Consider the following 125000-nt stretch of genomic DNA (forward strand, 5'->3'; position numbering starts at 1 on the left):
GTGTGTGTGTGTGTGTGTGTGTGTGTGTGTGTGTGTGTGTGTGTGTGTGTGTGTGTTTTACCTGCAGCAGGAAGGGTGTGCGGTCACAGGGCTGGAACATCCCGAGAGTCACGCAGTTTAGGAGGATGGCCAAAATGCTCACACGCTCGAACCATGTGCCATGAGGTTAAGTGTAAACACCACAACAGAGTTTGAACATTGATTACAATTAGTTCAACAGAAAGCCAACAGGATGTTTCCATTGGATCAAATGTACAATTATTGAGGCGTTAAATGAACTGAAACAACACCACCCAGACTTCTGAAGTGTTAATGCAATCAAAAAAAGTAGAAAGTAGCTATAAACAAACTACACCATGGTTGCATAACTTTAACGTCACCACAAATAAGTAGATTCGTTTTTGAGGATGGCATGAGGGCGTAAAATGTCCCAGACAACTTCTGAAATCGCCAGTCTTTAGTTTTTTTACACTTATTAGCAACCGCCTTTTTAGAGACACATATAACCTTTAACACTCACAAGTGGGGTATTTCATTTTATGTCATACGAAAAAAAGGGGATAAACACTTAGGCTAGTGTTAGCGGAGACAGTAATTCAGGCAACACGAGGGATGGAACTGATATCCTGGTTTAAGACTCATTCCTGCAATATTCTTTAGGTATTAGCTGCTGGGTCAATGTTTTAGTTTAAAGAGGGTTGAGATTCGATAAATGGAATTAAAGATGGGCAAAAACGTAAAGGAAAATAACATGAAGGGTTGAAGCAAGTTTTTGTACCAACGCAAACTGCCAAAACAGCGTCAGTGCTAGGTTTTACAACACTCTAAACTCTACCTGAGTGAAAAATATCATCCATCTAAGATATTGATAAGCACTGCACAACCATGGACTGTATATATAAATTGTAAAACGTGTCACTCTGAATTCCCCCTTTGAGATCTGGCGACTGATAAGACCATAGAATATTATTCACATCATTTTCATTCTCATCAAGCCACGCAGTGACCCTTTGTGCTCTATGTGGAATCATCTGCATTCATTATGTTTCTCCGTTCATTTATTCAGCTGTTTCCTTTGCTTTGACACCCAGCTGTATCTATGGTCACCCAGAGGAGGCACTAAAGAAAAAAACTGGCACATTAAACTCGAGCCATGTCGCCTTGCAAACAAAAAGATGCAAGACTGATGTTACAAAATATATTAAAGCACAACTGTTATGTGCACAACTTTGCACTCAACAGCTTGCAAAATCAAATGTGCAAGCACAGAACTGAAAGGGGTAATCTCAAAAAGCACTTTTTTAAGGGTGGGAAATTGCTAATATAAGCTCAAATGTATCAACTTGAATTTACAGACGCTGACAGGACATGTTGACATGTTTAATATTCACAACTACAAAAGAAAGAGAGCTACCAGGAAACACATTTGAAGTCAGATTAAGTGTAAACTTGCATATATGGCGGGTGTTTGTGCCTCTTGCTGTCAAACACTCAAGTAGGAGCACGGCTCAGAAGTGGTAAGCAGAGGGGTTTAAAGAGGAAAATAGTCTAAAGCGGAAAGTTGAAGGAATGATTGTGTTGCCTTCATACGAACACAACCACACACACTTAAAAACTGCTGAATGGATGACAGGAACGTATTTAAGAGCCAAGGACGCGCTCATAATAAAGCCTGCAAGCATGCACATGGACACATACACATAGGAAAAACACGCGCTCACACATAGAGTCCCTTCCCCGGACGCTTTGCTCTCGAGAGGGCGGAAAAATTAATGAGAGTACAATCCTTTATCACCCTTGAGACATAGATAGAGAGAGAGGGGGAGAGAGGGAGAGAGAGGGTAATCCAGTGTCCTCCCTTCGCTCACGTTGCCATGGGAACCCCCATTTCACCGTGGGAACTGACTTCTGAGTTTCACAATCCGCTTGCATCCTGTCTGGACTGGAACACAACATAATTAATACGCTCTCAAAACACACACGCACGCAAGCAAAAACGAAAATGATGTCCTTTAGCGCAGCTCCATCCTTTCCTCACTGCTGAGGAGGCTCGTTTTAATCATGTTCCATTTTTATAAGTTACCCTGAGTGTCCATAAAACACACGCTCTCACACACACACAGAGTGAAAACAAGGCGCAGGGCAGGGTCAAGGTGTGAGTGATGGATGCGAGGGGAGTTTTTCCACAGTTGGCCCATCATTCAACATCAGTGATGAAACGCGGAGGGAATGTCCTCTCCGCTGTCCCTCTGTGTCAGTCTCTTCATTGCTCTTCCTTTATCTACTCTCACACCCAACCTTTCCCTCCATCATTTCTCATTTTTCTCTACAGCCCTTTCCCCCTCTCTTTGGCCCAATTATTTTTCTCTTTGCTCTGCTCCTTCTGCCCTCTGTATATCCCTCTTCCTTCATATACTGTGGTATAATTTCCCATCTTCGTTCGGTATTATTTTATCTTTTTGCCTCCCATGCACACTTCCTTTTCTCTATGAACCGCCAGCCCTCCCCGTTCTTTTTTCTACATATCTTCACATATGCCTGCCCTTGGGAAGAGCTTATAGTCTCTCTGTTAGAAACCTGAGTCTCAGCCAACAGATAAACTACAACTACACTTAATAATTAACATCGTCAGAGAGATGGAGAGGCATTAGAACGGACAGGGTGAGAAATAGATATGTAGATACAGTAAGGGAGAAGTAGAGTCGAGAGAAAGAGAGGGCAAAAAACAAGGGAAATTAGAGATGAGACGAAGAAAAATGGCTTCATGCCTGAGTAAAAAAAAGGCTCAGTGCACTGAAAGAGGTTAAGACTCTGACCATTAGAGCTTAAAGTGTAAACAATTGAAAATGTTACATGGCCTCGATGCTTTATCCTGTCTCCCTAATTGTCTCATCTTCTTGTTCTTCCTCCCTCGCCAAGATATACCACCTCCTCCCTTTCTCTCGCGCTCTCCCCCTCTTGTACTCCCCTCGAGTGCCAACACAGGTAATAAAGGTCAGGCAGACATTATAAATCAAATCAGATAACATCACCCTGATCTTTCTGGCATCATCCTCCACCCTTGGCTGGGTATACATGCTAAGGCCAGCGTGATGGAACATTTTCATCTGCAATGTTCATTATCTTAAAAGGATCATCCATAGGGACACACAGGCCATCTGGATACACGCACAATATACGGCCATGTTTTTCAGCTTGAGGAGGTTTTAAAACGTCGTACCACTGCCTCACAAGGCACACTTTATTAAACAATAGACGCTGTCATCTTTATAGCTCTATGTATCAAGTTCAAACCATTAAGAATAACTTCAGCATGGCTCCTTTTTATTTGTCATTTTACCAGTCCTTGAATTTATTAATAAAACCTCTCCAGTCGCCATTTTTGAATGGACCAAAACCTATTTATTAAAGGCTTACTTACATTTACTCACTGCAAACCCTAATTGATTGTTGTCAAATGTGAATGATTTACTTACATTTATCATTGCACAACAGCTGGATTATTACAAACAAAGACACCTGTGGCTCCTTATTGACTTCCTAACTCAAAGACGTTGCATAACTAACTAAAATACACCATCTTAGAGTAAGAAAGTCAGCTCGTACTTACATATTCCAAAGAATATTGAATAGATTACCGTACAATCTATTCATTATACCCATCATAATGACTTTGGTGATCCTCTGACTTTTTCTCTCTCGCACCACAACAAAGTGCATAATGGAAATTGTTGTTCAGCAGGGACCCATTGGAGAAAAGCAACGTTTTCTTAGACAATTCATGGTAACACAGGGCGAGAAATGTATACACACATTTTCTAGGTTAAGTATTCCTTAGAAAGCTACCTTAGAAGACAAATGCATTCAAACTGGGTGAGAAGAATCCACTCCAGGCAAATAATGTTTTAATATAACTGATTTAATAAAGTTACAACCCTTTAAAGTCTGGCCAAACTATGAAGTGGTATTGAACTTAAAAGCGTGTGGTTTGGATGGAAATCCTCACATGTGAGCGACTCTTTATGAATGAGCAACCTGCTCACGACTTCCCCCATGCGCCCGCTGCTTAGACCCCCGCTTGCACTCTGATATCCACACACACAGACTTGATTAAACGTAACCCAGTTAGACTCAAAGTCTGTCGTATGTGTGTGTGTGTGTGTGTGTGTGTGTGTGTGTGTGTGTGTGTGTGTGTGTGTGTGTGTGTGTGTGTGTGTGTGTGTGTGTGTGTGTGTGTGTGTGTGTGTGTGTGTGTGTGTGTGTGTGTGTGTGTGTGTGTGTGTGTGTGTGTGTGTGTCTGAAATGAAGGTGGTCCAAGCCAAGTTACTGTCAGGTTGTCAAGTCCTCTGACTCCACCCCCTTACAATGTGACAGCTGGTAACCATGGAAACACTTGCACGAATCATGCTAATTGGCTTAAATGCCTCTGATAGATCACCCGACTTTGAGTACCTCCTCCTATCCATTGTTTTCTCCCTATCAACCCCCCCTTCACAGGCACACACACACACACACACACAAACACACACACACACACACACACACACACACACACACGCACACACAGACACACACACACACACACACACACACACAGACACACACACACACACACACACACACACACACACACACACACACACACACACACACACACACACACACACTCAACCCAATTAAGAATCAGTTTAGGAAAAGGAAAAGAGGAAGATAAATAGGAGGGCAGATAGTGAGTAAAGAGGGATGAGAGAAAGAAGAAACCAGATGTGCAGAAGAAGAAAGGTGGAGAGAGGTACTTGTATAGGAGTGACAGATACAGCTTTTCTCATCTTTAAACAAAAGGAAACGCTCTGAATGTTTCATGCACTGCTGAATAAGTTATGTCCTGTGTGTGTGAGTGTGTGTTTTTGTATGTGTGTGTGTCGGCTTGCCCACGCACATCCCCACGTGTGTGTGTGCTTCCATGTGTGTCATATGTTACATGGGAGAGCTTAGCACTTCACAAAGTGGGCACCTTGTTCCACTCTCTGAGTGATTCTCCTCCCGAAGAAAAAAGGAAATTACACAAATCAATGTAGCTTTGAAAGAGCATAAGAGAATGTTATATAATAGCAAAATCCAATCTTGTTTTTTTTGTTCCAAATAAATGTGTTGGATATATGTGCTATAGGGTGGAGAGATGTACAGTATTTTGTAAACATGGCACTAAGAAGGTTTGGCTGTGTTTTCAAAAAGGGAGGAAATGGAAGGACACGAGAAGGGAAATGAATTTGTAATTTGTACTGAGTGCAAAGAAAAAAGGCAGAGAGGAAGGAGGGGTCACCTCAGGAAAAATGGGACTTACAGCTCCTGGGGACTGCCCCCCTCCCAGTGCGCTCACATTAATGTCCCTGTCGAACAACGTCCACCCACATTACTTCCCCCGCAGATCAGTCAGTTACACACAAACACACACCACACACAAGTATAGAAACATATACGATAAACAGGACATTGGACACATGCCAGTAGCCATGCTGTATGGACATGGACTGATTGACAGACACGCAAACACACAAAAACAAACAAACGCTGCAATCAGAAGTAACCGTGCCGTCGGGGCAGAGCTACGCTGTTGCCAAGCAACCAGGTGATTCCTCTAAAGAGCCGCTCCATGGGAGATTCCCTCGTTTGTGTGAGGGCATTCACACGTGTGTGTGTGTGTGTGTGTGTGTGTGTGTGTGTGTGTATGTGTGTGTGTGTGTGTGTGTGTGTGTGTGTGTGTGTGTGTGTGTGTGTGTGTGTGTGTGTGTGTGTGTGTGTGTCCACTAAGTTGTGCTGAAACAGTCAGTGTACAAGGCACCCATGGTAACAGCCCAGCAGGGTACAGAGGAGTTTTGTTTATGGCATTTGTACTCTTTTCCTCTCTTGGTGTACATTTTATTTATTCAGCAATTATGAATTCATATTTTATAGAGTACACAGAGTGCTGACATTGGCAAATACGGACGTGCACACTAGACAAGCGCACAGCGACACACGCACGCAGAGGAACACACACACACTCACACACCCAGTCATAAGCAGTGGAAAATGTTCAATTTGGAGAGGCTTGACAAATCCCTGAGGTGTTGCTGACGTTTATGCATGCTTCGGAGTATTCATAGCTACTCACACACACAGCAATCCAGCGCTGATAACAGACTTACACACACTCACACCTTCACGTCATCAGCAGATGTGGATAGAAGCTGAGAAGGAGAGTGAGAGACAGGGAGGGGAATGGGAGGCGAGATGATGAAGACAGAAGCAGAGCAAGGTTTGGGAGGTGATGCGAGTTCTTACGCTGTTGTGACTCTTTCTGCTGTATTAACGGAGGCCAGTAACAATGCTACTGACAGGCGACTGTAACCCTGGAGATTCATTAGGGCTTGTTACTATGGAAACCTCCAATCAGGGACAAATGTTACCCATATTTTCCTACAGCTAATGGGTCCAAGGAAATACCTGAGGTCTTCCATCACACACACACACACACACACACACACACACACACACACACACACACACACACACACACACACACACACACACACACACACACACACACACACACACACACACACACACACACACACACACACACACACATATATACACACACTCACAGAACTGTAAAATTCAGACCTTCTTCCTGTCTCTCCTGTGTTTAAAAGTAAAGTAAACATCTCAGCGCTGGGGCCTTGTAGGTACAACGGCTTTGAGAAAGGACAGAGCCGAAACACAAACAGACAATGTCTCTCTCACGTTATAAACAGAGTCTCACACTGACACACACACATGTTCGCAGTGCTTTAGGTGAAGGATATGGGTGGCAGACGGCTCGGAGGCACCAGGAGCGGGGTGGGCTGGTTTGGGTCAGAGCCAAAAGAACCACTGGTGCTAGAGTGGGGTACGGCAGCTCCTCTTTTTCCTCCTCCTCCTCCTCTTCCTCTTCTTCCTGCTCCCTCTCATCTCCCTCAACTGACACATGCACCTTCTCCCCCTCCTCCTCCTCCTCATCCCCCTCCTCCTGCGTTGGTCCTCTGTGCTGCTCATGCAGGTCTGGGTCATGGGTGCCCGTCATGGCCGTGCTGTGAACAGCCTGAACCTGAAAGAGGGCGTAGGGGCAACGGCAAACTGCTCAGGACACGACAACATAATTGATGCATCATGTGTGTGTGTTACCGTGTGACTGTGCGTGTGTGTGTGTGTGTGTTTGCTGTTTTTGCCTTGTGGCTGGCGATGCAGCTACTCAAAATAAACCCGAACTGCGCTCACTGTCAAGCCTGCCATCCTGTCCACGAGACCCTTTACCCTCTAGCGAAGCAGCAGCATAAAAAAAAAAAGATCCTTCTCTGTGTTTTCTCTGAAACAATAGGCGACCTTCATCGGAAGACTCACAGCCAGCAAGCAAACCTGTGCAGGAAACATAAATCTAGCTAAAGGTGAAAACACAATCAGTGCAAACAACAGGAGGCACTTAGTCCACTTCATTATAATACAGTTGTACAATTCATGACAACTGGCCATTACTGCTGATGCTTTTAATCCATACAAGCTTTAAGCAATCTGGACATTCAGAGAGAAAGAGAGAGAGTAGCTTAGACTGCTATTCTATATTGCAATAAACAGATTAAAGTGTTTTTTCATTTGCAATAAATTACCACTCATGATGATTAATGTAACTTATAGCTCTTGGAAATATAATTTTTCCTTAAGCTCTAATTTAACAGAAAACCTCACGACATTGTCGAGTTACATCAGGCTGTGGTTTATTTTTATAAGCTCTGACTGGAATTTCTCGCAGCATGGGACTATCATGTAGGAAATGTCAAATTGTATGATAATCTCAGTTTTCATTAACAGCGTGATCACAAGAGCAGATTCACTTATTGGCTTTTCATTTGTTTTTACTTTAATTTCTTCACATTTACTGCTGTAAAGGGCAGTATGCAGTGGAGTTTGGCAGGAAGGGAGTTGGAGCATGTGACACAGTCCACATTGTCTCGAGTGCACAGCAAACACTCTTCCCTCTGGTCCACCGTGTGCTCATCGCATTGGTTATTGATCCCCAGAGATTCCTATAAAATGTATTCCAAAGATAACAATTTCTTAGGAAGAAACTGATTATTTGGAAAACAAACATAAAGAAGGATGAGGATAATTGTGTTGGCAAATCATAGCATGCATATACTAAAACATTGCCTACAGTGTGAGAGGACAAGAGGAGAGCTGGCACACAAGTTCACAGTGTGGAGAGGAGTGTGTGTGTGTGTGTGTGTGTGTGTGTGTGTGTGTGTGTGTGTGTGTGTGTGTGTGTGTGTGTGTGTGTGTGTGTGTGTGTGTGTGTGTGTGTGTGTGTGTGTGTGTGTGTGTGTGTGTGTGTGTGTGTGTGTGTGTGGGTGTGTGTGTGTGTGTGTGTGTGTGTGTGTGTGTGTGTGTGTGTGTGTGTGTGTGTGTGTGTGTGTGTGTGTGTGTGTGTGTGTGTGTGTGTGTGTGTGTGTGTGTGTGTGAAAATAATGAGATTGAATCAGCAAGCATCTTTCTTTCTTTTGTGTTTTCAATATGGGCACACATCCTGGATTGTGTGAGGAGTCCAGGGCCGAACAGTTTAGGCTTTTTGTTGTGATTCAATAGTAGCTGATGGGCGGACATCAATCAGTCATTGAAAAAAAGAAAGGCATTCTTCTGCAAAACCTGCTGATGAATCCTTTCAAAACACTTAAAAAACTCATTATGAGCCTCCCTTGCTGACAACCAGGCCATGCATGTGGAAATTATATCATCCTACCAAATATCAGTAACCTGAACAAAATATATTTATAAGACCTATGAAACCCATTAAGTTTTTGACCCTCATCACAAATTCATAAATTGCCTCCAATCTTAAACATGAATGCACTACGGTGGCAAGCACAATAAAAGCAAAAGAAAAAACTAATATCCAGAAATTGCAACATTTTCCTTTAACTCTAAGTGTTATAAATGTATATTCATCATCCTTCTGAAGGCCAACAAATGGCATATCAACGTCGTCTATGAGGATACAGCATTTCCAAACATCAATCTGGTTTAGAAAGCTCAAAAGAGAACCAGTGTTATTAATCCTATGATTAATTGCAGAATAATATAAATCCAAATATCTCAAAATGAGTCTTATCCTTGAAGTGATAATGTATGATGTAAATATATAGGCCGACAATAAAGTACCCTAAGGTCACTCAGAGTACCACACTTTATAACTGCCTATGGAAATATTATTTTAATTTCTTCCTTTTTTTGAGGAAGACACCGCCATTGACAGAGAAAGCGTCATCATAGGTTTTGGACATTTTCTTTTGTGCCACGGACACTCACCAAACGCAGTGCATGGGACAGGAGAGCAAATGTAAAAAGTATATTATAGCAACAAAAAAAAAAACTTTGTCTGCATTCCTTACCGGGGAGCAGCGTCCATCCACCGGTGTCATTCACTCCGGGTCCGCTGTGCGCCCTGAGCTCCCGGAGCCCTGGTGCTCCATCTGAGTGCAGCCCGCTGGTCCTCTGCCTCCTCCCCCCCCCTGCCGATATCCTAACTCAGTCGGTCAGTTAGGGGATCAAAACGAGGAAAAATAGAGAGGAATGTGGCGCAGAAGTTTTAATAACCGGGAAAAGTAAAGTTAAATATAACAAGGCGACTCCCCGTGCGTCTGCGTCCCCTCAGCCGCCGGACGCGCTCTGCGGTGTTCAGGTACCGGAGTTCAGGCGCACCGGGAGAGGCAGAGCCGCGTCAAGCCAGCCGGGGAGAGGCGGTGCGGAGATACTCGTCTCTTACCTTCAAAATAAGACAAGGTAGTCCCGGAAGGCACAATATACGGTGTAATACAGTCTTGGACGGGAAATATATACGTATAATATCGGTAGGAAAAAATACTTTAGTTTACTTTTTAGGCACGTGTGCTTGATTGCAATACAAATTTGGCACATGCAAAGCCTAACAGAAAACAAATAATGTTACGCTGTTAAGTAGGCTATGACATTCTTTGGGGTTTTAGCTTGTCATTTGGTGGTAGTAAACATGGTAACTTGTAAATAATGAGAAACATTAATATACAAGAAAACACAAGAATGGCTGGCTCTAAAAAAGCATTAGCAAAGTATTTTTTTGTTCCCGTAGAAGCAATTTGTCTTTTCTAATATGTATTTTATTTTGAAAGATTTGGCTGGCGATATCTATTCTTAATACCGGATAACTTGACACTGACAGAGCAAGTCAGAGCATGTGACTGTCCCCTCTCCTCCGCCTCACAGTGCACCCCATCCCAATATCCCCCTATCTCTATCTCACCAGCCAGCGAGCCCGGACACTGTGTGTGGGTTTGGGGGGGCGGATCCTAGGGTGCTGCTGACATAAAAGAATGATGCTTCCAGTCACCCTCCGCAGGGAACTCCATTCACTGAATTCAAAGGTGTGGCAGTGTTCCAACAACTTGGTGAAATCATATTTAGCTATTTCAGGTTTTAGAGAAAAATGTTTGACTCCAGAGCCTTTATGTAAGTAAAGTATAGCAACACTCCTGGGCCCTGCCGAGGTGCCCTTGAGCAAGGCACCGAACCCCCAACTGCACCCAGGCGCCCGCGAGACTGGCAGCCTCTTCACAATGGCCCTCTCCAGATGCATGTGTATTATGTATAGTGTGTAACTGTATGTGTATTGCATGTGTGCACCTACCACTGTGTGTGTATATTACAAAAATAAAAATAAAATTGCAAGCCAGAGTGAAAAACTGAATTGTCCCCTAGGGGCATTAATAAAGGTTCATCTTCTTCTAAAAGGTAAAATTACTCCATTACAAAGTTAATGTGTTGAGATTTTTGAGAAGTAAAATTGCAAAGGTTGAGCAAAATGAGCAAAATATCAGAGGACTTTGGAATTTGAGCCTTTCCAGACCATTTACATGCACACAAACCTACGTATGCAAGACACTACAGGAAAGGAAAAACCCCCCAAATCATATAAGGCCTCTTAAAAACACCAAAATCCCCCTTCTTTTCAGGGCATACTTACTGTAGGCCTACATACAATAATCATACCTGTCCCACATTTGGCACGCTCAAGGACATACTGTTAGGAATTAAATGGACAAAGGTTAGGGTTACTGTCAAATAAGATAGCCTTGAACTAATTTCCTCCAAGCAAATAATATTTTGTATATGGACAGCCTATATAAGCAGGATCCAACTTCTATTTTGTTATGTTTGTTATGTTTGTTATGAAGTCTCATCAGTTAACGGACTAAAGTAGTATACAGTTTGTGATACTGAGTGAAAAAGGCAGAATAGGCATATTCAACGTCTTTAAATAGAAATGAAACTCAACTACAGCTCCTTTTTCCGGGGGCTACATCCAATTCCCTGAGGCTCCCTGAGGCTCCCTGGCAGTCCCAGGATCCCACTTTGGGAACTAATTATTAGATCTCAGTGTGCAGCAGGTCTAAGCAAACAGCTTACAGGGAGCACTTGTCTTAAACGCTCTCCTGCTCATTTTTTAATTTTCACATATGGCCTCCAAATAATTTTCTGGAGGTGTTTGTTTGAGGTTTACTCTCCATTAGACAGAAAACAAGATTCCCGCAGCAGAAGCTCTGAGGGGCAATAATGCTCTATACACGCTAGAAAACAAGGATGTATTAAAAATAGAAGGACAACTTTTCTATTCTTAGGCTCAATCCGCCGTGACTGTAGTAATGGAAATCCTTAAGCTGACATGTCACATGTGTTACTTATCATAGTAATATGGTATCGAAGCTTGTATAGAAGGAAGTTCTATTAAGAATGTGAGCTTATCAGCCTGCTGTTGTAAATGTTGGCATGTTAGCATGATAACTTGATAATATTAAGCATGTAAGTGTAACATGCTCACTTTGGTATGTCAAACATTTTCAAAATCAGTCAAACCATTTGGTTGTCCACATGGGACTGCTGTTTTCATATATATGTTAAATTATATATGGAAAAAACTAGTCCCATGTGCCCAAATACTTATAGTATGAAAAGAAAATGTCTGTATCTCAAAAACTACAAGGCATACAATTGAGGGTTTATCTATGAACTCATAACAAGTTGAATATCAAAGATATGCACACATAAGTAGAGTAAAGGTGTTATTTCGTCTTGTTTTTACATTTTAGATTGAACTCATAGATATTTTCATAATCAGATTTATGAATCAGATTTCAAGACAATACCCTTTTTCAATTGTTCCTTAACATAGTAAATATAGTCTCTGTGCATAAATGGGTAATAAACCCAAGGCTGAGGGGAATGTGGTGCTTAGTTTACAGTGCAGAAATGTCACGAATAACTATCCTATATAACCGTTCGGAGAACCATACGTTTTCTCTTACAGGGCGCAATGGGTCACTAAAAGGTTAAATGAGAATGAAAAGGGTTTTGCTTTGTTTTTAACAATTTTATAACATGTTAAATACCAAAACTGTAAATTATTTATCACTAAAATAACAAGGAGATGATGAGATAATGAAAGTAATTGGTGGTGGCAGCTCTACTTTGTAATTCAACTGTTGTACAACAGTATTCCTTTAGAATAAATAGAGACATCTAATCCATAGTGAACAAGTGGAAATTGTTATCACTGTTAGGCTTTAGATATAAAGTCAGGAGATCACCTTAATCATCATGATTGCAGAATGTCTTCAACAAACTGTGGAGAACTTTTGCTCTGACCCAATGTGTAGGATTCTCCGACCCACGGATTCACAACAAGTGTGTCTATAAACTAAGATTAGATCTTCACTCAGAGGAGGGAAACACAGTGCTATACCCAATCAACGCCCACAGCAGACAAGACTCCTTGAAGCTATCATAACTGTTACAGCAGCAGCATGAATCAAACATTAAGTGCATCACAACAACAGAGTTAAAGATTACCAGGACACATCAAAGCACACAAACACTCAATAAGACTTCTACTGCTAACATCTTCCTCTCCCCGAGAAGGACACTGATGAGCATGGTAGGAAACCTCTTTGTGTGTGTTTTGAGTGTGTTTGTGTGTGTAAGGTAATCGGTTGTTATTGGTTCTCTATGGCTGTGTCTCCACTCCCACTCCCTCTCCTTCCAGCTCGTCTCATCCTCCTCACACTTACTGTCGTGTAACTCATGCAAGACTCTTTCTGCTCCACAGGATCATTTCATGCATTTTTTACTTCAGCTCCGTCACTGTGGTGTGTTCAAATGATGCTTTACATTAGTCACTGAAATACACACACACATACCCACACACACGGGCTGAAATACATTCCCTCTGCTATCGGTTGAGGATGGGTATCTAGGCCAAACATTATTATCAGTGAGCGGTAGGAGCCCCTTGGGTGTGTTTCCATGGTGACCATCACATAACATTATATACGGGGAAGTGTTTTTATTCTATGCCATTGTCACAAATGCAAACACAGACACACACACACACACACACACACACACACACACACACACACACATTCACGTGCACTGTCCGTGGGAATTCGATTAGGGATCAATAATCCTGATCAATCACTGAAATTACCATGACAACCACCTGAGGGCACATCCTGATACAGAGCACAACGGCACACACACTGTACATGTGCACAAACACACACAGCAGTGTGACACTTAGCAGATACTGCACAGTTTGACCCGCTAACTGTGTGTGTGTGAGATCTTTTAACCTCTTCATACACTACCACTGTGGTAGTGTATGAAGAGGTTAAAAGATCTCTCATACACACACACACACACACACACACACACACACACACACACACACACACACACACACACACACCATGGTCAGTGGTGTCGATGTCCGTCTGTTGTGTAAATATGGCTTTTCTGCCTCTTTACCTAAATATGTATAATACGCAGTATATCTTAACGTTACAGTTGACAAATGACGGTGTCAAATATTTAGTTCATAAAGATATCAATAAACAACTTATGAAGGATCACAGCAAATACGGGTCAAACATTTGCATTCAGGAGGAACCTTGAAATAAATTCAAATGGAATGTGCCTGGCACATATGAAGGTAGAAAAGTGCACTCACTAGTGCAGATCTCCACCAGATGTGTTTCTCTCTCCTCCCAAAGAGTTGAATCCAGCTTGATTGTCACTCCGGGCTCCCTTACAGTCAAGATAGCAGTGGAGAACACGAAAACAGGGATTTATTTATCTTGTATTGTGCATTACTTTGGTGAATCATAAATGATTGGGTAACGAATTAATCTGCAGATGCTGCAGTTCAGAATGAGAGGTCAGAGGTCTTTGAGCAAACTGTCATAAATGAGCACAAAATTATTGAGTAGATGGGTCAGGTAGAGTGGCAAATTAACGGCGGAGTGACAGACGGTTACAGACGGTTACAGAAGAACAAAAACACACACACGACTGAGCACATTATCTCCCCACAGGCTCAGCCCCGCAGATAAAATAATGACAGGATACATAGCAGGGATCAACAGGACGTGTAGAAAGAGCAGGTTGATAGCACTTATACTATGAGGAAGTAGTAATGGTATAGAATTTTTAAATAGGCCTATTTGTAAAAAACGTACACTATAACACGTTTTTAAATATAAGATGCTTAAAAACTCCACTCTTTTTGGGGTTCATGTGGTGTTTGGGGATGGCAATGATGATCTTTGGGCACACATTTGTGTCAAGACTGAGAAAAGACTTTCGTTTTGCTCATATACATGTCTCAACAATCAGCAAGAGAGCTTTCACCTTTTAGCTTTCACTTCTCAGTAAAGTACATCACCATTCTTTCCTATTTAAAAGTGATAGTGCACACATGCATTATCTTTAGATCTGTACATCTCACTTAAATATGGAGTTATGAATGGTTGTGTAGGAACATGCATAAGTGACAAGTTGCCCCATCACTGGGTAATTCATCACACTCTGTGGGCTGCTCAGATATTTTGCTGTATAATTTAGAAAAACAACTGGAGGGATCCTGCCATGCATTAACAAAATTCACTTTCCCTTTTTATCATTTTACAAAAATCTATCAGACGATACATTTACACATTTCCACATCCCACTGTCTCCTCTCTCTCCTCAGCTTGTTCTGTACCGGGTTTGCAAAGCAGAAATGCACAGTGGTCCATACAAACCCATGGGCAGCCAAGCACACTCAGCCAGCATCTTGCTCAGACATTACATTTATGACAGCATAAGAGAGAGTTAGGTTGTGAGCCAGTCAGCGGAGAAGCATCTTTTCTGACAATCGGCAGAAGGGAAGTTGCTTAGCAACCTTTGGCCTTGATGATAGGAAACGATGTTATGCTATAAGGCAAAATCACAAGCAGCAGACACACAAATACACAAGCGGGTAACAGACGCACACACACACACACACACACACACACACACACACACACACACACACACACACACACACACACACACACACACACACACACACACACATTAAGCTTGCAGGACAGTAAATGAGAAGAACAACGTGTTGAGATGATTATCTGGGCAGGGGTTAAAACAAATACAAATATTAATCTCCTCTAATGGTCCCACTGATCTGAGTCCATTAAGGATAACCTTAAATATAATTACACACTTGCGCACACACACAAAAGACATGCACTGATTATGAGGAAATACATCTGTTGCCGTCTCATTTCTCTCTTCAGTCTGTGATCCAACAGTAACGCCATCTCTCTGACTGGGGACACACACTTTCAACGTGCACTAACAAAAACATAATGAACCTTCTTGCCGTGTGCTCTAAGACAGAGCGTCATGTGGGGTTGTATTTTGGAGCTGAGAGAAGATTTGTATTGTTAATCTATCTCCCTCTCATGTGAAAAGTTGCAGGACTCACAGCTCCACACAGTGTCCAATCTGTCTCACTGCACGCATCTCCTTATGGGACGTTTACTTTAATTATTCATGTTTGCAAAGGGATGAGCTGCCAGAGACCATGAAACTCACCATTGTGTTTGAGGAACTGCTTTCGAGGACATACTTCATCCTCTCTGCCAAATCTACTTATTTCCAAATATATCTGATACTCCATGTGCTGCAGTACGTCTTTATATTGCCTATATTAAGAAACTCCATGAATCAGCCTTACATAAAAGCATTTATAAAGGCTGGATAAAACATTTCCACTGACCCCAACCGTGTCCTGGACAGTGAATACAACATCACGTCGTCAACATCAAATCAGAGAATCATGGTTCTTCAATTTAACAGAGTTAGACTGAAGCGCTCTTTGTTCACCAATCAATATATATAATAGATATGGAGCCATTGAAGGGTCTTGAATAAACAGTGATTGTATGGGTTCTTGTCTCTTGTGTTGTTGTTGGGGGTATCAGTATGTTTGTGTATGTTTGTGTCTTTGTTGGCGTTGTTTCTCGTCTTATGTTCATTTTTGGTGTTGAAACTAAGACTCCAGAGATGCAATATAAATGTAAGACTTGGTCTGACAATAAGGACTGGTCGGTATGTCCGTGGGGCTTAAACTGCATGGGAAATCAAGAGAAAAGTTAAACATATATAAAACTATTTTATTATTTCATGGAGTTTCTAGAAGCCTTCTTTTGAATAGTTGACTTCTTAATGAACCCAAGTAAAGAGATATTACATTTTAAATAGAGCAATACACCTGTTCACATATTCTTAGATGATGGGAGCACAGGGGAAACAAAGGTAACAGTTTTAGTTTGATCTCCACACGACTGACAGGCCAACCAATTAAATGTACGTCTCAGCTAGTAGCAGGAGTATTCTTATTTTAAGTAAAAATAACTTTTCTTTTTAACTTTAGGTCAATTCGACTTGGATCTTGCGAACTATCAAGTCAATGCTGAGGTTGGGAAGTGGAACAATTAGCATAAACTCCAATTAGGGTAAAGTAACCCCTTTTAATCTATGTAAATCTTTTTTGATTGACAGATCAGTGCAACGCTTGTCTTGATTGAACTGTTGTGGCAGTTTGCTGTATAATTCGTGGGTGTATGCGGTAACCTGTTTACTTTTGTATTACTGTATTTAGAGTCCTTGTAAAGTGGGTCTGATCTCAACGCCATCCGCTGTATAAAATGTTGTACATTTAAAATGTTTTTTTTATTTATTTCGGTAAGAGTAATTCCACATTATTCATTCATTGACACCAACAGCACTATATTGTACCGTGCAATGTTTAAGTTTAAGCACATGGTTAGCTTTATACGTTTTTTTACTGAATTCATTTTTTTATATAATTGTGGTTTTTTTTAAGAAATTGATATTTTCTCCTTATACCTCATCATTCTAACCTTTTAAAAACACCAAAAATATTCAGTTGGTGTTCCTAATAGTTCAAATGTTGTGAACGTCGTACAACAAGTAACATCCTTCTGTGTGGTCATCACACAGAAGGAGTTCAATGATTGATAAAATACCACAGACACATTTTCTTGAGGTCAAAACATTTTAATAAAAAAAGAAAAGTAACAACTCGTCTGTAGGAACACCTGTCCGCCACTTCGCCTCACTTCTGTCACATTTCACTTTCACACCGACACATTCACTCAGACTAATAATGTACAGCTGCTGCACCTTTGGAACAAAAACATGCTGACCGATTTGACATTATTAATAAACACATCCTAGATTCAAACAAGCCACTGTAGCATGGCCACATAACGGTTGGTTTTCACTTTAAAAGGACCATATTGGCAATTCTGCCGGCTTTCGCACATCAATAACAAATAAATGCTAACCATTTCCAAAGAATTACTGGATTTCTTTCTTATTAAGTTTGGTAAGAAATGTTAACCTTGCAAGAATGTTTTGTTGCCACCCTTTTACATCTGTTAAGTACCAAAAGAAAAACTACTACAATGATTGAAACCAACGGCTGCCTGAAAATGAGATAAGGCTTGAAAATTGTTAGCAGTCATGAAAAGCATAAACGATGTTGAACTTATAAGAGAAAAACCAAAGTACAGTCCCTAAACAAAGGGCTTACAACGGCCCTCATTACAATGAAGTCATTCAGTAAGTTAACCTTGAACAGCACAGAAATGATTATTATGAGAAGCAATAGTTCATCTCTATTTACAAATTCCTCAGAGGCGGAGACAGAGTGATTCCTCGTCTACAGAGAAGCAATCACATACCTGAGTACAGTGTTTGTTATTCCTATCGTTTCAATTCACTGCTGTGTGATCAGTTATCTCCGTCAAGTCCTTTCTGGCGGGCGCTAGTTTGATCACAATAGTGCAGCTCAGTTTCACTCCAGAGTTCTGACCCAAAGTCACAAAGAAGAGGCTCACGTTGAACATTAAAAGAAGGGGTCATAACGCTGCCGTGACATGAAGTGAAAGACAGCCGGCGTCAGGGACGAAGACGTGTTTCATCCAGTTCCTTCAGAGTGGCACAAGGAGCAGCAAGCCAGTGTGAGCGGATATTTCTAGATGCATCATTATCTCCTCGGTAACAAGGAAGGTCACAGAATGTGGGCGGCAGTATTAGCCTAGCCCCTGTTAGCAAGAAGCCACTTCCTCTGCTTTCTCCATCTTCTCCTCGTCCTCCTCCTCCACATCTTTGTCCTTGCTCTTTTTGTGTTTCTTTTTCTTGTGTTTGTGCTTGTGCTCCTTCTGTTCTCCTTCTTTCTCCTGGACGCTGTGCTTCTTGTGCTTCTTGTGTTTCTTATGTTTCTTGTGTTTCTTCTTCTTCTTGTCCCCGGTGGTGGATGTTGCCGTGCCGCTGTGGTTGCTAGGGGTGGGGGTGGAGGGTTGGCTGTTGGAGACGCTGGCGCTGCCCCCTCTCTCCGCCTCTGACCCCTCTCCTTCGCTGTAGTCGGGCACAAAGGCGGCCTCGTCTGTCTCCCGCCCGAGGTCCGAGCACAGGCGCTGTCTCCTGGGCTCTGGTCCTCCCCCCCCCCTGCCTTCTGCGGCCCTCTCCTCCTTCCCCGTCACTCCTCGCCCCTCATCTCTCTTTGCAGCTCTGCCTTCCTCTCTCCCCCCTCTCCCCTCCTCCCTCCCAAGTTTGATTTTGGTTGGTTTGTCAGAATTTGTCTGTGCCGTCCTCCCACCTTTACCCTCTTCCCTGGGTGCCCTCGCCTTCTTCTCTTCCCGTGCGACTCCTCTCCTCTCCTCCCTGGTTGCATCCGGCCCCTCCCCCCTGACGGGTTTAGGTGCTTCGCTCGGCCCCTCCCTGCCTCGGCTCTTCTGGGGTGCTGGTGAGGGCTCCTTGGGTGCAGTAAGTCCGTTTTCCTGGCCTTCTTCGTCCTCTTCTCTCTCCCACTTGGAGCGAGGGGGGGGCTGGATGACCGGCTCCTCCATGGCCGGGCTCACTGCCGGGCTGAGGCTCGGGCTGCGGGCACCCACAGGGCTGGATGGAGGCTGCTCTGCAGGTTTGGAGGAGGCACTCTTCTGATCTTTGTCTGACTCTCGCTTTGTTTCTTGAGTTGACCTAGGGTTGATGGAAAAACAGCCAATGTTTAAAAAGGGTCATTCACAAATGTAGCATTTCATTGGTACAACAATGTCGGATTTACGATCAACGGTTTACAAACCAAACCAAATGAACCTTTTGTATTCCATGCATTCTTCTTTCTTGTGAAAACATGCCGCCTACTTTACAGATAAATCAACACGGCCGCTGGCGGTTTGGTCGGAGCTTTGGCTGTTTGAGCTAAGAGCAGCTAATGTAGAGTCCGGCCGCTAGCCTCCCGGGGGGCTACATGCATCTGGGAAGAAGTCTTGACCCCCAAACAGACGCAGACTCAAGTGTCATCACTATCTGGCTCACTCTTCACACACATCAACAACGCTGTGTAATCAAAACACTTTTTCCTGAGGCTGCAAGGAATATATATTGTTTTATAATCAAATAATTGGCTGCCATCTTCAAAATATTTGAAAAAGAGCAAATGGCCATAACTGAGAAAATGGAACCAGCCAATCTTTGGAATGTTATCGATCGCCAAAGATGCCAGTTTATTTTCTTAGCTCCATTGGTTTTTATTTGAAGATGGAAACTTCTTAAAAGAAATGGCTCAACATGTTGAGAAATGTAATTTTACATTATAGACTTGGAGAGGATTGATACCAAGTATCCATAAAGTAAAACATGATAGTTAGTCCCTAATAACAAAATAAACTATCGACAATTTCACAAATTCAAATAACCTCTGTAAGAATGTCCAAGGAAATTTGATTTATAGGTTGAACCAATGACAATGAACAACAAAACACTAAGGAAGTACAAAACAACAAATTATGAAACCTATACAAAAAATGAAATTGTTCCTGATTAACAGACAGAAATCAGACTCACTTTGTGGAGCTGGTCAGGACCTTCCTGCTGATCTTCGGTTTGCTTTTAGCAACTAGCCCCTCGCTGTCTTTAACTGCTGCAAGAGAAAATGGGAGGAAGCACAGGTTCAATAAATGCATAAATAGATATAAAACTAAAGTTATCCTCTCTTTAAGAACAAAGATGACCTTCTCTGTGAGCAGCAGCAGCTGGCTTCTCTCCTGCAGGGACACTCCTCTCGGCTCTGTCCCTCGACACGCTCCTGGGAAATGAGATCAAATGACACATTAACAGCTGTGTTTAAAGAGCCACTGGATCCTGTTTTCTTTCGTTAATGGATATGAAAAGTGGTTTGATGCGTAGCAGAGTAACACATGTACAAACCTGTGAGATTTAGCCGATCGTTCGGAACCTTCGCCTCTCTCCTTGGAGGATGTGCTCGGCTTCTCCTGAGGCTCTGTGGAGCTCCTGGAGGTGGACGACTTCTCTGCGATGGTCATTTTATCCAGAGAGACAGACCGCCCTCCTGAACCGGAGTTCTTTCGCTCCGTCCTCACCGACCTCTCAGCGTCAGGGTCTCTCTCCACCGTGACTGCGATCTTCTGTGATCCCCTGTCTCTCTCTCGGTCTCTGTCGGACGGCGTGCCTCTCTCTCGGTCTCTTTCGGACGGCGTGCCTCTCTCTCTGTCCCTCTCAGACGCAGTGCCTCTCTCTCTGTCTCTGTCAGACCCTCTGTCTCGCTCTCTGTCCTGTCCCGAGGTTCGGCTCTGCTCCCTGTCCGATCCCTGAGGTCTGTCTCCAGCACTTCCTGGTCTCTCTCGGGAGACCCCCCTCTCAGCAGATGCAGACCGCTCCTTCCTTCCGGCTGCTTCTGCTGCACTGCTGGCTCGGTCTCCTTCGGACACGTTAGCCGCAGCTGATCGGTCCGAGGTGGAGGGCGTCTTCTCGGGACCAGACGGGGCTCTGTCTGAGGGGGGGGTCTCAGTGCTGCCTTTTCTTCCCAGATCTCTGTTCAACTTGATCCTCCTCTGGGTCAGGGGCTTCACCTGGATGTGGATGAAAACACGTACAAAAATGTTACAAGAGAATTATAAGTTGATTAATGAGCAGTTTTCGGAGTAGGAGGGGAATTGGAAGGGGACGTAGCACTGGGACATGTGATTTTTCTTATTTAAATGTTTTAGTTTTGTTCCATTTTCTACATTATTATGTAACTAATGAAAAAAAATACACTTTAAATGTAGAATTAGAGTTGTAACAAACTTAACAAGCAAAGAGAAAAGATTGTATAATAATACAACTATTTTAAATACCCTCTGTAAAACAAATCTTTGTACCCTGGTGTTTCTGACAAACCCACCTGAAGGTCCATGAGCGGTCGGATGGACCCTCGCTCTGCTTCTCCCCGGCCCATCTCGCGGCTCCCTGGTATGGGAAGAAGACCCGGTCTGTCTGAGTGGGGGAGTCTGTGGACGGGGGGCTGGTGAGACATGGGGGGCTGGTGAGACATGTGGGAATGGGACATGACATCAACTCCACCCCCGAGCCCGTCAATTCTCCTCAGCTTTCCAGGAGGTGGTCCGAGAATAGAGCGGCCCTCCTCACCCATTCTCCTCCGACTGTCAGGGGAGGGAGGGCGGTGGAGGAGGAGAGGGAGTCCGTGTTGGTGAGGGATGGGGAGGAGACCACCGCCCTGGGGGAGATCCCTTCTCCCGTGGATGTCGTGGCCCTGGCGAAGCCCGTCATGAAGAGAGGGATGGTGTAGAGAGGACAGTGGAGGGGTCTTTAGCAGGGGGGGCCTCACTGCTGAGCTTTTACTCTTTTCCTTTTTAGGGGTAGTTGGGTTAGGGGCGTCTTCTTGTTTGGGTTTAACGCTCTTTAGCGGCTTAGTGGCGGAGGAAGAGGAAGAGGAGGAAGAGTCTTTCTTTTTGGTAACAACTGCCTCCACAGTCTTTTTCTTCACCTTCTCCGTCTTAACCTTCACACCCTCTGTCTTGACTTTAGCTTTGACCTTCAGAGCCTTGTCTTTCTTCGTCTTATCGGACGGAGTCTTCGATGTTGACTTGGTTGAGGGTTTGCTGGCTGCGCCTTTAGAGGATGGAGCTTTAGAGGATGCGGCTGAAGCCTTTGAGGAAGAAGGAGGAGATTTAAGGAGTGAAGGCACATCGTCCATTGGTTCGTCTCTGACAGGAGTAGCGTCCCCTCTGTCCACTGACTGATGGGACGACTCCGATTCGTCCCCAGTCCTCTTCTTCTTTACTTTCTTTGTCTTTAAGAGTTTGGAACTGGACTTGGCGGCTGAGGAGGAGGAAGACTGAGGATGATGAGGGGGAGCACCTCTCTCATCCCGCCCTCTTCTTCCTCTCCCTTGGGGGGAGTAGTCTCTATTTAATGGGGACATTCTGTCCTTCTCCCTGTCTCTGCTGCCACGACCTTTGTGATGCATTGAGGGATGTTGGTTGTCATAGCCTTTGTAGTACTTGTTGTACCACTCGGCATATTCCTTCTCCCACTGTCGATACCTTTCTTTTTCCCAGCGGTCATTGCCACCAGGACTCGGACCCTTCATTTCATACGGTGGGAGCTCCCGGGGGGGCGGCTTTCGTCCTCCAGGGCTGCGGGGACGGAAACCAGCAGGGCCAGGGCCAGGGGAGCGAGAGCGTGACCTGTAAGGTACGGGACCGGGACCGGGTCCGGCTCCTTCTGCTCCCTCCCAGCCACCTGGGCGGAAAGGGGGAGGGGACCGTGGGGAGCCAGAGCGCCGATATCCATAAGACCTTGAGCGAGAGCGGGACCTTGAACGTGAGCGTCCATAACTACGTCCATTACGTCTTGAATAAGGGGAGCGGGGATAGGACCGGCCATGGGAGCGTGAGCGGGATCGACTCGGGGAATAAGAGTAGGACCTGGATCTTGATCTGGAGCGAGAGTAAGGAGAACGGCTGAACGGAGAGCGACTGTAGGACCGGGATCTAAAAAGAAAGTTAAGAAAGCGGAAGAAAACAAGGGGAGAAAGAAAGGAGATCAGGAACACATTGTAACAAATGGCTTTAAGGAATATTCATCTGGGATGAGTTATAGGAACTATAAACTATTTGTGATATGCTCGCTTGATGAAGTTACCTTGAATAAGATGGTTTTCTTCTCTTTGGTGCATTTCTGTACTTCATAAGCTCTTTGTGGAAGTCTTTAGTAAATTCATCTAGTTTGGAGGTGACACTGAGGACACAAAGACAAAAACACTTGTTGAAAATCTGCAATTACCAATTCAAGATTCCAACCCTGAGTGATTGTAATATTCTTTCAGAATGCAAATTGTTTATGTGAAATGAACAAGTAGGTCTTCACATAAAAGACATTTGCTTTGGGTATTGGTACATAACATAAAAAGAATCTGAAGAAAATACAGAAATCTAAATGTGTGCATAAATATAAATCAAAATGTAAGGGCTTTGTAGTTTTTTGAAGTGACTTAAGGAGTTTGAGGACCCAAAATGAAAAAGAAACCACTTACTTGTCTTGTCTGTGGTGTCGCTGTCTGTAGAAATCTTCTTTAGAGAGGGGGGGCTGAGGCATGGGGGGCAGGGGCATGAGAGGGGGCTGGACACCAGGGGGAACCCAGGGGGGGTTCAGCCGTGGTGGTCCGGGGACATACACAGGCTGGGGTGGGTAACCCATGACAGGAGGGAGAAGGCCAGGGCCAGAGGAGTACGGAGGTGGGTAGGACTGTGGGGGGGGAGGGTACATGGAGGGTGCTGGGTACATTGGAGGAATAGGTGCAGGGGGTGGGCCTGACTGGAGGTAAGGGGGGGGGTGCTCCGGTCTGCCTCTGTTAAACCTGGTACAAAGAAATGGACACAAATCATTGTGAGGTCGACATATTACAAAAAAACCTTGAAACAGATCAGATCTATGGGGTCTTACCTCTCCCAGGGCCTGCCTCCCCCCCTGTGAGATTGTTGGTGTGGTCGGGACTGGTGACCTGATAAAGCAGTGACAAGAATTTGTTATTTTCAGGTAAAAAAGTTGATTTCAAGGTTAATTCATCTCCTTATATGGCCTAAATTGAAGTTCTTACCGGGAAGATGAGGAGGGAGAGGAGGATGAGGAGGATGAGGAGGATGAGAAGGTGGCCTTAAAGGTGGCGGGTGGCCCATAACAGGTAAACGGTAGTTCTGCTGGGGAAAAGAAAAGAGAGAAATGTTGTTACCCCGATGGGAAGTTACCAATCCTCGCAATCATGGATGCAAATAATGCTTCATTTCCTTTGCATTTGCGAGATAATCATTTTAGTCATCAGCTCTTAAATTCTCTGTTTGCTGGTAATCTTACAATAATACATATAAATACTTTTTTTTATGTTTACAATATGATGGTAGATAATCTGCACATGTTGAATCTCGTGTTGCAGCGAATGCGTTTAAAGGCAGTGAGACAGGATTCATTCAGGGGTTCAAGGCAGACTCACCGGTGGTCCACTTTCCGAGGGTCCTGATGAGTCTGGTCTCACATAAGGTTCAGGATCCACCTCACTAAAACATAACAGACACATTATGATAAGTTACAATTATTATACACTTCAAAAAGTCAACCTTTTGAGTAGGTTGGCGTAGGTGAAATAATTGAATCCAAGAGGTAAACTTACCCGCGTGGGGGTGGTTCACTGTGGCTGGTGGAGTGCATAGGAGAGTGGTGGTCAACAACAGGTTCGGGGGCTGGAGAGTCAACCTCCTTCAACAGTTCTTCAACAGAGTCAGCATGAGGAGGGGTAGGAGCAGAAGGAGATGCAGGAGCAGGAGCAGCAACAGGTGAAGGAGCAGCTGCGGGCGACGGGACCCTTACTGGGGGGGCAGTGGGGGCAGTGGGGGGGGTGATCGTAGGAGGAGGAGGAGGAGGAGGGGGCTGAGGGATGTGAGCCATCAGTGGGTCCTGCTGCCTGGACTGCCGGAGCAGCTGGAGGCGCGGTGGAGGCGGGGCTGAATTTTGGACCTGCTTGCGCAATTGTTTGGTGTATCCCGTCTCATTCTTAAAGTTATTGACAGCCTGCATGAAGAAAACAGATGATACATGTTGTTAAAAGTATAGTTTTTCTAGTTTTGTTACTAGTTCAATTGAAATGCACACAGCAAAACGCTTGCATTTCCAGGGGGGGGGGGGGTTACCTGTCTAAGAAACTTGTTGGCGATAAGATTATCCGGTGAAACGTCTGACTGTTTGCATGTGAAGCAGATGTGCTCCTCGGAGTCCAATAAGGTTGTTCTGATACCTGAAACCAAACAGTTCTTTATTAGAAATAACAATATAAATAACAAATACAAATCTTGTTTACACATTCTTTTCACATTTATAGGGTGCCATTTTTGAGAAAATATGTTCACTAAACAATTAGAGCATAATTAGACTTTAAAGGAGATTTAAAAATTCCCAGACATTGATTGTAAAATAATTCCAAATACACATTTAAAAAAACTACACAATGACATGTTGCTGTGCTGCGGACTCTAGGGGCTACTGTCGATTCAATTAGTATTACTTCCACTTTCCCTTAAACGTCCACACAGCGCGGGCATATGATTATGCAGCGGGACCTTAAAACAGACAATCAAATATTTGCTTGGCATAGACCAGCTTTGACTTTAATTCTGTATTACTAATGCCCATTATGAGTAAGGACTCACAATCATCACAGTAACTGTTTCCACAGCAGGGTATCACTACGGCATCCGTCATGAGGTCGTTGCAGATCGGACACAGCAGTTCGTCTGGGATTGGGTCTGTGTCGTCCTCAGATGATGACTGGTCGTGCGGAACAAACGGAGGCCGCTCCTTCTTTCCTTGTGCGTATGCCTCCCTGTATCAACAGAAATGTGTTTTTGAGTTTTGAGGTCCACATGTCACTAGCAACAAAAAAAAAGTAATTAACATGTTTTTATTGAAGCAACTACAAAATGGGAAACGACAAAGACACATGTGACTCCACTCAACGTGCTTTAAAAGTATATTATACAGTGGGTGTTTGTGGGTTGACATACGCATCTATTGCAGGTATGGCGTATTCTCCGGTGCTGGTTAACATGGCTCCCTTAGTGCCTGGCTCTGCTTTGACCATGAAGCTCTGAGGAATGCCCTTACTGATCCTTACTGGCTTAGGACCCTCCACACTCTTATCCTGGATCTGAAAAATAAAAACAAAATGACCATCCAATCATCCAACTGTCACAAAGTAGAGATTAACCCTATATACTATGAATAATCAATAATTACCAGGAGCAAGGGGCATTGTCGAATATAGTGGCCAGCCTTTCCACAACGAAAGCAGGTATAGTGAGCAGGCGGAGGTCCAACTGCCTTCTTGGAGTAACTATAGAGACAAGTTCAATACATTTATTAAAAACTAGATACAGCTTCAGAATTTTGAGTACACTGCTATGAGCTTCAAAGAAAAACACAGAAATTGCGACTTTAATCAAGTAAAACAACACATTGTGTGTACTAACTGTATTGGGTCATATTCATGATTGGACTGAGACATCATGGCTTTAATCTTGTCGTCCTCTGATGCATTAGCGTCAACCAGGTTAGCCGTCTAAAAAAACAAATGGGAAAGCAGGGAAAACAAAAGATAAAAAGGAGGTTGTCGACCTCACAAGATAAGAGGAAACATGTACTCACTACAAAACATTTTCTAGAATTACAGCCGGCATTTACAAGAACAGTACCTTGGCTAGTTGGGCAAGTGACATAGATGGAGAAGAATCAGTCTGCAGGAGAGAGTACAGATATTACAGGTTATAACATCATATATAATATATAAACACTGGAAGAGCCCAGATAGTTCCCCACCACATCTGTGTCCAGTCCCTTAGAGCGTCCATCTAAGTCTTTGTTGAGTACTCGTTGAGATAATGCAGGTATACGAGTGAGCATTAAAAAAAGAAAATATGGCTTTTCCTCTCTACTGAAGGCATTGAGTCAAAATCCATTCAAAGACAATTTAAATAAAACTGATCTTGTGAAAGTCTGATTGAGGGTTTTGGTTTATTCACAGCCATATTTAATTAAAATATTTAAATTGTTTGGATATTAACCAAAATATAAGGATCTACAAAAAAATGGACTTTTAACAATTAACAGTTTGTCGTTTATGCTAACTCACTTTTAGAAAATGGTTACCAGGCAATATAAAAGTATGACAGCGATCTCACTCTTGCAATTTACTATCCTGAAAAATTGAAATGATAGACCTGCTGAGTCTTTAAGTTATAACTATGGTTATTATGTTTAACTGCTTCTTCATCACTTCAAACGGGTCTTCACTGTTTGAGCCAAATCAGCATATTCTAAATATAAAATACTGTCACATCTCTCCGTTTGAGACAGTAGAGCTTCTTCTGATGCAGAAGCACAGGGCAATTTTCTCAAAGGAAAACTTGACATTTAATCTTAGCATGCCTTTTCCCTTAACCGGCACACGGCGATTTTACTTTTTGCACCGACTTGTCATAGTTGTAAGAGATTTCATTAAAACCAGCTCAAGACTTCTTCTGTAACTTAATGAGCATGCAGGGATTGGTGCCAAGATGTTTAATGAGAGCGGCAGACACTGTTAAGTGTCAAATATTTCGAGCTGACGAGACACAAATGTAGAAAAGCTTCTTTTTAAACGAAAGAGCTAGAAGAAGAAGAAATGTACAAGTCAAGTGTTCCTTCAGAAGTTACCCTAAATAACCCATTAAACCACTAGAGTGAAGGCTAAAATCCAACTGAAGGGATGTTTCAAATGCAGGTCAGGAGTCAATGAGCGATGAGAATTAAGACTCACGCATGGACAAAATAAAACGATTTTTTTTTTAGCAATAAACAAAATGGCTGCTCTGCCTCATACTTGCGAACAAGTAAATAAAAAGTAAACAGGATGGGTTGTCCATCATGATTTGCAGGGCTCAGAGGAAAGACTGGGTATTGCAGAATACTGTGGAGGGAACACACAGGGATCTGGTGCACGCGGTTCTGACACGGAACCACTGAAGAACTTTATTGACAGGTTCTGCAGCTTACAGCTTACAGGACACACTACACCAGTATACTTCTCACTGCAGCAACCTTGGAAAGCCTCCAGAGATTGACAAGATATTTACTGATGATGTGTCAAAGTACTTTGTGATAATGGCACAACATTACACGCCAGTGGCTAAGGCACAGCATCTCATGTATAAAAACTAGCTTTTAACCCATACCTGGTTCTTTGTAAAAACAGACACTTAGTTATCTGAATTAATTCAAAGCATTGAACTCATCAGGATGAAATATGTGTGCCTCTAAGGGTTATGTGCAGTCCATATTCAATGCAGAATAGAACATCTTAATGGTGAAATTGTACAGGACAAAACAATTGACATTGGCAAATGTTACTGAACAACAGATTTAGGTATTAAAGTTTAGCAGGATGAGCGTTCAAAACAAAAACCACTGGCGAGTCTTTTCCACCCAAACAACTTTAGTCTTGTAATTGTAATCAAAATTAATTACAATCAATCAATCCCAGCCACACTGTACTTCATTGGGTTCTTAACCACATAAGGATTAAATATTTTCACAGAAAATAAAATGACAATTATCAATACAAAAATATGATATTTTCCCTTTACAAACCCCTTTAAAATACATTTGTCTAGCCTGAAGCAGGCTACAAAACCATTTCATTATGAAATACAGTCATTAACAGTTTAAATTATTTCTTCAGTCAGTTAAAAAATTGTCAACAGTTCAACAATCGTTAGGTTCAGAGCATAAGAAAAACAATGGTGGCTAGTCTGTTGTTTCTCATCTTAACCTCATCTCTTTCAGTAATTGTAAACTTTAATCTGCTTACTTCAAAACAGACACCCAGGGTTTTTAGAGAAACAACAAACTATTTTTTTAGCTGTGTTGACTCCAAGAAACCCTCCCACAAAGACATCAAATAACACATAGAGGTTGAGATCTCAACACAAATGTAGCCAACACACAGTGAACAGAGGATACACACAACTTAATCATTGCTGACAGAATGTTCTCAAGAAAGGTGACTAAAGCAAGAAAAAGGGGGGGAGAGAGAGGTGAGAGGAGAGAGTGTTGAATTGGGGTTTGTTTTACATACGGGTCTAGAAGATCCCACCACAGCTGTGTCAGAACGATCTCTGCAGAAACAAAACAAATAAAAACATCAGTTGTTGACATGACTCAAAGGCAACTTGTGACTGACTAAAGGACATACAGCTATAATTAGTTAATAGAACACCTTCTATCGCTGCTTTAAAATGAATCAGGAAATCGAACTAATCTGTTCATGACTTCAAATTATAAGCAACCATACTGCTCAATCGTGACTCAAGTAACAGTCGTATGCACACTTACACAATGAACGTCCTGCCAGCAGGTTTTACTCCACCAAGCGGAGTACGGCGAACGATCACGGACGAGTGCTTCGGGATGTGGATTTCATCATCTGTGTATTCTGCAAAACATGACACAAATTATAAGAAAACATAGAACATTGTTCGGCCCAATAAAAAGTGTAGTAACTTCAGTCCAAACATCAAAACAGATGAAGTAAATAAGTTATGTTCATTAGTGTCTTAACATATACTTCTAAAGCAATACATTATATATATATGTTATCATATTAGAAGAGTTTTGGGCGTTTACAATGGCTTGAATCATCTCACAACTTAACTTTAAGCGGTAACATATTGCATTACAATAAGATCATATTTAGGGCTGCACGATATTGAAAAAAACTATCATCGCATTTTGCTTCTGGTGACTAGATTTATGATTCAAAAATTATAAAAGTAGGGTTGACATGTGGAGATTATCCGGCTGAAAAAAAACGTGATCCCTCTCTTAAATGTGTGTCAACCACAGACCTTATTTCGAGCTATTTTCCAAAATCCTATGGAGAATTTGCATTGGTTTTTGACGAAGGAGCCGAAAGAAGTTTACTTCCGGGTTTAAGGACACGTCACTGCGGCTGAGTGACGCTTAGCCAAAACCGGAAGCTGCATACACTCTGGTGGCTACCATTAGCAGCTAACTTTTGTGCTCCGATTTTTACATAAAAATGGAATTATGGATTATAAACATTTGCGTCAAAGCCACATATACATTATTAACCTATGGATCAACCGATTCAGCCGAGTTCTCTCTCGTTTTAATGCCATTGAACACGTCTTTTGATCAGATTGACAGCTACGGTGAGACGATCTCCCGTAAAAGCTGTGTTTGCTTCCCCTGTCGCGAGATCGGATCGCTTAGTGATGATACTATACTTAAATAATCTGTGGAGTCTCAGCTTTAATCGGATATATTGTATGTGCAGTTTAGATAAGTAATAAGGGTATATTTATTTTTTGAATTATGTGCTAAAGTGCGTTAGCGGGTGTTTTTTTATCGCGCATGCGCATATCGCAGTTATTGCCATGACACGATATATCGTTCAGCCCTAATAGAAATGGATACAAACAAACCTCTGCTTTTTTGTATGAATTAGGAAGTTGATAGCCATAATATTATGGGTATTATAATTGATGTATACATTAATTTAATATATGCAATTAAGACAAATGGTACAGAGTTAAAACTATAGATTGACAAAAAATGTGTTTGCAACTTTCTTTATCATTAATAATTGGTCATTATTAACAGTCATTTAGAAAAGAAGAATCATAGACGTTCATCGATTCAATCATTGTTTTGGTTATTTTCCTTTGGTGTGATGTAATCTAATACTTTTGTTATGATAGCCAAGGTTCATACACTTTTTCCCCAATAATTTTCAATGACTTTTCCATGACCTTTACCTAATTTTCCATGACCAAAGACATTACTCTTTCTCAGCAGTACCACTATAATGGTTTATTTTAACATGGAACAGGAAAATAAGGTCTGCATATGAAACTTGTTTTGCCTATCTAAAACAAATCAAATAGGCTTACTAGCTTCTACACGCTAAAGCAACTACAATCTCTCACCAGCAAAATACCTCGACAGTTAAATGCCGTTTACGTTTCATTACTATACGATACAGTGTTTATCATCATTATGTATTACTATTTCGGCGATTAGATAAAATATAAATTATATTTGATGCAACTTTAGTTACATTTCCATGACTTTTCCAAAACTTTGGGAAAAATATTGTTTTCCATAACTTTTCCAGGTTTTGAATGACCGTAAGAACCCTGGATTGCCCTTAGCTGGTGTATCACAATATAGTTTTTTTTATTCGAAAATACTACGTTCCCAAAATGTAAATGTTTCTTATACCGTCATTCCAAAAATACTGGAGGACATTTTCGTGCCAAGTGTTGTAATGAGTCAGCTGATCACATACCTTCTCGAGTCTGCGCATTGGTGATCTGCAGGTCGCAGTCTGTGGCCTTGAGGCGCTCTCGGCCCATAATCTGCTTTTTAAGCTCGTTGAGGGTGATATGCAGTCCATCGAAAGTGACTGTGTTGTAGTCCAGTTTGGAAGAAAACTTATAGTGAACACACGACATTTTAACAGATCTAAGCACTTAAGTAAATGAAGCACAAGAAAAAAAACACAGGCCTGGTATGATCAAATAAAACAGCGTCAACACTGAACACAGCTAAACTGGTGACTTTAATTGATAAACCTTCTTTATATTCGTTGAAACACTGCAGACAAATAAAGTAGTAAAATGGGGGGGGGAGGGTTCAGCTCGCAAATTACGGAAGAGTCTTTGTTATTGCAAAAGAAAAATAATTGAGATGTGAGGCCAGAGTGCCATTGAGCGGCCCCGTGCGCCTGTTCAGTTCTTTAGAGTCCGATCAAACATAACAAAGTGCCACCAAATCCAAGAACGTCCATGCAGCACAATGTGAATCTATAACAGGGTGTGAATGAGGCCAGGTCCGCCGTGAATTGTCTTTGGTGGAAAACCCGGGCCGCCGTGCTACAGGACGCTGGTGTAGCTAACAGCGGGCCTGGGGTTTCCAGAGCATCAGTCCTTAAGTGTTTTTTGCCTTGTTGAAACAGTTCTTATTTGTCAAGTCAAGACAAATCCCACCAAGCTCAACAAAAAAAGTCCACAAAAGCTTCCGCGACGAGTCCACAAATGTTACGTTATCGACGTGAGACCTTGAAGAGAGTATTCTGAAATCGAAATCTACCGTTGAAAAGCGAAATTAGCTAGTTAGCTAATGCCAAGGCTAACATGCTACACCTCGAGATTAGCTAACGGTACCACAACATGTAACATGCCTAACAAAAGCTAACGTTGCTATGCTAACAATGTTGCCCAAATTAGCTATCGAATAATCGAACAAATCCACCAGTTAGGCAATCATGATACAAGGGTTCCTCTTCAGTGCGCGGTTATGATCCATCACGAAAAGTTGAAAGTTGTGTATCCAGATGAATCTTCAGTTTAAATCCATAAAATCCATTTCTGTGTTCCAAACTGCTTCTACCCTCGCTGTTTCATCAAAATGGCGCAGGTCGGAACCGGATGCATAGAGGGTTATGGCTAGAAAGGATCCGTCTTGTGTAAAACTCTCGCGAGAGTTTGGCTGAATGTTTACGTTTGGCAGCAGCCTTTCAGTTACGATCGTTAACATCAGTGGGCCACCACAGCAAAGGATGATGAGAAGCTAAACTATCTATTAATTATGTCAATTACAGGGAGTGTGATTGTTGAAATAGGGTGTTAGCGGTCTTGCTGGTGTTCAAAGAAGAATGACAACACTGTAGATCACCAACACTATGGTTTATTTTTTATTCACAGGCAAGTCAACGTTGTCGCAGTAAAAGTCCCAAGATAGCTCCTGGTGCAATAAAATGTTCCCTTGCAGTGTTTTACTATTATGTCTGATTTTTCTCTATTAATATTGCTGCTGCATTAATGTGTATGTTGCATAGTGTTACTGCTGTAGATGTGTTTCCGAGCCGCTCCGATTACAACGAGAGTTACAACGAGAATGTGACGTCATATTTACACTAGACGGATCCTTTCTAGCCATAACCTGCATAGAGGGTTGTTCCAAAGAGTACACATGAAGGCAAGAGGTTGAACTTCCGTCAGAGACGAAGCTTCAGTTTATGTCGAAATGGAACCACACTTTCGTCAGTGGATGACATTGCATATTTAGGTGTATGCATATTTGTCTATGGTCGCACCTACCCATAGGTGCCATTTATACTGGGGACGCTGGGGACATGTCCCCAACACTTTGCATTAGGATCATTTGTTTAAAATGTTCAGAAATTAGCGTGCACATAGAATTGTACACTTATAATATATCCAAACTATTAATAGATGCATTTATTTTGTGATTTATTTTTTGGCTTTAATCAAGCATGCGAGTCCACTACTCTTTTATTAATATGTATTCATTTCATGAATCAATCTATCCATAATGTGCGTTCATCATAAAGTCACATGAAAGAAAAGAAAAAGGAGGCGAACTATCTTGTTTCCTGTTGATCTTTGACATTGCCTTCTATACAACATTTCTCCGCCGTGATTGGTCAAATGTTGGAGCAACGAATGTAATTGGCCAACGAATGTTGGAGCTCGAACTGTCATTGGTCGACGAACTTTGGAGTACGCACTCTCATTGGTCACTTTTCTCTACATACGTACGGAAAACTACGTAATCAACCTTCTCAAGACGGCGTCCTACGGGTAGCGTGGCCGAGCGGTCTAAGGCGCTGGATTAAGGCTCCAGTCTCTTCGGAGGCGTGGGTTCAAATCCCACCGCTGCCAAGGTTTTGTCATGAAATTGCAATAACAGACTGGAAAGCACTACCAGGATCTAAACATATAAATTAGGTCATCCGTTTAAGTTGAATATGCACTGTAATAGACGACAAGTGTGAGTGCAACATTTTGTTTTATATTTTTATATTGAACAAGCTAGTAAAAAGGCGGACTACTGTTTAAAAACGGGTAGCATGGCAGATTGGTCCTATTTGCTCGGTCAAAGTACCTGTCTCTTCAGAGACATGGGTTCAAATCTAACCACTGCCAGGATTTTAACACAAATCAACCTTGGTTGAAAATCTTTCACACTGTCTAAAGGAAGTATGCCCAATTCCAGAGAAAAAAGTTACTCTGTGAGGTAAATTGTGGATTGTCTTGTACTGGTGTTCTTAGTACATGATGGTACTGTTTATGCGTGATGCAGCTGCTGCCATGGTAACCCATCACCCTGCCTGCTGTTGTAGATTTCTTTAATTTGTTTACGCTTTACCACCATTGTCTCTAACACAGCTTGCTGATGCATGTCCACATACAAGAAAGCCTGCATGTTTTTCAGCACAGAGGGATCAATTATCTTTGATAACTAGTTTTTTTTTCTTCTTCTATTGGCTTCTGTATTTATTTATGCAAGGGCAGACAATTTAATATTCTCCCCTTTCCCAGCTTAGATGTGCCTACTGCATAAAAGCATGCATAAATCAAAGATCTCAAACCGGATCCTATCCCTTACACTCCTGTTACTGAGTTTTAGGTAGTAGTAAAACCTTTAATAAAGAAACAATTTTTGACAATAATAAACATTTATATCTGGCTCTTGAGGGCTCTGAAGTGAAGTGTAGGCTTACTTCTTGCGCCAAATCCATCAATCAAACTCAATCAGAGTTTATTTATTTAGCCCAATATCACAAATTGTATTTTTGTCTCAGGAGGCTTTACAGTTTATACAGAACATGAATACGCCGGAAATTCCCGGTGTTGTAAGCTTTTCAAATATTTATTGAAAAGAGGAGAGTCACTGTGTTTCTCATGGAGCGTCCAATTAAAAGTGGGACTGGTCAGAGGAAGTGAAATAAAATATGATAGCAACTCAAAGATATTGCCTGTTAAGCCCCAAAGACCCCCTTTTTTCACGACAGTCAGGGCATCTTAATATTTAAGAACCTATTAATGTGTTATACCAGATTAACGGGAAGAATCTCAGCTAACTGACGATACAAACCATTTTTACCAAAACAAAACAAGTCATAAGAAGCATCTAAATGACCCCTGAGCGAAAAATGCTAACGTACTTTGGCACAGAACTCAAGATAAAGATAACCTTATTACTTATCGTAGCTGCACATACAAGATATCCGATTAAAGCTGAGGTTCCACAGATTATATAGGTATAGTATCATCACTGAGCGATCCGAACTCGCGACAGGAGAAGCAAACACAGACATCACAACACGTACCTTTACGGAGCTTTTACGGGAGATCATCTCACCATAGCTGATAATCTGATCAAAAGACGTGTTCAATGGCATTAAAACGAGAAAAAACGCGGCTAATTCATAGGTTGATAATGTGTCTGTAGCTTTGAAAAAAATATTTATAATCCATAAATCCATTGTTATGTAAAAATCGGAGAGTAAAAGTTTGCTGCTAATGGTAGCCACCAGAGTTATCGCAGCTTCCGGTTTTGGCTATGCGTCACTCTCACACACACACATTACTAAATAAGGAGTATGTGGGAGTTCCCCTCGATTCCATTGGCTGTAAATCATCCAAATCGACCAAGGGGGCCAGAGATATGGAAAATCCACCCAAATGACCCCAGAAATGTTTTTTTGTTGTTGCTAAATCTCTCTAAAAAGGTCAAATTTCACTTGTTTTGCATCAATCTTGATACAGGGTACTTATTATATGTTGTAGTTTGGATTCCTAAAGCTTTTAGTCTACCATCCCATCATTCAAGGGTGGTTTTCACTATAGGCTAAGTACATTTTTTTACTTAAAAATAAAAACATCTATATTGATTCTGAAACTTCTACATCCAACTCACAGGTGTAACCTTGCTTTGAGAAAAAAGATTATAAATGTAACCCTTTTAGAAGGGAAGATATGGTCATTTGTTCTGGGAATGTCATTTTCGAGCCTGAGACCTGAAAAACAGGCTCGGGGCTTAACAGACACGGCGCTTGTTGAAACTTTCCGAGAACTCGAAAGTAGATTTGGTTTAAATATTGTCGTATCCATAAAATACAAGGCAACCAAGCAAAACAACATTGTGCGAAACACGCACAGACACAGGAATGAATAAATACATACATTTAAGTGAAAATAAATGTAGAAATATATTAAAGATATATAATAATGTGTGTTCTGTTTTATACTCAACTTGTAATTTGTTATTTATACATTTATTTATTTATTCCTATATATTTTTTTTGTCTTATGTTTATACATTTTCATATTTATTTATTATTTCAGTCCTGTACTTATTCCTGTATTTATTCTGTATTCTGTATTTATGCATCTATTTATTTATTTGTTACTTGTGTCATGTTCTGTACTCCATACCTGCTGCTCTTTGTGTGTATAAAAGGTACAAATTCACTGAAATTGCATCACAGCAAGACCTATATTTGGGCCTTCCACCCGTTCGTGGTTTTAAAAACACATGCAGGTGCTCGAGGTTCAACACCCAGGGGAGGGACATATTTAGTTTTCTGCTATGATGATCTGGATAAGTTGTCCACACCACTTTTTCTTACAAAGGGACGACCATGCATCAAAGCAACAACAAAACAACCTGAACCATACTTACTTCCTTTTCACGGACATTTTGTCTTAATTTATAAACTTTATTTAATGTAAACAAAGACTTGATGACAAAACTGTAGTAAGGGCAACACGTTTTGCTGACAGGAGATACAATACACTCAAACCTACAAACCGTGAGAGACAGCTGGAGAGAGATCTTAGCGTTCAATGTATTTGATTACGTTTTCCCTTTTGATCTAAGGTCCACAAAAAGCAGGACAAGAACAGGACTTAGTAAGTTATGTCAGTCATTCCCAGATGTATGTGTCCTGTCATTTCTATCTGATAGTTTCTTATTTCAAAAACAGCTCCTTCTCTTCGTCTCTCTCTGCATGACTGTGTGTCACATACATACGTTCATAATATTACACCCATTTATTAGCACACACACTACATATACACTGTGGATATAGCTACTGTAATAGCAGAGTGACATACAAAGAACATTTTGTAAAATGAATATAAGTTGTTTTCAACCGGTCAGACAGGACATTTTGTCGATGTCACGCTGGGCTCTGAGAACTGTGATTCCACAATCTTCTGACAGATAAGTCTATGCCGGACAATTTTGGCCTTTTCTGTTTCCTCAAAAAAAAAGAGAGAGGACTTCCTCTTAATGTTCTCGTCCCAGGAAAGTTCCTCTTGTGTTTCATCTCTGCACATCCTTCACTTCCTCTCCTCTCACACAGGAGTTGTCCTTCTATTGGAAGCACAGTTTTCAGGCAGCATCTCTGTGTTGTTGAGGGAAACCAGAGAAGTCAAATCATCCACAGCCATGTCCATCTTATCGTCCTTGAGAGACGAGTTTAAGGAGTAGATCAAGAACTCTGAGTCCACTATGGGTAAACCTGCCATGGATTTGGATTCAGCACAGATGGACGGCTCCCGGTCTCGCATTAAGGACGCTCTGAAGGAGTGTGAGATGGAGTCCCGTGCACTCTGGGCGCTCCTGCAGCTGTATCTGCTGGAGCGTCTCTGGTAGTAACGGTTGCGGAGGTAAGACGAGCTGCGAGAAATGGGCGGCTTCTTGATGGACGGCCGGCCTTTGGTGCGCAGTTGTCGGTGTTTTTCTATGAACACGTGCACTGCAAGGACGCCCACCACCTCAGCCAGCACGAAGGACAGAGCCCCAAAATAAAAAGACCAGCCGTAGGAGTAGCTCTTCTTGTTGTCGCTCTGGCTGGGGTCCCCTGAGTTGGCTGATATGTACACAATAATGCCAATAATGTTACTGAGACCTGGAAGAGTTTAGAGAGATGGAGAGGGTCAGACGGATGGTAAATGCTGTTAATATTTGAAAGACTGTAAATATGTTAAACTTGAACTTAATTGAAAATGCAACACAATTTGAATGTTTGTATTTTGGGTATCAAACAATGGCTAAGACTAAAACAACATTGTTTCAACATATATTACCCCTGTAGACAAACCTGTATTTTGTATCTATTTGTGAACGTAATTCTTTGGACCTATTTTTGTGTGCATGTATTTGTATATCTGTGTTTGTATTTGTGTGTATGTATCATTGTGTATGTCATTTTGTATATGTTTTTTAAGTATGTATCTTTGTGTATGTATTTGTGTGTAATTTTCTGTGGATGTGTGTAACTCTCTTGGTATTTATTAGATTTGCGTGTGTTTCTGACCTGCAGAGACAAAGAGTAAACCCGCGCAGAGGATGACGTTGTATCGTGACTTGTAGAACTCGCTGGCCGCTACACACACACCTCCGAGAAATAATAATCCCACACTGAGGATAGGGAAGAGGCTGGAGGCTCGAACTACTCCTGAGAAAAAGTTGAGAGAATAGGATATATTTTTACATTTGAACACCTCAGTTAATATATTTGTTAGAAGTAGTCATGTGTGCATGTGTTACCTACGTAGTAAATATTCTGTAGCATCCTGCTGATAGTCTCCATCCTCAGCAAAGTGATCAATGTCTTTGCAAACACCCCGAAAAGACCCTGTAGAAAAAGAAATGCATTACATTCATGAGATAACTACTGTGTCTATGTGTCACTCTGCTCTGTAATGTATTATAACATCACATTCAAACTGCAAAATGAAAAAGAGTCACAGGGTCTCTGAGCTATACAGTAGCACACAATTAAGACTAAATATGTTTTTTTTTAAAGTGAGGGTTTTCTATATAGAAACTCACATAAGATAACGTATGAATGTTATCAAATAACTTCTGTAAGGGAAACTTCTGCAGCAATGGAGAGTCAGGACTCAGAGAGACACGAGGAGAGTTGGAGCTTTGATGTCAAACACTGATAATTTATTACAAGTAACGGCCGGAGAAATTCACATCACAAGTCACAGAGCAGCCAGAGGTTCTGACTGCATGGGTGGGTTGCCACATAAATTCTGCCGCGCCTCTCTCTCGATAGACCTTTTAAGTTCAGAGAGAGTAAACAACATATTTGGGGAGATAGACTAAACAGCTGGGCACCCTGAATCACTTGCGTCTGACCCTTAATGGCCTCGAAGCCAGCGTTCCCACAGCCGTAAACCATTTTGTGACCGAGAGTTGAACTGGTTTATCAAGATAGCTGGAGCCTCCCATTCCTTAAAAGAGATAACAGACTCAGGGTTGGTCCTAAACGTCAACACACAGAAAAGGTTAAATATCTAGGAGTAAGACAGAATTAATCCCTAATAACTTCCATAACAATACTGCACATATTTTATTTGATTATTTACACATAGTTTTTTGGTGTATCCAGATTTCATGTAAATCATTTGCTCTATAACGTATAGTAGTTTCAATTGTTTTTATTTTGTTGTTTTTTCTTACTTTTGATCTATTTTGACTGTGTGTATATATGCACTATGTAAACCAAGACTGGCACTATATATTGGCAGGAACACAAACCATAAAACAGAGATAGTCAATAGTGCAACACATCATAGCACTACCACTACTTTAACTGGGTGGCTTTGATGTATTTTAAAGTGAACTTGAATTCATCTGCCTGCATGCTGGTTTCCTGCTCTCAGTAACCTCTGGCCCAGTGACGGCTTTTAACATTTGCACAAACTGGGGTGTATTGATAAATGTGTCCCTGTGTGTTGCAGTGATTGACCAGTATTGATGATGTGACTCTGTTGCCGTGGTAACCAAAACAAAACTCATTCGGCAGGCCATAACTCGTTCACGGTGAACATGTCAAAGAGAGAAGACACAAAGACTTTATTCAAATGATATTTGTCTCAGTCTTAGCTGAAATAGATGCTTTCTTAGCACTTATATTATCAGCTATCGTCTCTTAAATGTTGACTATTTTTAGGGCAATTGTCATTAAATATCCCAGTATAAATGTCTGTCTGTAGTGCACACAATCAGTCGTCAAACTTGTCTGTCATTGTGCATTTTTATACTGTATCTGTCTCTGATATGTTGTCATGTCACTTCTACTGTTGTTGTCACATGTTATCCCAAAGAAATCAACACATCCTATAATTATTTATGGCACACAATAGTCTTCCGTGTCCCGTTCTGTTGTCTGTCTGCCTGCCTGCCTGCTTCTGGCTTTGTGGGACACAGACTGATGGGCATGACGTCACAGCTGAGGCATTTATGTCCTCTGCCTGCTTTAATTGTATTCCCATTAAACTATTTTGGTGCTCAGAGATAGCGAGGCAGCAGCAGAGGGTGGGAGAGAGCTTTACATTTATATTTCATTCAGAAAGTTAGCAAAGCCAAGCGAGGATAAAGAATAAGAGAAAGAGGGGTCTATTCAAAAGCAATGAATAATTGAAAATGTAATGTCCATACATCACATATCCAAGACTTAAACTCCTCTCCCTCACCAAGATGTGAACAGCAATCTAAATCGAAGCATAAATTCATCTGAGCTAAACTCTAACTCTGAAGACCTCCCATGCTTATTCGACATGAAGAGAAACAATTAAATAGCCTAAAATATGTTTTTGATGTTGTTTCTTGAATGTGCTTTTTGTTCAAAAGGTGTGATAAGAATAGTTAGGGTCAGGTTTCAGATTACATACTTTGGAACAGACTTACCTTCACTATCACTGCTTTTGGAAATCTGTTGAGGTTTTTTTGCTCTCAATATCAGCCAAATGTGTATTATTCAATGGTGTGAAACTTACTTTGAACTCTAGTTTGACATTTCTTTAAAGGAATGCATTTTATTTGCTGACTGATAAAAGATGTACAGTGACATTTTATTAATAACTTGGTATCCTTTCATTTATTTATTGTTTATCCTGTATTTTGCTTGTAAAACAAAAAAAAGGATCTTATTCACCACTGTTTGTGAGCTAAATGCTGAACGTCACTCAAACTCAAGAGATAGGTTCACATTTACTTAAGAAGGCTGCTGTTCTTCAGTACACTTTCATGCATTTTTACTTCATTTGAGTGTTTGCCTTTCACATGCTATTTCATATACTCCACTGCAAAAAATATATATAGATTTTTACCTCAAACTGATCACTTTACAGATAAGGATTTTACATATAATTGACTCATCATTAAATAAAACAGTGAACAACTTCTCCAAATCCTAGTCAAAACTGAAAATAGTAATATAACATTTACATTGGCCATACTTTTGATACTAAATCACAGATATGATGTACTTTTACTTTCATTTTGTTGAAGTATCATAGTGTATTTCTTACTAAATATCAATAAATCCACTATAAATGATCATGTACTATGTTTTTGTATTATTATGTTGTCATCTGATATGAATTGATGTACTGACATGAAAATAATGTTGCTATACTGAAAATAATCCTATGAGTTTGAATACAGTTGCAAATGCGTATGGTTGTATATAATCCAATTCCATTTAAATGTAAATACTGCTATTTTTTTAAACATTTTTTAATGTCATTATAGTTTTCTTAATATAGTTTTCTATCTGTGTTTTAACTTTTTTTTACTTTTATGCATGCACCACGACCCCAAGTCAAATTCCTCGTAGGCTACGTGTCAACCTATAAACCTGTTTCTGAATCTGATTCTGATAAATGTGAACTTGTGTTGAGTTAGTTTCCTACCCTCGGTGCAGCAGGTCCTCCACAGGCCGGAGTGGGTCAGCACCTCCTCGTTCTTGCGGACCGTCTCGTTGTCGTTCAGGTTCTTGGAGCGGCACACCCCGCGGGAGTACAGCCAGTAGTCCGTGCCCACAGCGATGGTCATGAGGCTGAAGGCGCAGAAAGCTCCGGCTGTCGTCAGCAGCATCATCATCCCCCGGTCAAACAGCCTCATGTCGGCCCCGCCTCCTCCTCACCGAGGAGTCCTCCAGCGATAATACAGGCTTTATATCCGCTTAGAAACTTTCCCCCGGTGTTTTATCTTCGTGTAGATCCAGTTTGCCGAAGGAAACTCAGTTTTGGTGCACATTTTCTTCAGCCTGAATCAACCTACTCGTAAAGTTGGTTAACTCTGCAGCTTTTTACTCTAAGCTGCACGCAAAAGACTCTGGGCACTGAGTTGAGGTGTTTCCATGTGTTGTCAAAATCAGAAAAAAAACAGGAAAAGTGGAAGAAGCGATAAACAACAGCAGCAGCTCCTTCTGGCACATTCTAGTTTGTTGAAGCTCTCCTCTGTGTGGCACTAACTGCAGGATGATCCCACCCCTCTGTGTGTGTGTGTGTGTGTGTGTGTGTGTGTGTGTGTGTGTGTGTGTGTGTGTGTGTGTGTGTGTGTGTGTGTGTGTGTGTGTGTGTGTGTGTGTGTGTGTGTGTGTGTGTGTGTGTGTGTGTGTGTGTGTGTGGTCACCGAAACCTGTTGCCCTTCAGCACCATGGACAGCGGCAAAGTAGTTATTATTGAATTAGTTACCTTGTTATAACTTGTTATAGTTGATATAACTGTACACATGCATGCAACATTTACTTGCTATAACATATAAATACCCACTTTAGAATTTCATTAAAAAAGTCATGTCAGGTTAGTTCATTTTTAAACCCTTTTCCTTTACATTTCTGAAGATTTTCCTTTTGGCTGTTTACTCAAATGTTGTTCATATGCTTATCAGGGTCACATCAACCAAATGGGAGAGAAGCTTTCCCCCCTCAGTGAATATAGAAGTAAATGAAAATATGAATATTTAAGGCTCTAAATATAAAGTGAGTGAGCATTTCTAAAGAAAACAAAGCAATCAACGCCAACAGAACATTTGGATGAAAAACAAAGCTATTGAAATACAGTTCATCAACTTCAAATTTTGTGAAATATATACGTATATACTGTATATATTTGAAAATAGCTTATCAATCTTTGAACTACTTACATACTATCATAAAATATGCTAAACACTGCTCAAAATGAAAATATTTTACTACAAATATTTCTGAACTGACCAAAGTCTAATGCCTTTAAAGGTATTTTAATAAACATTTAATATGTCTTTCTGTCCTATATGAAAAATGCAGTTTTTGTAGTAATATGCGATCTGATAACAGAGTAAAACACAAGAGCCAGAGTTACTGAAATGTTATGATAGTTCACTTTAATGTAGGTATCATACTTTACGCGTCTCTCACACGTAGGGTTAAGACGGCGCATGCAACACATGTATACTGTCCTGCGGTTACACAATTTCTTCAGGTTACTTTATAAAAGTTGTCCTCTTCTCCTTCTCTACTTCTTCTTCGCCTGCCTTTTGCATAGTAAACACTTTATTCTCCCCTCTGTTCCCCCTCTCCCTCTTGTCTTATTTCCCTAATTCTCCAGTTCCTTCAAATTGCACTGATAAAAACGTGAGTTGGGGACAAGAGAGGAAGAGGAGGAGAAGGGGAGATATAAAAATAGGGAAAGTAAAAGTGACAGCTGAGTGTTGGCAGGGAGGAAGAGCAGAGAGAAAGGGAGATATGAAGAATAGTATAGAAGTGTTTTAGAACATGAAAACCTTTTCTAGCCATCGATTCATTCTTATTTACACATACACTGAAACACAAGTCATACATATTACATCTACTTTATATATTCATTTCACATAATCTCATATTTTCTTGTCAAGGACAGCAAAACAATGTCTGCTGCTTTGTAAAGTAAACTCTTTAGCATATGTCAACATTATTAGAGAAACAGCATTCTGAGAGGAAACTCACATTTGAGCATGGGTACTTCAAAACTGACTTGCATCGATAAAATCAAGACACCGGAGGTATTCGCTTCCTCGTTGATGTCTAACATAAACTTAAGGGAACTACTGTACCAACAATTATGGCATGCATAGAGGAGCAGCACCACAAAGACTGTATAGTGCCTACACAGCACTAACCCACTGCGCACACAGTGCCATAGAGAAAAGAGAGAGATTAAGCAAGAGAAAAGACACTTTTAAATATCTCTGCCAAACAGGCATCGGGGCTGGGGTTTCTTATTTTTTTGCATCGATTCGGAAGACGAGACGTGCTTAAGACTAAGTTCAGGACTAACTTAGACATGAGGTCATAAATCAGGACTTTCAAAGACCTTCCTTCTCTCCAAACCACTGCCTGCAGATGTGTGCAAGTGTGTGTGTTTGGACGTGTGTGTGTGTATGTGTATGTGTATGTGTGTGTGTGTGTGTGTGTGTGTGTGTGTGTGTGTGTGTGTGTGTGTGTACTTGTGTGCGTGTGTGTACGTGTGTATGTGTGTATGAGCACATACATGGCATATTGATCATGGAATGTTTATGACATAACTTTAACAGGTCGGAGAAGAAATCAAGTAAACAAACACACACAGTTGCTGATCGATAAGAGCATGTTCACACAGTTACACATTCACTCTATGATCTTTGTATTGACCTGCTCACCACTGGCTCCTGTGAATACTACACAGGCCTGAAGTGTTCCGCACACTGGCCTGTTGGACCACATGGTGACTGGTCAAACGTAGTCCCAGTAAGTGCGAGCCACCAGCAGATAAAGCCAGTGTGGTGGTTTATCATTATTGTCTGATTTAGATGCTGGTAGGTTTGACGATGTAAATGAGACTTCAGTGGGAAGAGATGCAGGATGAGTCCTTGATGGATGTAACTGAGCTGTACGGGTTGGAGTAAAGTCATGTTCTGGCTGCGTCTAACCAACAGGAAGTCATCAGACTTGAATGATGAATTCGGGGTTGGTGTAAGAGAAGCCTTGAAACTCCATCTGGTCCAGATTCATAATGAAGAGCTTGTCTGTGGGTGTCAGCTCCACCGCCATTTTAGTGAACTCCTTATCGAAGTTGCCAACGTCACGGCGAGATTTCTGTCAAACGGAAAGAGAAGAAAAGAGAATGTAAAAAAAAAAAGAAGAATTACAAGTGAATTAGCACAGCGTTAAAAAGGCAGTTTAGAAAGAAGTTTGGCAACAAGCAAAAATAACAACTATCCCATAGAAGCACAAAGATGGATGGTAGAGAATGAGGCATGAGAGGTTGAATGGATTCAACACATGGAAAGACAATACTCTGCAGAGGTGGGACAAGGTCATTGATTTACAAGTCACAAGTCTATAAAGTGTCGACTAACGTCCCAAGTCAACGTCTTCAATGTAGAGTTAAGGGTCCTAAAAAATTCATTGTTCAATTTATCTTTTTAATGTCTGTTTTCATTAAGGCAGAACGTGTCTTCCTATATTTCAAAGCAAAATGATCAGGTACATCTAGGGGGTTTGACCAAATCATAGGATACATGCATATCATCAATATTTTTAATAATTTCTTCCTTAAGAGGAGTTGTGTCCTTGGTGTTAAATTGTCATTTGAGTCGCATTTATATTATTGTATTGTTGACTCTGAATACAGTCTAGTCCGCACCTCTGATCATCTGTAAATGGTGGCACCACAAAAGGTTTAGACTCAGCCAAACACACCACTGTTTCTGTACAGGACAGGGGGAGCAAGTCAACACAAAACAAAAAACACACCTTTTAGACAAAACCCAGAGACACAGTCGAAAGAAAAAAGACCCACCGAAACATTTCAACAGCACAAAAGTAGAAAAGTCCAAGACAAACTTCCAAAGCCGGAGAGAGGAAAACGTTCCGGTACAGAACAGACAAGGATCGATAAAACAGACCAGCTGCAGACCAAACCACGACCAGAGAGGATTTCACACAGGGAAGTGAAGCAGTGAGCCCCAGGCAAGACACATGAAACACACACACACACACACACACACACACACACACACACACACACACACACACACACACACACACACACACACACACACACACACACACACACACACACACACACACACACACACACACACACACACACACACACACACACACACACACACACACACACACACACACACACACACACACACACACACACACACACACACACACACACACACACACACACACACACACACACACACACACACACACACACACACACACACACACACACACACACACACACACACAGCGTTTGGTCTCCTACCTCCTCCTTCTGTCTCATCACAGGGCTTCCAGCTGATATGAGGAACGGATGGAAACTTTTCCCACCTCCCACAGGACCAAGAACTGCCCACTCATTGAGCTCCTCGTTTTAAGAAAGGAATTTAGAAAGCTGCATATTTTATTTTTCTCTGTAATGTGTGATTGTTTTGTTTATGACATTTTATTCTAGCCCTATTATATAACTTTCATATGCAGGATTTAGCTATTCATAAATGGTGGATAAGACACTATGTTGATTGACGAATTGGTCAAGCTTTTTTTTAAGGTTTTATTACATTTATAATCAGTTTTAAAACTGCCTGTGAATAGCTTGTACATGTTTGTAAAGAGAACATTTAAAAAACCTTAAAGAGGAGCTCCACTTATCCCCGGTTAGAGATTAGTCTCAGGGTAAATATATTTGAACCTCAGTTTTTATTGGAAATGGTAGTTTTCAAGCTTCTTTTTTTTTTACAAATGTAACTAGCTAAACTTAACGCGTAATGTTTTCCTCTCATTTCCTATTTTAAATCACAGCTAGTTCTCTCACAGCTATATAGCTTAGCTTCCTGTTAGTAAAGTGGAATTGTCGACAAGAAACCAATAATCATGTGTCCACGTTCTGGGTGCAGCGGCAGTAACAAGTCGGACACAGCAGAAGTAGTCTGGTAGGCACCAGTGAGTATATTATCAGTTTCCAGTCATACAGGACAATTATACAAGAAGCATCTCTTTCATCCCGAACTATTTATCCATATATCCCTCTTAATAAAGAACTCCATATATATATATATATATATATATATATATATATATATATATATATATATATATATTTCTCTGTCATATCGCTCCTTATGTGACCATTGATTTATGGTCTGTGCACCTGGCAGAATCAAACGTGTTGTTATCAGCGAGCATCTTTCTGTATCTATGACGTCAACTTCATGCCGCCTCCCTTTTTGATACGAGCTCAAAGAACAAGATTTGACACATTTGTTACAACCCTGCATCGTTACACAGTTACAAAAAGATAATACAACCTGCCTCACAATTAAACACACGCCTTCATTCACTTCATATATGAAAATGACTTTCCGAGTGTATTGTTTTGTTGGAGAACAGATGAGCTATAATGCATATTCTAATATTTATACATGTACTGAAAAATGGCACTAGATGGCTGCCCTTCATCACAGTAGTTGAGGACAATACGTTTCCACATCCTCATGATTCTGAACACAATGTTGGCACTTTTGGACATCCTAACAAACTACAAGCTTCACAAGACTCGTCATATGTGAAATAATCGCCTCAAAAAAAGGTTGTTTACAAGCTAAGAGATATGTCGTTAAAAACACAGTGTAACGTGCCTAATGCTTTCGGTAATGACTCAGGAGAAAGGTGATGAGACTTCAGTCAAAAATCACTATTTTGACGCAGACACTCACTGAATGCACGTATAAAGTATTATATCCTCTGGTTTAAAATTATCAGCAAAAATCTTAAACTCACCACAACACCAACTGAACAGAAGTATTTGGTCCTATAGACAAAATAAATGTAACATTAGGAAACTGATTTAGCACTCAAACAATCATAGCAAAGCAGTTGGTCAGTTTTCACTTACACTGTATGAATATTACCAAATAATGTGATCCTAGTACACTCATCAATATTACTGTTAGGTTGTCAATATGCAATCACAGGGAGGGCGACACAGAGAGCAGCCGGTCGGCGTTCAGGAGCGAGCAAACATTTCTACACTAAAGATAGAAATACAGCCAGTAGAGCTGAAATGAGAGCAGCAAGTGTCACATGACGTGCTAAACTAAACCACAGTCAATTGCAAACAGTGTCACCGCTCGTCTCTGGCAACTTGACACTTGAATATGTGATTATTTCTCCTGATTGTTAGCGTTTGAGCACCTGTCTGCATTTCAATCCGAACATTTTGCAGAGGAATGTAAATGTTGGGATGTACGCTTGTTTGATTTCTTTCAGAGCATTAGATGAGGATTCCTACCACTCTTATGTCTGTACTCTAGTGTACGGGGCTGGAGCAAGGAGGCAAATTGGCTTAGCTTAGCATAAAAAGATGGTGGAAGCCAGAGGTGAAACGTATTACCATAAAAATACAGCTCAAATACATAACCTACATTTACCAATTGAATACATTTAATCTCATTTCCATACATGAGATACTGCATGTAAACACTTTGTTTGCAATCTTGCTTTATGTATTTATTAAACAAACTAGATACAAATATGTCAGTTTGGCTGATTTAGATGAACTAGTAAGACTATGTATTCTATAATGCTTTCCACCTGCTTCCAGTCTTTATGCTAGGCTAGGCTAATCACCTCCCGACTCCAGCTCATTCTTACAGACATGAGATTGATACAAATAATCTCTCCTACGTCTCAGGGGGGAAAAAGCGTATTTCCCAAAATGCTGAACTATTTCTTTCATGTTTCACCTGGATATGACATCATGGTATTTTTTTTGTTTGTTTTTATTATGTGTGTTGAGGTGTGGGGGGTTGCCTTGTGCAGCCCAGTGATGTGTGGCATGGTCATTGAGTGCTGTCGGGGTACTCAGGGTTAACAAATGAGAAGCCTTGGAATTCTTCCTGGTCCAGGTTGGCTATAAGTTCCGAATCTGGGGGGGTCAGCTCAGGGGGGTGGCGCGTGAAAAAGCGATCAAAGTTCTCCGCATCACGCCCACACTGCCGTGGAGAGGAGAGAGGTGGAGAGAGAGAGAGAGAGATGGGGAGGGTGGAGTGAGTTGGATGAGGGATGTGAAGAAAAAAAGAGACAACAACAAACAAAGAGAAAAAAGAGAAATACAACTAAAACATGGCATCAACCAATCAAATCGCTCACAGCCAAAACTGTGGATTTCAATTGGTCTGCATGTGAGCCACTGATATCTCAGCTTCATCATTGGTGACTACACTCACAAATCTTAGCTCAGCATTTGTCCGAGTAGTGACCAATGGCAGGTGATGGTGGGGTTTGTGGGATGAGCGATCTAAACTGTTACTTACCTTGAAAGTTTGTCTAAGTCTGCTATTCCCTTCCTTACTGTGACTTATTTCTAAAGTAAGCAGTGACATTCAGGTAATATACAACAGCTGAAAAAGATGTGTGTGTACTATACTCACAGCTTTTGGTTTGAAAGGCGGCTGGACCTCCATATTCTCCAGTTTTTCCCAGTCTATATAGCGGAAGAAGGCGTGCTCCTTGATGTCTCTCTCGCCCTCTGGACCGCAGCCCAGACGCTTACCTGGGTGCTTCGTCATCAGCTGAAATCAAACCCAGACAAAAAAGGTGAGAAGGGTTGGAAAATTGTTGCGAATTCTGTGACAAATACCTTGACACTAGCATCCGTTAAATGCAGGAACCAGGCATTAAATGGGAGGGGTTGATGAAGCAGGTAAACTGTAGTATTTAGTTACAACAAATATTACTGTGTTACATTCCTATACTTGAATCATAGTCCAAATCTTCAATAAATGTATGTCAACTGCCAAAAACCACCAGCCCATAAACTTATTGTTAGATTTAAGTGTTTCCTCTATTCACCGCAACCCACACTTTTACTATTGCTAGGGAGGAAGGATACAGTAAGTCAGCTCTGGTATAGCTGCCAAAAGACTCAGAGTGATGTGAATAGGCCGTAAATGTTATAATACAACATTGTGCAATATTAACTTGTATAAGTTTCACTACAGTCATCCTGCAGCTACTCGTTTACTTTCTACTGCAGTTTCACTCATTTTTGTATAATGCTACTTAGCTGTTTATCCTTGGAATGTGTCATTATTATTTGATTTTAAATTTGTATTAGTGTGTGCTTGCCACTTTACTCAATCCTTTTTTATTAGTATTGTCTCTTTGTGTAACAATGTAAACTCCCCTCTGTGGGACTACTAGAGGAATTCTTATGTGTTTATGTGAATTTGAGCGTGTGCCCTCACCCCCTTGCAGATAGCAACAGCTTCTTTGGACATGGATTTAGGGTAGGAGACGTGATGCTCCATGATGGACTGGAACAGCTCATCTTCATCTTCCCCGTCAAAAGGCGGCTGGATGGGCACAAATATACTTCCTCATTATTCTTGTCACAATTCTTCTTTAAAAAAGTAGAATAACAGCTGCAAATGGATACACACCTGTCCAGCAAGCATTTCATAGAGTAGTACTCCGAATGCCCACCAGTCCACAGACCTTCCGTAAGGCTGATAAGCTATGATCTGTAAGACACACCAGTTGAGATGTGAGGCTTTTTCTGAACTTATAAGATGTCATATAAAGAAAGAGCATGTCAACACACCTCTGGAGCGATGTAGTCTGGAGTCCCGCAAAAGGTCTTTGTGGTTATTCCATCGTACATGTTCTCTTTGCACATGCCAAAGTCAGCTATCTTTATATGGCCCTCAGCGTCCAGCATAACGTTGTCCAGCTTCAGATCCCTGACACACACACACACACACACACACACACACACACACACACACACACACACACACACACACACACACACACACACACACACACACACACACACACACACACACACACACACACACACACACACACACACACACACACACACACACACACACACACACACACACACACACACACACACACACACACATTAGTCCCCCCTGTATTCTCTGAAATGAGTGGTGACTGCATATGCAGGTTCACAGATTGACTCACCGATACACGATGCCTTTGGAGTGGAGGAAGAAAAGTCCAATGGCAATCTCTGCAGCATAGAACCTAAAACACAGACAAATACCAGTTTCTAAATAAATTTGAGTTTCTGTTTTCATTGAGTATTTAATAATAATTAAATTAATTTATATAGCTCACTCGATGAAATGTCTAAGTTCTTCAAACTAAGAGAAAACGATCAAGGGTAAAAACAGGTCCAATAAACGACAGAACTATTTGATAATAAAAGTAAAATAGGATAAATGATACAAGAGACCAAAGTGTAAAAGCAAAGCATGTAAGAAATGCAAATATTTCGGGACATTGTGATCGATGACATGAATAAAATATTTGACATTTATAATGTCACAATTGCATAACAACGCTTGATGTTGATAAAATAAAGTAATTTGAGGTTATGTTATTGTGAACACTTTCAATTTCAGCTAAATTGAAGCCAAAAGCATGAATAACGATACTTATTCTGCCCAATAAGCCTTTTAAGAATTTACTACAGCTTCGCCATTTAACTATGAGTACAGTTAAACGCAAAGCATTACATTTATGAACTAATACATGCAAATAGACAGCCTCTGCCTCACTGACTGAACATTCACACTCTCACAAATAAATGTTATAGTATTTTGTACTTTGTGTGTGTGTGTGTGTGTGTGTGTGTGTGTGTGTGTGTGTGTGTGTGTGTGTGTGTGTGTGTGTGTGTGTGTGTGTGTGTGTGTGTGTGTGTGTGTGTGTGTGTGTGTGTGTGTGTGTGTGTGTGTGTGTGTGTACTCACACAGCATGCGGCTCCTTGAATTTGCCGACCTGTTGGATCTGGTACATAAGGTCTCCTCCATTGATATACTCCATGACAAAATACAAACGGTCCTGAAAAACAAATAGGAGGAGAATAAATACTCCAAGTTTCTGCATGTGCTCATCTTAGTTAATTCAAGATGTTGTGTTTCTTTACCATCGTCTGGAAGCAGGAGTGCAGCTGAGTGAGGAAAGGAGGTTTTCCAGCCAGAGCGAGGACTCTCTTCTCCACCATGGTGCACTCCACATCGTCGTCCTGGATCACCACGTCCTTCTTCAGGATTTTGACGGCGTACAACTCATCTGTGCCCTTCCTCTCAGCCAGCATCACCTGTGCAGAGTCATCGAAATAAAAGTTAATACATTAGCTTCATAGTAAGGCAATTTTATTTATATAGTTTCAATAGTAATGTAATTTCTTTCTTTATATTGGCAGCATACATAGGAAATCGGATTGTATGTTCCTTTTATAACATTGACTAATAAATCATCTACATTTTTTCAAAACTACACTAAGGTAGAAGAAAGAAAATACTTTCTCTCACTCACTCAAAAAAAGGCAAGTGCTCCAATTTACTGGACAAATAATATCAGACTGAAAATGTATTTTTAATAATATATACTTTAATATTTTACTTTCCCAGAAGAAGACAGATGCAATATATCAACAACACGATGTGCGTGTGGCTGTATTTTTACTCTGTGCCTTTGTGTGTACAATGCAAAAATATTATGCAGCACATCGATGTCAACATTAACGGCAAAACAATGGATTTGTGACACTAAATTGTCAGTCACAGTCCACCAGCTGCCAACTGGCCTATTTCAAATGCTGGCTGGTCGATTGGTACATTACAACACCACTAATGTGCATTACCTTGCCAAAGCTGCCCTTGCCCAAAACCATGATGAAGTTGAAGTCTGAGAGCTTGACCCGGTCCTGGTTGCCATTGCTGTCGTACTTGCACACCGAGGAGGAGGAAGAAGAGTCTGTGGACTTCCCTGGACCTACCCTCGCCCTCTGAAGAGAAGCAATAACAGGAGAAGAGTAAAAAAGGCCTTATTAATAAAACAAGGACAGCACAACTAAAAAACCTTTTGTCATTTTGTGCGACTCACCTCAAACTTTTGGCGTAGCTCCTCGTTACCGTCTTCTCCGTCTGGCTGGACGGGAACATTAAAATACTCTCCTTCCTCCTGGGACAGCATCTTGAACCTAAACCCCGGAATAAAAACATTAAATCCAGGATTATCACCAGACTATGACAATAAGTCCCTTAAATATGAAGACCCCTGTTCCCCCGCCTTTGTTATGTTTATAACTCCACCTGTGTCATTTCCCCAATCATCCACCATCTCTTACCATCCATCTACCCCTTGTTTCTGTAGCTCTGAGATCCCAAAGGACAGGGATCCCATGAAGTCGTTCCTGCTGGTCAGGTCCCAGTCCCATATCTCCACTGACAGACGGCGGTCTTTGTCGCTGTCTTTTAGTTTGCTTAGAAATTAGAGAAAAAAGGGAGGACAGTAAGATGAATGGCGCTCTAAAAATAGATTAAAATGAAAAACCGAGATCAGAATTTGCCTTCAAAGCCACAGTCCTCACATTTCTCTCTGTTTAAACTGGTGAACACCGCAGCGTGTGACAGGTTTTAATGCCTGTGCCTTTCGTGGCAGTCACACAGCAACCCAGAATAGCTTGAATAACAACAAGCAAGAACAGGAAGAAGAATGGGGACAGGGTCACTTGCATGAGTTCCAGTTAGCTTTGTGCTTTGGTGACTGCAAATGGGGCCAAGAGAGTATGCCAATAACGGCAAAAATAAGTTTGTTGAAGCCTCAAAAATCTGCCAAATGTTGGTACAGAATAGGGTTGAGCTAGGGTTTGATATAATGGGGCAATATTTGTCGTTTTAATTTGGAAATGTAATGGTCTGCATCTGACAAATGAGTGAGGGCAGCTAAAAGAGACAGTGGTAAGACACAGTTTGTAGATCCTGCATATTTTAACATCTCACTCTGTGAATTATTGGAGTATTTTGACCAAATATTACGTTGGTTATTGTGGCAACAGTGGGAAGATAAGCTAGACGGTTTTAGTGAGTTTAATTTAGTTTAGGTTTTTCTTTAATGTAATGTGATTGACAATGGATTAACAAGCCAATTAAACAAGTCTTGACCAAGTGAAATAATACAACTTGAATTTAGACAGTTTATAGTTGTATTTTCGGTTAAATAATAAAACTATGTCTAAGAAAAAAATCCCTTTCTTGACAAACGGTGGCCGGTTGTTATTTTTAACTTATCGACCGACTCGGTGCAGAATTACTCACAAAGTGAAGGTCTCATTCCAGGTGGGGTTGAGGCAACATTTGATGGTCTTGGTCTTCTGCTTGCTCTCACTCTTGGGATCTGGGATCAGCTTGAGCTTGACGTAGGGGTCCGACAGGCCGTTGGGGTCCATGGGCACCAGGTTCCTTGCCTCTCTGACTGCGAGGGGTTGGGGAGGAGGACATGGTTACAAAAAAAGTTTTAGAAGGAGAAAAAAACCATACCATGAACAGACACTTTTAGACGTTTGGAAATTGTCCTTGGCAGAGGACAGCGGGATGTGAAGCTCTAAGTGTGGCTGTGAGTCCTGCCCTAAATAACTCTTGCTACATTTCAGAACACTTACCAGCAGTTTAGTTTGTGTTCCATAATCAATGTACAGCCGTCTGAGAGAGGGAGCGCTGGCACGGGGATGCGTGTCCCAGTGGCGATGTGGGGCAATCGTTGGATCATTGATCAACTAATGGACTTTCACGTTTTAGTCTTGGGCTGATTGAGAGCTTTGAGAGGCGCTCAATGTGTGCATTTGTGTGTGTATGTGTGTGTGAGAATTAAGAGACCAGAGTGCACTCACTGGTGACGGTGAGAGTTTCGTCAGCGATCTGGGCAGTGATCTGAAGGCGTCCTCTCCTCTCCGTGTGATCTGTCCCACACAGGCTCGGGACGTTAGCCACACACCGCTTGTGGATGTTCATCAAACAGTCTGAACACAGACACACAAAAATGCACAACTTAATTATATTCATGGAGCCCAAAACCACAAAGTAAACAGAGTCGAGTCGATTTTGAAAAGCCATTATCGCCATAATGCTGGTATTGCTAAATTATAGACTTTTAAGTGATTCAGTGTTGTTTTGGTAACTCACAGGAGAAAGATTGAAATATATTATTGGGCAATAACAAAGCAACAAACACAGAGTCATCTGAAATATAAACCCCAAACTGGATCCTACCCTTCCACTAATGCAAGTCAACAGCATCTTTAATTAGACCCTCCCTGCTCTCTAAACCCAGATTAGATTGTTTTAGATTCATTGAGTACAGCAAGACATGTAAATATAACCAATAATAGTGCATCTCTTCAGTTTAATTACAGATAAGAAATAGCCAAACACAATTGTGTAACTTCTTCGTCTGTCCACCAGATGTCAGACTGCTCTGATGTACAAAGCTCCACTTTTCACACTCCTTAAATGAGGTGGAGGATGGAGATTGAGTAGGTAATCTCATATTTTTCTGTCCATGATAACACATCGTATGATTACTCTGTTTCTTCTGATTTACGTCCTACTATATCTGTATCTTTGACATGTTCTATCTGGCTCCACTCACATCAACTGTTGATGAAAACCCTATATGGGGATGACCAAGAACAATGCAAGTGGGTTTTGTATCGTTTGGATTTTAAAGATTCCGGTTCTGCTTTTCGATTCCGGTTCTTTTCGGTTCTTGATTTTGGTTCTTTGAGAGGGTAAAAATAAGTCACATGCCAATTTCAGAGTTTACAAATCACTCATTTGGTTGCTGTTATTGAATTAAATAATTTTCTAATCATCCCTGCATTGTTTTTGCATTCACTAGTTAGTTCCAAGTGGTTTGAGAATGTACAATCCCCCACAGCCTCCTCCTCTGTTACACTGCAACCGTATAAAACGTATTTTATTTTAAATGGTTTACTTTTCATACCTGGCTTCACAAACAACATACAACTTCCCTCTCCCGAGTCTGTCTCACTATCTGGCCACGTGAGAACAGAGAAAAGGAGGCCTGTTTACTTCATAGAGTAAATTGGCAGTCCATAATATTATTAACAATATAAGAGCTAATATGCTTAATAACCTTCATTGTTTGTTAGAGAAAGAACATATGATGGGTTGATAGAGATGAAGGTGTTTAAGCAAGGAGAGAGAGAGAGAGAGAGAGAGAGAGAGAGAGAGAGAGAGAGAGAGAGAGAGAGAGAGAGAGAGAGAGAGAGAGAGAGAGAAAGCTAGCTAGCTCACAATTTGGTACCGGACAATTGTTATATGTTCTTACTCGGAATCAAGTTTCGCTTCCCAACTGGACCATCCTTTGCCGAAGAATATAAAAGATGAGGAAGACCCACATCAATAACATTACTTAATTGTCAATCGTTGGTGCGGTCATTAACTCTTAGCACTGCGTTTTTCTTTTTGTGATTTCCCTTAAAATACATTCTGGACCTCATGTTGTTTTCCAATAGTCATAAAAAAGGTGTTTGGAAAATAAATGAGTCTTCATTCTTTTTACAATTTGACCAAAGCGTTTTTCTTTGTTTCGCTAATTAGAAAAACAGCCAAATCAAGAGGTTATAACCAAACTGTTCTCATATCTAAACATAGATGTACTTATCAGATTGTCTTACCAGAAGAACCAGAAGAATAGTGAAAAAGTTATTAATTTAACCATAGCCAGTTCATTGCAGAAATGTTTCTCTGTATGTGTTTGTGAATTTCCACTATGTCCTGTGTCGTCCAATACAAAACTCATTTATTACATTTGAATACAATTTGCAAGAGCTCCGAGTCAAATGTTGTTTGTTTACGTAAATGAATAAACCCCAATAACCTCTTTGTGAACTCTGTTGGTTTTATAAGCTGCCAATGTATTTTTAGCATCAACCGTGTTTTGTTTATTTTATGTGAACATCTAATGATTACATCTAAATGTATGAAAACGAGTTTAAAGGCCAAGTTCATCAAACAGCGTGGACTTCACACAGGTACAATGAGGAACTGTCTACCCACTGCTTGCTAGTGATGGCAGGAGACAGCAGAGATGTAACCCACTTCCTGTTTGAGTCTTTTTTGCCAACAACAGCCAAATGGTCAGTAATAATATGACACAACAGCAGGAATGTAAAAACGATTCACTCATTGTTATGAGAAGCTGATAATATCCCTCCAACTGTCTGAATTTAAGCTGATACAATCTAATAAGCTGTCAGTCTCATCATAATGAGTAGCTCAATATTTGCAAATGCTCTGCATGCAATATTAATGTGTTTTCATTGAACTACAGTTCACAATCCACACATTTACCTACAGTATAGTGAAAACTATTTGAGTTGGATTGACAGAAAATACATTTCAAGCAGTCATTTCCTACAATTCTGACTAATGGTCTCCCAGTTGTCCAAATGACTCGAAGCAGAAATGTTAGGCTGGCGCGGGTCCCAGCTAACAATGGACAGGAGAAAAAAATATAATGTGACGATCAAAATATTCACTTTGAATAAACCGAAATGTGCAGTTGAAATGTTCTGCTTATGGCCTCTAGAGCTTTCCTTTGTGCCACTTGCTCAAATGGTGTGAACACACACACACACACACACACACACACACACACACACACACACACACACACACACACACACACACACACACACACACACACACACACACACACACACACACACACACACACACACACACACACACACACACACACACACACACACACACACACACACACACACACACACACACACACACACACACACACACACACACACACACACACACACACACACACACACACACACACACACACACACACACACACACACACACACACACACACACACACACACACACACACACACACACACACTTACGGTCGCATTTCATGCCCTGGTGTATCAGCCCGTAGAGGAGCGAGCCGCAGTGGTCACAGAAAGTCGGGCTGGAGTAGGTATGGACCTTAAACTTGTGTTTACTACGAGGATCCTGCAAAGGCACAAACACAGAGAGGAGGGAGAAGATATGTGAATTCAATATTAAAGAGTAATCCAGGTCACTTCAGGCTAGGCCCTGCATCTGCAGTTAGCTCAGACTCCTTTAAAAGATTCAAAAACAAGTTCAGTTGTTCTCGGTTGTCTTGTAAGGCTGTATTTAAAGGGGCGGTTCACCCCAAAATTACATTGTCATTTACCTCGAAGTGTTATCCAACCATGCAGAGAACTTTGGTCTTATTCACACATGTAATAAGATACACTTTATATCCAAAAGTATGTAGACACCAGAACATTTCAGCCATATGTGAGCATTATTTTTAAACTATGTCAATTATAAATCATATAACGTCCACTCTTATGGGAAGACTTATCACAACATTTTAGAGCCACATGCAGGGAGGGGCTCCCATTGTATTGGAGGAGATCAGAGAGGTCGGCTACTGATGTTGGACGATAAGTCTCAAACTCATCTCAAAAGTTGTTGAAGGTGGGGTTGAGGTCAGAGCTCTGCATATGTCAGTCAAGTTCTTTGTCACCAGACAGGGAAAAACACTTATTTACTACAGGGCCGGGCATAAAACCTGTCAACACCCTGGAACCAAAGTGCATTTTACTTTTAACCATTAAGTATATCTGTGGCAAACCATTTATTTGAACATTGCTTTCCTCATGACAGAGGGCTAAAGAGAAATTATTAGAAGAGAGAATGCATCACTGATTCGAATTTGGAGAATGCCTAAAAATAGGAGGAAACAAATCAGCTGTGGGGATATAACAAAAACAAAGAAAGACCAAGGAGTAGGGATGAATAAACATCAGTTACATGGCTTTAAAATCCTCGCTGACTCACAAAATGTGTGCTGACTTTTGTGTGTGTGTATGTGTATGTGTGTGTGCTAGGGAGTAAGTGAATGAAAGATTTCAGCTCATTAACCCGAGGCAGCCAGGCAGCACATTCTGTCCTTATTGACATTTCTCAGTGTGATTTGGGGCTGACAGCTCAGCAAAGTGCAAGAGGTAACATCCCTGTGTGTGTATCTTGCAACAAATACAGGACACACACACACACACACACACACACACACACACACACACACACACACACACACACACACACACACACACACACACACACACACACACACACACACACACACACACACACACACACACACACACACACACACACACACACACACACACACACACACACACACACACACACACACACACACACACACACACACACACACACACACACACACACACACACACACACACACCTGACCTTGCTAATGTTAATAATAAACATAACTTAACAGGAAAGAAATCACTAACTGTGTGTTTAATAAATATCTAACTTGAGCTCATGATATGAAAATGACCTCCTATTTTCTTTACTCACATCGGATGCCGGTCCCTTGTCGGCCCCCGGACAGGAGAAGGTGACAAATTCATGACAGCGCTTATGGACCACAAAACAGCACACTGGTGGAGGGAGAGAGAGAGAATAAAAAGTGAATGTCAAACTCAGGCTTCCTTGCAACGCCAAAAAAGGCAACATAATATCAACAAAGAGATGAATCAATATGTCAATTATGTGGCATTAGTCATTGCACAATATGCTGCTCATATTTCAGCAGTTCCCATTTGTTCCTTCCTTGCTCTGTGTACATCTATTTATAGTTTTATTGCTTCAGTTGAAGATGATATTAAATAAATCGCAGCATGGTGGGACATCTAGTAATAATCGCGCCGCATACCATTAAAGCTGCTGCAGGAAACGTGTGGCAGGCAGCAGGCTGCACACACCTGGTGACTGCATGTTCCTGCTTTCTGCCTCAAGTTGTGCTAAATGTATTAATTGAAGTGACAGACAAAAAAAAAGAGAACCCTGCATACTTTGAGGCAAATATAGCACATGGTTTCTGATCCTCATTCTCTTTTTATTCAGTTTGTATGTTGGAAGATAAATGGACTGTGCTTAATATCTTCGAGTGCTGTTAAGGCAGCAAGACACACACAAAGAATAGTTTAGATTTTACTGCAAGCACTTTTCAAGAACATGTTGGACAAAGTTCAGTTTATCACTTTCATAGTACAATGAAGTAGCAGGTCTGCTCAAAATTAAGTAATGACATTGAAGAAGTGGGATGGTCTACTGTAAGTACATTCACTTGAGTAATGTACTTAAGTACTTTTTGAAGTACTTGCACGTTACTTGGGTTATCCAACACACAATATTGTTCTTTGTGTTCACATTTTTAAAAAACTACATTTAATAGTTCGTTTTTCAATTAATACATTATAATATATTGTTATATAATACGGTATCCAACATTATCCAAGTATTTTCATATAAAAAACGAAGATTTGTCGTATTCAGTTTCCTGCATTGATTTTATGTGAATAAGCGTTTTACATGTAATACATACTGTAAACAGTGAATTCAGAAAGTAATCAAACCTTCTCTCTATTGCAATTTGTGTATTAGTTGCAACATAAAGTATACATTTAAGTGAAGAGCGGATATTTAAAAAGGCACATATGAACATTTCAGAATTGTGATAATGAATAGACTTTTATCTGCTGCAAGCAGAGATCTGAATTTCTATCAGATACCAACATGTTGACAGGAGTTGAGTAGGAGAGATTGACAAGCTGGTCTGATCCATCGCTGCATCTAACAAATGTTCATTTCCCAAAGCCCAAACTGACACGCTTACACAGCTCCTTTTGTCCAACAAACAATCCCACACCAAATAAAAAACATGCAACATATTAACATTTCAGAAGTTAAATCAGTTAGTTGTGTGCATGTTTTTTATTAACTGTTAAAATGTGTTGCCATTTTATGTTTATATATGCTTGTATGTAGCATAAAAGGTTGCAGGCTGTTTCTCATAGTTACAGGTACAATGGAAAGATGGAAAGGCATCAGTAACCAATATAGAAGTACTTGGCATCAGCATATTATTTAACGAATAACAAAATAAGATTAAATATTTAGCTTGATCCACGTTTACTGTATAAAAACAGCCACAGAAGAAACCATTCCAATGTATACGTAACTATTAAGGTTTTAAAAAAATGTGTGTAAAAAAGGGCTGAAAAAATAAGATTTTTTGATTTGATTTATTTTGAATGTGTAAAACAATAATACAAAAATGTAACATGAGAATTATTATACAATACAAAAAATAAGCAGTGTCAAATTGATATACAAAAATATCAATTTGACACTACATACTAATAAATAAATAAAAAGATGATTAATTATTTGGTAATATATAAGGATATTCTTTAGTAGTCTTTACCAATCAAAAAACAGCCAAAACAGCTCCTTTTTTAAAGAATTTCATCGATTGTTCTGCCGATTATATTCTCATGCCTGCATGTCCAACCAGCAGTCTAAAAATATAACAGAATATTAAACAAAAACTTTGTTAGTTTCACAAATGAGTGCAGAGTATTAAACCTTCAGAGGTGGAGAAGGTATGTTTAATACTGGATCTTTGAGCATTAAGCTGATCATCAGTCAGTAAACCTTCAAACTGCATACTTTGGGTGGGAAGGAAATAAAGCGCAATTCATCCCTTTATATTTTGATCAGTCCCTTCCTAGAGCTGAAAACATGAATATGACCAACAGCAGAACTCCATTTAGATAAATAGGGCAGATCAGTCTTCTGTACTGTAGCCAGACTCTGTGGTTCAGCCTCATATCACTGCTGGTGTATTTTTACATACAATTCTCATGAACTTCTGTTCAAACCACTTTCGCATTACTACGACTTGCAGTATTGACCAAAAAATAGAATTAACACATCAATACGGTTTACATTTCAACATTATGAAGATATCACCACACATGTTACAACATCAGCCATAGCGAGAACAACACTCACACACACACAGTGACATTACGCTCTGGTTTGATCTTAATTATTCACATTGTCGTTACATTTTCATGAGGCACTGTGGCAACTGACTTTCCACGGCTTTCTAGCAGTTAAGCAACAGAGTGCTTATGTGTGTTCATGCATGTTTATTTATGCAGGAAAGTGGCCGGATCACATCAATGGACACCTGGACCTGCACTCAATTTTTAAGTATTAGCTCTGAACGTGCAAAGTGAGGTGTCAAAATAACCAAGATTCAACAGCAACTGTATAACAACAATGAACAGACATGCTGTGAGGCATGAGGCCGTAAAAAGGGAAACGCTAAGAATGAGACGAGAGCAAAAAAAAGACTGAAACAGAAATAAAGTCAAACAGAGAGTGATGTAAGTATGTATGTATGTATGTATGTATGTATGTATGTATGTATGTATGTATGTAGGAAGGGATGGGGGCACAGCTGGGGATTGAGGCGATGTGAGGGGGTGGAGGATTCATTTGTGTGTGTTTGCAGTGTGTGAGAAAGACAGAAACAGAGAAGTGGAGCAACAGAGAGCACAGTGAAGGATGCAGCACACTTTATAGCTTTCTGTTCATAAATATGCCCTGTCATTTAAACACGTGCACCCACACTACGGAAAGACAGGCCTAGTGACCTACCGAGAAGGTCTTTGGTCTGTTGCCTAGCAACCACACACACACACACACACACACACACACACACACACACACACACACACACACACACACACACACACACACACACACACACACACACACACACACACACACACACACACACACACACACACACACACACACACACACACACACACACACACACACACACACACACACACACACACACACACACACACACACACACACACACACACACACACACACACACACACACACACACACACACACACACACACACACACACACACACACACACACACACACACACACACACACACACACACACACACACGACAGCAGGCCAACAGTTTCACATCAACAGGACCATCAGGAAGTTCCTCCATCTTGGATGAGAACCAGCCCACAAACAGTGACAGTGACTCTTCAGATCAACATTCAGGCCTCAGCTTGCCTGAACAACCTGAACCAGAAAGATCCTGCTACTGAGTCCCAGAAGACTCTGATTTTGACATTTACTTTTCTTTAGTTTAGACCGTCAGCAACGATATCTCCAACTGGTTGACAAGAAAAACAGAAGGGTAAACAAACGGTTGACAAAATGCCTCAAAAACCGCCATCGCTTACATCTAAATTAAAGAAAAATGCAATTACAATAGTAAAACTAGAGAATGCAATTCCTGAAGAAATTGCTAGTGGGAATGCTTTATGCTGAAAAGCTGACGCTGAATTGCTAATCTGAAATGTAATGTGTAAGAAGAAAGTGAAGAATTTAGATTGAATGGCTTGAATGTGTGATAAGAGAAGAAAAGAAAGTAAAATGGCTTGGAAAAGCAGAAGAATATTTGAACTGCAAACTATTGAACTAACTTGATGGTGAATGATCGGTCGCCATGGCAACGATATTTGATGACACCCCATACTACGCTTAGATATGTTGATGGCTGCACCTGTGAAGTTTTGGGCTGTTTGCAGCATTTTCACTGAAGTTATGAGATAACCGTGTTTCATGGCGAGCATTGTGTTGCCATGGCAATGGCATTTGAAGAAATCTCAAAACTGTCCCGTAGATGTCTTCACGGCTGGACTGTTAGCACACATGTGAAGTTTTAGCACTTTTTGACAATTTTCATAGGAGTTATAGCAATATCATGTTTTATTGCAAGGGATGCTTTGCCATGGCAACAGCTTTTGAGGAAAAGTCACTAATGGTTGGACCACTAACTGTCAGTTGAAGTCTGGTGGTGTTTTGAACATTTTCATATCAGTTACGACAACATCGTGTTTTTTGGCGAGGGATGCGTTTCCATGGCAACAGCCTATGGTGAGATCTCAGATTTGGCATAGAGCTGTTGAGGCATGGACCGGTGATATACAAGCGAAGTTTGGAGGACGATCGGACCGTGTCCATTGGAGTTACAGCGACATCGTGTTTTATGGCGAGGGATGCGTTTCCATGGAAACTGCATGTGATCTGCTGCTCTGAGCATGTCAGTTGGAGTTATGACATCATCGTGTTCCATGACACAGGTGTTTATATTTGAGCTAACTACGTGTCCAGAGATCAAAGGTTTCCATGGTGATGTGCAGTAATCAGTGAGAGGAGAGCATTTTCATTGTTCTGAATGAGATAAACCTCTTACATGTGAACGTTTTGTTAAAGAACCGTAACAGATGACATTTCAAAGCGTGAAGCATGTCAAGGAACTTGAGCATCTGAAGTGTACTTTTTGTGTACTTTCGGGTTAAGAATGTGGCCTTTTTGGCAGATTAACTAAAGATGTGCGGCTGCTGTGGTGGGGAGAGACGAGGCAGAACTTACAATGGGGTTTAATGGAGACATGTTGAACGTTTGTCACTTCATGCCCTCAAGAGACATTTTGTTTAATTATTTTGCTTAATTTATTTTTATTTTTCAAGCTACGAGATGTTTTCCTACGTTTCTCAAAAAAAAAAATTGTCTCAGGAATGTAGGATTTGGGAATTATGGCAGGTTTAAAAGAAAATATGAAGGCAAAATTAAATCTGTCCTCCACTCTAGCTGTGACATCACGCACTCTAAAATCTGAAGAAGGCCTCTTTACCAAGGTCTGAACAATGTTTAATATCTCTAAAAGTACGAATCAGATTTAAAAGTTGTGTTAGACGAATAATGTCAGAAAGATGTGTAACATTTTAAAGTTGGAATGAGGCTTCTGAGTGAAAGTATGAAGGAGCAGTTAGCAGTTGAAGTTGCATGAAGATTGTTCAAGTCTGAAGAGTTTCTCCATTGACTTCAAAGGTTAAAAATGTGATGAATTATGGGATGTATCTCTGGAATTATGAAAGTTATGAATAAGAAAAGTAATAGCCATCGATTCCCGACTGAGCTGAACGTGTTGATGTTTGAACAGAGTTTCTGCGATGTAGAATGTGGGAGAAGAAGAGGTGCAAAATAACCCGGCGGAATAATAAAGAATTTTGTGCGTAGCATAACAGATAGTGGGAATGCTGTATCAGCTTAATGCCCGGCATGTATCGGCTGGCCGGCGACGAAAGTATGTTACTTAACATAAAAACCCTATGCATTTTATGTTATTTTGGACCATTATTCATATAGTAATCACATTACCTGAGCCCTTGAGTTGCCTAGAGCAAAATAGTTACAGCATATATTTAGTGATTTTAATGTTAACAGATCATTGATGCAATAACATTTTGACCCAATTTGCCTGACTTGACACATGGAATAAAACATGGGCGTAGGAAGCATCCTCAATGTGGGTGAGACCATTTAACAGGGGGTGTGGGCAGGTGGTGGACCTCACCTGGGGGGTCCGGGGGCAAGGCTCCCCCGGGAAGATTTTTTTTAAAATGTTGAAGTTAAATGCATAAATCTGGTGCACTTTTAGAGCAAAATTAGGGACTAAATCTATGGCAGTCAGTAGAGGCTTGGATTGTGAGCCGTAGGGTCGCCGGTTCAAGTCCCCGACCAAACCTACATTTGGAGTGTGGACTTCTACTTGGAGAGGTCCCAGTTCACCTCCTGCCCTGCCGTGGTGCCCTTGAGAAAGACATCCCCTTTCCCCCCTCACTCCCATTGCTCCCCGGGCGCTGTACAATAGCTGCGCACTGCTCCTAGTACTAGACTCCTGGTACTAGGATGGGTTAAAATTAGAGAACACATTTCACTGTGTGTGCTGTGTGCTCTGCATGTGTGACCATTAAAGAGGGTTTCATCCCTCCCAATTCTTCTTCTTCAACACCCATATAAAACAGAACTGTAAACAGATTTACTTTTTCTTTCAACATTTATTTGAACAGCAAGTGGAGGCAAAAGTGACTGCACCCAAAACAATAAACCTGCTAGCTAACTAGCCTAAACTCAGTAACAGAATGTGGGCAACACGTTCTTCTCCACAGCCGCGCTACCTCTGAGTCAGACGTCACTTCCCCCTTTTCTATCCTACGGGTAGAGCCGTACAGCCACTCCCTCTGAACCCCGTTTCCCTGTCAACCCCCTCCCCTATGCAAGCCCCTCCCTCTGAACCCAGGGCTCGCTACAATACTGTATATACAAACTATACAAAAGCGCCTTTACGCTTTGGAACTTGCTTATCCATCTGTAAGCAACTGCCAGCTAGGTCTCTCAGTCACTCACTCCTGATCGTTCACTGCGCAGTGACAGCTGCTACGGGCCTGATGTGTGAAATTGAAACTGATAGATAGAACAAAGGTAGCCTATCAAAACGGCCCAGCCCAGTCCAGCCCAGTGGGCCACACCCCACTGGGCCCGGCTGGGCTGGGCTGGGCCGGAACACTTACAAATGTGGGCCGGTAGGATTTAGGCAAAAAAAAAAAGATTTTTAATTTCTTTCTTTTTTTTGGCCCTCCGGCCCACACACAGCACCGGCCCACCGGGGAAACTCCCGGTATTCCCAATGGTCAGTCCGCCCCTGGACTCAGCTAATTTAAGCGCCATTATAAAAGGTTTGTTTGCATTTGGTTTAACCTCTTAACAAATGGCCACAATATTTACCTTTTGTTGGCTGCGAGTGAAATACTTGGATCTTTTGCTGATAACAGTCAATTATGTTCACTAGTTGGACATTCACTTCTTAGTGGGAAAGGGCATCGCACCAAACACACACACACACACACACACACGTAAAGTTACTACACACACACTAACAGACACCTGCGCGAGTATATCAGCAAATGCAGGTTGTTTCGTTTGACGTTAGTTGGTTAAGAAATTATTATCTTTCAGCCCAACCCTAGTGTACGGTGGGTTTTTGGAGCTTTTCCCCTGAAACAGCGGAATGCCGAAAACTCTAAGAGCAGTGAGCGTGAACCAATCAGTGTGGCAGAGGGTCGCTGCAGATTCAGGTGATAATCTGTTCTCGCATTGTGTCCCCAGTTTATTCTTTATATTGTTAGTATTAAAACATATATTAAATTATATAACAACAATGTTAAGTTTGGGTAACAATCTTGTACAATGTGTTAATTCTTCCAAATTGGAGGTTTTTCTTATGTTTCTGTTCTGCCGACTGTGTGAATGGACCCTCGCCCACAATCTGTGAAGTAACCCAGCCTTTGACCCCAGGCTTTGCGATGCAGCCAAAGAAAAATATGCCCTTTTTGTTTGACCAAAAGTGTGTTTTTAAATCATGCTTTTGAGGACTACCTGTACAGCACAGTTGAGTGAGAATAATAAAATACCTCCATGAACAAATGAAAAAACAAAGCTGTCATTGTTATGCATATTTCAAAAAATAAAAGGTTATTCCAAACAGCTATGCACTGTCTGTACCGGAGGCTCCGAGTTAGTAGAGCACAGACCTTCACTTGGCTCTACAGTCACATTGTGCATCCCTTCAAGCATATTCTGGCTTTTAAAGCTTGCCAAAAAAAAATCTGAACAGTATTCAGTATTAATGGGAAGCACTTGCTAACTCTATGGTATAAAACATGCAGAGCACTTGTAATTTTGACAGTTACATCAAGTGAATCACTTCTATTGAATATCTGCCTGTTTATGGTACAGCTCAAACAACTTAAAAATTTCAGAAAGATCATTAGTAAATTATAATTACAATTGTTCAAGCTTTCTGTGTTGTACTGTATCCTTTTATATGTGATACTTTATGACTGTTTGTTAGGAACATCAAGCAAATAGGAGAGAAATAGATAAATATCAGTCTTCTGATAACCCCTCTATCCCTAATTTACGTACTGAGCCTCAAAAACTGGTTCATGTCGATCATCATTCTGTTGTAATTTGCTGTGATTTGTTCATTTCATGTTCATCTCGCCACATTCTGTGTAGTTTTCATCACATAGTATCAGCCATCCTGACATCTGCCATTTTCAGAGCACTGACGCTGCAAAGATCTGTCGACTATAACAATTCCTTGTGAATACATTGATACTGACAAGTAGGCTCTGTGGTGTGGACAGGCGTACTCTGAAATATGTGTTTGTTTTCTCAGACACATCTTGTAATCAATATCTTTAGACTGGCTGGCCCTAACCCTTCAACCCCTGATCAGTCAATAATCAGGATTAAAATTCAACCACAGCCTTGATGGCTCAAAACCCGAGGGCACCGAGCCTTCGCAGTAGCTGGCCCCAGGCTCTGGGACACTCTGCCCCTCCATGTGAGGTCGGCCCAGACCCTAGGGGTTTTTAAATCTACACTTAAAACTCACTTCTTCTCTCTGGCCTTCTAGTCAGAGCGGAGCACGACTCCTGACATTTCCCTGTGTGTGATTTTTTATTTTTGCTGTTGTATTTGTTGTAAAGTGTTTTTATTGTAAAGTGTTTTATTGTATGTACAGCACTTTGGCTCTTCCAAAAATCGTTTTAAAAATGTGTTATATAAATAAAACTTGATTTGATTTGATCCAATCAATAACAAGGACAGTTCAAGATTGGAAAACAAGCAGTATTTGTTTAAACATTTTGGGCTTATTCCTGTTTTTGAGACCTTATAGTTGTAGGACCAGAGGCAACAGAAACTCTGACAGAAACTCATTAAATATATGCACATTTGATCTTTCGCTTGATTCTTATTTCTGTTGAGATATATATTTCCTCAGCTGCCAATGACTAGAGGCCAGTGGAGGGAGAAGTGACAAAAATCAGAGAAAATCACTAGCTTCCTCCATGAGACATAGACATGTTTTGCTTTAGTCAACTCATGGTGGAGTCACAACACAAGTCAGAAGTGACACCCTGCAACACAACAGAACATACTGGCTGATAAAAAACACAATGGTTTTGCGTTATTCCCCTGACCCTATTTTACAAATCTCTTGACTGTCCTGTCGATCTGTTTTCTGAAATGTCTTTGGTCCGTTCGGAAATATCTCAACAATTATAGGATGGAAAACCATGACATGTGGTTAAGAAAGTCATAGTCTCCATAGGATTAATACTTCTGAGTTTGGGGATCCTCTGATTTTTTTTCTCAGCATCATCTTCATTGTGGTTCCAGTCAGCAAGATCATTTATTATCATATTAAGAACAGATAGTTATTTCCTTGAACTACACTAGTATTGGTTTAATGCCTAATTAGTGGTATAGTAATAATAATAAAGCTTTATTTATATAGCACTTTTCATACAACACGTGCTGCTCAAAGTGCTTTACAAAAGGACACATCACAAGTTAAAAACAAACAAAGAATTCCCGTCAGATTACTTGTTAAGACATTTAAAAAAGGTACATGCAGAAAAATATAACATTTGATCAGGTTAATAGACACAACAAGGTAAAATGTATGATAATTAAAATAAAATAATTAATGGTTTCTCTCTGACAGATTAGACACAAGACAACTGAGTCGGTGCAACAATATAAAATATAAAACCCCATAAAACAAAGTGAACATATAGGTACAGAAATAAAAAGATTAAGACCTATGAAAGAAATAAAACAATATAAAGTTAGGTAAATAATAAAGACTAAAAGAACATTTAAAGTGGGAGGTTGCTAATAAAAAGCTAGTGACATCCTCAGCCCTGTGACGTGTGAGGTTTTCCAACTATGCTGGTTAAATGTATGTTGTGAAACATTGTCCTTTGAAGAAATGTAGACAAACAACACACCACTAAAAGCTGGTTCCTTGGTTATATCATTTTGTTCAGCACAGATTCTCAACTCATCTGTTATGATAACTATGACAAAAATGAATCTGATAACCTGACGTCAAAACTGTAATGATCCCACATCTGAATCAACTTCCTCTTTTTGCTGTCAGCGCACACAGGTGTGAACACATTACACACAAATGAACACCAATAATAAGAAGAGCTGAAAGCAGGAGAAGAAAAAATATCTTTACCTGCAGAACAGGTATTCAAAAACACACCCACAATTCAACAGAAGATACCTTTGTCACATAGACACATACAAATCTCACACAATCTTCCTTCCGCGTCAGCACAAGTCTAAACCACATGTCTGAAATTCCTCCTGACCGAGATGTGTGAGCTGATGATTTGTACTCGAGAGTTTGAGAGTATTGCACCTCCATTCATGCTGAAGTGTATTTACACCCTTCCTGTTACTCTAGCTCTCTTTTAGACACCGCTGTTCACACAACTATCACATTTTTCTCCCTCCCTAGGTAAAATAAGGATAAAGAAAATCAACAAACTGCATATCGAGGGATATTCAGGTGTGTTGAAAAGTGGAGATTTGTTAAGTTAAAAACGACTCTTAACCGATTGAACTGTGAAGTAAGTCTTAACAAGTTGAAATACAGTTATCAAATGCTGTTCAAACAACGCCTATGCAGACAACATCTACCCAGTTTAATCGTGTTCTGACCTGAAAGTCACCAAACCAAGTCTTTCTGCAAACATGTTCAAACAAACCTCGCCATTGACTATAAAAGTGTAAAGCATTCAGGACAAACAGCAGTTGGGATCATTTAAAGCTCCAGATCAGCTTCCAATGGACCTTGAAGTAACACTGTTTTACCAACATAATCATTATTATTTATACTTCACTTATGTCTTTACCTGAATCAATTAGGAAAAATTAAATAAAAAAGAAAACCCAATAACACTGTTTTCTATTCGTCGCCCCAGTGGGGTCAAAGTCTTTTATTTAAATGCTGCCTCAACAGCATTTAAGGGTTAATATGTAAAGTAGGGCTGCAACTAATGATTATATTTAACTATAGCTTTATCTATCATTCAGATTTAGAGTTGTCTTTAATAATAACACTGAACATAAAAAGACCCATTCACAAAATCCTCAAATCTGGTACATTATCTTTTTACTTCTTGTAGCTTCAATGAAACCAGTGATGACTAATTTACAACAAGCAAGCTTTTAACCTGTTTTCTCACCATTCTCCCATTGACTTATTTCCAACTATTTTCTTAGGAAAGGTCCAAAAAAATTATATAATTGTGAGAAGAAAAAAAAGTTCAAACAACACTTTGAGATAGACACTGCAGTAGCCATTCAAATGAAATGTGATACAAAATGTGTAAACAAACTCACAATTCAACCATTTCAATTGAACTAAGATAGCCAAATAGCAACTTTGTGTTTTCAATTAATCTGCTAATAAAACAAATAGTTTTATCAGTGTTATAATTAACACATTATAATGAAATAGTTGGGCCTCAATTTTTTTTCAGAGGTTGCTGCATGGTCCATTTACATGAACTGTTCATGCACTGGAAGTAAACTGGAGGCATTGTGTACACGTCATCAATGGTCCTATTATTGTTAAGCCTTTGCACACACTCCGTTATTTTTTTTGACTTACTGATGATATTTAGTCAAATACAACAAACAATGGAGCTCTTTTTCTTGCCGTCAGGAAGTTGCCAACATTAGGTTTTCTAGCGGGCATGTTTGGAGTATATGTAAAACCTGATTTTGTTTTGCTGCTATCCGAATACAAGACCGCAGTAGACTGCTTCCATCCTGCAGTATGACCAAGGTCTAACAAATGTAACCAAACTTTTATTAATTATTCTCAAATTCATCCTAATGACAGAAATCAAATTCTATACATAAGAAGTTTTTGAAAGTTCTGAAAAGTCAGTTGTTTCTGAGTTGACCTTTTTGATTGATTGAATCATTCAATCCCTGATTAGCTCCTTTCTATATTTGCAATGTGATCAATGATCACTGACTCACAAACAACCGTTGTTGCTTAAGATGTCGTCGATGAATTTAAGAGTTATCACTTGACTGTTGGAAACTCACTACGAAACCCGAGCCGACAGCAGCTCTACCTGTGCAGGGCTCAGATTGGTCTGTGCTCTCTAAAGTGTGTTATCTGCTCAGGTTCATTTACCACACACTAGTTCACTACAGACTCAGAGGCTGTGTGTGCACTCACTCAAGCACATCAAATTATCATTTTTTCTAACCCCAATGCATTTCCTGTGAAACCACCAGAGTTACTGACAAGCCTGTAGCCCCGTGAGAATAGGGGACTTTGTATTGCTTTTAAATTACACAACTCTTCCCAGTCAATGATGTCCGAAGAGCAAAATGTTGAAACTTTTGGTCGTTTTCTTCTTAAAGGAATACTTCACAAACAAAATGACCGTTATAATATCAATGACTTTGCATTGCTGTATGAGGACTAAAAACAGTAACAGTTTAAAGGTAAAACTAGATCCTAACATCCATGTACAAACTCTCAAACAACTCCTGCAGTATAATCCAAGTCTTGTCCATGCATGTTCTTCCCAAACAAAAAAAACAAACCCTACAATCCTAAAAACTCAGAGATCCAACACCTGCGCAAACATGAGACTTCTCATGTAGGAGTGTTATAAATAGTACCTTTTGAGCAAAAAGCATGTGTTTGGAGAGAAGTAATACATAAATGAGACTTGGATAGCACTGCAGTTGTTGTGAGACTGTTTGTATAAAGATAGTTGGATATAGCTTTGTTGTTGTAATCGCAGCACCTATTTCCTAAAAGGCCTTTCTCTGATTTTCTGACTCTCCATTTACCATGGAGGCATGCAACTAAAACAGTATTCTTAAAGAATTCAACTTACACGGGTAAAGAAATTATATATAATTGATCATTTAGTTGGTGGAGTATTTCTTAACAAAGAGCAAAATGTGGAAACTGTGGTAATTCTGTTCCTAACCTCACATGGTGGGTCAGATGACTGCAGCCAGATGAGTTGGGGTGGGTGTCTGAGATGGATGAGTGAAGAAGAGGAAGTGATACCAACATTTACTGCATTACTGCAACATGCATGTGGTTGAGGGGGGGTCACTATGTTGCTGCAAGGGGGCTGTTTATGAATCCATTTTGTGTAGAGGTCCGTGTCTATACTCCCACTCTTTACAACAACCAGCTGCCCACCCACACACACTCAAACACATCACATCCCACCCACACACAATCCCACCATCTTACAATTTCAATCAGATATCAGGCTCGATGTAAAAAGCTTGAGAAAAGTAACTTCCTGGTCTATCTTCCTCCCATTTCTCCTCGGCCAACATCAGACATCTCAGCTTTCAGTACTCCGCCGACTCTTCTACTCTTACATCTCACACTGACTGTCTCACTGTTGGCAAGCACCTGCTTTGAGTTTGACACCTGCCTGCCAACACAGCATGCCGTCAACAAAAAAGCACAACAGGTCATTCTAAACAGTGTGCAGACCTGAAGCCCTGAACACAACAACACACACACACACACACACACACACACACACACACACACACACACACACACACACACACACACACACACACACACACACACACACACACACACACACACACACACACACACACACACACACACACACACACACACACACACACACACACACACACACACACACACACACACACACACACACAGCAACACTCCTTCAGACAGGGAACATCCGTCCACACACCCACAGCCATATGCAGCAGAGGGATTTGTGAATGAGCCACTGCTCTTACCTTGGCACTGGAATCCCTGCTTCCCAAAGCCCCTGTGGACAGAAGACAGGGATGTGAAATTCGGGGAATGCACAAGAGATGCACAGACAATGACGTATGCACACACACATGCAGATATCGAATCACACATGGACACACACATCAACACAGACACATTAACACACACACACACACACACACCAACACAGACACATTAACACACACACACACACACACCAACACAGACACATTAACACACACACACACACACACACACACCAACACAGACACATTAACACACACACACACACACACACACACACACACACACAGCTGCAACAGTGGGGCCCTGTGTCTGTGTGTCTCCAGCTGCATTCCTCCACCAGACCTCCAGTTTCAGAGATGGGTCGATGCGGTAAACGCCGCCGAGCAGCAGTGACTGCTCTGCGGCTGCCGACAACACATCCCCCCTGTCGCATTGTGGAAAACTGGGGGAATGGCGCATCGCAGTGTTTGTGACAATGACAATGAATGAAACACTGCGGTGTCTGAACATTGTCAGTGTGGAAGGAGGCCGAGCAGAGCCACAGCAGCAGCAAGTGAATCACCTGTGTCCTCTACCACCTCTCTCACACTCACCAGATGAAGTCCGTGCAGTGGCTGCAGAAGGTGGGCTGCTTGAAGAAGCGCGCGATGAACTTGTGGTTCTTCACCTCGTGCACATTCTTCTGGCGGAGGGCTCCCTGCCGGGCGAAGCCGCGCGCGCTCTCCGGTACCTCTCCGTCGCTGCCGGGGTCAGCCATCTTAACGAGGAAGCGGCGACGGTCCGAGAGGAACGAAGGGTGAGGGGAGCGGCGAGAGAGAGGGAGAGACGAACGAGTCGCCGTGCAGGTTCCTCCTCCTCCTCTCCGCCCCGCTGTGCGCCTCCGTGTCGCTCGTGATGTCGGTGGATGGTCGGTGTGCGTCCAGTGCGCGCTATAGCTGCTGCTGCTGCTGCTTCTTCCGGCGGGTCCCCGTGCCACGCTCCTGCTTCCCTGTTCTAACCAGTATATGGTTCTCACCAGTGTGTTTTTTTGCTCACAACCAACTCTCCCTCTCTCTCTCTCTCTCTTTCTCTTTCTTTCTCTCTCTATCTCTCTCTTTCTCTCTCTCACTCCCCCCTCTCTGTCTCTCTCTCTTCCCCTCTCTCATCACTCTCTCTCTCTCTTTCTGAAATTCGAATGAGCTTTAATATATCAGAAACCTTGTTTTGCCAAAGAATGTTCCACAAGGTGTTACACAACAAAATGAATAGAAAAATAAGAACACGATACATGTGGCACAACAGCAAAACATGAAACACTTACCAACAATAACGTGTCATTAAAAATCAAAGAAAGTGTGAATCTCCAGGAAATCAACCTCAGTCAATGTGAAGTAAGAACATATTGCAGACTGCAGCTCTCTGTGGGCTCTCCAGATTGGAATGTTGTGGATGTTTGTTATGTGGTCAAACTCAGGGGGAATATTTTTGTTAGGATTGTCACATGATGAGTGAGCAGATGTTTTTCTTACAAACTATTAAAGCAATTGTTGTTAACCAAGTCAAACCACAACTGCTGCATACTTTCAGTGGAGTATGATTTTAGGGGACACGCACACACCCACAGGGCTGGATCAACCTGAAATGGCTCTGGTTTGGGGCCCCAGACTCAGGGGCCACCAAAGCCCCAGGTTCATTTGGTGATTGAACTAATGCAAATTGTTTAAGGATGCAAGTTCTTAATTATTATCTTTTTGTGGACCTGTGTTGTCAGGATCAAAATATAGGGAGTGAGTTATGTTATACAAATGATTCACGCATGTTAGCCAATAAAAACAAATAGCCTTCTTTCTTGCAGTCTTGTTAAACTAAGATAGTGCTGCTTGACTGCGGTTTCATGTTTATCCTTCAGAAATGAGACTAACCAAATCATCAAGGCACCTATAGACAAGCAACTTTTCTGTTCTGCGAGGTCAAATTACAGTTTTTTTCCATAAACTGGTGGCTTTGAAGAAAGTATATAAGGATATCAGTAAAGTGTACATGTATACCGATAACGTTTCTTTTAAGTGGTTTAAATATAATTTGGTGCCGCCCCCACCAAAAGCAGTATTGCCATGCCATAACTCTGGTCTGTTTCTCCGAACAATGGGCATGAATGACAACTGCCATCTGCTGTTGCTAATACACTAGATATGTGCCTCATACAATCCCACTTCTAGACTATCGCTTTGTTTTATTAAAAGCTCTGCCGATCCAGGTGATGTGTACGTAGGAGGTTGTGTGTGAATGATCTGAACCTGTTATGTTGCAGGTTTAATGTACGAAAAAGGTGTTCATCTCTCACCTGCCCACAACACCAAGCATTCCAGCATTCATAGTGTTTAACTGCACATGTGCATTTTAATGAAATGAATTGACATTACACATATAATGGTAACATTATATGCATATAAAAATCATATGCAAACGTTTTAGTTGGTAGATCAGACCCACTTTTACTCCTTCAATCAATGCTGTGACTATAAAAACATTTATCACTGACTATCAGACTACTATAAACCTTATTTTATATAAACTGAATTTCTGACCAATTTTTTGATTCATAAATCTGCTTGTATGTTTCAAATCTTTTGAAAACATTTGTTCTGAGGTCAGGTGATCATTATACAAAATGTACAACAGATTTGTGTTAAATATATTAAAATATAGGCTAATGTATTACGTTTCTATCTTAATCTTCACAGACATTTTACAGATATTTCTGGGATATTCTCGCCAATGTATTTTTTTTTAATAATTTGACAGTTTTCTGATCTGATATTTTACAAATTTTTCTTTGGGATATTTTACTGATAACTGATTTATTGAAAAGTATAAACATTTTTGAACAGTTTGAAATAAAATGCAATATAAACTTAACAAATGACAGAGTTACTGAAGATAATGAACAGAAAGAAAGACTCAGGTGGGCTTGAATGCTCTTTGCTGACCAAACCATCAAATGTATCATTACCGATGTTGAGCTATTTATATTTAATTGACTTCTCAAGTTTAAAAACAAGGCTGAGTCAGTGTGAACCTTTTTATTCAAAAATATTTGTATTCAAAAATCTTATCATCTTATTGTACCACTCTCAGGACTAAGAGATCCTTACTAAACTAAGAGAAGAGGAGGGGTTAAGATCATGTTTTCATGAATGACCTTCCTCAAGTGGATTTGTTGCCATGTGACTGTAGTGTGCCAGTAAATGCAATAATAACTTTTCTGCCTTTTTAAAATGTGCTTTTAGAAATATTATGTAAGATACTATAAACTTCTCTCAGACTTATGAACTATTTTTTGTGAATTACTCTCAGACCAAAATCATATAGTTATAAAGTAAAGTAAGGACTGCTGACAAAAAATGAAAATATATTCTACCTAATAAATACTATAGGAGAACATATTTTTTGTTCACCAGATATGTAATTCATTAGAAACATTATTGATGTTGATGCATTTTTAAATTTCATTTTGCCCCATCATGGCAAACTTGAGAAAATAGCTCAATCTAGTGGAAAATAGATACAACTACAGTTTTGAAGCAAGGGCTCAAGATTGAATAACTAATGTAATACATTGCATAATTTATGACCTTGCCAAAATATATATGTTATATGCATCAACACAACCCAAAATGATCATCAAGTTAAAACATTTCTAAGTCAAGAAATGTCTTTAGTGCTGCATTACAGTTATGTAAAGGATCTCAATGCTACAAATTGCATATGTCCTGTAGGAGGATTGCCAAATGAAAAAGTTTCTCTCCTCTAACATAAATATTAAGAACAATTTTAAATAAATTATAAGAAACCTTTTTGAATCATAAAACATAGCCTCAATGTTAATAATGTAGTTCTGCTTCTAAGTGACTAAGGGCCATACCTTCTCCTTAAAATGTAATTAGATAAGATTACTTTATTGTCATTACATAATGCAAGCAGAGTGTAACGAAATTAAGAGGGTCTAACCAGAGTGCAAACAGTCAGTTATATACACATCTATCAACAGTCTGGACAAAATAAATGATACAAGTAAAGGTATTTTATATGAACTTTAACATTGCGCCCTCTTGTGGCTGAACAGATGAATGTCAGGTACTGCAGTTTTGTATAACCAGCTGCAAGCCCCGCCCACCTGGCCGTGTTCTATTGGTCAATACTTTCCCATATACATACCTGATTGGACAGCATGGGCTGTTCGTCACAGTTCCCGGAACTAATGAAAATATCGTGTCAGTGTCCTGTCTTCATCTCAACAGTTCAGTAAGTACCTCTAAATGTTTATTTAAAAGAAGTCTGAGACTGTTGAGTGAGTGCTTGAGGAAGGAATTTCAATGATACGTAACATTTGTATTCAAACTGTCTCCAGATATGCCGGTGTCTCCTGTTAAAACGCGCATCCCCCTCACCAGTTTGGGTCATCTCATAACAGAGGTGAAGGTAAGCAGAGGGTTTGACTTTTGCATTTCCAGCCTGCAGTTTTGGGATGAAATCAAACAAGGGCTGTGAAGTAATGGAACGAAAATGCATCTGTTAAGATTGACAAATCGATTGACTTAGCAAATATTGAGTTATTTGCATTCCCCTCTTATCGTAAAGACCTGTGTGTTACCATTTGCTCTTGCATTTTATTTTTTATTTTCCTCTGATTTTAAAAAAACTGGTGAAGCCACTTTCACTACCTGAAAGAAATATCCTTTCAGATTATATTTAGCTTGATCATAAAATCTTAGATAAGATAAAGGCCTTTTGATCTCCAGAAACGACATTGAAACAGTCTAAAGGTAGAAATATATATAAAGTATAATAAAACAAATGGTTGTTTGAGAGTGTGGACTTTAAAAACGTTTAAAATAAGGACATGGCATTATAAAGTGTTATATATGCACACTTTAATACAGGTAGTAGCCTATAAACATTGTATTACAAAAATAATTAAAACTTGGATTTAGTAGACCATTGAAGTTCTAGTTGAGACCAGCATCAGTCTGTCCACCCTGCCTGGGAAGATTGTATTTATTTCAGGAATGCAAGGAAGTCATAAAAAACTAATTTCTGTCTACATGATTACTGTGACAAAAGTAATTGTTAATACTGTATATTAGCGTGATGTCTCTAGAAGATTTGCTAATAAAGGCTGATATATGTCAGATTCCTCTTACCCTTTTTTATTGTATGTTTGGTGTCTTTTTTTGGAACATAATTTCACTCATTTTTGTGCAGAGGGATTGCTGAGGGAGGGAAAGAAAGGAAAGAAACAAAAGTGATTTAAATTTTAAGAGGCACTTATTACATGATATTATCATATGTGTATTTTTAGCATCATATCAACAGATTTCTTTTTAAAGTATCACGTTGTCCCTCTGCAAACGTGTGTCAGGCTCACTAACGCTACCAGCAGATACGTGTGAGAGGCTCTGGTAGGTGGAACACTTCTTAACATTTGGACAGAACCGGTAATGCAGCACTCTTATCACCTCCAACCTACGTTATGCAAAGCTTATCCTCCACTGTCATGAGTGGCATCAATTGTTCCATCCAGCCTTCGGCAACAAAAACAATGTAGCACATGTGAGCTAATGTTGTATATTATTGCAAAAATATTCTGTATTTACATCCTAAACCAGCAAACAATGATGTGATTATGTTTAAACATCTAGTTCTTCTGTAAGAAATTCCCTTGATCAAGACTAACTTTCACTCAATGTGTGTCTTCTGCATTTGTCTGCTAAAGTTCTAAATTGATTTACAATTTAAATTCACAATAAAAAAAGAGTACAGCTGCTGTTTTCTAAATGATTTGAACAGCCATCTAACTCAGCATGCTCCAGTCAACAATGTATATTAATAGTTTAATCTTTTTCCTCTCTGTTCTGATAATACCCACTGCAGAATAATTCAGCGTTACTGAGCAGAGCCGCCTCATCAGCACTCTGCTGGCGCCCCTGGCACACTTCATGCAAGTGTAATGTTCATAATGGGAATTATTCATCTTTTCACATGAGTCCTTATAGTCTGCATTCTCCCCCTCATGTGCTGTGATTCACTTGTTCCACATGAACACTTCACTGCATGGATTCAGTGTCCTTGCAATGAAGTGTAAGACAGTGTTACAAGAAGACAAGCATAAATTACTTTTTGACAGAGGCTACTTTTTTAGTTTTTATTTAATACTTTTTTATTGTGGTGTAGCAAACATAGATATCCTCTAAAGCGGGTTAATCTTCTGTATAAAACACACCTTTTTTAAATATGCATTCAACAAAAGTTACTTGACATGCTAAAGAGTCAGCTTTAGGGGTGATGCTGGTTTTGCTTATGCCAAGCTAAAGGTCTCCTGTTGCAGCTTAATATTTACTGTAAGGACATGAGAAAGTAATCAATTTAGCAAGATAATAGGCATTTTCCTGCAAATGTCCGACCAACATCCACATAGTACCAAGTCCATTTTAAATGCTAGCTTGAAAGAGAAATACACTTTAAACACATTAAAGGTCCCCTATTATACTGTTTTACATCAATATATTATAGTTCTCAGATATATACAAACATGTCTTTGAATTGTTTGGCTCTAAATACCAAACAGATCATTGCAGCATCCCATAATCCCCTCTGTTTCAGCCCTGTTTCTAAAATGCTGATTCTCTGTCTGATACTTTAGATGAAAATAAGGAGCCACTCTCCACGCCCCTCTGAGAGATATTTGGTTAAAAAGAACACAATGGTGCTCTAGGAGGAGATTCGGGTGATAAGGGGGGAGGTTACCTTGGTTGGTTATTGGCTAATGGTTGCACAAGCCAAAAAAACGTTATGACATCATTAAGTGGCCAAAATCTGATCATCTCATTTTCAGACAGGTTTTTATATAAATGGATCAGGACAAAGAGTGAGTGAATCTTTTCTCCTGAAACTTTCAGAAATTCTTTACACAGAGGGGACACATGTTGATGTATAAAAGACATGAAAAAGTGGATTTTTCATAATAGGTCACCTTTAATGTTCACATGATTGCCATGCTTAAGATGAACATGTGTCCGTCATCATAACTGCCAGCAGTTATGAAAAAAGTCAAGCTTTGTTGTGTTTTTGTTGCATCTATTTGAGAATTGAGATATTGAATTAATAAATAAATATATCAACTCAGCATTTGCAATCAAAGAAAAAAACTACAAAAATCTTCAGCCAAAGGAAATGGCGGTGGTGGGTCTGGAGAAGGAGCTCTGTGCTGCCAGCAAGTCCAAAAGATTAGCTGGAGCTCCGGCTGATGAATAATTAATAATAATAATAATAATGCATTTATTTTATAAGGCGCCTTTCAAGGCACTCAAGGTCGCCGTACAACAAGGTTAAAAACAATTTTTACAAACATAGTTAAAAGCAAAACACAGTTTAAAAACATAACTACTAAAAACATACAGCTTATATAATTAAGTGTATGTGTTTGTTGAATGTGACATAAACCAGTTTTGCAGTCCTTTTTCATCATGCCACTCAACAAACCGCTTGTTTCAACACGCAAAAGTATTTGTCTCAGCATCTCAAATGTCACTGACACTTAATAGAGAATTTTGTTTCACATTCATTTTGACTCTGCAAAGCTCTCACACTATCTGGGCTGGCATAATGGTGTTGTAAACAAACCGCTTTCATGAAGCACTTTTCTTCCTTATTGAACAATAGTTTGCATTGTCACCCGGCAACAAAAACATTTGCACATTGATGGTGAAAACTTAGGGTTCAGTCTTGTGATCATAAAACTACAAACGACGTGTTTAATGGACAACCTGTTATTTCTCCTGAGCCACATGCAACCCAGGGTTTATTGATGTTGTGTTTAGTTTTGTGGGTTTAACCTAATTTTTCCTTCATTTTGACTTGGGGGTTACGCTTTACGATATTATTTATGTCTTTGAATGTACATTGAGCCAACTTTCAATGAAATGTTGTTTGTAAACTACTTCACTATGTTTTTAATCTTTTCAAAACTACATTTGTATCATTATCCTGACAAATGTGCAAACACATCAAGTATTCTGGCTGCAGGGCTTTCTCTTATTGTCTTTTTTCTTTTGTGTGTGCGTTTCAGAAGCAGCTGTTTGGTATTGAAGCCCCTGCTTCTTCGGAACTGACTGGTTTGAGGAAATACTTTAATAGCTACACTCTGCAGGGTCGCAGAAATGTACGTAATACACACAAATACACAGCACAGGCTGCATTCAATATGAACTTTTTAAAGTTTTTGCATATCAAGTCCCTCAATCAGAAATGTGTCCTCCTCTCTCTTGCAGTATGTCTTGGCTACTTATGGCGTCCTTGCTCTAACAGCAGCTGCCTACTGGATGCACCGACAACACAAGAAAGAAAACCAGGCGCCCAGCTCCACAGCCTGAACATCAAACATTGTTTTCACTAATGATTAATTATAATATGAAGAAACCGAAGGCAACGATGTGACACTACCTCTGAGTGTGAGGAAGTTTTAAGCTTTGTTAATAAAAAGCTTTGTGAATGCTCAGCACTGATGGATCGTTATTCAGAGATATAATGAGAAGTCAAGCTAGTAACCTGTGTGTGTGTGTGTGTGTGTGTGTGTGTGTGTGTGTGTGTGTGTGTGTGTGTGTGTGTGTGTGTGTGTGTGTGTGTGTGTGTGTGTGTGTGTGTGTGTGTGTGTGTGTGTGTGTGTGTGTGTGTGTGTGTGTGTGTGTGTGTGTGTGTGTGTGTGTGTGTGTGTGTGTGTGTGTGTGTGTGTGTGTGTGTGTGTGTGTGTGTGTGTGTGTGTGTGTGTGTGTGTGTGTGTGTGTGTGTGTGTGTGGCTGAAGAAGCTAAACTAACAGTTATTTATTTATATATAATGTTTTATTCACCCAGTTTAAACTAAGAATTACTCCGATGATTTTGGAGACTAAACAATACCTACTTTTTTTGTTAACCAACATAATTAATTACTAGATAAAATATTATCATTCGAAAGTTATATGCTGGAAAAACCTTTACACTCAATTAATGCATTTAAATATTTAAACCAAGTGTTTAGATATATAAATAAGTGGCTTATAAACTGCATGTAATGTAGGCTTGTTTTGGTGGGGCTCAACTGTCATTGACGCTTTCCTTTTGACCTCCTTTCTAGAAAAGTAGATTAGAATGCGAGTAATTAGAAATAGCCTATGCCAAACACGTTCCATCGTTTTAATCTTTCACATTCACTTTGAGTGTTCAGATTGCAAATTCTGTCAATTTCTTATTCATTTCATTATACATTTTTGTGAATTTATCAGACATCGAATGTATAGGCTAATATTGCATATGTTATAAATTACATTTTAACACAGACACACACACTAAAATGCACACACACACACACACACACACACACACACACAGTACTGACAATCACGTGATTTAAAAGAAATCCAAAAGCGAAAGCACCAGCACCTGAGTGCGTGCGTGTGCCCGTGAACGTGCGTATCCATGTGTTCGGCTTTTGTGCGGGCGCGTGTCAATGAAACCGTCATTGTGGAGCATGTAACAACCAGTAACAACAAGTAATTAAGTGTATTAAAGTCTAACGGATGACCATCCTGCGATTTTAGAGAGCAGCCCCGCCCCCCACATTTCAAACCGAAAGTAAAACTGTTTCTCCACAAAGAGCTGCGACCTCCCGGCAGGGACATGCCGATTGAAGCTCACTGCTGCCCGGACTCCACACGGCTCTGACGCTCAGTCACTGCAGGAAGGTAAGCTTTGTGCTCCATTCATGCATATTGAATTTAAATTTCCTGTGTGCCATTAATGACAAATGATAGTCCTTCATTCATCTAAACTCATCAAAACTATAATCCCGAAACAGACTCATTCATCTGAATTGAAGGCTCTTTCCTACTGTATACAACTATAACTGAGATTTAATGGTTGATATAAAGGGACAAATTAACCAGTTTACATTTCTGTTAGTTATGGAAAGCTAGACATCCTCTCCCATTGTAATTTACATCTCGTCACCTCATTAAAATGTCATAAGGTGGAAACACAACATTATTTTTTAGTTTCTTTTTTGCACTTTTTGTGTCCACTATTTGTTCTGAACTCTTGAAGCTCTTGCATTACTTTGGACACACTATTTCACATTTTGCTTTTGGTGCAGCTCACTGGATCTTAAGTGAAACAATGACTATGAAGCTGGATTGCTGACAGACAGCTTTAACTTCGGGGAGTTAAAGGTCCCATGTCATGGCCATTTCTAGTGATCATAATTCCATTGCTGAGGTTTACTAAAATAGATTTATATTGTGCAATTTTCCAAACTCACATTGGTTTCTCATACAGCATCTCTGTATAGTGTGTGTCCTAAACGGCTTGTTGGAGCTCCTGCCGCCCCCCTCCCTATGAGCCCATAGTGGCCGTCTGCGAGACAGCGAGACACAGCGAAACCCAGCCCAAAACCAGCCCGAGCAAACACACACACACACACCCGCAGCCTGGCTGGGAGTTTGTGTATGTTGTTTAATGTATTTTAAAGCCCTATAAACTAAGTTATAGTAATATAGGAATATTAAACTGTATTTAACTGCCGTTCCCCTAAATAAAAGTGAAGTGCTTTAAAACATAAAAGCAATATATTACAAGAGCATTTTTTCAGAAAACTGAAAAAGAGACAACACAAATTTGTATTTTACATGTATTTTTTTGCTTTTAATAACAAGCCACGAAGTACAATTATTTTGTGTTGTATTAACTTGTTTAGTGATATGGAGAAATACACTTTTTCTTTCGTTGTTGAAAGTGAAAGCATATTCTCTGTCCCAGTAATTGATGATAATCAGGTTTGTGGTCTATCACGTAACCTGATTTTGCACACAGACACAGAGGAATGCAAGTTTTGCAATAGTATGCAGTTAATGATAATGTTATAGTAACACTATCTAACGTTAAAGGGGTTGCTCTGAGTCATGATCCAAGAGAACATTTTAACCAGACTCTCCAGCTTTACGCAGCTTTGTAGTGAGTTTCAGCACAGGACCACAACTTCTCTCTCACTACTTTTGTAGTATCATTTCCGATTGCAACAGACAGCTGTTTTATATCTCTTAAACTTACTCTACACTGCTTGCACCACAATGCACTGCAACGTAGTTTATGATTCATATTATTTAGGCTGTAACAAGCAAGACTGCAAATAAACGATCGTTTGGCTCTGTTACTGCTGGACGTGTAAATATGCAGCTGCTTCCTGATAAGTTTATCATATCTTTTTAAAGCTTGTGTCACCCCAGTGTGGCAGTGGGAGTTGTTAAAATGGGAAGGAGCAAAGTGAAGGAACAGCAGCTATCTGGAGTAGATGCTTAGAAAAAAATAAGCATTCAGACAAGGATTACAGTTTTTAAAAAGTTGCATGGGAAGATTAAACTGCCAAGAAATATATATATTAAATAATCCTCATTGTGTGAACTTATCTGGCCAGGGCTTGCATGTAACAGACATTCATTTACAGTGGGGGAAAAAAGTATTTAGACAGCCACCAATTGTGCAAGTTCTCCCACTTAAAAAGATGAGAGGTCTGTAATTTTCATCCTAGGTATACCTCAACTATGAGAGACAAAATGAGAAGAAAAAAATCAGAAAATCACATCGTCTGATTTTTAAAGAATTGATTTGCAAATTATGGTGGAAAATAAGTATTTGGTCAATAACAACAGTTCATCTCAATACTTTGTTATATACCCTTTGTTGGCAATGACAGAGGTCAAACGTTTTCTGTAAGTCTTCACAAGGTTTTCACACACTGTTGCTGGTATTTTGGCCCATTCCTCCATGCAGATCTCCTCTCCAGTGATGTTTTGGGGCTGTCGCTGGGCAACAAAGACTTTCAACTCCCTCCAATGATTTTCTATGGGGTCTGGAGACTGGCTAGGCCACTCCAGGACCTTGAAATGCTTCTTACGAAGCCACTCCTTCGTTGCCCGGGCGGTGTGTTTGGGATCATTGTCATGCTGAAAGACCCAGCTACATTTCATCTTCAATGCCCTTGCTGATGGAAGGAGGTTGTCACTCAAAATCTCACGATACACGGCCCCATTCATTCTTTCCTTTGCACGGATCAGTCGTCCTGGTCCCTTTGCAGAAAAACAGCCCCAAAGCATGATGTTTCCACCCCCATGTTTCACAGTAGGCATGGTGTTCTTTGGATGCAACTCAGCATTCTTTCTCCTACAAACACGTCTAGTTGAGTTTTTACCAAAAAGTTCTAATTTGGTTTCATCTGACCATATGACATTCTCCCAATCCTCTTCTGGATCATCTAAATGCTCTCTAGTAAACTTCAGACGGGCCTGGACATGTACTGGCTTAAGCAGGGGGACACGTCTGGCACTGCAGGATTTGAGTCCCTGGCGGCGTAGTGTGTTAGTGATGGTAGCTTTTGTTACTTTGGTCCCAGCTCTCTGCAGGTCATTGACTAGGTCCCCCCGTGTGGTTCTGGGATTTTTGCTCACCGTTCTTGTGATCATTTTGACCCCACGGGGTGAGATCTTGCGTGGAGCCCCAGATCGAGGGAGATTATCAGTGGTCTTGTATGTCTTCCATTTTCTAATAATTGCTCCCACAGTTGATTTCTTCACACCAAGCTGCTTACCTATTGCAGATTCAGTCTTCCCAGCCTGGTGCAGGTCTACAATTTTGTTTCCGGTGTCCTTTGACAGCTCTTTGGTCTTGGCCATAGTGGAGTTTGGAGTGTGACTGTTTGAGGTTGTGGACAGGTGTCTTTTATACTGATAACGAGTTCAAACAGGTGCCATTAATACAGTTAACAAGTGGAGGACAGAGGAGGCTCTTAAAGAAGAAGTTACAGGTCTGTGAGAGCCAGAAATCTAGTTTGTTTGTAGGTGACCAAATACTTATTTTCCACCATAATTTGCAAATAAATTCTTTAAAAATCAGACAATGTGATTTTCTGGATTTTTTTTTTTTCTCATTCTGTCTCTCATAGTTGAGGTATACCTAGGATGAAAACTACAGGCCTCTCTCATCTTTTTAAGTGGGAGACCTTGCACAATTGGTAGCTGACTAAATACTTTTTTGCCCCACTGTATATGTGAAAGTCCCGCACTCCAGCTTTAAACTGTGATGATGTGTCAATGTTGTGTTCACAACTGGTGTCCTTTAATTTTAGGTTTAAGAGGATGCGAAAGTGCAGTAAAATTGAACATTTAGTCTGTGATTATTCACCTTCTTGTGTTTCAGCTAATCAAGTTATTCGATGACAGATTGCTGTGCCTCTGTTCCCCTGTAAAACTTTGAGACAATGTTTTTAAAACCTGGATTAAAGCAACAGGGAGTCTGAGAGAGAACGGAGAGGCAGATGACCGACCAGAAAGGAGTCAGGGATGGAGGATCTGCCAGTTACAAAAAGAGAAACTCGTGCAACAGGTGGTCAAAAGGAGGATTCTCCTTTGTAGGATGGTCAGAGACAATCTTGATAGGAAAGTAGTACAGAGCAGAAAACAGAACCATGCAGCAGACACGCAGAACCAAAGCCAACCCCCCGAGGAACCTGCAGCCCCCGAGGAACCTGCAACCCCAGAACGAGCCCAGAGCCCCGAGAGAGTTCAACCCGAGAGCCAAGAGCCGACCGAGAGGCAGCTCGATTTACTGCTCTGGCAAAAACTCAACTCAAAAGGAGAACCAGGAAGCTTGTGCCAGGTTAGTACTCAATGTTTGCTCACTGTGGCTTTACCGCTCTGGGATAATGATTTTTAAACAGTGCACAGATGGCTGGAGAGAGATAAAGTCCAAAATCAAACAGCAGGATTTCATTATTAAAGGTAACATCAAAGAGGGGAAAGAATACAGATTTGTCTGTAGTATTAGGGCAAAAGCACAAGTATAAAGAAATAAGTAAAATTACTAATTTAGCAAAATTACTTGTTTTTAATTTTGTTTTTTTACTGTTCTGATGAATTAATAATAATAATAATGGGTTTCATTTATAAAGCACTTTATATTTGACTTCAAATCCCGAAGTGCTATAAGCAGTGAGCATGAACAGTATAATACAGTGATGAATGTATATAATACATTCATCACTATCATTTTTCAGCTGGTAAAGAAGAAGCAGGTTTTAACTCCTGGCGGCTAAATGTTATTATTATTTTATGATAACATATCTAATTTCTTTTATGAATTATTTATCAACTGAACCGAAAGTGAATAAAGCTGATATTATGGCGGTATGCATGCTAAAATTAGTTCCAGTCAAAGACTATGAAACTATGAAACAATGGTAAAAACGATACAGTATACTGCTGGAAAATCAAAACCTGATGTTTCTACTTTGTTTCACACAAATGGAGCTGCTGCATTGAATTGGCATTTGATAATCAGGAGTTAAAAAACAAACACACAAACTCTCTGATGTTTTTCTATCTCATCGTCTGGAATTATTTTCAACCGGAGTTTATCTTTGGACTTTGAATGTTGATATGGAAACTTTTCAGCTTCTTTTTTGTCGCTTTACAGCGCTGTCTAAAAACAGGACCTCTAATCTACATGTTTTCAGTTACCATGTGTCTAAAATACTGCACTGTAATTTATTGTTTTTAGTATTATTAATATAACACAAGTATGATTATTCTTAAAATATAGCATCTTTCAAAAATAAATATTAAAGTATGTCCATTAGTAAACTTTGATAGGATGGCACAAACTGATAAACTTAGTTAACCTATCACTGATTGTACTGTTAATACACAAACTACTTCAAATCCATTTTAGTTTCTGAAACACCGCAAAGAGTTTTCTACTTTATTGTCTTTCGTCTGTGACTAAGAACTATTTTGGCATTGACTTCAAACATGTCTACTTCTGTAGCCACTCCCTGGAGCGGATGCTGAGAGCTTGCCCTCACACCTCCGTCCATTCAGCAGCGCAGCAGAGTACAGATTAGTCAAACACACCTACCAGCAGCTCCGACACAGCGGCTACTACTGGGGATCAATGCCCATGGAGGAGGCACACGCAATACTCACACGGGCCCCAGTCGGTACCTTCCTCATCAGGTAGCCTACCTCTTACATCTGACAGTTTTAGTGTTGTTTCATCAGTTCAGCGTTGTTTTTTCTGCAACTTTTTATGCCGTTGTGTTGCTCAGGTGTTAGTTTAACAAGTGGATTTACATCTAAATGGGATTTAGTTAGTTTAAATAAGGATTAATTTAAAGCAAATGTAGCCTGCATATTATGTTGAATATATATTTTGATTGCAGCTGCATTTATCATAACTTTTGATATATCCAGTTCAGTCTTATTTTAACATTAACAATTGTGTTCACTTGACATATCTCTGTTTCGATATAGAAGTTCAAAATTCTTAGAAGAAAAAAATTAAACATGCATTTTGATATACTGTCATCCTGTGATTTCCTGTACTACATGTCATATAACAACACGGTAAGAGTAAACAGCATTAAGTGCCCACAAAGTGACTGTATGTATGCTGCTGTGTTGCAGAGACAGCGGCCAGACGGATGTTTTCTTTACTCTCAGCTACCAAAGTGACGACGGCCCGACGAGTGTCCGTGTCCAGCTGAACAACCTGATGTTCAGTCTCTACGGCAGCACCAGGACTTTTGATTCATTCTTTGCTCTGCTCACTTTTTACACCGGCTCATCCTGTAAACTGACCTTTCCTTATCGTAAGCAGCGTCCGGAGCACCTGACGCAGATGTGCAGGAGGGCTGTGATAGGCTTATATGGAGTAGAACATTTAAGCACCTTACCGGGACTCAGTCCACAACTTAAAAACTATGTTCTGTCGTACCCCTGTTGTATATAGATTATGTTTATGTTGTAAGGTAAACAAATATTCTGTATTTGTGTTATTTTCAATTTGATAAATAAGACAAATACAGCCTAAGTATTTTATCTGCAAATTGTTAAAAGGTTATTTGCACACATTTTCATTTATGCATTTTACAATGTACTAGTAGTTCATATTTTTTCAAGTTTTTCCTCATTTACATTCAACAAATCCTGTGTAAAGGGCCGTCTACACAAAGAACAATATCTATTACAATAACTATTTATATCCTGTATTAAAAATCAAACAATGTGCCGCCGTATAGCTTAGTTGGTAGAGTTGGCCCCCTGTGGAGGACCCAGGTTCAAAGTCCATTTCACTTATCAACGCTTGTGTGTCTCAAACATAACTTAAAATATATTATTTTGTATTTAACAAGAGCAAGAAGGAAATTCACATACTTGAATCTGTCATTTCTGAACAGGAAAATGAAACTGAAGATGTAATGATTATGTAGCTCGTTATGTAGATGCAGGTTATTTGTGAATAATTAGGCCTCATATATCTTGTTAACATAATGGCATGCTTTTTTACCTCAAAGTAAGCTTTGCGTTACTGTTATCGAGAATGTTATCGTTGATCAGTGCAGATGCTCGCATCGTTGTTTTATAGTTGTAGTTGTGGTTGTTGTTGTGGCTGGCCTAAACTGCTTCAGTGATACACCAGTTGTAACATCCATAAAAATGTACAAGTGCTTGTGCTTCTGTTTAAAGCTACATTAATTGATGTTTGGCCACTAGGGGGCAAAAAACATCAATAGAAGCCAACATGTTACCATCGTAATATGTTATGGCTGAACAATTAGCAAACCGTTATTTGCTAACAGCCTCCTGAGGACTAAGATGTTAACAACTTCTCTTTTTCAACTTGATTTGAACAGAAGCCACGAGCCGCCATGATTGCAATTATGCTTTTTAATCCTTTTATCTCGCAGTTGTGAGTCAATTATCTCGTTATGTCAGGACAAAGGAGTATTTTTCTTTTCATAATGTGTTAATTATCTCATTATCTTAGGAAAATAATAAGTAGGTTTCTCTCGATAATTGGACACATAGGAAGCAATAGAGTTTTTTTGGAAGTTATGGATGAATCACAAAATTAAAGTATATAACGTAGCCCATCTTCTAATCGGGCTAATTTGCACGTTTAATATAGTAGACAGTAAACAATATCAGCTGGGTTACGTCTTCTGAATATCATTTATGTTATACAGGCAACTTTTTGATCCCATTTAGTATCCAGCAACTCCTAAATAGTATCTGTGTTTTTGCTAACTTTTTACTAGTGAGTTACTGGCTTCTAAGTTGGTGTTAATGAGAGCACCAGAGACTCAGTAAGAAAGTAAGTCAAACAGAAACAATCTGCTATAATACCTCATTCACACCAATGCAACTCCGGTTCAAGCTCCGTGCTAGAGCTTTTCAGGTTCAGAACCGGTTCTTCGGTTTATCTCCAGCTCTTTTCACACTGCCCAAAGTCCGACTGGTGCTGCGTCATCGTTTGCGTCATGACGTAACCGGGTCATTCCTAGCATTCGGTGCCATTTCAGCTAGGGTATTCAAAAATAAAAAACATAATTTTCCATGGTTTTTTTTTATTTAATCTGAATGATGGCTTGTTAAAGTATAAGAAAAATATTTTGGTCAAGCTCAGGATATTATGCTTACATTTTTTTGTTTTTACCATCCCGTTACTGTGTGTGCACCCTGTTACTGTGAAAAATAGTAACAGGGTGGACGGTAACAGGTTGGACATTTTATGCTAAACTTGGCTATTGCTACATGTGTTATGATAATCAAGCTAGCACTTGGTGACAACAGAAACATATATTTGATAGATATATTCACCATATTTTCTAAATGTAAAACAAATGATCAGTTCCACCAGAAATGAGCATAACAGGGTGGACATTTTATGCTTTACCACAATAGTTAAGTTCTTTAAAACATTAGAAAAACGTTGAAGGAAGAACGCATTCACTCTGCTTCTTGAAGATTATTTCCCACTCAAAATGTATCCTTCTTCTTCTTGAGTCATACAAATAGTAGAATAGTAAAGGAGCGTGTCCAGACGGATTCAAATCAGAGTAACAGGGGGGACATTCAAACAGGGGACACACACTTTATTTTCATTACAAATGAATTAATAACAATAATTTCAATTTGGTGAGGAATATTAGCAAAAGGGTCATACAACACTCACAAAAATGTAGAATTTGTTTGTATTTCTTTGATTTCTTTTTGTATATCTGTTACAGAAGTTGAGCAAACATGATTGGGGCACAGCAATTTGGCCTACTAAAATCAGAGTAATTATTTAGAATTTTTAATATCCTGGCTAAATAACATTGTTTTATGGTAGAGGGTATAAACATTTAAAACAAAGCTTTTAAAAAATAAGCATTAGACCTTTTAAATACAAAATATATGATATGATGTGGTGGGGACCTAAATGGCACCGAATGCTAGGAATGACCCAATTCCGTTAAGCCAAACCGCGGAAACCACTCACAGCTGACACCAACAACAACATCAATGGCCGATTGTGCTCCAGCTTCCTATGTACCTCTTTGGAAGACCAGATTCCCAGTAGGTAGCTGGTCTCTTCAGTGGACCACTGCGGCTTGTTAAGTTTCTTCATCGTTGTGTACAAACTGGATAAAACGTGGGCTTTTTGTTGTTGTTCAGGAGTTGATCCCGCCCCTGCCCCTGCCTCGACATAAGCGTGACGTATGTGGTGCTTTGCTCTGGCCGGACAATTTTTTGGTACTTGAAACGAACCGGATTCCGGAGCTAAGAGGCTTCTTCGCTGCGTTGTGAAAAGGAAAACCCGGTGCTTTTCAAGCTCCAGCTCAGAACCGGCCCTGAAACACCGTTGGTGTGAATGAGGTATAAGAGGCCGAAAGGTTCAACTGTGCAGGGTTGGTGAATATAATCTGTGGTGCTGTTGTGAATAAGAGTAACTCCTTTCACATTATAGCAGCCATTTCATTTAGGTAAAACGTAGGTAACGGTACTGATTAATGCACTTTCAAAGTCTCAACTCTAACCGTCTATTCAAACGCTTTTGAAATAATTTCACATAGTATTTTCAATGGAACAACAAAAATGGTGTGTGACGCTTTGCAAAATGTTTTTTGTAGTTTGTGCACAATAAATAAACATATGTAATTGTTTTAAATTAACAGGAAACCGAGGGCCATGATTTTCAGTCAATAAAGGCCGCTGCATGCCAATTAAACTTCACCAAAAGTGTCTGTTCTTTTGTGCAAGATCTTGGAATTTTGTCGTTGGACTCGTGTGTGCAGCCTGCCTCCAGTGGTCAATCAATGAACTGCAAATGTTTGACACTTCGTACATTGCTCCACTGCTCAGCCAAGGAGGTTGACACTTGATTGCAGCACACTATAAATCAAAAGCTTTTTCTTACTTTATCATTTATACAGTGTAAAAACAAATCATACACTAAACAACAACAACGCAAAATTGGTTTGTAGAATGGCATAGGGTAACAACACTTTTTCATTAGACTCACACATTCCTGTTTAACAGCAGCTCGCTTGAGTGCTGAGTCGCCACATAGTGGGGTTACCCTGCCATGTAAGAAAATGCCTCTAAACTGAAATCTGTCACTGCAATCAGATACACTTTGTGTCAATAGTATCCACAGCATGCACACAGTTTTGATTGAATAGCAGTCTTCTGTCATGTGTTCCACATCCTGTCCTAAATCTGACTGGCAGTGGCCTCTTTAGTCGAAATTAGCCCTGCACCAGGGACACGTGCACTGCACACACTCTCTCTCTCACACACACACACACACACACACACACACACACACACACACACACACACACACACACACACACACACACACACACACACTTTTCCTGTCCTCAAATTATCCCTGCCTCATTAACCTTTTGCAATGTTGACGGGAAACCATCACCATGCATGTGACACATATATAGAGGCCCAGTTTATTCGTTGATTTGTTCAAGTATGAAATGTAAATGTAAGAAATAATTGAAATGATAAATATAACTTGAATAAAAAACTAAATAAAAGGTAGAAAAATAATCAACATTTTGTTTATTGCCAGGAACGTTTAAAAATACAAATAATTTGCTTTGTTGTTGTGCAAACATAAACAACATAAACAATAAGTTTTAAGAAAAGGTCAAAATCAAATCTGATTATATATATATTTAAAATAACGTACAGTACAATGAATATGGGAGAATATACATTGGGACAAACTGCAGCATATTTTATTTTGAGGTGGAGGGCTTTGCAGATTTGTTGAGGTAACCTAACGATAAATAGAAAGAAAATAAGGCCATAGTGCAATACATGAATGAATAATGTCAGATTTAGTAGATGAAAGACAGTGTGTTGTAAAGTCAGATGTATCCATCTCTCTCTCTCTTTGAGCGACAGTGCTGAGCGTCTCCGCGCACTCCCGGACTCTGCCTCCCACTGTCCCGCGCTCTCTGCACGCGACTGAGTACATATTATACGATGTCAAACGACCTCTCCTGACTTGTCCGCTCGCACGCGCGCAGACACGCGGACTCGGATTACAACAACTGGAGTGGCGCGCACACAAGTCGCTCGTGTTTATGTAATGCCATATGTGAATGTGAATGTGTGTGCGTATGCGCGCTGGAGCTGGCGCGAGCTGGTCACCGCGACGGCGACAGCGGTCACACGTTTAAACATCAGCGACCCGTGCGTGCTTCTGCGGTCTGAGGGCTCGTGAGATTTCAGGGGTGCGGATTTGACCCAGCATATAGGAGGGCGCTCGAGCTCAACCGTTTTCACGCACGGCACGCACGTAGACCCGGTGTAATCGTCACGCGGATTGAATCAGTGGAATCTTTCGCGAGTGGATTCCTGCGTGGCATACCGGCGGAGAGCCAGGTCCAGTGGGTCGATCGGTGGTCGTTGTGCGTCTGCAGCACCGCGCAGAGAGGGGCGGCAGAGCAGGGTGTGCGGTGGACTCCTGGCCGATTCGGAGCATCCCACTACCGGCAGTATACATCCCTCCGCGCCTCAGCTCCAGCGGGAGGCCCGGAGCAGCGTCAGGATGTAGCGGCGGATTAACGGAGGAGAGAGGGCGCTCAGAGGAAGAGAGCGGGACCGGGAGGACCGAGGCGGCGGGACGGAGGGGACATGGGGAAGGACCAGGAGCTGCTCCAGGCCGTGAAGACCGAGGACCTGCTGACAGCTCAGCGGCTTCTACAGAGACCTCGGCCGGGGAAAGCCAGTCAGTATTCCTTCATCTTCCTGCCACACACACACACACACACACACACACACACACACACACACACACACACACACACACACACACACACACACACACACACACACACACACACACACACACACACACACACACACACACACACACACACACACACACACACACAACCAGTCATTACCTTGTCATGACGTTGTAGGCTAAATCTAATGGGATGACATTTAGCCTAAATGGTGCACTGTGTGTGTGTGTGTGTGTGTGTGTGTGTGTGTGTGTGTGTGTGTGTGTGTGTGTGTGTGTGTGTGTGTGTGTGTGTGTGTGTGTGTGTGTGTGTGTGTGTGTGTTTTGCCTTTGCTATGACGTTGAGTGTGTGATAGTGATGACGTTGCACATGTGTGAGAAGTGTCATCAGAATTAAATTAGAAATCAGGAAGATGCTTGTCACCCCATTTTCCTCCATTGATCGTTTTTCTGTGTGTGCGTGTGAGTGTGTGTGTGAGGCTGAAGTACATGGAGGTCCTACACTGCTCTCGGGACAGGGATTATTGGTGTGTGAAGATGCCAGATGTTAGTGGTAATAATGTGTTCACGTGCAGACATGTGCACATACTGAATGTGGCGCTCATGTGTGCACATGTGTGTGTGTGTGTGGGTGTGTGTGTGTGTGTGTGTGTGTGTGTGTGTGTGTGTGTGTGTGTGTGTGTGTGTGTGTGTGTGTGTGTGTGTGTGTGTGTGTGTGTGTGTGTGTGTGTGTGTGTGTGTGTGTGTGTGTGTGTGTGTGTGTGTGTGTGTGTGTGTGCGGGTGTTTGTCAGCTGAGACTTGAGGTGATAATTAGATTTCAATTACAGCCCTGAAACTGCTCTCCTCCTCTCCCATTTTATCACCAAGCTCCTCTCAACTCTAAGTTTGTCTCCTCATCACTACTCTAATTTCCTCCTTCCTTTCCCATGTTGTCTCCTTTCCTCTCTCTGGTTTTATTCCCTCTTCAGTTCCTTTCTTTCTCCTCTTGTCTCCTCTCATCCTTGTGTTCTCTATCATTGTCTCATCTCTTATCTCCTCTATTGTCCTCTATCCTTGTTTACCCATCTCTTGGTTTATCTCCTCATATCCTTATCTCCTCCCGTCTCTTCTCCTCTATACTTTTCTCCTCTTCTCTATCCTTGTCTCTTATCCCTTACTCTATTCTTGTATCCTATCCTCTCCTTTATCCTTGTCTCTTGTCCTCTACTCTATCCCTGTCTCCTATCCTCTCCTCTATCCAACCCTTCCCTTCCATCTTTGTCAGCTTACTTCTCCTCTCATGTCTTGTCCTTATTGTCTCCTCTCTCCTCTCTCCCTGTAACCTCCCTTCTCCTCTCCTCTTCTGTCCTCTATCCTTGTCACCTCCCTTCTCCCCTCCTATCTTCATCTCTTCTCTCCTTCTCTCCGTGTGTTTGTCTTTGGACATTCCAGCAGTGCCATGGAAAAGAAAAATGCTTCTCCTCAAATGCCAGAACAGATCAGCTCTGAGTGCTCAGTCCATTGCACACTGACAAAGAGAAAGGGGGAGGTGGGTGGAGGGTGATGGAGATGAGGGGAGAGGAGGAGGGCTAGAATGGGAGAGAAAAAGAGTGAGACTGCAAAACAGAAAGAGGGAAATGACAATTCATGAATACAGGGATGCAAAGAGACAGGAAGTGACGGAGAGATGTTAAAGGGTGAGTTATGGGAGGTGTGTGTGTGTGTGTGTGTGTGTGTGTGTGTGTGTGTGTGTGTGTGTGTGTGTGTGTGTGTGTGTGTGTGTGTGTGTGTGTGTGTGTGTGTGTGTGTGTGTGTGTGTGTGTGTGTGTGTGTGTGTGTGTGTGTGTGTGTGTGTGTGAGAGACACTGTGTGAATCCAGGTTTATGTTTGAATAATTAAACAGGAAGCAGGGTTTCTCTGCAGGAGAATCACACACACAAACACCGCTAACACCTAACACACACACAGTTACAGGGAATTGGTGTGCAGATGTACACACTCTGACACGTCAGGTGTTAGTCATGTGCCTGACAGCGTTTTCATTATTAACTGTATGCTAATGAAGTTCAGTGCAGCAGGTGAGAGGGAGTTGTTTGTTCTGTCAAAATGTCACAGTTTGATGGAGGATGGATATAGCAGTTGAATTGGTGAACCACTGTGTGAGGCCATTTCATTTCACAGCCCTTCTTGGTCACTGCCAGACAGAAACACTTCTTCTCTAACCAATTACATACATAGTTTGAAATTATTCATTCAGATTAGATAAGGGCATCGATACTATTCTCATGTCTGAATGGTCAACAAGTAGCTAGAGCTAGCAGCGGGTTAGCCAAAACTCCTAACAACAACTACACAGCATAAAGCTTCTACATAAAGGTAGATACTGCTGCAATGGCATCTGCTACATCAGGCCTGGCTCGTATCTCTTCATTCCAAAGAGAATTAAACAGCGGCACTGAAGGTGTTTCAACATTGAAAGCTTTCGAAAGAGTTTGTGTGACAGATAGTTCATCCAATCACCTGCCAACTTTTTTTTACATTGCCTTTTCCAAACAGTTAAAAAAAATGAGGTCTTCTCAGATGGTTCTGTGTAACAAACCATCTGTCTTTTGAAGAAAGAAAAATGAAAATAAGACTGTAAAAGATACATGAAATGTCTTGCAAAAATATTGTCAGTGCATATACATAACTAACCAAAAAAATGCCTTTCAAAATATGCAAGAAACGCCTCAAGATAATGTCCATATCCATCAATATTTCATTACTTGAAAATGTATTTACTCCTAAACTATTTGAACCAACATGGAGCTAGAAGAAGTTGTTTTTGAGGGTTTTTATTGGAGTTGAAGATAGACTGTAAATGGCCAGAGTAAGGACTCAGCCTTAATACCTGAGGTTCCTGTCCTATAGATCAATCGTTTTGTTTTTATAATAGGATTTGTTGACAGGAAAATAAAATGTCCCCCAGAGTTTAAGTTAAAAGCCTTGCTGCAATCATTATACTCACTGTTTAATGAAATTATTTGTCAGTGTATTGGATCATTAACTTTTTTAAAGTTCTAATGAATCCATTCAGACAAAAACATAGCGAGTTCCTGTACACTTTAAAATAGATTTAGACATAAAGCTTATTTGTAAACCATTTGGTAATGCTTTCCTTATCTTTGGCTCAGTTGCAATAAAGCTCTTAATCTTAGAGATATGAGAACATCGTTATCATAATTGTATCTCTCTTATGTTATATCAAGAAACTGAAATGGGCACAAAGTAATTTGTATATTGTATCTGCCTCTATCCACGATAAAGAAAGTGCAACAACACTGACCTTTTTTTGGCACAGCCACTAGTCTTTGATGCAGCTAAAGGTCTGTATCAAAATCCCTGATCTAAACTCAGCAGTAGATAGACCAGAATAAATCTTAATGGAAAAGATTATCTCTTTTTATTTATGTTTTTGGCTTGAGAACAACACATGATACTCACCTGAACTATATGTCTCTGACTGTTGTCTAATATTTGGTGTAAGGTGCAAAGAAAAGCAGATTATACTCCACAGTGAAGAGGACAGTTCTTGGGGGTTTTAACAGAACAATGCAGAACATTTGGAACATGAATTCCACTACAGTTAAAGTTAAAGTCAGTGTTAAAAAGAAATGCGCATAATAATTATGTATCTTTTGTGCTAACTGTTAACCTACATTTCTAAATGTATTAAATGAAAACTTGAAAGGTTTCATGTTTTCACTCGGTCAGAAATCTTCTTGCCCTTTGAGGAATAAACTGAGAGCTGCTGTTCATCACCCCATCAGTAAAGGAGCATCTAAAAAAACTAAAACATCTTTGACATTTGTGACATTTCACTTTTCTAAACACATAATAATACAAACCACTATTTAGGATTTAAAAAGTCTGTAACATATATCTGCATATTGATTTTCTGATAATGGCCCCTGCATCACTCACATAACATTTTGTATCTTTGATATAAATGTGATATAGCTTCTGCACGAGTATTAGCATGCTGTGCCCCTGAGTCCGGTCACTAACATATGTGTGTGCAATCGCCTGGAAGCAGAGCGAGAACAGATGTGTCAGCGTTTGTTTTAGGCCACATGTGAGGCTGGAACTCTAGATACATAATGACAGGCAGAAGGAGATGAAAACTGGACTTCAGAACATTTCTGATAATGAGAACCCCTGAGAAAACCCTCCTGAGGTTCTGGAAAACACACCACTGTTACTATGCATGTCGCTCTGCCAGAAGCTCATTGGCACTCTTTATTAAGATTGAAGTGTTTCAAATAAAATCACATCACATCACATAAAAATGTAATGTAATGTAATAAACTCTTGAATAGCTACAATTTGAGGGAGATATGGCAAAAATGGGGCGAATCCTGCGAGCTAGTTCAGACAGTCAACTTGAGCACTTATGCTGCATTCATACATAACGCCCCTTGCCACTCTACAACCAACCAAACAGAGTCTACTTAATATGCCGCTCTATTTAATGCTATGCATTGCTTGCTGCTGCTATTGCTGCAGCTACTTCCACGTCGCTGCTACTTGCCTGCCCCACCACTACCCCAGCTTCCACCTGTAAGCTCGGGGGGTTAGTTATTTAATCATCACTCATGATGTATATCTGTGGAGTGATGAGGCCCGAGCCTAGACGCCAAACTCAACTATAAGCTGCTTCTAATAAACATGTTAAAGACACTAGTGAGTTGTCTGACTGAAATAATATGATAGTAATCCCTGCCAAGCGATTGACAGTCAGTGAGAATTGCACATTGAGGGGTTACTATGGTAACCGGGGCTCAGTTGCAGTGTTTTGCCTGAAATTATCATAAAAAAAGAAGAAGTAAATGAGCCCCGGTCCAAGGACACCATCAGTGAGATATTATGGTAATGATTTAAACAGTTTGTTTCAAAGGAGGAAAATACATAATTGTTACAAGGGTGGTAAATAAATAAATATTATATTTAAGGCTCATGAATTTAAGTGGCTGAAATAATTAGGCAGGAGGTTATGAATAAAATAAGTGTGAGTTCGTAGATGAAATCAGTTTTGAGACAAAAGAAAGGATTAATTGTTTGAGGGCAGAGCGATACCCCGTTTTAGTCAGCTTCCTTCTCCGATTTGATTAAATATACGTCATGGTTTTGGGTCTCAAGGGGGTGGCGTTATGAAATAATGCCATGATCCAGACTCCATGTAAAGAAGGATAATCTATTGAGTAGTATTGAGTAAAACATAGTAGAATAATTGTGGGTGATGCATGTTGTGGTGCTGCCTTTCGTTCATAGTCTGAGGGGGGGGGGGTTTGATGTGACACAGATATCTGCACTCATTGATTCATCCGCTGGGGGGAGGGAGGGAGGATTCGTATTTTTAATCCAAGGAGGAAACCTACACACACACACACATACATACACACATACACACACATATAGGAGACTGATGTCAGCTGCAGAGTGTAAACAGTAACAGCAGAACTACCAATCAGCACGCGCTCTTTAGCAAATTACAGGGGAAATTAGAGTGTGAGAGCAGGATGAAGGGATGAATTGCAGATATAGCTGCAGAGAGAAGGAGAAGCTTTTCCCCCAGATTACAGAACAGCTCCAGATTACTGCCGTGGATTATGTGGGTTGGCCAAAAAAAAAAAAAGTAGAGGCAGAGAGACAAACAATCCGCTTTTTCTGTGTCCTTGTCAGAGTGTGTTGGTTTTTGTCTGCGTGCTACTACCTGCTGTCTGCTAGGGTCTCCATCTTTCTAATGCTCCAGTCGGAGATCATGGTATCACATACATGTTTGCATATTCACATTGTAACAAGCGCATACATGTACAAAAGAAAACCCAGACATACTTATCATACAGACAGGAGTGGTATCAATCTTTCATCCCAGACATAAAAAGGATTTTTCTTTCCCAAAAGGTTGAACTATTCCCTCAGGTTGATTTTATCTGAAGGGCAAAAATAAACCATGCTCGACTAAATGCTTTATTTGTCAAAGATAACAGCATCTGGTGGGAGAATGTATTTGATTACACAATAATTCAAATAGACCTGGAAAGTAAACTGGAACATTTGAATACAATCTTCAATTTCTCTTTAGTCTTTTGATAAAAGGATCAACACTAAACAATGAAATCAGAGTTCTTCATGTTACTAGATGGAACCGGTTTGTTCACATTAGCCATGCACTACTGATGAGAAACTGCCTCACAGCGATATTACTGGATATAGTGAAGTTGTAATAAAACGCTACTGTTAACACAATGGAATAATACAATTCTTATCGATGGATGAACACACACATTTCAATTTGTTTTATGCAACTCATATGACAGACACATTTTGTGAATATTACTTTAATGCTTTTGTGGATGAGTTTCCCAGAGTTACTTCTCTTTGTCTTCATTACCTTGTCACTTCTCCTCGACCTTGGCCGCTGCTGTTGAAGTGAGGAATCTGTTGTTTTAGAGGCTCAGGTATAAGCGTGTAGCTGTCAACTCTACCTGCAGGGAATGAATAATTAGAATATGTGCAAGGGGAGAGAATACGTTAATCACTGATTTCCGAATAGATTTAAATTTCACGGTTTTTGTAATGAGTTTGTTATTCTACTATTTTGCTGTCTCATCATGTCTCTTCTCTCTGTTTGTTTCAGAGCTCCTCGGAGCTGCAAAGCGAGTGAACGTCAACATCCAGGATGCTGATGGGTGAGGCAATACAGCTCATTTTCGTACCTTGTTTTGTTTTTCCTCATTGAAATCATCTCAATAGTTTATTCCCCTCTTTACTTATTCATCTGTTCGTTCTTTGCTTTCTTTATGTCTTCTTGTCATCAGATTTTTTTTGTTTTGATTTTGATATACTTTATTAATCCCCGTGGGGAAATTGTTTCTCTGCATTTGACCTATCCTAGTGTTAGGAGCAGTGGGCTGCCATTATGTACGGCGCCCGGGGAGCAGTGTAGGAAACGGTGCCTTGCTCAGGGATACCTCGGTAGCACTTGTTCTTGTCGGGTCTTGAACTGGTGACCTTCCAGTTGCCAAGCCAAGTCCCTATCGACTTCGCCACCACCGCCACCGATTCAATGATTAACCGATTCATGTTACTCCTTACATTGCATCGTAGCTACAGAGTTGAATCCCTGAATTGAATCACATTGGATATTGATATATTCAACAGTAAATAATATAAATATGCTATGACCTACGACCCGCTGCAAAAACAACATAATATTGAGAGCAGTGGTTCCTAACTTGAAGGTCAGAACCCCCCAAGGGACAACAAAATGTGCCTATAATCAATATTTTTGATACAATGTGTACTAAATGACAATGTGAAAAGGGGTCACCCGTATTGATGAACCTTCCAGAGAATACCACCCAGATATGCAGCGTTCCTCAGCTTTAAGCTTTATAGTGAGTTTCAGCTCATTGTTTATCTGTAGGATCCACAACTTTACTGTTTTAATTGACTCACTGCAAAAATAGCAACATTTTCAGCCACAGCAGGCAGCTGTTTAAAAGAAAAAAAAGCTCTTAAGACCCTTCTGTACACTTCCTGCTCAGCACCAAACAGACAAACCAGAACAGACGGACACAGTACGAGCTTAAGACCCAGATATGTAGTCAGGAGCTGGTGAAGACTAAAAACAGTGCTAAACAGAGTGATTTATTTTTATTTTATTTAGCCATTTTTCTTCTAATGCAATTGAACCTCCTATAGGTTCTGCTCTGATGAGTAGGACAACAGGCCTATTATTAGGACCACTGCTCAAAGCAGTAAGATGGTCCAAGAAGGCGCAAATATATTGAATATTTGTTTTACCTTTTAGCTGCAACCAGCAGCTCTATAGCTTGCGTTGTTGGTTGGTCGTGCCACACAGATTTCTCCTCATGTAGGCAGCCACAGCCTTTGCAATGGGAGGCTGAAATTTGGCATGCAGGTTGCGTGAGTGTATAATGATGTGGATGTATGCACATACTGTAAATGGTCTAATCTATTGCAAATTAGCACTTGTTAGTTCTAAAGAAGCTAGGGATATTAACCAGCCCCTTAAAATCTTGTTTACCTTTTTACATTGATAAAGTTACGTACAGGTGTACTACAAAACACCTAACACCCACATACATCTGCAGCTGACTGACCGGAGCTGTACTGACTGGTGCAGGCAAGCCTTACATAATCTTCTTCTGGGATCAATATACTATCATCCATATCATTTTACACATTACTCCATCTATCACTAAAACATGCAGCCGGCTGGAGACTTTAATAACCTTGAAGATAAGCCTACATTTCTCAGCTCTTAATTTGTTCAGAAATTGTTCCTTATCAACTCTGAATGTATGAATGTTTGCTATATTTAGACTCCTAAGCGGTTAAGCTTTTTGTGTGCACATGCTTGGTTTGTGATTGTGTTTCATTTGGCTCCATCAGATAACAAAGATATTTTTATTATAATGATTGGAATCAGATAATTGGACTCAACTGCTAGTAATGACTGATGATTTGCTGATTTGACTCTGGGGCCAGGCCCTTGAATGCACCAGGGATCCATTAGACACTCACACACAGAAACGCTATGTGCACGCTTTTGCTCTGGGGTAGAGAGATTGCTTATTAATGGAAGTAGGTCATTTGCCCCCTCCCGTCGCTCACACAGAGCTGGGGGGCGGAGCTGCTCTACGCTTAAGATGATTTCATTAAGTTAGGCTCTGGTTTCACACTGCAAATTTGAATATGTGTATTTTTAAACGTTTCCTGTGTGTGTGTGTGTGTGTGTGTGTGTGTGTGTGTGTGTGTGTGTGTGTGTGTGTGTGTGTGTGTGTGTGTGTGTGTGTGTGTGTGTGTGTGTGTGTGTGTGTGTGTGTGTGTGTGTGTGTGTGTGTGTGTGTGTGTGTGTGTATGTGTGTGTGTGTGAAGGTTGGCACCGCTGCACCATGCCGCTCTGAGTGGTAACAAGGAGCTCATCTCTCTGCTGTTGGAGGCCCAGGCAGCAGTGGATATTAAAGACAATAAAGGTAAAAACACACAGATTTTCACAGAATGTCCTCACATTTGACCATGAAACAGGTCAAAAACAGACAAAAAACAATCATTAAAAAACAGGAAAACAAACACATGTCTTCTGGCTCTGACTACGTGGCTGATAAATACCCTCTTGTGTGATAAAAGGTGAGCTTGTTTGAAATGTAATAAAAATGCTGTCTGTGTAGGATGCGGTATTTATGAGAGGTGACAGATTTGTGTGCAAAGCAAACAATAAACAATGGAGGAGCTTCATGGCTGCAGGGCTGAGAGCCAAGAGGGAGCAGGGAAGCAAATATCTCCATCTCAAACTGGCAGATTCCAGGAGAAGGAGAAGAAGAAGAAATCTCAGCGCAGATGGGAGATTTAATCCCTGCAGGCTGTAGGACTACTGTCTCCTCATTTACAGTCTTCTCCAGTGTGTCTCTAAATACATGTTTACAGCTGGTAGGCATCCTAACCAGGTGGTCCTCAACCATCTCGGTGGAGTTGGTAGAGAAACAATAAATCATTATTAAATCACAGTTTGCAGAGGAAGTTGGTTGTACCAGTGTTACACTGTGTTCACGTATAGACAGATTATGCACCAACTACATTCCTTGCACACTACCCCCACCTTCGTTTTGCTACTTCTTATAAAATAAATAAAATAAAAGTCACAGCACAGAGGGGCAGGAATCAGATTTCACTTGTCTTGTGACAAGTTAAAACTGGTGGAGGATTTGGTGTGAAAGCGGAAAGCAAAGAACCTTTTTGCTGTTAATTTCGTATTAAAGGTGCTCGACAATATTTTCTTATAAAATGTTTGATGTGAGTAGTTACACCGCTCTCGTCACAAGTTTAATAATTCAAAATCATCATTCTCGGTTGCATCCATAATGGAAAGCACTGGAAATCGTGGCTTGATTTCCCTCAGAAGTTGGTGGAGACCAAAAGAGAGCTGAAAGGAGAGTGAATGAATCATGAGGTCAGAAACACGACTCCAGTTGAACTTGTATATTTCAACGTTGTATCTTGGCTTGTCTTGGCTTGTATCTTGCCCCAAATAAATCTTGTAATGGAAACTGGCATGGAAATGTTGATCCTGATTCAGACCATGTCACATCCATCTCCTAAATGTTCGTGTTGAGATGCCAGCTTAGGGTCACTGACACGGACATCCTGCAGGCCCGGCCCTCTGGGCTTGATATCCTGTCCACAAAGAGATCATAAACAAAAAAGAAATCAAACAACTATGTATTCAGGAACTCTTCCAGGATACTCCTGGGAATACAGCTTAGGGTATTTCCAAAATCAGAAAAACTGATTTGGTTGTGATGATCCAATTTCGATGCAAGTATTTCACATTATTGTGTCCTTCATTCGTTCTGTGTAGAGGCTTTGAGGCGTACAAAATACTATCTATACAAAAGACACAGACGTACCACATTACTCACCACAGACTGGATTGCTTGTAGCTTAATGCAGGGTTCCTCCATAAGCAATGAATGTGTTATCTAGAAATATCTAGTGCCTCATCTGGCATTATATTTTCCTTAATCAATCTTTTGAATTTAATTGTAAAATCCCCAAATAGTTGGAAACATCTATTTGTTAGAAATAAATGCCTCCCGCATTAACATCACACAAATCCGGATAAAGTTTGTCTCAAATTTCATTCCAAGTGGCTTTAGAAAAGTCTTAAGAAGTCTTAAATCTAACTTGCCTTAAGTAGCAGGACCCCTGTTAAGAGGAGGTTGCTTATTTAAAGCTTGTTTGTCTGTGGGGGCACAACTATTGCTTTAACGGGCCTCTCTTCACGTGGGCAGTTTGAACCTGAAGTAAGAGGAGTGAAGTGCTGGCAGAGTGGATGATCTGGGTCATGTGTAATTGTGAGTGCTTTGCAGGTCAAGGATGAGGTGGCACATGTAGGTGGATGGGGGGGCAGTATACCAGTAAGTTTGCTGACTAAATGAGTTCCTGAGTCTTCTCAACTTCAAACCAGTCAAGTTTACTGTCCCTCTTTCTCTGTCTGAGTGAAGCTACCTCTTTGCTCACTATCTAAAAGCTATTTACGGCTGCCTGAGAGTCATTTTCCTCCACATCTCTTCATATAATCAGGGTTTAGCTACTAGCTCGTACAGCTGCTGTTTCTGTTCATTCTGCCAGCACCTCTCTTCTGAGTCAGGACTCCTTCATGCCAGCCAGGGCTGGAGGGCCTCTTTTTTCAGCCCAATGATGTGGCTTATCGCTTGCATTAAGACTGGGGGTCTTGGATTGCTGCCATGAGAAACCTGCTCTCTGCTTCTTGCAGTCACTGCTACAAAGTGCGGCTTAATGTCTTCTGGTGAGAGGCACGAGTAATGATTCTGTTGTGCCGTTGTGTGCTGTGCTCAGCTGGTCTTTGCATTACCTTGCATTTCCTGCATGGGCTGCAATGTCCAGTTTCCTGCAAGCTTCTCCAGGGTCTCTTCAGCCACTTATAGGGGATTTCTTGACTTACTCTTTTGTCTGAAAGCAGTTTGTCTGCAACGTCCCATGAGTATGATGCTTGCACAAACAGTTTCCGTACGGTCACAAAGGGTCAATGGCATGTCAGCCACAATAAGATTGCAGAGGAGGGGCACTGCCAGTCTGTGCCTGTTGAACTGAGAGTACAGTATGTCTGGAAAACTGCATTCACATTAGGACTGAAACTAATGATTCCTGTCATTGTTAATTCAGCTACTGATTGTTATCTGGATTATCCCATCCATCATTTAATTAAAAAAAGCAAAAGTTTCTATCAGATATTTAGCAAACTATCATATAAATAAATAAAGCTGGACCAGTGAATTAAGGCTGAAAGAATACCAAAACAATTCGTCTAATATAATTATAGCTGAACCATTTCTGACTTATTGTTTCATCTTCAATGCAAAACATTATTTCTACATTTCTACATTTATGCTACAATGGTGTTTATTTGAGTCTAGTAATACTGTATTAGGTTTTATAAACTGCTCACTGACAAACTGTCAAACCTTATATTCTAATTGTCTTGTGTATATCTGTGTGCATGTCCTTATGTGGTCTTGTATGTCTGTTATTTGATGTGCTGTCCTCTGTGTGTGTGTGTGTGTGTGTGTGTGTGTGTGTGTGTGTGTGTGAGTGTGTGTGTGTGTGTGTGTGTGTGTGTGTGTGTGTGTGTGTGTGTGTGTGTGTGTGTGTGTGTGTGTGTGTGTGTGTGTGTGTGTGTGTGTGTGTGTGTGTGTGTGTGTGTGTGTGTGTGTGTGTGTGTGTGTGTGTCTTTTTTTGTGTAGGGATGCGTCCTTTGCATTACGCTGCATGGCAGGGGAAGACTGAACCAATGAAAATGCTGCTGAAGTCAGGATCGTCAGTCAACGGACAGTCAGATGAAGGACAGATCCCTCTCCACCTATCATCTCAACACGGACATTACGATGGGGTAACCGTGTTTGTGTGTGCTCTGATGTGTGTATAGTGGCCGTGTGTGTGTGTTTTGTAAGGAGTTGTGTGTTATGTTTGCCTGATGATGCATGCATGATTTGTGTTTGTTATAAGCAAGGAATTTGAGAACCGCCACTGAGATTTGTGTGTGTGTGTGTGTGTGTGTGTGTGTGTGTGTGTGTGTGTGTGTGTGTGTGTGTGTGTGTGTGTGTGTGTGTGTGTGTGTGTGTGTGTGTGTGTGTGTGCGCGTGTGCGTGCGCGTGTGCGTGTGTGCGTGTTACAGTCAGAGATGTTGCTGCAACACCAGTCCAACCCGTGTATCTCGGACTCAGCTGCGAAAACACCACTGGACCTCGCCTGTGAATTTGGACGTGTCACAGTGAGTAGGATAAAAGAAAGAGACATTAAATTACTTTTTACATTTTATGAAACCTTTATTTGACCAGGAAAGCCTCTCTTACAACTGTGTCATACGTTTAGAAGAGATCTTCATCAATTTGACAAAACAATATATAGAATAGTGCATGACGCAACTAAATACAAAAGCAACATAAATTAGAGGCACAACCTCAACCTATGACTTACAGACTCAAAGACACATTAACTGTAGCTTTCAAATCAAACACAAATGCCTGACAACAATAGTATATTGTTATTAATAAAAATAGAGGAATCAACGTCTTGATCAGATTTTTCACACATTTCCAGAAGGTGTGGTCAGTATATACAATCTTGTTTATGTAATTCACTGCAGACTGTACGAAATGATTCCATTATATGTATATATAATGTTCATATTATGTGTTTATCTGTTTTAAGGTGGTCCAGCTCTTGCTCAGCAGTAACATGTGTGCAGCCATGCTGGAACCAAAGCCCACCGACCCAAACGGAGTGTCACCTCTTCATCTGGCTGCCAAGAACGGACACATCGATGTCATACGGTCTGAAAACCTGTCCCTTTAATATCAGTGTGTGTCTGTCTTCATAATACTCTGCCTATCAGTCAGTCTGCCCGCTTCACTCACTCATCTAACATGACCCTAACTTCAGGGTCAGGATTGTGTCCAAAAAATCTGTTACGGTCTAAAGCACATTCTGTATGGTTCCACATAATGAAAGTTGTTATAAGGTTTCTTTGACCTTGAAGTGTTTTTTGTATAGATATTGATTTTACTTTACTGCTGTTATTTGCCATAAGCTGTTGGAGCCATTTTAAGCTTTTGGTTTTATAAAGAGAATATCTAACAGATGTATTTTGAGTTTTGGTTAAAAGTATGATTAATTTAATATATTATTTTAGACATGTTAATGTATATCTATAAACCGTTTTTCATATAATCAAGAACTGATCGTTTTTTTGAATGACAGAATTGCAAGACAATCTGTGTTTGCTGGTTAGATGGTGGAGGAGCAACAGTTTTCATTAAACATTATCTTTCACACAAGTTCACAATATCAGGGCACGTTTTATTCGGATTTTGGATATTATTTTCAGAAAGTCAACTGAATTTCGTTGTTCAATAAATCATTTTTTTCGATCATGCTAAGCATCTCCGTGTGTGCTTTTTGGAAATGAGTAACCTCAGATGGCTAAGAGGAGTAAAAGCCTAAGACTAGCCACTTCATAAGCACTTGGATGGAATGATGTTATAAAAGATGCTTTACAAACAAAGGTTAACTTTATTATTATTTTGTGCTGCAGGTTGCTGATCCAGGCTGGAATAGATATCAACCGACAGTCTGAGTCTGGCACAGCGCTACATCAGGCAGCCCTCTGTGGGAAGACAGAGGTTGTGCGTCTGCTGCTGGATGTAAGTCCATCTGTCTGTCTCTTTTACATGTTTACATAAGCAACTGTTGTTAAAGCTGCCTCCCTCTCCTCAGCTGAGCAGGTTTTACACCTCAGCACTTGGCATTCATCCCACAGAGCTGTGTGATAAAGCCTGTGGGAAGCTTCTAACATGAAAGTCTAGCAGTATGGCCAGCATCCTACCTGTCCTGCAATATTCAAATTAGCTCTGTTTTGTCTTTTCAACACTTTTGTCGTGCTTTTGATGTTCTTGCAGAGGCACATTTTCCCACTGGGCATCTACACACAGCCAGACTAACACAGAACAATTTCCCATTGCAGCTCTAATCTTGTTTCTTATCCTCTTCCATCCAGAGTGGCATCAGTGCAGGGGTGAGAAACACTCTGAGTCAAACGGCCCTGGACATTGTTAACCAATTCACCACCACACAGGCCAGTCGAGAGATCAAACAACTACTGAGAGGTGAGTACCACCGGGAATAACACTCAATTTAGTCTCACAATCCAATTCCATGTAATACCACGGCTGGAATCGTCAAAATAGATATAGATAATTTATTGTGGAAATTATTAATTTAGTATGATGTATGGGGAGAGCCTTGTGTCTTGATTAAACAGTCCTTTTTTTCCACACATGTAAAACTCTCTGCTGATTGTCCTCCACTCAACTCCACTGCTCACTCTGTATTCTGCCCGTAGATGCCTCGGCTGCGATGCAGGTGCGTGCCCTGAAGGATTACTGCAACAACTACGACCTGACCAGCCTCAACATCAAAAATGGAGACATTATCACGGTACATAGATCTGATAAAAATGTTTTAAACATAGATGTAGCCAACTCTAGTTAGGGTCTATTATGCTTTTTCGGGCTTTCCCTTCCCTGTACTGTGATATAGGTTATTGTGCAAATGCTTCCATTGGACTCCTTTGTTTACTTCAGTAACATAGTGAAATCATTATGCAAGACTTGCGCTGCTATTGGTTAGCGCTCCTACACATTGTACGTGATAGGGTAAGGGATGGGAGATTTTGAATCATTTGAGCAATCAGAGCAGACTCTGTTACAGACAGAGGGTGAAAAGAGGTGCTGCAGCACAGGCAGTATGAGAAAAATAAATACATTTTTTAAATGAAAACATGTCCCAGTAGAAGCACCAAATGCAAATATGAACCTGAAAATGTGCTTAATATGTCCTCTTTACAAAACTGCAAACAGGATTTGATCATATTTTTGTAAACTGTTGTTTGTTTGCAGGTTTTGGAGCAGCACTCTGACGGCCGATGGAAAGGCTGCATACATGACAACCGCACAGGAAATGACCGTGTGGGCTACTTTCCCTCCAACATGGTGGAAGTCATCAAGAGGGCAGGTGACCACCCACATCACAGCTGTATGTGTGTTGGTGTGTGTGTGGGTGGGTGATGTGTGGGTGGGTGATGCGTGTGTGTGTGTGTGCTTCGCATGTGTGTGAGTTCAGCAGCCGATCATTATAGCTGCAGCATCATCAGCCTTTTTAGGCTTTTTTTTCCCAACCTGTCAAACATCTCCATTGATCAATCCTTTCCCCTATTGGCTGTCACCCTCACCCCTCTATATCTCTGATCCTTCTGTCACACCCCCCCCCTTGAAAAGCCTGTCAAGCCCAACCCGCTCTGCTTGATTATTATGCTTTTGTTCATATTGTTTGTTTGCTTTGTTGTTATAGTTGTTTAATATTTACATGTATAGAGATATATTCCCTGTGGATATATAGATGTTTTAATTTCTCATATTTTGATTTCAATCAGTTATTATTTCATACATTTTCATATCTGATTAGATTTGTTTTCGTTTCAAGTTGACTGATCAGTTGTTATTGTTGTGTTATTGTTGTTTTGCACCTCCCTCCTCCTGGCTCGTGTCCAGGTCACTCCCCCTCCCTGCAGTGCCACACCCTCCTGCTCCGCAGGGCCAACCCCTGTCCCATTGCCGCCGTCAACGGAAACTCATACCCCCCCTCCAAAGTCCTCCCCCTGCATCTGCCTCCCCCTACTCTAAACCCCGACACACAATCCCTCGCTCGTTTCTCCTCCTTTGGGTACGTTCCTTTTCCCATCTCTCCTCCTTCTCTATCCACTTCTCACCCTCCGCCTCCGCCTCCTCCTCTTCCTCCTCCCCCTCCTTTCTCCACTTCTCCGGAGCAGCAGAGTCAAAAAGGTACTGCTGTTTACCTTTTGACAAAACCACATAGAGCATATAGAATATATCTGCTAGTTCCAGCACCTGTATATATACAGTATATATACTGTGTGTGTGTGTGTGTGTGTGTGTGTGTGTGTGTGTGTGTGTGTGTGTGTGTGTGTGTGTGTGTGTGTGTGTGTGTGTGTGTGTGTGTGCGTGTGTGTGTGCGTGTGCGTGTGCGTGTGTGTGTGTGTGTGTGTGTGTGTGAATAATTAAGTGTGTATACAGTATATCGATATTAAAGGATCAGTTCACCCTTATGACAGAAAGGTATATTTTCCCTCTTACTCCTATCCAGTTCTTCTGCTATTTTATTTCAGTGGGAACTATTTTGTTCCATAGGTGATAAAAAAAACTGGAAATCATCGATAGATAATCTATTATTTATCTTCATCGACCACAACATTTCTTTCAACATTTTGTTTTCATGCAACATCAAATACTTCAATTGTTCTGGAACATCTTTTTGTCATTCCAGTGAACTGACTCTTTACCTGAAACATTCAAAAGACTGGCACGATTTTCAAACACTTTCAGTATTAAAGAAGCATTACTTATCATATACTGTAAAATTATAGACAGCTTTATCATGAACTAGCCTAAAGGAAACGTCGGGCTTTACAGGTTTGGAGTTATTAGCACTCAGAGGTGTCCGAACCACTGTGAATAATAATTATGTGTTTATGAATGTGTAGGTGAGTGAGTGTATCTTTGGGTTTGCTTTCTTCTGTTCCTTTAAGAGTTAAACACATTTATAAATGAAATTATGTCACACACATTGTCATGTGGGTCTTTGAAGCTGTTGAATTTGTCCACTGAACAGTTGGTGTGTGTGTGTGTGTGTGTGTGTGTGTGTGTGTGTGTGTGTGTGTGTGTGTGTGTGTGTGTGTGTGTGTGTGTGTGTGTGTGTGTGTGTGTGTGTGTGTGTGTGTGTGTGTGTGTGTGTGAATAATTAAGTGTGTATACAGTATATCGATATTAAAGGATCAGTTCACCCTTATGACAGAAAGGTATATTTTCCCTCTTACTCCTATCCAGTTCTTCTGCTATTTTATTTCAGTGGGAACTATTTTGTTCCATAGGTGATAAAAAAAACTGGAAATCATCGATAGATAATCTATTATTTATCTTCATCGACCACAACATTTCTTTCAACATTTTGTTTTCATGCAACATCAAATACTTCAATTGTTCTGGAACATCTTTTTGTCATTCCAGTGAACTGACTCTTTACCTGAAACATTCAAAAGACTGGCACGATTTTCAAACACTTTCAGTATTAAAGAAGCATTACTTATCATATACTGTAAAATTATAGACAGCTTTATCATGAACTAGCCTAAAGGAAACGTCGGGCTTTACAGGTTTGGAGTTATTAGCACTCAGAGGTGTCCGAACCACTGTGAATAATAATTATGTGTTTATGAATGTGTAGGTGAGTGAGTGTATCTTTGGGTTTGCTTTCTTCTGTTCCTTTAAGAGTTAAACACATTTATAAATGAAATTATGTCACACACATTGTCATGTGGGTCTTTGAAGCTGTTGAATTTGTCCACTGAACAGTTGGTGTGTGTGTGTGTGTGTGTGTGTGTGTGTGTGTGTGTGTGTGTGTGTGTGTGTGTGTGTGTGTGTGTGTGTGTGTGTGTGTGTGTGTGTGTGTGTGTGTGTGTGTGTGTGTGTGTGTGTGTGTGTGTGTGTGTGACAGGCTCACGGACAGCAGAGCAGAGTCCTCAGGGCTCTCCAACTCTGGGACATCCGAGTGGGGCCAATGAGGACATCTGGGTGCTGCGCAGACCGCTGGCAGGTAAACTCAATGTGAATATGTATCTCAGGCATGCTGCATCATGCAATATGCAAGTCTGTGGTGGTGTAAGTAGAACTAGAAGATATTTCACTTAAGTTATAGTAGAAATAGCACCTAGTTTGTGACAAGTCTAATCAGTTATCCTCCATTACTGGTGTTTGTGTGTGAAGGTGGCGAGCGCAGTGGCAGTGTTGGAAGCCTCGGCAGTGTTCGCTCCACCAGCAGCTTGCAGAGCTCTGGGAACACACACGTTCTGACCACCCCGGCCCCGAGTCCACTGCCCGCACACACGCCGGGGGTCAACACACACGGCCTTAACGCCCCGGGCTTGCATGCACAATCTGAAGGAGTGAAGGTAAGACAAGATTTTTTATTTTTTGCGTGTGTGTTTTCATGTGCTTCCATCACATTGCTTCTGGATCTTTACAAAAACAAGCATGTCGTTTCTGGGAAACAGCAAAACATTTCCAGGAAACAAACACTAGTTACCTGGTTAACCACAACTCTGTTTCCTGCTTACTTTGTTCTTTCGTTGAAATCATTCATTTTCAGTTTCATTAAGATGGTGATCTCCTGGTTTGTCCTTTTTACGGAGTACGCAGTTAAATAAGCCTCCAAATGCCAAAACAAATCATGCATGCATGGCTGAACTGTAACATACTGTATCTAACATACTAACTTAAATCTATATTTATTGAAAATGTTTAAACCTTATACTATTGTTTGTAGTTCGTATGATTTGGGTCTGATATTTCAAGCCTTTATTTAATCAGATGAATCCCATTGAGATCATTGATCTCTTTTTCAAGGGAGACCTGCTCAAGTAGTTCCACATGAAACATCAGTACAGCATCATTTACATTATTATCCACAGAAACAGGTACCAATAGCTTCCGATTGAGTAGCATCCAACCGAGCTTTAAAAACATTTAGTGGCACCAGATTGCTCAGCTTCCATTCCTTTTGCAGACTATTCCAATACAGAGGAGCTACGCATCTAAAAGCTGTCTTCCCTAAGACAGTCCTAGCAGTTGGCACATTTAATAAAACCACAGCATTTGATCTCAGGCAGTAGCCACTTACAATTTTCCGTGAGATCAGGGAGCAGATATAAGATGGAAGTTTCCCTAACATGGCTTTGTATATAAAAATGTACCAGTGACTGAGCCTCCGTACAGTTAATGAAAGCAAACCAGCCCTTGCATACAGGGTACAGTGATGTGTTAATGCTTTACAATTTGTCACAAATCTTAGAGCACTGTGATACGCAGCATCTAACTTGACCAGGCAATTGGCATGTGCATTCATATACATCAGATCACCATCGTCCAGCACAGGTAAAAAGGTCACAGTGAATAGCCTTTTCCTGGCTTCAAGCGAGAAACAGGACTTGTTCCTGTAGAAGAAACCTAGCCTAACCCTCAGCTTTTTAAGCAGGTTATTTACATGAAGTTTAAAAGTGAGAAAATTATCAAGCCAGATACCAAGGTATTTGTAACAGGTAACCACTTCAAGTTTTATTACTTGCGTAGTTACAATATCTAAAACAGGCTCTGGTGTCTTTTTAGCTTTAGAAAAGAGCATTACCTTGGTTTTATCAACATTTAAAAGAAGCTTTAGTTCAGAGAGCTGAGTCTGAATAATGTTAAAAACAGCCTGTAATTTAACACCAGCCTCCTTAATGGAGGGACCTGCACAGTACATCACGGTATCATCCGCATAAAAATGTAAAGTGGCTTCATCGACATTTTCACCTAAACTGTTGATGTAGATGGAGAATAAAAGTGGACCTAAAACAGAACCTTGGGGAACACCATTTGAAATGTTCAACCACTCAGAAGACAGCCCATCGAAATGAACACATTGAGACCTTTCAGAGAGGTAGTTCACAAACCACCCCACTGCATGGCTGGACATGCCTATACTGGCTAGCCTCTGCTTTAAGATGCGATGATCAACGGTGTCAAACGCTTTGGACAGGTCAGAAAATAGAGCTGCACAACTCTGCTTATTATCTAAAATACTCGCCACATCATTCACCACTTTCATTGTGGCAGTGATGGTGCTATGTTGCTTTCTGAAGCCTGACTGATGTTTAGACAGGATATCATTTTTATATAAAAACTCCTTTACCTGTTCACTCACTAGGCGTTCGAGCACCTTCGCCAGAACTGACAACTTAGAGATTGGCCTATAGTTATTTAATAAGGTGGCCTCCCCTCCTTTTAGTAAAGGCAGGACATACGCTGACTTCCACAATTTTGGAATTGTATTTGTGCTGAGGGAGAGGTTAAAAAGAGTAGTAAGAGGTGGAGCAATAAAATCTGCAGCTATCTTTAAAAAGAAAGGTTCTAAGTTGTTCACGAACAACAGTAAAAGGAGTAAAACAAAAAGGGTTTTCCAAAACACGTTTTTCAGAGTCACAGACTGTAGTGTTCACAGAAACAGAGTTAGTGACAGAATCAAATAGAGAACCACAGGACACAAAATGCTCATTAATGCAATTTAGCATAGTAGCCCTGTCCGATATGGAGCCAGATGCTGTGGTAATGCACGGAGGTAGCTCATTACGGATATCACCGGTGGATAACGATTTAATGGCTTTCCAAAAAAAATTCAGGATTATTCAGATTCTTTGTGGTTACTGACAGATAGTACTTTGATTTATTTTGACCTCTGAGCCTGATTTCCTAGCCTTTGCCCAGGCCTCGTTTCTCTCATGCAGGAGACTGGACAGTTCAGCAGAAAACCAAGGACTGTCTCGTCCCTTCACTCTAAATGTATGCAGGGGTGCATGTCTATCAATGATCTCCATAAAACCAAGATAAAAATAAGACCATGCAGTTTCTACATCAGCACACAAATCGATTTTTCCCCAATCAAACCCAAACAGGTCATGAACAAAACCCTGCTCCACAAAATGCTTTATGTCTCTCTTAATGATAATGTGAGGTTTAACCTTTTGGACCTTAGTGTCCCTAATTGTGGCTACAACAGAGTGATCACTCAAATCATTTGCAAATACTCCCACAGATGAGTATTTATAGGGAACATTAGTTAAAATGAGATAGGGAGGATTTATTAGGGGACTTAGTGTTAGGACGAGTAGGACTGTCAACAATCTGAGTAACATTTAAAGAGATACAAAGGTTTTTAAAATCCTCTGACACTGCAGTTAACCATTCCCAGTTAAAATCTCCAAGTAGCACTATTTCCTTTTAGTCTAGTTGCGATAAAAGTTTTGCTAGTGAAGAAAAGGAGTCTTTGACAGCTGAGGGGGGTTTGTAACAACTCACTACCATGACCTGTTGACCCTTTGCCACTTCTATATTTATGGCTAAAAATTCAAATTGCTTAATGATAGATTTGGAAACTACAGTGGTTACACTGAACTTATTTTTAACATAAATGGCAACGCAACCACATTTATTAGGCCGGTCGGTACGATACACATTATAACCATTTAAGGCAATGTCAGAGTCCAAAATTGATTTGTTTAGCCATGTTTCTGATAAAACAATGACGTCAGCATCAGTCGAGGTTGCCCAAATGCGGACAAAGTCTAGTTTACCTAACAGACTGCGCACATTCAAGTGGATGAAACCCAACCCAGACCTAGCTTTAAAATCAGCAGGAGTAGCGATTTGACTACTACTACTGGGCGGACCAGGGTTTGGTTGCACATTTCCTGATAGCAATAATAACAAGAAAACCAGACATATTTTCCTTTTAAACGACGCACATACATTGTCATCTAATTTAGAAACACCAGCAAAGTCTGTGAAAGTGTGATTTGAGCTTAAGAAGCAGTCCTGAAGAACCATCATCGCAGGGAAACAAAAAAGACAAACATATTTTGTCGAGCAGATTGTCTGTGACAAGGCAACCGGTAACTGTTTGAGTATCACATCCGAACCTTTGCAGGGGATGCCCACTGCGGGCGGCAGAACAGACCTGAATCCAGTAGAATTTCTCTACTCTTGTTATTATATTCAAATGTAGTCACACTTTAACAAAATAATACGTGTGTCACGCTGGTCATGCTGCATGGTATTTGTGCAATAGGATTATATGTATTTTTGGAGGACTTTGCCAAACGATTTGCCCCAACGACAACATAAACCTGCATACTTGATTCAAGCTATTGAAGTGTCTTCAGTCAATTATATTTTGTGACTATGATGTCAACATTTTTTTTTCATTTGTCCACTGTCCTTACATTTTAATTCTGTATGTCACCCTACAGGTCTGCTCTCCAACACCTTTACCACATTCTTAAATTGATCTTATCACCGAATATACATAGCTAGTCTATTTTTAGGTAGTACCTTAAAAATTAATGAGTTACATGTAAGCCAAACTAGAAGGTGTTCCCATATTATTCTGGAAGTACATCCTCGGTACTTATTCTCAGATTTCTGCTGCATGTGTTGTTGTTGAACTGCAGGAAATGCAAACGGAATGTGCAGTCAGCCGACTGAGTAATAAGACACCTCTTGGATTTGTATGATTATGCTTGAGTAAATGTTTAATTTTCTGAGTGTGTGTGTGTTTTTTCAACTGTTTTTAGCTCCTGGCCACTGTGCTGTCCCAGTCTGTGAAAGCTAAGGAGCATCTCCTGGAGCAGTCGCAGTCTGTTGAGCAGTCAGCGAGTAAGCACACAAACTCACCCAAACACAAGATCAAAGCCTCAGCGTTACTTATAGTGAAAGTGTGTGCTATGATTCATTTAAGTCTAAAGTCTGTTCAGCTGCTGCCTTCTGCTATTTGATCAAAGACAGCAGTTATTTAAACAGATAATACAATGTCTATCCTCACTTCCTAATAAAAAAAGTGTAACACATTCTGTCTGGAGTAAATTAAGAGAGATCAAGGCGGTGTTTAACAGAACAACAAGTGCCCCATGGCTGGTTTGGATGACTGCTTTTATGAATATTCTTTCTTCATTTCACTTTTAGTCAACCTGGCCCTCTAAAGACCAGCTGTCTGTTCACATCAGACATGAGTACTGTTTCCGGTCCCCGTGCATAATAGTAATGATTTATTTATAAAGGCTGCTGTAAAATACGGTTCTGAACAGCCAGTGACAGTTTGCTCGATCCTGGGATTCATTATTTTTGGTTGTCAGGGTCATTTTCTGTTTCTTGAAATAAACGGAATAAAAACTTACATGAGCAGGGGAAGGAGAAAGAGACAGACCTCAAAAATCCAAATGCTCATAGAAAAGAAATATCAGCAGATGGTTCTCTGAAATGTATGTTGACTGGCAAGTTTCGCCATCATTTAATAACCACTGCATGTGTTTAACATTTTTACTAGGATTATATTGGATAGCTATATATATATTGTAGCTTGTAAACTTCATTCTCAAGTGATATTTGCAAGTTAACACTGTTAGCAGCTGCACTCCTCTTCAGTTAAGTGTCTGGGGCTTAGAAAAAGTAGATTCACAATATGTCTCGAAAACAAATGTTATACATTTATATAGACATGTATATGGTGTCTCAGATACACCACAACATTTTCACGATATGCCTGGCTTGATTTGATCCTCCAATGTTTCTCAACCTCAACATACAGCACTTTATCACTCTGTAACACAATGTTTTGGCTTTGCAACAAGTCACCAGGTTCCAGGTCCATTAAGTTGTTAATAATTTATTAGAACAGAGTTATAGTAAGATTTTGTTTCAGAGCAGAGACGTTTTTGAAGCTGTTTGTAAAATATTTATGGAGAAATAACTTCACATTTTGAACTCATAGTCGAGTGGAAACACCAAACAGGTGTCTTCCATGATCTTTAACCAAGGAAGTTCAGTATTTGTTCCCATTATAATAGAATTTGTCAATTATTACACATCATGTAACATAATACTTAGTTACGAATAAACTGTTCTAATAAATTATTAAGAAACTCGCCAGTATTTTATAAATGATTTTTCATGTGACAAACTGAGTGTCAAAATTTACTGATACAATTTAAAACAGACATACATCATGTTTGATCAATCAATCAATTAATACAATTTGATTCATATTTCCCAATATCACAAATGACAAATAAACCTCAGGAGAATTTACAATCCGTACAGCATACAACACCCTCTGTTCTTAGTCTCTGTCCCTGATCCACCAACCCAATATCAGAGAGGTAGATGCAACAAAGCTGACTCTTGGGTCTCCTCATGTTGCCTTCATCTTGGCCAAAAGTCACACTTTACCACACCGCAGACTACAGCCAATTAGCACCTACGTTACGGCTTGGTGAGAGAAATTAACTCTAGTTTACAGCAGGGGGATTCAGCGTGTAGGACTGTAGATACAGTATAAAAGCCGTTGTTATGGTATATATATACTTTTAATTGCAGCAGCGTTATTATTATCACACTGCTCTCACTCAGCACTTAGCTCTATTCCAGATGGCTGTGTCCTTGTGAAAATATCCTTGTATTAGAATGATAAGATTAGATGAAGATAAAAAAAGAACATGGTGTGTTATATTGTAATTATCAAAATATAAAAGGGTGAAATAACAAAACTGTCCTTTGCATTTCAAACGTAATTTGTTTAATTTCTTGTTTCTTGTTTTTCTCCCTTCTCTCACCTCTCGACCTATAGCCCAAGGCACCTCCAGTTGCACTGTTCATGAACAGCGGTCGTTTGAGCGGAAGGCAGAGGAGGATGATGGGAAAGTGAGTTCTTGGATGGCAGATTGGAGCCTCCTCTTTCTGTTCTTTCAGATTTTTCTCAAACAGTGCTTTGGTTTGAGAGAAATCTACATCTACAAGTGTGAGTTCATTGAGTTCATTGATTTCAGTGAGGCATCTGCCAAGGTGGCTGGGTTGCACCTGAACAGATGACACTCTGAAGATGGGCATGCAAATGTGTCACCATGGAGACAGGCATAGTAACCGACACATTGAGGAGTCTGTGGCTGTCTTGCCTACCTCCACCCACCCCCTCTCCTCACACCACACTGAGACGGCAAACACCCACATGCTGCCGCTCTGCTCTAGAACCAGTGCTGTCTGTTTTCTGTACCGGGTTAAATTCCATGTGTTCTAGAAGCAGGCCAATGAAGCAAGCTAGAATCAAGCATTTCTTAGTTACCAGGCGACAGCAGTGTTCTGTCATAGGTCATATTGCCATTAATCTAGATTGTTTTGATTCAAATAGTTAAATGTTGGAGTAGCTGTCCCTTCTGAGCATTGATACGATTGCAAGGTTTATAAAGGGTTGGTCAACCCAATGTACGATCCATTTATTCTATTATTCATGAAAACCCTGAAGTTATCTCATTGAGTATAGGTAGGTTGGTTTGTTAGTTTGTTCTGGTAGCTAAAGACAAACTGAAAAGCTAAGCTGGTCTTTATAATGTGTTCCACAACAGGTTTTCAATGTATTGTTATGATTTGCGTCTCAGATTGTGTTGGGTTACAGGGTTACATTTTGGGATTACAATGGAAGTTTCTGCACCTTTTCTACAAAAGATCTCTCCTGTGTGCTAGAGTAGGCTGTTATGGTGTGTTCTAGGACAGTCCTTACTCCTTAAGTTCTAGAACAGGCTGCAATGTTGTGATTTAAAACTTCTTCATTCCTATGTACTGGAGTAAACTGCTATGTTGTGTACTGAAATAGTCTTGCCCCCTATGTTCTAGAAGAAGGTTGTTGCATTCTAAAACCCCCGTTTCCCTTTTGTTTGACAGTAGGCTGTTATGTTGTGTTCTAGAACAGTATTGTCTCCTGGGTTCTAGAGCAGGCTGCTATAATGTGTTCTAGATAGAAGATAAGTAATTTCTCCTGTGTTCTAGAACGGCTGCTAAGTTGTGTTCTAGAACTGTCTTTTCTCCTCTCTTCTTGAATAAACTGCTATGTTTTATGCCAGAACACTCTTCTTCCCTGTGTTCTAGAACCGTATTCTCTCCCGTGTTCTAAAGCAGGCTGCAATGCTGTGTTCTAGAACAGTTCTGTGTGTTCCCTTTTCTAGAAGAATTCCCATGGACTCTTCTAGAAGCAGGAAGTAGTGTTCTTTGTTCTGTGTTCTAGAAGCAGGCAGTAGTGGCGTGGCTGGGTGAGTTTCAGCTGCAGTTCTACACCACCCACTTCCTCACCGCGGGATATGATCTAGACACCATTAGCTGCATGACCTGCGAGGTAAGGTCATGACACCTGACCACCTCACGCCCCGCCCCTTGTCTGTCAAGGCTCCGCCCAGCAAAACTCTCAAATCAGCTGACGTGGATGATGTCATCATGACCCTCCTGTCTCTGTCACCTGACCCCCTGGTGTGAGTCCTGAGCCTCAACCACTCATACTCTGTCTGCTTCATTTACATACCTGTATTCACACATGGCTGTGTGTTCCAGTCTGTGCTGTAATCGCTTCCCTGTGTTTGTCCTTGAGTGTGTTTTTAGTACTAGTGTGTGTTTGTGTATTGAAGGGGAGACAGTGGTATGACATAACCCTTCCTCAGAGCAGGGGACACTCATCAGAGATTGTCCAAAGCAAAATATTCCTGAAGGCATATCACACACAGCTCATGCACAATGTCAAATATGTGCATACTAATGTGTACATTTTGAGAGAAAAAAACTCCCATAGTAGTTTTATGCTGAATTCTTAGTGTGACTAAGTGTGCTTTGTGTTGAAGGACCTGACGGCAATTGGGGTCATGAAGCCCGGACATCGAAAGAAGTTAACATCAGAGATCAGCAAGCTGCCGTCCACAGACTGGCTGCCAGACAACAAGCCTGTAAGGTTCTCACGTGTACTACACAAAATATGAAAAGGAGAGATATTGTAGCTGCATGAACACAAGAATATACGGTGTATACGTATATACACCCTCAAATCTCTTTAAAGAATCTGCTAAGAAACTAGTTTTTCTGAATCAAAATGAAATAGAATTGTACTCTGTAACTTGTAAGCTGTGCACAAGCTTTTCATATTGTGCTCATGTATGTGTGCTCCTGTGTGTGTTTTAGGCTAACCTGGGAGACTGGCTGTCTCACCTGGGCCTGAGTCAGTACTACCAGGTTCTGGTGCAGAATGGGTATGAAAACATTGACTTCATCTCCGACATCAGCCTTGAAGATCTGCAAGAGATTGGCATTACCAAACTTGGTAAGACTCAGCTACATTATTTAGATTTAGAATATTATTTTGAAAAGCTTGTAGATATATAGATTGTCTTGTACCTACAAATAACAATTATACATACAGTATATATTACAAATGTGATGGTCAGACTTGTCGCATACCGTAATTCTGTTCTATCTGTAATATTGACATACATTATTCAGCTTGTTGTGAATCACTGAGCATTTATTTTGCTAACAGACCTTCATAGAACAGAATACTGCAAATAAAATAACTATCTGTCTCCTCCACACTGCTGCCTCCCCTCAGGCCATCAAAAGAAGCTGATGTTGGGAGTGAGGAGACTAAAGGACCTGCAGAGGGGGGAAAGGGGGTCTGAGGACGTTCAGAGCTCCTCTTCCCCTCCCCCCAGCCCAGGTGGCAGCACCAGCTCAGAGGCCCGGAGGGAGGCGAGGAAGCAGAGAGACGGTGCCCCCAGCCCGCTGGCCAAACCTCGCCCAGGTCCCCCACATTCACAGACGCCTCCCCACACTCCAACACAAACCCCACCACAAACCCCCCCACATGGCCGGACCCAGCAGGCCTCCCCCAGGGCTCGGCCGCGACCCTCCACCCAGTTGGCAGCAGCAGATTCATCAGTGCCACTGCTCCGCCTGCCCAGTGAGGAGGAAGAGCGACGGAGAACTCACAGTCTCATTGGCTCAGAGTCAGACTCTAGATACGCCACTGTGTGCCGCAGCAGCTCCGCACATCCTGCCCCTAATGATGTCACTGTAAACCGCAGCCAATCATCCGTCACGCTCCGTCCCCGGCGTAAAGGTCGGCCCCCAACACCACCTAAACGCTCCTGTTCTTCCATTACTGGGGGCGATGGGGATGCAGAGGGGCAGGTGGAGGGTCTGCTGGGGCCGCCAAGCTATCGAGAGCGGCGAGCCAGTGACTGCGGTAGCCTGGGTTCCGCTTTAAGGTCTCAGGACTCAGGGGGCCTGGAGAGATCAGAGGGGAATTCTGGGAGTGTTCGTAGCCTCGCTGCTATGCTGGAAACATCCATCGTGGGTGGAGCCAAAACCCTGCCGAGGAATGTGGGAGGAAGCACCAGCTACCTACAGGTGAATCATTCAGATCTTCTACTAAGTAAAAGTAACAATGCCACAGTGCGAAAATAAGTAAAGCTCCAGTGTTGAAAATATTACTTAAGTAACAATAGGCGCTTTCACACCAAGTACTTTGCCATACTTAGTTCATCAGAACACTTTAGTTCAGATTAACTAAAGAGCAGATCGCGTTCACACCGGAATAAGTCCCTGAGGAAGGATTAGGCAAATGAAGCCGCTGACGTCACTTCTTCTTCTTCTGCTTTGGGTTTACTGGCAGGCTGCAAACAACTTCACAGCATATACTGCCACCCAAACTGCTGGGAGTCCCAGCATCTCCTCATCACTCCACCGCTCCCACGTTTTATTTTGTGTTGCCATAAGTTAGTCTCTCTGCGTTTGTGCGCTTGGCTAATGCTAATGCTAATAATGCTAATACGAGCAAATAAAATGGCGGCTTCACAAAACTTTTGGGGAGTTTTACGGGGCGTGGTTTGCAATCCGCCCAGCCAATCAGAAATGGGAACCTTTTTCTCCCATGAAAGTACCTGCTCTCTAGCAGGGACTGAAACGTTTCTAGTGAACTAAGTTCTAGTTCTGGATTTTTTTGGTGTGAACGCAAATGTTCGGAACTATATCGGAACTATACTGGGAAAAGTACTCCGGTGTGAAAGCGCCTATTGAAAAAATTTAAAAATGCTAAAAAACATTAAGTATCCCAAGTAAAAGTTTTGAATTATATTGCTGAATTATAATTAGTAATGCATTATTGTGGACATCACTTTAATTCATTGTATGTTCTGTATCCAATGCTTGGTGATAATACATCATCATTTATTAGTGGATTTATATTTTGTTATTGTATTAATAATCTGAATTTGCAAAGTAACTGGAGCCCTCAAATAAATGTAAGAGATTAAAAGTATAAAGTAACAAAAAAAGGAAAATACTCAAGTGCAAGTTCCTTTATAAATAAACTTTGTTGCTTTACAACACTCGTTTATACTATGGCGACAATAGTTAAATAGATGTTTTAGCAAAAAGCATGTGTAACACTCATGTGACCCCAGGTGAGTCCCCCTGTTCTACGTCGGCAGGCAGGTGCAGGAGGTCTTGGCTCAGAGGAAGAGGATGTCTTAAGTCGGCGCCGGACCATCTGCGGACTGGAAGCCCTCCCTTGTGATCCCATCGACTTGTTACCACGGCAACCAGTCCAGCAACGCCCAGAGCCTCGGCCCCGCTCCACCATGGTTTCTTCCTCATCATCAGAGATCTCGGACAGCACAGCAACGCTCCGACGAAGGCCACGTCCCGTGCCGACAGACTCCGAGGCGCCTGCATCCGTTGATGCTAACGCCGTTACTATGACAACAGGCTCTGAAACCATACGCAGGAAACAACGCAGATCTGATCAAACAGAAAGTGTCACTCCTAGCAATAACCAGGTGGACTCTCCCAGCAGTCACACAGAGAGTAGTCGTAAAATCGTAGGCGAGCCGCAGCAGAACGGCAGCGTGGTGCTGAGGCGGAGGCCGGTGTCCGATGTTGCTGATAGGACGGAGGAGAGCTGTGAGTGGATGGAGGCCAGGAAGTCCTTGAAGCCACCTGTCTCACCAAAACCCTGCACAGTCACCATGAGGAATACACAGACTGACCCCCCAACCCCCACGCGCAGGGTCCCCATACCAGGGCCTGACAGTATGGAGCCGGCACAGAGCCCTGGTGAGACACACACATTTACTCACTAAAATTAAAGATTTGGTCATTGAGTTTAGATTCTTCTTATATTAATTTGTATTTAAACACTCTATGATCATATTGCTTTAAATGCATGTGTAGCCAATGTAGGTTGTTTTTATGATTAAAGCATTCAAG

The 125000-nt window shown here is 40.8% G+C and overlaps 8 protein-coding genes across 16 annotated transcripts in view; 3 read left to right on the forward strand and 5 right to left on the reverse strand.

Annotated features, from left to right (window-relative positions):
• The window catches only part of LOC307043296 (voltage-dependent T-type calcium channel subunit alpha-1H-like), a 45520-nt gene extending 45369 nt beyond the window's left edge, over positions 1-151 (reverse strand). The window contains exon 1 of the mRNA XM_079687657.1: positions 62-151. Within this exon, the coding sequence (XP_079543783.1) occupies positions 62-100 (39 nt within the window). The 5' untranslated portion in view covers positions 101-151. The remainder of the gene's footprint in view (positions 1-61) is intronic.
• Positions 152-6194: 6043 nt separating this feature from the next.
• Positions 6195-9754, reverse strand: LOC307045635 (uncharacterized protein; the record flags this gene model as incomplete). The annotated part of the gene is made up of 3 exons (XM_079691421.1): positions 9462-9754; positions 6806-7129; positions 6195-6230 (listed from the first exon to the last, which is right to left on the reverse strand). Exons 1-3 carry the CDS (start codon positions 9489-9491, stop codon positions 6195-6197), a joined length of 390 nt encoding a protein of 129 aa, XP_079547547.1. The 5' UTR covers positions 9492-9754.
• Positions 9755-17490: 7736 nt separating this feature from the next.
• Positions 17491-32857, reverse strand: LOC307043301 (uncharacterized protein). 2 transcript variants are annotated; one of them, XM_079687669.1, is made up of 20 exons: positions 31712-32857; positions 29734-29833; positions 29477-29516; positions 27057-27098; positions 26835-26923; positions 26602-26698; positions 26370-26512; positions 26016-26188; positions 25500-25603; positions 24983-25380; positions 24806-24869; positions 24416-24512; positions 24262-24319; positions 23852-24175; positions 23461-23556; positions 21698-23309; positions 20722-21383; positions 20526-20599; positions 20359-20434; positions 17491-19491 (listed from the first exon to the last, which is right to left on the reverse strand). In XM_079687669.1, exons 1-20 carry the CDS (start codon positions 31875-31877, stop codon positions 18561-18563), a joined length of 5346 nt encoding a protein of 1781 aa, XP_079543795.1. In that variant the 5' UTR covers positions 31878-32857; the 3' UTR covers positions 17491-18560. The 2 variants fall into 2 exon arrangements, with proteins under 2 accessions (XP_079543795.1, XP_079543794.1); XM_079687668.1 differs by having other exon boundaries at positions 24416-24515.
• A 4080-nt stretch (positions 32858-36937) lies between these two features.
• On the reverse strand, positions 36938-42177 carry cacng3a (calcium channel, voltage-dependent, gamma subunit 3a). Its single transcript, XM_079687859.1, has 4 exons — positions 41952-42177; positions 38795-38878; positions 38558-38698; positions 36938-38149 (listed from the first exon to the last, which is right to left on the reverse strand). The coding sequence occupies exons 1-4, from the start codon at positions 42160-42162 to the stop codon at positions 37593-37595; spliced, it is 993 nt and encodes a 330-aa protein (XP_079543985.1). The 5' UTR covers positions 42163-42177; the 3' UTR covers positions 36938-37592.
• Positions 42178-43381: 1204 nt separating this feature from the next.
• LOC307018280 (protein kinase C beta type) lies at positions 43382-74955 on the reverse strand. 2 transcript variants are annotated; one of them, XM_079648442.1, is made up of 17 exons: positions 74072-74954; positions 73454-73485; positions 59356-59438; positions 57831-57942; positions 54771-54899; positions 54199-54355; positions 53229-53363; positions 52985-53081; positions 52743-52886; positions 52023-52196; positions 51846-51937; positions 51056-51118; positions 50664-50802; positions 50503-50583; positions 50308-50415; positions 49492-49632; positions 43382-45136 (listed from the first exon to the last, which is right to left on the reverse strand). In XM_079648442.1, exons 1-17 carry the CDS (start codon positions 74233-74235, stop codon positions 44984-44986), a joined length of 2004 nt encoding a protein of 667 aa, XP_079504568.1. In that variant the 5' UTR covers positions 74236-74954; the 3' UTR covers positions 43382-44983. The 2 variants fall into 2 exon arrangements, with proteins under 2 accessions (XP_079504568.1, XP_079504567.1); XM_079648441.1 differs by lacking the exon at positions 43382-45136 and adding an exon at positions 46982-49053 and having other exon boundaries at positions 74072-74955.
• Positions 74956-77692: 2737 nt separating this feature from the next.
• On the forward strand, positions 77693-82014 carry atp5md (ATP synthase membrane subunit k). Its single transcript, XM_079662844.1, has 4 exons — positions 77693-77762; positions 77869-77939; positions 81586-81678; positions 81788-82014. The coding sequence occupies exons 2-4, from the start codon at positions 77871-77873 to the stop codon at positions 81887-81889; spliced, it is 264 nt and encodes an 87-aa protein (XP_079518970.1). The 5' UTR covers positions 77693-77762; positions 77869-77870; the 3' UTR covers positions 81890-82014.
• A 952-nt stretch (positions 82015-82966) lies between these two features.
• On the forward strand, positions 82967-90933 carry socs1b (suppressor of cytokine signaling 1b). Of its 3 annotated transcripts, none has more exons than XM_079644497.1 (4): positions 82967-83236; positions 86739-87197; positions 88365-88552; positions 89003-90933. In XM_079644497.1, the coding sequence occupies exons 2-4, from the start codon at positions 86955-86957 to the stop codon at positions 89325-89327; spliced, it is 756 nt and encodes a 251-aa protein (XP_079500623.1). In that variant the 5' UTR covers positions 82967-83236; positions 86739-86954; the 3' UTR covers positions 89328-90933. The 3 variants fall into 3 exon arrangements, with proteins under 3 accessions (XP_079500623.1, XP_079500625.1, XP_079500624.1); XM_079644499.1 differs by having other exon boundaries at positions 86824-87197; XM_079644498.1 differs by lacking the exon at positions 82967-83236 and having other exon boundaries at positions 86558-87197.
• Positions 90934-93845: 2912 nt separating this feature from the next.
• LOC307024107 (uncharacterized protein) overlaps positions 93846-125000 on the forward strand; it is a 35638-nt gene continuing 4483 nt past the window's right edge. The window contains exons 1-20 of one of the 5 annotated variants that reach the window (XM_079657936.1): positions 93846-94619; positions 101297-101348; positions 103564-103661; positions 106950-107095; positions 107381-107476; positions 107917-108038; positions 108800-108908; positions 109262-109370; positions 109607-109701; positions 110163-110277; positions 110814-111104; positions 112834-112932; positions 113103-113287; positions 117503-117584; positions 119551-119624; positions 120979-121086; positions 121583-121684; positions 121917-122055; positions 122341-123140; positions 124196-124847. In XM_079657936.1, coding sequence (XP_079514062.1) covers positions 94526-94619; positions 101297-101348; positions 103564-103661; positions 106950-107095; positions 107381-107476; positions 107917-108038; positions 108800-108908; positions 109262-109370; positions 109607-109701; positions 110163-110277; positions 110814-111104; positions 112834-112932; positions 113103-113287; positions 117503-117584; positions 119551-119624; positions 120979-121086; positions 121583-121684; positions 121917-122055; positions 122341-123140; positions 124196-124847 — 3568 coding nt within the window. In that variant the 5' untranslated portion in view covers positions 93846-94525. The remainder of the gene's footprint in view (positions 94620-101296; positions 101349-103563; positions 103662-106949; positions 107096-107380; positions 107477-107916; positions 108039-108799; positions 108909-109261; positions 109371-109606; positions 109702-110162; positions 110278-110813; positions 111105-112833; positions 112933-113102; positions 113288-117502; positions 117585-119550; positions 119625-120978; positions 121087-121582; positions 121685-121916; positions 122056-122340; positions 123141-124195; positions 124848-125000) is intronic. The other 4 variants (XM_079657938.1, XM_079657937.1, XM_079657939.1 and 1 more) reach the window with 4 other exon arrangements.

Source organism: Notothenia rossii (genome assembly GCF_949606895.1).
Source record: "Notothenia rossii genome assembly, chromosome: 1".
NCBI classification, from domain to species: domain Eukaryota; kingdom Metazoa; phylum Chordata; class Actinopteri; order Perciformes; family Nototheniidae; genus Notothenia; species Notothenia rossii.

Excerpts from the sequence above, each read along its gene's own strand:
- atp5md (XM_079662844.1), top strand. The coding sequence starts at position 77,871 with ATGCCGGTGTCTCCTGTTAAAACGCGCATCCCCCTCACCAGTTTGGGT. Across the intron at positions 77,940-81,585 it reads ATCTCATAACAGAGGTGAAG|AAGCAGCTGTTTGGTATTGA; the intron begins GTAAGCAGAGGG and ends TGTGCGTTTCAG. Across the intron at positions 81,679-81,787 it reads CTCTGCAGGGTCGCAGAAAT|TATGTCTTGGCTACTTATGG; the intron begins GTACGTAATACA and ends TCTCTCTTGCAG.
- LOC307043301 (XM_079687668.1), bottom strand. The coding sequence starts at position 31,877 with ATGTCGTGTGTTCACTATAAGTTTTCTTCCAAACTGGACTACAACACA. Across the intron at positions 26,699-26,834 it reads CATGAATATGACCCAATACA|TTACTCCAAGAAGGCAGTTG; the intron begins GTTAGTACACAC and ends TTGTCTCTATAG. Across the intron at positions 23,557-23,851 it reads CGACACCACAGACAAGACAA|TGTCACCTCCAAACTAGATG; the intron begins GTAAGTGGTTTC and ends TTGTGTCCTCAG.
- cacng3a (XM_079687859.1), bottom strand. The coding sequence starts at position 42,162 with ATGAGGCTGTTTGACCGGGGGATGATGATGCTGCTGACGACAGCCGGA. Across the intron at positions 38,879-41,951 it reads GAGGACCTGCTGCACCGAGG|GGTCTTTTCGGGGTGTTTGC; the intron begins GTAGGAAACTAA and ends CTTTTTCTACAG. Across the intron at positions 38,699-38,794 it reads TGCTACAGAATATTTACTAC|GAGTAGTTCGAGCCTCCAGC; the intron begins GTAGGTAACACA and ends ACTTTTTCTCAG.
- socs1b (XM_079644497.1), top strand. The coding sequence starts at position 86,955 with ATGGTCAGAGACAATCTTGATAGGAAAGTAGTACAGAGCAGAAAACAG. Across the intron at positions 87,198-88,364 it reads AACCAGGAAGCTTGTGCCAG|CCACTCCCTGGAGCGGATGC; the intron begins GTTAGTACTCAA and ends CTACTTCTGTAG. Across the intron at positions 88,553-89,002 it reads GTCGGTACCTTCCTCATCAG|AGACAGCGGCCAGACGGATG; the intron begins GTAGCCTACCTC and ends GCTGTGTTGCAG.
- LOC307018280 (XM_079648442.1), bottom strand. The coding sequence starts at position 74,235 with ATGGCTGACCCCGGCAGCGACGGAGAGGTACCGGAGAGCGCGCGCGGC. Across the intron at positions 51,938-52,022 it reads ACTCCTGCTTCCAGACGATG|GACCGTTTGTATTTTGTCAT; the intron begins GTAAAGAAACAC and ends TTTGTTTTTCAG. Across the intron at positions 51,119-51,845 it reads TTCAAGGAGCCGCATGCTGT|GTTCTATGCTGCAGAGATTG; the intron begins GTGAGTACACAC and ends TCTGTGTTTTAG.